The 107,817-nt window shown below is 46.5% G+C and overlaps 2 protein-coding genes across 17 annotated transcripts; one reads left to right on the plus strand and one right to left on the minus strand.

Annotated features, from left to right (window-relative positions):
- The first annotated feature begins 12,868 nt into the window (after positions 1 to 12,868).
- Positions 12,869 to 15,589, plus strand: LOC135905865 (putative nuclease HARBI1). Its single transcript, XM_065436979.2, has 3 exons — positions 12,869 to 13,486; positions 14,508 to 14,649; positions 15,160 to 15,589. Exons 1-3 carry the CDS (start codon positions 12,935 to 12,937, stop codon positions 15,549 to 15,551), a joined length of 1,086 nt encoding a protein of 361 aa, XP_065293051.1. The 5' UTR covers positions 12,869 to 12,934; the 3' UTR covers positions 15,552 to 15,589.
- Positions 15,590 to 36,135: 20,546 nt separating this feature from the next.
- Positions 36,136 to 106,149, minus strand: LOC135905850 (serine-rich adhesin for platelets-like). Of its 16 annotated transcripts, none has more exons than XM_065436950.2 (13): positions 105,881 to 106,149; positions 104,085 to 104,161; positions 102,497 to 102,623; positions 99,020 to 99,093; positions 96,689 to 96,824; positions 92,592 to 92,668; positions 76,374 to 76,447; positions 75,163 to 75,289; positions 56,760 to 56,841; positions 55,053 to 55,123; positions 53,139 to 53,273; positions 47,228 to 47,304; positions 36,136 to 36,366 (listed from the first exon to the last, which is right to left on the minus strand). In XM_065436950.2, exons 1-12 carry the CDS (start codon positions 106,000 to 106,002, stop codon positions 47,252 to 47,254), a joined length of 1,155 nt encoding a protein of 384 aa, XP_065293022.1. In that variant the 5' UTR covers positions 106,003 to 106,149; the 3' UTR covers positions 36,136 to 36,366; positions 47,228 to 47,251. The 16 variants fall into 16 exon arrangements, with proteins under 16 accessions (XP_065293022.1, XP_065293026.1, XP_065293021.1 ...); XM_065436949.2 differs by lacking the exon at positions 36,136 to 36,366 and adding an exon at positions 44,529 to 44,655; XM_065436954.2 differs by lacking the exon at positions 53,139 to 53,273 and having other exon boundaries at positions 105,881 to 106,147.
- Positions 106,150 to 107,817: the final 1,668 nt, after the last annotated feature.

Here is a 107,817-nt window from a genome sequence, read left to right on the forward strand (position 1 = left end):
ATTCTAAGCAAAAAAGAGGAACAGGAAGCAATTAGGCAAGAACAGGATGAATTTAGGCAAGAAGAGAAATAAGCTAGGCAGGAACAAAAAAGTATTTCGCAGGAAGAAGGCCTAAGAGAAGTAGCGAGGCACTACATTGATGCACGCAACAAAGAGATTGAAGGTTTTGAGCAGTTAATCGAGTAAAGTCAACAGCGGCTTGAGAAATCTGTAGGCTGGACGCAGCGAAAGTGGGAGGAAGTAGACAGTCGATTTCAGTCGAAAGCCGAGAGAAGGAGTAGTACCTGTGAGAGTAGCAGTACGTTCATAGGTGAACTCGATGTGCTAGTAGCTAACGATGCCTTAGTGGCAACAGAGTCCGTTAAAGGCCAGAGTGAGAGCGACTAGGTGCTGTGCCAACACAGGACTGTAGAGCCAGCTAGGCCAGCTGCGAACAAATTGGCACAGTTACCGTGCGTGTGCGTCGCATCTCATGGTATGGAGGTCGTTAGCGAGGTATAGGGTACTGTTGACCCAACAGACACGAGCACCCATGTCGAGTCAGATCTGCGTGCCGAAGAGAAGTGCCAGCTGGACGATGCAGTTGAGGGCAGCTCTCAGGATTGCGAGCTGCGTAGCTCACGAGAGAACAACTGCATTGTTAAGGGATCGGTGCGGCTCACCGCCAGCCTAGGTAGCCAAGAGAGGAATGATTTAGTTAAGGATCATTCGGACTGTGCGGGTAAGAGACCGATCCGGGCCGAAGAGATGTGTACCGGCAAGCACGAGGCGCCAGAGGACGGCATGAAAGTGAGTGCGAGGAAAAAGCACCTTAAAAAGAAGCGCCGTAAAGATCAGAATGCGGTGAGTAATGTAACGCCGCCAAAGGCGGCGACAAACGCAAAAAGGCAGAGCACGAAGAAAAGAAGGGTGCGGTCATCGTTGACGACGTCTGCGCATCAAGCACGTTTTAGCCACCGGTCAAAAGGAGACCGAAAAACAGCTCCTGCACGGACGCGGACAAAGGGCACGGGGCAGTTATATTCCTCGTCGTTCCGTCGTTCTTTTCGAAGCTCAGCGTGTAGTACAAAGAAGCGCAAAGTGGCAAAACGAAACGAGGTGATAGGGAGTAGCGACGTGGTCAATCGAGTTCGTGATGAAAGGCGAGCGCCAGGACGCAAATTGGCATTAGACTGCAACGTCTTGGGGGAGCTGATAGTGAGTCAGCCCTTTTGTTGTTCCTCGGTAGCCTGAGTCGCTTTCAAACCACGACCACCTCGAGTACGGCTCAAATAGTATGAGTCAGTTGTAAACGTTTGAAAAAGGAGGCCAAGAGAGCTTCCGTAGAAGGAAAACGCGTTGTTTTGTTTTATTTTTGAACATTTGCAAATTTTCGCGATTTGAGACTAGAGTTTCTTTCAGTATGAAAGTTATGAGCTTTTCCTTATGCTTTGTTTGAGAAGCTCGAGATTTGAAAGGCGTGTTTTTTTTTGTAAGCATGTAGTTTCGCGAGGTGTTAATTAATAAGTAGATAGGCTTTCATTTCGTGTGTGTTTGAGTAACCTGAAAGTCAAGGTTATCGTTGAGAGGCCTATGGTAGCGCGCGTGTGTATTAGTTAACCTTTTTTTATGTGTTTCTTTTATTTCCTAAGGTTAAATGCGTAGGTTTTCAGTAAGTGCACCAGTTGCAAAAAGAATAACTCTTAGATCCATTAGCGCGTGTCCTGTGTGGACGGAAGGAAGCAGGTTTATGACTGGGTTGCTCGTGTGTGTTGAGGGTAGCCGTATTCTGACTTTTCTTATGAGCGTGCGTGGAACGAGTTATTAGCACACATTTTTTAAGGGTTCTGCGCTGTGCGTGAGTTACGGAAGGTAGTTGTTCGTTTAAGGAACGTGTCCAGTATGGACTAGAGAAAGACATGTGAGTAAGCGTAATGAAACGTTTGCGTAAGACGCAAGTATGCTTTTGGAGTACGGACCACAAAGCTAGCGCATTAGTAATTACGTACCTATGAAGTTGGCCAGACTGTTCAGTGGCGACAGTACGTGAGATAAGTACGCCATTGTGATAAGGTAAGAACAGACTGTCCGTGAAGCAAGGCTACTTAAGTTATGTTTGGGTATTGGTATTTGAGAGCCTTCGGTTTAGTTGTGCGTAAACCATTGCTCTTGTGCAGCACGACGGTCAGATCTGAATAAACTCAGGGGGAACGTGAACGCTCGCTTTGGCGGCACGAAATTTTGGGGCAAAATTTGGGATTCCCAATTGAGTGACTTGTATTGAAATTGCGATAGGAAGCCTGGTGGGTTAACAGCTAATTCCGGGCGTTTGAGCGCTGAGCGGTATTGTGTTGCTGGGATCGACTCTTCTGTGCCAGTTGTTGTGAGATAGTTGAAGGCTTTCCAAGTGCGCAGGGGTTGCAGAGAGCAAAGCCATCGTCTTGCTCACCAGCCATTCTCTTCCTGCCCAGCGGTTACCAGCACTGGCCAGGCGAGATTTGCCGGGCCATGGAGGAGCTGTTAGGATCGGCCTGCAGCTATTTCAGCCCGCTGAACGTGTTCCGATCTAACCGGGACGGTGGCGCACTTCAGAGAACTGCGGATAACCGGCAGCCACGTGGCAAGGGGTCAGCTCAGGGGAGTTCTCGAGGGGAGGTAACTGGCGGAACCTCCCCATGCGCTTTTCGAGACACCGGACAATGTGCTACCCGGTCGCGCCACCGGGGACGGCTCCGAGTTAGACGAAGCGGGCTTTGTGCGCAACACGACAACGCCTCCCTATTCTGCTATGAGTGGGGGAGTTGCCGTGGGAACGCCGACGAGGGCTCCTTCCCACGCACCGACCTAGGCGCAAGACAATGTGCTACCCAGAGTTCAGAGTTCTACGAAAGCCCCTCTGACGTCGGCTCCGCACAATTGCACCTATGTGTGCGTGTGTGTGCGTGTGTGTGAGCCCTCCTCCTCCTCGAAGTCGAGAGCGCGCCTCCTCCAAGAGGGCGGGTCATCTACAATGCCGTCGAACTATGACGTCGAGCGGAGTGCTTATAAGCAGCGACTGTCGGCTGCTAGAGTGTGTTCGTTGTCGTGCTCAAAATGTACTCGTGAGCTGTGGGCTCGTAAGCTGTTTGCTGTATGCTGGTCTTACGGGCTCCATTTGGGAGTCACGCTAGACTGTGTAAATGTATTTCATGTTCAACTGTAAATAACATGTAGATAAATCCTGCTCTCTTAAGTCCCGACGAAGAGTCAAGCTCCTTCCTACAGCTACGACTGCCAAATCTTACATCTGAATGGCAGCGGTGAGATCGGCCTACAGCTCGTAGATCGTCCGACAACTCTAACAAATGGTGGCAGCGGCGAGATCGTCCGAGGAATCTTACACTCTGAAGGTACATCGGACAGACGTTCTCGCGCCTGCGGCGCTGGTACTGGGTCAGTCAATATTGTCACCGGCGGCCTTTCAACCACTTGCGTTCGTCGCGGTTGTTAAGGCGCTCTGTCTTCTAGATTTTCAATATATGGGGCCCAGGCTCTACAACGGTCGTTACTGCTCGCACAGAAACATCTTTGCTGTTATTTACAAGTTACATCACTGTAACGCGCGAGAAAGCTACGATCCGCCACGACTTAGCCCGCTGCTTCACCTTCCTTGCCGCAGCGGCAGCGAGCGTCCGACAGCAAACAAACCCGACTCCACATCGCACGTCTAGTGACACACGCTTACAACACGCGCAAAGAAATCTCCTCCGTAGTGCCTAGGCAGGGTCATATTTTCAAGCAGCAAAAGCCCCCAGAACATCTCTCTCGCGCCCGCTCTGTGTGTGTGTGCGCCTGCGCACACACGACTTGCGATCTGTCAAATGAACGTCTCATAAAGACTTGTGGGCGTTGATAAGAGCACAGTCAACCCTGTCTCAGCGCCAAATGACAATCACATTATATTGCAATGTATCTACTTTCTGAACGTCGCTATTGGAATTAGCAAATTAAACTTCAGTAGACAAAAAGCACAGCTTGATTGATATTGTGAACAATTAGGAAGAAATCTGAAGCAATGTTATTTTTTATAACTTGTTTAGACCGTGACTAGTATATACTAGTCACTGTTTTTACTCACTGTTTAATATACTAGCACGTTAGCTTCAACTGTTTGTGCCAAGAGGGTAGTCCTTTGTAACAACATATGCATTAATGGCACTTAGTTGGAAAAACGACGACGAAGTTACTGTGCTCGGTTGCTGGTTTTCTTCTGGTGCTGCAGTTTTTCTCTGTTTACATTTTTTTGTGCATCAGTAACAGGCAACGACGTTTGTGCTGCACCCTGAAGTCTTCTACTCTGCTGGGAGATCCTCCCCGCGGAGCTTGCCATGGAAGATATGGTCTTGGACGCGTCTGGCGGTCAGCATAGACCACCCGCGGCTCGGAAGCGGCTCAGTTCGGCAGTAGGGTCCGACGCTACTGATTCCGAGCTTTCTGACTCAAGATCGGAAGATTCGGAAGCTTTCATACCTGTCAAGCACCGCCACCCACGACGGACGTCTCCGGCGTCGTCCTCAAGTGAAGGGACTATCATATACAGCACCATCAAGACTACGACAGTGGCTTTCATTCCCATCGACGCGATGGTAAGCGTGAATGCTATCTCTCGACAAAAACTTAATGATTTCTTCTTCAAACTGGCCCCTGGACTAATCCAAGAGGTTCGCGTGAACCCCTGGAAAAATGTCATTGCCGTTGACACGACTGATGATAAGATGGTGCAAACTCTACTTGGTTTGTCTGAAATATGTGGGGTCCACACACGTCCCTACATACCACAGGGTACAAATATAGCGGCTGGTGTCGTATCTGATGTGGACTTGGATCTCAAAGACGACGTTTTTAAGACCATGATCGTTTGCACGCCACCATGCAAAATAATTAGCTTTCGAAGGCTGGGCACGTCAAAGTGCATGAAGATACTTTTCGCCTCTGGAAAGCTGCCTAGTCATATAAAGGCTGGACTTGTGCGCTATCCTGTTCGACCTTTCGTACCACGGCCTTTGCAATGCCATAGATGTTTCAAGATTGGTCATGTTCAGGGTTTTTGCACCAGAGATCTGGTCTGTGCCAAATGCGGTGGAAATCACTATGTTGATTCCTGTGAAAGTCAGGCATATCGGTGCCCTAACTGTAATGGTGAACATTTGGCAACGGACAAAGGATGTCCCTCATTGAAGAATGAAGTAAAGGCACTAAAAAAGAAAGCCATAAAGAAGGCAGCAGGAGATGAGAGCTCCCGTCGCCGTAGTGCTGCCCCAGGGACTGGAAAAGCAGCGCGTTCAAAGAGTGACAAAGAAACAACGCATCAGAAAGCAGGGGGGCGGACCTTCTGCCTCTCAGACACATCGTGGCCAGCGCTTCCATCGAAACCGCCGGAACAAGTATCTACAAAGACTTCGACCACAGTGGAAAGCACTGCAAACACAGTACCTAAACCGGTATCAACCAACGACGATGTTCAACTTGTCAATCTTCTAAAGATGCTTGTCAACGTCATAAGATCTCTGATCGCCGGTCGCCAGACTCCAGCAGCGTCAGCAGCAGAGCAACTTTTGGGGGCACTCGTTCCTGTCCTAGATGGCCTTCGCTAGACGTTTTACCGGAAACACTTCTAACAGTTGTCAGCAGCCTCGCCCCTTTGTGCTGCAATGGAATGTCAGGTCGATGCGACCGCGGCACGCTGATTTAGTCCTTCGACTAGTCGCTATGAAGACTCCACCAGAAATTGTAGCGCTTCAGGAAACTAACGTCAGGAAAGACGAATATCGATTGCCAGGCTTCGTGGGTGTCCACAGTAACACTCGATGCGCGGAACCAGCTTGTTGCTCTTTCCAGTGTATGGAGGCGGCGCATACGCGCAATGCTTCAAAAGCATCAGTGTACGTTCGTGCTGACTTGGACTTCGCGGTTATTGACACAGACGGCATTTGTGACGATGAGTTTGAGTGTGCCGCTGTTACTGTGAGCCTCAGAGGTGTGTGTACGACGGTGGCAAGCATATACCACAGGCCTACACGTTCTTCCGATACGTCGCTACTTGAGTGCTTAGTGTCTCGGTGTGGTGCCTCGTTTGTGTTATGCGGGGACTTTAATGCCCACCATCCACGATGGTGTAGCCGTCCCCAAGACAATCGTGGGGCAGAGATTAACGAGTTCATTATCAAGAACGATCTCCAAATACTGAATGATGGTTCACCGACATTTATTGGTAGAGGAAAAGAGCATTCCACAATAGACCTTGCGATAACAACGAGAGATGTGTGCTTAGCCTGGTCATGTGAACCCGACCCGTGGGGCTCCGATCACCTACCCATTTGGTTAACACCAACACATACTGCGGGTCGCCAGGATGTCGTTTATACAGTTACTAACTGGGACAAGTTCCGACAGCTGATCTCAGAGGCACCATCTCAAGAGAGCCTATTTAAACATATGAGTGAGTGCTTCCAAAAAGCTACAGTACGACGAAGACGGAATATCGGCAAACCAAATCCCGATCTCAAGCTTTTGCGGCTCCGCGCATGTCGACGGCGCGCTTATAGACGGGCGCAGCGCTCTAAACGACGCACCGACTGGACTATATACAATCGCCTTGATGCAGCCATACGGCGGCATACAAAACAACTTCGTCGCAAGAGCTGGGAAGCTTTGTGTAGTTCGTTGCATACTGGAAGTGGTTTTGGAAATGTATGGCGCATACTGAAGGCTCTCCGCACTCCTGAAATCTGCAAGAATCCTACGGCTACATTGAGCATAGCGACTGGCCAGTCACCAAAAGTAATAGCAGAGGCATTTGCAGACCTTTTCGTCTCTCATGCATCCAGTGCCGCCACAATTAGCGACCTTCCTTGTTTGACAAGTCACAGCACCGTAATCGCTTCCTACGGTCCAGCTTGCCAGATGGACGAGGCAGATTTTACTCTTGAGGAGCTGCGACACGCGCTGAGCCTCTCCAAACGCCGCACTGCTCCAGGCGCAGATGGTGTGACGTATCAAGCATTGCGGAACGTTGATAAGAGTTTCCATGACCGTCTATTGGACGAGTACAACGAAGTATGGAGAACCGGTGTAATCCCTGCTGAGTGGAAATCGTCCGTGGTAATACCAATTTTAAAGCCCGGGCGTCCGGCAAGGCACCTGAAGTCCTACCGACCAGTATCCCTAACTTCAAACATCATCAAGTTAATGGAGCGAATGGTCTTGTTTCGCTTAGATGTCAGGCTAGAGGAGCTGAATTTTTTCACTGATGTCATGAGTGGCTTTCGTCGCCGCCGTTCGGCTCTGGACAGCATATCAGACCTCGTCTCAGCACTCGAATTTGCTAAAGAAAACAAGCATTCCGCCTACATGCTCTTCCTGGACATACAGCAAGCTTTCGATTCAGTTCCGCACAAGGCGATTATTTTTGCTCTTGCAACCGCGGGAATTTCGGGTCGTCTGCTCCAGTTTGTGCGTAATTTTCTGTCGGAGCGCCGGATGAAAGTGCGTGTCGGAGGAGTAACTAGTGAATACCGAAATGTGACGTGTGGTGTTCCACAGGGCAGCGTATTATCACCGCTTTTGTTTAACGCGGCACTCGCCGCGCTTCCAAGTCGTTTGCCTCGAGTCACTGACTTCCCTGTGAGCATAGCTGTCTACGCAGATGACATTGCTCTGTGGATAAGCGGCCCTTCGCACCTTGGTCCGCGACTTCGTGCAAGCTTGCAAAGAGCTCTCAACGCTACTTCGGAGTACTTGGGTGAAGTTGGCCTGCTCATATCACCTGCTAAGTCGGCTGCAATAGCATATCACCCTAAACAACGCGCTCGTCGAACAATGAGCCGACTGTATCTTGACGAAACGCCTATCAACTGGGTGCGACAACACCGTTATTTGGGCTTAATTGTGGATGATCGCATCTCTTGGCGTCCTGCCGTTAAATCTGTACGACGCAAATCGCACTGCCTTCTTAAGTATGTGGCCGCCTTAACTGCTCGAGGTGCTGGTTGCGACCAAACAACGGCTCTTCAGGTGTACCAGTCATCTGTACTTTCAGGCATGCTGTACGCATTACCAATTTTGAACATACCACCTAGTTTGATGGCCCAACTGGAGCGAGATCATCGCGTTGCCCTTCGACTAATGCTTGGATTACCTCGTGAGGCGCAATCTATTGCATTACTTACTGAAGCGCATCAGTTACCCCTGAGGCTGCAAGCAGATCAGAGAGCTTTGTATCACATTGAGCGTCTGCACCGCGCATCGAATGGTCAATCGCTCCTTGATCGTCTGATTCACCGCCCATTATCTCGCATGGGAAAAATGGCGGCATTATTTATGGATATCACTACCATTTCTGAACATGCTGCTTCAGATACGTCTCCGCCTCCAAAAGGTATCACGAAACACGTATTCCCCATTTTCCTCACAATCCCTGACATGCACAAAAAGTCTGATATGGCTGTTTCGGCAATATTTCAATTGGCTCAGTCTCACTTGTTCGAAAAGTTTCCAGATTATCTTCAAGTTTTCACGGATGCATCTGTACACAACGACGGTCAAGGCGCCTCTGCAGCTTTTTACTGCCCTTCAACAGAAGTACGACGTATCTTTCAAATACCTCATCCAACTTCGTCAACAACTGCGGAACTAGCAGCGATTAATGTTGCACTGAAATACGTGCAAGAGGAGTTAATTACATCGAAGGTTGTCATCTTTACGGACTCGCGTGCTGCCCTTAGCAGGTTACAACGCAGTGAGCTTGATTGTCCACTTGTGCGCATCATTAATGACTCTGCGAGCAAAATTACATCACGTGGAGTATGTCTCGTTGCTCAATGGATACCTTCACACGTAGGAATCGCCGGCAATAAAGAGGCTGATCGGCTCGCTTCAAGTTGCGTTCATAACAACTGTGACTGCCCAGAAATTACGTGCAAGCTTGATGACGCTTGTCTGTTGATTCGTCGCCACCTACTCAAGCAGCATCCGGATCAGCGTGTCGCAAATGGAACGTTCCCGCCCCGTGTTCGTGGTCGAGGCTTGCCTCGTCGCGCTAGAGCACAACTGCTCAAGCTGAGGGTTGGTTGCGTGAACGTGCACGAACGTTTATACAGACAAGGGCGTGCGGAAAGTCCATTGTGTACGTCTTGTGGCTGTTACGAGACACTTCAGCACCTTATACTTGAGTGTCCCGGTTTCAGTGCGCAGCGCATGTCACTAGTGAGAAACTATCATCTCCTTGGCCTGCGGTGTGCGACACTCGAGGAATGTTTATACCCCAGTGGCTGTGCATCTATACGTGATCAGGCCCATCGCGCCCTACTAACCTTTATAGACCTAACTAACTTAGGTTCACGTTTGTAGCATGAACATTCGACATTCAGTTGTAGCGTGACCTTTAGTGACCGGCCCTACTGTGTGTGATCAGTACTGTACCCTAACGCTTCTTCCTTCGAAGATGGGAGGCGGCGGGTTCAAACACCTTGTAGTGTATATTGTGAACCGGTGATTACGTGCAGGTGATTACGTGAAACGGTGATTACGTGCAGTTTCACTTGGCGCCTCATCGTGGAGAACACAATCAGCCGCATAGCGAACTAGCCATGGACGTGGTTGATAATTGTGGAGGCTGTTCGACGCGGCGTCACTTTAATTCCGGCTGCAGAGTTCTACTTTAGTCTTTAGATTTGTCCTGTTGCAGTGTTCTACTTTGGTCTTTAGATTTGTCCTGTTGCTCTCCTTTCATTTTTCCTCTTTCCTCCCCTCCTTCCTATCTTCCATTTCTGTGTTTGCTGTCGCCTCCCTTCAGAAGAGTAGGCAGGCGTTGTGCCCCTTCCGGTGGCAGTTGCCAGCCTGCTCCTCGCTATTCCTTTCCTGTTACCTGTGTATATGTGTATATGTGTGCAAAACAAATAATAATAATAACATTCGTATTGCGTTAAAGCAGTGTTTCGGTCGGCGATGGGCGGTTATCTCACAAGGCTGGAGCAAATGTTCTTGCACCCTCTCAGCAGAGGGCGCAATGACTTGAAGAAATGGCAAATTTAAACCATACAGCGATTTATTACAGCTGGAGTTTTGAACAGCAATTGCAGAGTGAGTGTAATTCAGTTCGTCTGCACGCGCATGTTTTTGTGAGGCAACAAGGGAAATAGAGGGAGTGTATATGGGTGTGCACACTTTGAGCGTGCGCGTATGCTTGTACCTCAGAATTTGAATAAGCGTGCGCACGAGTGCGGGTATGTGTGTGCGAGCATGCGCGTGTTTGTGCGTTGCGTGCGTGCAGTACCGTGTGCGTGCGTTGGTGCATTTTTTGCTTGTGTGCATACGTGGGCGCGTGTGAATGTGAATGCGGGATAGCTTGTGTCGTATCTCTCTGTGTGTGTGTGTTTTGTGTGTGTGTGTGCATGCGTGCGTGTGTGCGTGCGTGCGTGCGTGTGCGTGCGTGCGTGCGTGTGCGTGCGTGTGTGTTTTAAAGCGAGCAAGTTAGCGAGCATTTCTCCGCTTACACCTTCCTAGTCTTGGAGATGAATGGGATATAGAGTTTATTTAAACCCATATTTAAACCTACAAGACAAGAACGAATGGCTTTGGATTCATAGCACTATTTCTTTCTAAAAGTGAAATCAATGCAAAAAAAAAGAAGAGAACGCAGTTCCCTTCCACTCTGTGTAGAAGTATGACCAGCGAAGCTGTGCATGTGGACCCCTTAATGGCGAACTGCATCTCTGCCGCGGTTCGGCCCGGTATTCCACCATCTTCGGGATCGGCCCACTTATGGGGAGTGCTTAAGCCTGCTTCGTCTCCGCCGCGGGTCGGCCCAGCATCGCACTATCTTCGGGATTTTCTTCTACACGGGGACACGATAGTGGGGAAAGTAGCCCTTAAGAGGAAGCTTTAGCTCGGGCCCAACTCCAACACGGCCTAGTGAAATACATGTAAAATGCGAAAATGCTTTTCTGAGATAACGCCTGGACCGATTTTAACAAATGTGTAACATTTAAGACAGAAAGTAAAATTCTAGTGACTGTTAGTAGCGGAATTTCAATTTACGACTTGGATTTTATTGAAAGAATTTTCCAAATGTCGAAAGTTTGAAAAAAAATGGAAGCACGAAGTATACAAATTAATAGCGCTCCGTCAAGAACAGATATCGCCGTTCTGTATATTCTTTTCGCCAGATGCGACTGCCCATCGTCGATTTTTTATTGCAGATTCGAATTCTTCTTAGGGACTTATTTCGAAAAAAAATTGACCGTAATTTATCTAGGGTGACCGTAAAGTGAGAAAAAGATATTGTGCGTTGGTATATATGTACTCTGCATTCATGAATACAAACAATAAAAAAGGAAACAAACCTCTAAGTATTGAAAATTGTATCCATTACAATTCAATTCTTCAAGGCTTTGAAAATGCGCATACTAGAATATTTCGCAAGACCCAAACGTTCCTGCTCTTACGCTAATATGTAAATCCATGGCGTAATCGAACTGTGTAGGTGCGTGCACTCAAGAAAACTGTTTGATTGTGTGCCCGTCAAGAAAGCAAAACATGTGACAAACTTCCGCTAATCTTCATCTTATCGCCACCCAAAGGCAATTAGGTTTCGCGAGTCTCAAAAGAAAAAAAAAAGCAACGGAAATGTCATACTCTAAGAAAAGTTTACACCCTTTGGAGTGCCCCATCAGCCACACAACAATAATCGTCGTATGTCTTGATGCGTTTCCTCCTTTCTTTAACGTTGCGAGCCCGCCACTTTTCAGTAACGAACGGCAAGCGCGTTATCGGCATGATAGCATTCCCGACAGGAAAGTAGCGGGCGCGGCGTTTTCAAGAAAGGAAATGCATCAAGACAGATGACGATTGTAGTTGTGTGGCAGAAGGGGCACTCCAAAGGCTGTAAACTTTTCTGATAGAGTGATTTCCGGTGGCATCCTTCCTATGCGCACCCCTGTGAGCACTAAACGAACGAGAAACAAGCGGTCGCCCTTTGAGCGATTCGTAACGACATATCCATCAGTTTCGCAAGCGCAAGAAGCCGAAACCGCCCGCGGAACAAAACCCAAGCCGCCGCCATCCCGCGCGTGCGCCAATGCGCGAGCGGTACTATACAGACGGGCGGGAGCAAACTAGCGCTAAAACAAACCAGGGGCTCTATTCTGGACACGCATGGCGGCTGTACGGCCGCCATTATCCGCCATGTTTACTCTCTGATTGGCTGTCGAGAGGTCACGTGTTTTAAAATTTGTGCCGGGAAGCGGAAGTATTGCAAAATGCAATTTTGCGTTTTCATCAAGATGACGAAACGTGACGTGGAGCTGCAAATTTTATGGACTAATACATTTTTGTCGTCCTTGGCAGATATATTGTGATGTTAGCGCTTCAAAAAGAATGTGAGCGGTAGCATGCAGAAGCCAGTGCAATGCATCTACAATTGCGCGAATATGTGGTGGCGATCCAAGATATGCGCCATGCCAGCTTGCTGATTGGCTGAAGGAATATCTCGTGAGGAGCGTCACAGGAAGGGCTGTTTCGTAAACGTCATTTTGACGATGCGTGACGTTGCGCTGGACCGCCATTGCTGAGATTTTCCGCCATAATTTTTGCTGCGACGAGCCGCGCGAATTATGGTAATGAGCAGCCATATGCAATGGCGGTGGCAACGCTGAGTAGGCGGCTGCTGCGTCGCCGCATTGGAGCATGCATATATTTGTGCAAACAATACGAAGGGCAAATTAACTTATTTTTTGTTTATTAAGAGCACACAAACAAAACTTTTTATGTGAGTGCATTTACAAGACGATTTTTGTTATGCCTCTAACGCGAACTCGCGCTGGTGTAACGAGGGGGCTCTACGTACCTTCCAGAAGGCACCCCGTAGTAACAGCCGTAGACCGCGGCCGCCTCTCGCAGATTTTAGGGCGCAGAAACAATGGTGGTGCCTTTTATTGTTCAGTGGCTGGAGTTGCAGGAAGAGCGGCAGTTTCGTGAGCATCGCGATGCGTTCCAGATGCCCGAGGAAATGTTCCGGTCTCGGTATCGACTGAGTAAGGACTTGGCACGGTGGTTGTGCGAAGAGCTTCGTCCGGTGCTTGTGCGGGAGCGAGTGAACACTCGCACAGCGTTGACTGTAGAAGTTCAAATTCTGTGCGCGCTTCGCTTCCTTGCCACAGGCGGATTTCAAGGTGCGATTGCCAGTGACGAGGACTTGACTACAAGTCAATCTAGTGTTCGCCGTTCGGTTCACGCAGTCATCGAGGCTATCGTGGATTGCATCGGCGACGCATGGATCTCGTTTCCAGACGACACAGCGGCATTGAGTTCTGCATCCGAAGGGTTCGTGCGCAGAGACTGCAGGTTCCAGGGTTGCGTCGGGGCTGTGGACGGCACATTTGTGTGCATTCGCGCACCATCGGATAGGGACGATGCCAACAAGGCGGCTTACTTCTGCCGGAAAGGCTATTACGCCTTGAACGTCATGGTGGTGAGTTTTTATTAACGCTGCGTCAAAAGGGGCAAGGTTCTGACCGGTACACTTCTGATCGCTATCGGTACCGATCCGGATCGAAATCCTCGGCTGCGATTTGCTTTCTCGCACATTTTGTGCTAAGGAGCCAATCACGACCGAGCAATTCGATCCGGATCGGGCTTGATCGCGATCAAAAGTGCGCCGTATATAAGTCGCGGGCCGCTTTTTCCGTCGCGTCGATAGATTGAATTTTTTACCAGCACTGCTCCAGGAGGGCACATGTAACTAGCAAACGGAGGCCTCAGGAGAACACCTGAGATTATAATAAATCTATCGCGGACAGCTGATCTTATAGATCCCTGGCACGGGCAGGCCTCTGCGAGCCCCAACCTGCGGACCAGTCCAGGTTCAAGCTTGGGCGTCTTGGAGGCGCCGCCAATAATGCGAAATACCGATACGTTGTTACAATTAGTAAAAAAAAACGATTAAATCGATATAATTACGTCCAGCCGCCAACTTGTTACGCGCTCAGCACTACTGCGCCCCGCGACTTCTGCAACCCCTGCCAAAACTTTGCCTCGAAAGGCACGTTCGACGCACCTTTAGCTTCTGAGATTTTGCGTACGTCTGACGTACCGTTAGTCACTTTGTTCAACGAAACTGGGTCGAACGATATCGAGATGGAAAGTGTCCCTGTGACATCAACGTGACGCCCCAGTGACATAGAAAAACACACTTGAAGAACACAGTTCAGAGACAGGTGTTTTATTTTGCATGCGCATGATCCGTCTAAAAAATGTTTCGCTAAATGAAACGATGCACACGATCGTTGTAAGAAATGTTTTGTTAAATAAAAAGCAAATTGAAAGGGCGGGCATTCTAAAAAAAAAGCAGCAGAAAAATGTCACTGTGCTGATGGCATAAATAAATTTCACCAGGTGAATGTTGCACTGTGTCATTGTCTAGTCCTGCATGACCATAATATTTACTGTGCAAAGCACTCGGTGATCTGTAACTAACACACAATTTTTTGCAGGTGTGTGATGCGAGCCTCAGAATAACAGCCCTCGAAACCTCATACCCAGGATCTGTGCACGACTCTTTTGTGTGGAAAGCATCAAGCCTCTACGCAGAATGCCGATCTGGGAGCCTGCTTCATGGTGGTGAATACCTGCTTGGTATGTGACTTGTAATGAACGAAATACAATTGTGAGCAGTGGTGGTAATACTAGTGTGGAAAGAGTTTTCATGAAAGTGGCACAATTAAAGTTACTTAAAGGCTGCTCTCCAGATTTTTCTGTTGGCCTAAGATCCCTGCAAATGTCACACACATTTGGCAAATTTATGAACATTGTGAATTATCACTCACATCTTGCGAATGAAATCTACAGCAATGTTGTGCAATTGTAACGTGAAAGCGTAGTTACTGTAACTTGTAAAACTGAAACAATATGAAATTAGTTGTGCACATATGTTGAGATGCAGTCAAATAAACAACAGTGACTGAAAATAAATCTAATTGTCAAGGCAATACTCCATACCTTAATTGAATTTTTTTACATGCTCAGCTCATTGAAATAACATGTGCTATCAGTGTATTCTCTGAGCTACGAAAAGGTTACTTGTTGCCTCATGTATTCGAATTAGGTATTTATTTAGTGTGCAATGCATTTTTAAATAATGTGCAGGTGACAGCGCCTATCCGCTCCAGCCATGGCTTGTCACACCTGTTCCTGGGAACCACATTTCTCGTAGCCCTGCAGCCATGTTTAACGCTGCTCACTCATCACTGCGCTCAGTTGTGGAACGCTGTATTGGGGTCCTCAAGATGCGCTTCAGGTGTCTGCAACGGCACCGGGCACTCTACTATGGGCCAGTGTTCACATCAAAAATCATTGCAGCCTGCGCAGTGCTGCACAACTTGTGCGTGCGCGCTGAGCTTCCAGAGCCCGATTGCACCTCTGGGATCGACGACTTCGACGGAGACGTGAACGCATACGATGACAGCGAAGATGTGACGGCGGCAACACTCTACAGGGCAGGCAGGCAGAAACGCGAAAGGATGCTGCAAATGTTCTGAGCAGGCCAGCAGTTCAGCACATCCAAGTAGCCACCCTGCAAATGAGAGCCATTGAAATAGTAATTGTAGTCCCTGCAAACTCAGTGCTTTTTTTTCTTGTTTAAATTTTTATTTTTATCTATGGTATTTTTTCTTGTTTTTGTTGCAGAAAGCAATACACAGCTGGAAGACGCACCGTATTTTAGTAGCTAGTCCATAAGCGTGTCATTGGCAGGTAGTCAAAGACACTTATTATTTTCTTGGTGCAAGTATAGTGTGAAATGTCATGTACCCTTCAGTTCTCATAGAGGACGACAGGGATTACTTTCTTTTTATGTGCCACAAGATTTCATGTGCCATTGCACATTATAATAGCGGCAAACAATGAGAAGCCTCCAGTAAGCTCCATTTATGTTCAGTATGAATGCAAGAGGACAGACCTTTGTTGGTTTAATTTTCCACATGCCGCAATAGTGTGCTCTAGTAGCATACTTATTTAACATTTCTGGCCCTACGTGCTGAGCCTATGCCCTAGCCCTATGTGCTGAGAAGGGGAGAACTCTCATCAGAAGAGTGAGCACACCTTGGGCTACCGTCACGGCGTCTTGTTTTACCATCCCGGTGAAGAGTAATCGACCACATAACTGGAGCATGGGAGAATCCAAATGTAATACCAAGAAGGCAGTCTGCCTGGTCAATGGAAAATCTGTGACCCTGACCAGCAGCTAGCAATGTTACCTTCCCTGAAGCATTGACTTCTATATCACAAGACCTGCAGCACAGTCACTCTGCCAGCAGTTGGCGTGCAGGATGCATATCATCCAGTGTGATGCCTGGGTGTATTGTCTAAGTGTGCTGTGCGTATGCTGGCTTAGGTAGTTTTTTTTTTTCACGTGCCACACGAACATGTTCACCATCTGAGATGTGCTACGTGTGCCTGGTGATGAGCCTACAGTGTGATGCTCTGGTGTGCCTAAGCAGTGTTCTCCCAAGACAATGTGATTTTCATGTGCAAGAAGAACAAGTGCTTCATTTATTGGTGCACTGGGCATGCAGGATGAGTCTGCAGTGTGTGCCTTGTGTAGCTTGGTATACTGCCTGAGGGCGCTCTTTTATGTCTTGGCAATTCATGCTTGCTTTTAACCTTGTTCCTTTATGTAGACTTCAGTAGTGAGATGTAAGTAAGCCAGTGTCTGTGGAGAATCTCTTGCTATGTGCTCTTCCCCGTATAATGGAGGATAAGGCGTGACTGTTGATGTGCACAGCAAAGAATATGTTTGCCTGCGTGGGAATCAATCAGGATAGTCCCAGATATTCTTGTGGGAGCCACAGTGATGAAATAGGTACAGTGGCACTACAAGGTCGACACGTTTCTATTGGACGGCATGTTTAATAATTTCGTCCTTTCTCTGTCCACATTCATTGGCCTTGTTTTAATGCGAAAGCATTGAGTGGCTTATGAGGCAGGAAACGCAGTGTTGGCGGCATGACCACACGATAATGCAGGAAGGCTACGAACCCTCAGCCTTTGGTGGAAGTCGAACCCACGACCTTGTGTTGTGCACACCTTGTAACGAACACTGCTGGTCACATGATGTCGCCGCACTTCTGCTGACATGGCTGCACCGCTTTCACATTCATCGACGTAGCGAGAACTAAGTGCCATTCTTGAATGCTGGCATCGTAGTGGTGATGTGGATGATTTGTAAGTGTCTAATTTCATCATCATCATCAGCCTGGTTACGCCCACTGCAGGGCAAAGGCCTCTCCCATACTTCTCCAACAACCCCGGTCATGTACTAATTGTGGCCATGCCGTCCCTGCAAACTTCTTAATCTCATCCGCCCACCTAACTTTCTGCCGCCCCCTGCTACGCTTCCCTTCCCTTGGGATCCAGTCCGTCACCCTTAATGACCATCGGTTATCCTCCCTCCTCATTACATGCCCTGCCCATGCCCATTTCTTCCTTTTGATTTCAACTAAGATGTCATTAACTCGCGTTTGTTCCTGCACCCAATCTGCTCTTTTCTTATCCCTTAATGTTACACCTATCATTCTTCTTTTCATAGCTCGTTGCGTCGTCCTCAATTTGAGTAGAACCCTTTTCGTAAGCCTCCAGGTTTCTGCCCCATAGGTGAGTACTGGTAAGACGCAGCTATTATACACTTTCCTCTTGAGGGATAATGGCAACCTGCTGTTCATGATCTGAGAATGCCTGCCAAACGCACCCCAGCCCATTCTTATTCTTGTGATTATTTCAGTCTCATGATCCGGATCTGCCGTCACTACCTGCCCTAAGTAGATGTATTCCCTTACTACTTCCAGTGTCTCGCTGCCTATTGTAAATTGCTGTTCTCTTCCGAGACTGTTAAGCATTACTTTAGTTTTCTGCAGATTAATTTTTAAACCCACTCTTCTGCTTTGCCTCTCCAGGTCAGTGAGCATGCATTGCAGTTGGTCCCCTGAGTTACTAAGCAAGGCAATATCATCAGCGAATCGCAAGTTACTAGGTATTCTCCATTAACTTTTATCCCCAATTCTTCCGAATCCAGGTCTCTGAATACCTCCTGTAAACACGCTGTGAATAGCATCGGAGAGATCGTATCTCCCTGTCAGACGCCTTTCTTTATTGGGATTTTGTTGCTTTCTTTATGGAGGACTACGGTGGCTGTGGAGCCGCTATAGATATCTTTCAGTATTTTGACATACGGCTCGTCTACACCCTGATTCCGTAATGCCTCCATGACTGCTGAGGTTTCGACAGAATCAAACGCTTTCTCGTAATCAATGAAAGCTATATATAAGGGTTGGTTATATTCCGCACATTTCTCTATCACCTGATTGATGGTGTGAATATGATCTATTGTTGAGTAGCCTTTACGGAATCCTGCCTGGTCCTTTGGTTGACAGAAGTCTAAGGTGTTCCTGATTCTATTTGCGATTACCTTAGTAAATAGATTGCAGGCAACGGACAGTAAGCTGCTGATCGGTCTATAATTTTTCAAGTCTTTGGCGTCTCCTTTCTTATGGATTAGGATTATGTTAGCGTTCTTCCAAGATTCCGGTACGCTCGAGGTCATGAGGCATTGCGTATACAGGGTGGCCAGTTTCTCCAGAACAATCTGCCCACCATCCTTCAACGAATCTGTTGTTACCTGATCCTCCCCAGCTGCCTTCCCCCTTTGCATATCTCCTAAGGCTTTCTTTATTTCTTCCGGCGTTACCTTTGGGATTTCGAATTCCTCTAGACTATTTTCTCTTCCATTATCGTCGTGGGTGCCACTGGTACTGTATAAATCTCTATAGAACTCCTCAGCCACTTGAACTATCTCATCCATATTAGTTATGATATTGCCGGCTTTGTCTCTTAACGCATACATCTGATTCTTGCCAATTCCTAGTTTCTTCTTCACTGTTTTTAGGCTTGCTCCGTTCCTGAGAGCATGTTCAATTCTATCCATATTATACTTCCTGATGTCAGCTGTCTTACGCTTGTTGATTAACTTGGAAAGTTCTGCCAGTTCTATTCTAGCTGTAGGGTTAGAGGCTTTCATACATTGGCGTTTCTTGATCAGATCTTTCGTCTCCTGTGATAGTTTACTGGTATCCTGCCTAATGGAGTTGCCACCGACTTCCATTGCACACTCCTTAATGATGCCCACAAGATTGCCGTTCATTGCTTCAACAATAAGGTCCTCTTCCTGAGTTAAAGCCGAGTACCTGTTCTGTAGCTTGATCTGGAATTCCTCTATTTTCCCTCTTACCGCTAACTCATTGATCGGCTTCTTATGTATTGATCGGCTTCTTATTTACCAGTTTCTTCCGTTCCCTTCTCAGGTCTAGGCTAATTCGAGTTCTTACCATCCTGTGGTCACCGCAGCACACCTTGCCGAGCACGTCCACATCTTGTATGATGCCAGGGTTAGCGCAGAGTATGAAGTCTATTTCATTTCTAGTCTCGCCATTCGGGCTCCTCCACATCCACTTTCGTCTATCCCACTTGCAGAAGAAGGTATTCATTATCGGCATATTATTCTGTTCTGCAAACTTTACTAATAACTCCCCCCTGCTATTCCTAGAGCCTATGCCATATTCCCCCACTGACTTGTCTCCAGCCTGCTTCTTGCCTACCTTGGCATTAAAGTCGCCCATTAGTATAGTGTATTGGGTTTTCACTCTGCCCATCGCCGATTCCACGTCTTCATAGAAGCTTTCGACTTCCTGGTCATCATGACTGTATGTAGGGGCGTAGACCTGTACAACCTTCATTTCGTACCTCTTATTAAGTTTCACAACAAGACCTGCCACCTTCTCGTTAATGCTATAGAATTCCTGTATGTTACCAGCTATATTCTTATTAATCAGGAATCCGACTCCTAGTTCTCTTCTCTCCGCTACGCCCCGGTAGCACAGGACGTGCCCGCTTTTTAGCACTGTATATGCTTCTTTTGGCCTCCTAACTTCACTGAGCCCTATTATGTCCCATTTGCTGCCCTCTAATTCCTCCAATAGCCGTCTAATTGTGTCTAATTTGCTACGCATTAAATAAAATGTCATCGCACATGCTTTCACAGCCAGCACTGCTCGAGTTATGCATTAATTAAAGTTAAAAAAAAAAAAGGTTTTCCCATGCTGAAGCACTGCAAAGTTTATCTAATTTCCAAGTGATGCCAAATCACATCACAAGCGCTCACCAGTTTACTTTTGGCAACAGTCGCCTTGGACTGCTCATAAAAAGACAACCATGTCTCATTGTTCAGCGCAGTGGTCAGCATGCACTGTCTATCCAGGGAAGTATGGTTACAAAGCAGCTTATTCGGAGAAAACCGTGCATTCATTTCTTATGCACTGCCTTTCATAGCTTTGATGTGCTCACAGGAAAACCAATGCCCGACTCACCTGACAGTTAGTTTTGCCTTTGCAAAGTTGCAAGCATTTGCTGCAGGGTGGTCACTAATTGTTGAAGTGCTTGTGTCTGCTGCACCTGTTGTGCTGCGATCTGTTGAAAGTAATGGCATTGAAACTGTACTCTTTAGGATGCATGTGAAACCAAATTATTTAGTATAGTACCGTTGCCATGCTCTCGTCAATTCGTTGCATGAATCCCGTCTGTAGCTGCAGGTGTTGTTCCTGCACCTCTAGCAGGCGACGCTGGTCTGCTGCCAGAGTGGCGGCGCTGCTGTGCATCCTTTGCACAGCAGTCATCCGGCCGCGTGGTTGTAGAGGTGGAAGGGCTTGCTCTACTTGGGGATCATGCTGGCGTTGTCCTGCTGTGATGACTGCATACATTTTAGTGGGATTTTAAGGATGTGTTTTCATCAGCAAATCATCATTTCATTTGCAAAAGAGATGACCATAGCCAAAAAAGCATGTACTAGTTATTTCAAGCTCTGTTGTTTTGCTTCACTTGTTCTATATTTCTTTTGCAGTGTGTTTTTCATGAGCATGCGTATTACCAATGCAGTTTACGCATTTGCTATACATTCATATTTAACTAGAGGATAACAACCTGCTGCAGCAGATGCATTCCAGTGGCTTGCAGGTTGGCTTGGAGACATGCATTGACTTTGTATCTTCAGTGAACACTAAAGATTGCTGAGAGTCCTGACAATTTAGGTCTAGCCCTCCCCTGTGGCACCTCTGACAGTGCAATTGTTTTTGGATGAGAACAATGAACTCTTTCGTTACCGTGCAGAAATTGATTGATATGACTGACAGTTTTGCCTTGTTAAACATTTCTATGTGAATTCTGCTAACATCATCATGCACCATGAGATATGACGACTGAATTTTAACTATTGGGCAGATTGTGCAGATGAAAAGTCTGATAAAATAAAACTTCGACTGGAGGTATCGTCGAAAGTAGCCTCCAATGCTTCAACTGCTTCTTCAATAAAAAGGCCCAAAACTTGCAATGTTGTCCACCCGGCAACACAACTTTTCAATGACAGCAGCTGCGAAGATGGGCTGTCAGTTTTCTGTTCTGATGTCTAGGCTATCTTAACAATGTCTCATACAACGGTGAATGCTCATGAGTGTGTGTTAGTTCGATAATTGGGTTTGACTAACAAAGTACAGTTTTATGTTCCCCCATGGGTTGCCATTATCCATGAGCACTTCAACTCATGTACAGATTAATGTGTACGATCCTTCCCATTGTGTAGCACATTTACAGTGGTAATAAAATAATTAATATCTTGAGGTAGTGTATATGCATTTGTGCACACAGAGCTAATGCATCAAAGGCCCAACTGATGAAAATCATTATTTTTGTACTGTGTCGCAGACAACTTAAAACACTTCAAATTGTACCTGCGGTGCAAGTTTGAATAATCTGCGTAAGATGTTTCAGCTAAATGTGTTCAAAGGCTGGTTGTTTGCTCTCACCATCAGCATGTCATGTGCAATGGCATTTCCTCTTTCACTGTTTCTTGCATAAGGTTTTCATTCACCATATCTGTTTAGTTGCTAAATGGGTGTTTCACAAGTGAGCTAGACATTAAATAGTTTATGTATTCATATGTGACAGTCCTGCAGAGAGCTGTAGTTTGGTGCACGCATTCTGCAAACTTAAAAAAGCTCAATGAAGAACAGCACATTTTTATATTCAGTATGCTTTTTAGCAGAATGCTCTTCACCAAGTACAAACAAGGGTTGCAATGCTACATTTTTGCAGGTCAGAAAAAATGTATTTATCTTTTTTTCTCCACATTTATGACAATTTATTTCATGGTCACCATGTTCCAACTAGGACAACAGCCTTACAAAAGGAGGCAGTGCCTTCTCTGTTTGTATAAGAAGTTGAACAAGAAGTAAGAAATATGCATTTAACCTCATATTTAATTACGCAACACTTCCTAGCATACTCTCCAATGCAATGTTTGTGCCATGCATTTAACATAATGCTGTATTCACACTACAGGAACAGAGACTAGTGTCTGCACTTATTGTTCCTCTGTATGAAGGTTTGTGCAACTGTTTGTCTAACTCACAATGTATTTGCCACGAGCCCGTGCTTACATCTTCAATGTGATCAAGGGACCCATATGGGGCCAAAAACGTCACATTCTTTATTTTTCTTTTATTCTTGCAAGTGCACATTTCTTTGGCACTGGCATCGCAATGTATTTTATAAAGTACAAGGGTCTCATTCTTTTAACAGCACCGCTTGAGCGTCGGCTGGCCCGTCGATGAGTGCCTTTTAATGGCGCAAAGTGGTGACATCGGCAAGGTATTGCTGATCTCTCTTGCTCATCTTGTCACTTTGCGCTCTTAGAAACCACTGACTGGCTGGCCAGTCTACGCTTGTGCAGTACCATTGAACAATCGTTTGACTGTAGAGGCAGTTTGACTGTAAGTGCAACACTCGGTTGCTGCATTCTCTTTTTTTTTTCTCGTATAGGTGCTTATGCTTACGAGTTATGCTTGTGCATAACAAATGTCTATGGAAAATTGGGGCCAGACAGACAGACAATGAACTTTTATTAAATTAAAATTGGGGCCACGTTTCAGTTTTTCCAGGTATCATGAAGCATGTAAAGGTATTATTAAGCATGAAAAGAGGACCACTCCGCTCACAGCTGCTTATTGTCACGAGATAAATACATGCATGCCTATTTTGGATGCCCGCATAGAAAAATAAGCATTCATTGGTGTTGCATTACTTATTCAGCATTAGTGTATGCACTGGTAAGGAATACCAACTCCCCATCACTAGTTTGTCACATGATACCTTCATGTACCAAGTTCTTTATCGGGACCATCACTAACCTGGCACTGTCGCAGAAGCATAATCATGCTCTTGCAGTGCCGCGATACGTATGCTTCCCGCAACGTCTCCACGCTCCTGCGGCACTGGCTCAAGCTGGGGGCTTGCACGGGCAGACTGTGGTGCGAGGCTTGCATGTGCAATCTGTGATATGATGGGATTTGGCCAAGAAAGGAAGGCAAGCACACTTAGTGCAAAATGCAAGAATTTGTTTCATCAACCTCTGTGGAGTTGGCCTGTATGTTGTGTTGTGTTGCAATGACAATATTTAATTTCATTTGATGTTCCAGCACTGCACTATGGCAGAAGGTGGGTCCTCGCCTATGACAGAAGACATAGGCGAGGGCCCAGCTTTATTTCAGGGACCTTAATATGTTGACTGCACACCTATACTTAGGTGTGCATAGATATTTGTATACCTTCATATGATTTTCTAGGAATTTCCACATATCAACCCCATTTCTATGATAAAGCATTCTGCACTATTCTGTATGGAATGTAAAGTGTTTTCACTTCTGATGACTCTACTCTGAAAGTTCAGTGATATAAAAGTGCAACTGTGATTATTTTTGATGCAATCTACACACTGATATCTACACTTGTGGTGCTGTGTTAACTGTTTTTTATTTTCATATTGTGCAGTGTTGTGATGCTGCTTTTACTGTTGTTTGGTAATAAACAGCGTTAAAAATTTTGCGCATCATTCATTTGTTGTTTTTATATAGCGCATCTTGCAGCTTGTCGTTCCACTCATTTCTTTAACAGGCATGTCTGTACCGTCCTTTGTGTAGATGCAAAAAGCGGTCGCTTTTGAAATGGAGATGCATATATGCAAATATATGTACTTTATCTCCATTCTGTTTGACGTCTTCCTCGTACTACTTTATAATATTCTTGTAATTGCGTGTCTGCTAGGCAGCGATATGGTACTCCGCAAAGTCATTGACACGGATAAGGGGCATGAGCATGGTTTCTCACTTGGCTTCTAACAGGGGACCTTAATCGGCGCCTGGGGAAAGAGGGGCCGCCACAGCCTAAGGCGGAGTCGACGCCAACGATACTGAGTACTCTTGCGTCGTCGTCTCCCAGTGAAGCAGCCAAATTTATTGGCCCTCCGCCGGTACCTCTGTAATGTTAAAGCGCACCTTCGTAAAGGCACGAACACTTCGCATTGAACCGATCGCTAACCTGAATTCAGCCGCCTGTGCTGCAGCTTTCACCCGCGCAGCTGCCACACGTGCCTGCCATAGGCGTTGCCACCCTTGTGGCGAATGGCTCGCAGGTCCTACCTCATTTAGCTCATTTGTGAGCTCTTGCCACATTTGTTGGCGCAAGTCGGTGCGAAGATTGGAGGCTACTCGGCCCATTGCCGAGTTAGACGTGATATAATTTAGCATGAGTTGCCACTGTTCGGCGCTCATGCGCGGCGAGTATGGGCGACGGTTCAACGACATGCTGCTATTCGCGGCGGCCATGGTTTCACTTGTAGCAGACGACGTCATCACGTGGATCGTATCTTAACACCTTCAAGGTTAACATTCTCACTTCAATTGTAATTTTTTTACGCTGCCTATTTTGTGTTGTGTGTTAATAATACACTAACATATTTGCTCTATAAAACGATAGCTTTCACGTAGCAGACGACGGAAGTAAGAGACGTTTTGATACGGAATAATGGTACGTCTTCAGCTAGCTGATTTATTTTTACTGTAGAGGAAAACCGTTTTGATTTACCTAGAACCTTACGTTCAGTGCCTTCATTTCAGTTTCTTAGGCGAAACGTCAAGTTGGCGTCACGTTACGTAAGCAAAACTGGGCCACCAGCGCCATTTTGTTTGCGTAGCGCCTACGTCACGCACCAAAGAAAATGGCGGAATGTCCAGAATAGCGCCCCATGCAACAAAAAGTGCGAGAGGGAGGCGCACGAAAAAAATTCCCTGTATTCCCACATAGTGGCAGCACATGACAGAAAAATAAAAAGTTAGGAAATTGGTGCGTGTTTTAAGTGTACAGATGGCGCCGTAAATATACGGCGTCGAACGCTTTGGAGTTCATTCGCGGCGTCGTATATTTACGTCATTGACCCTCAAAGGGTTAAAAGCGGACAAATGCGATATGTCAACTTATATATCACATGAAATTGTTGCGTTGTGTACAAGGGTTTCGGAAAAGCTGTATTTACGAAGTTCTACATTGTTTTAGATTCATGTATAAGAGATTATTTTTGTCACCTTTGAATGTACTGTGAGTTACAATTCACAGAATTGCGATATCGTACGTTATCGTTGAGTTATGGAGTTGTAAACTTGATAGTTTCGTTATCAAAACATTTCAAAGTTTTTCTTTTAAATGCAACAAATCTTGTCCAGTTTCGTGCTGTGGTTGCCGAGAAAAATGAATTCTGCTTTTACATGTATTTAGATATTAGCACACGTGCTAAACCTTCCTCTTAACGGATTCGCTGTGAAAAAAATTAGGACAACAACGCCTCAGCCGTCAATATTGCCGCTGCAGATTTCGTGACGATGGCACCGTCACCATCGGCATGGCTCCGTGAGCGGCTGCCAAGCTGTTCACTTTAGTCATATTCCTTCCCTCGGCGGCAGCGCATTGTCTTGATGCCAGCGACGCGATAAATCTCCACCATCATTGCGTGATGCATCGTTTCTGCGACCAAGCAAGCTTTCGGCGGCACATGTTCGCTGCTATATTTACACTAAAACTTTACACTGCTTGCCTTCGAAAAACAGCGTACATAAACGGAAGAGGCCTGGCTTCAAGGGACATGCTCACGGGGTCATCTATTGATGGCATCACAAAAGGCTTGGTGGGGTCAGGTTGACTTTACAGGTTTGTAAGGATGGGTAGATTGCGTGGTTGGTTCATAATCACTGAAAGAACAGCGCTTCAAGTTGTTAGCGCAGTGTGTGCGGGGTTCCTCCTTTGTGTCCCGCCTTGAAGCGCTGTTCTTTCTGTGAATTTACAGACGTTCTCTTTCTGCGTCAGTTACGCTTTCCATGAGTGTTCACTTCGAGAATCACATACAGAAGCATGTTTAATCAAAATTTATGTGCTCGGCTAGATAATCTCGAGGACCGGCTCCAAAGTGCTAATTTTCTTTACCCACCTAAGATTAATTACCGAAAAGTTAATTAACGTAGCTTGGTTAATTACGCACACAAATTATCCACTTACTTCCCATTCAGAAGCTACAAATTTGAACACTCGTATGATAGAATTACGTCGCCAATATTTGCATTGGTTTAATGGTTCTGTTTGGTGCAAATAATGGCAGTCAGCCTATCGATGGTGTTGTAGGGTTCTTAGGAAGCAATATAAAAGCTTGGGCAGGTTTTCTTGGCGCAAATCAAGTCCATGAGCTTGAGCACATGTGCCCAACCGTGCACTTCTGTCTTAACAATGGACTAGTCTACACTATACAAGAAGCACCTCAGCGCTACGATACATCACAAAAGGTGTGCGTGAACATTGTGCTTGCTCCCGATTCGATTTCTGAGCGTTGATGGCATCAAGCTTGGTTTCCTGGCATCATCAGGAATAAAAACAGCTGCTTGGGGGAAAGCATTGGATAAATTTTCAGTACTTTCTAACATATGGATCAGCACGGACATGTACGTTTGAACAAAAAGTGCTGAAATATTATAATGAGGGTTTTGCTACATATGTTTTGGCTTTCTAATGTTAAGATATAAAGAGAAAACACTGATTTTGCGACAAATAATGCTGACATATGTACAGTCACGTGAAATATGAGCTACGAAACAGTACCCGTGGTGGAACTGGCCCTTGGACTACAGTGCTTCATTGAACTACGATATGCTGGTTTGATTAATACCAGTAAGTGGAAAGTGTTTAGCTTTTGAATTTTCGGCAATAATTAACTTAAATTACGGAGTTTTACATGCCAAAACCACTTCCTGATTATGAGGCACGCCGTAGTAGAGGACTCCGGAAATTTCGACCACCTGGGGTTCTTTAACGTTTAAAGCTAAGCACCACGGGCGTTTTCGCATTTCGCCCCCATCGAAATGTTGCCGCCGGAGCCGGGATTCGATCCCGCGACCTCGTGCTCAGCAGCCCAACACCATAGCCACTGAGCAATCACGGCCGGTAATTTTTGAATTTTGGCGCCGCTGTGCAGTCTTGCGGGCCCCTTTTAACATGAGCACTGTGTTTCAGCTAATATTCAAAGCAACTGTACACTTTTTTTTTGTGGGGGGGGGAGCGAGTTTTCTTTAGCGTCTAACCGCTGTTCCAAAGTGATCGGTTAGCTCAAGATGCGCCCGCATGTGTTTCTAATGTCCAGTATGTTGTCACGAATTCAGTTGCGAAAGAGGTTTATCTTATCAGATTGCGCGCGTGGAGTGAATACTGGCGTACATTCTCCATCAAACTTGAGGACCAGAGATTGCGCTGAAATGTACCAGCATTCCGATCTGATGAAAAGATGCCTTGATCCACAGATCAGATGCAGAGGAAGCACTACTTTGCGAGCAGCCATCGTTGGGCTTTGTTTTCTTTTCCAGCGCAAGCACGCATTATAATGAGTTATATTCGTGACTCGTTTGGAACAGTTTTGTTTTTCACATCACTACAACTTGGCTGCGCAGGCGTTCTATACATTCATTGAGTGAATACTGGGAAATGTACTGGGACATTTCTTGCGTGTGCGTTTGCACATCTACTCTCTCTCATCTACATCTACGTCTATGAAAAATATCCATAAATATAAACAGAGGCCGATAAAAATGCGGGCATTTGCGGAAAGGTGAAACCGCTTGAAACCTCAAGGCAATATTAAGTATAAAAGATGACCTGAATATAAAAAAAAACTATCACGTTGACAAGGTGGCCAAATTTTGGCAAAAATAAGTTGGTCGTGGAAGCAGTTCATCTGAAACCCGGTGGTGCAAAATAAGTCGAGAATGTCGGCAAGTGTTGAAGAGAGGTCAAATAGGTCCTGTGGACGACGTCAGCGACCGGCAGCTGTCAGGCGACTGCACGTATAAGTGACGTGCCTGGTCGTCAGTCGTTACAGGGTGATTGGGGTCTGAAATTTCGGACGCGGACGCGATCACATTAAGTGCAGTGCACTCTACGGTGTCATTCTTCGACGACTTGTACCGATTCTCGCAGAATGAGGATGGGAACAAATTTTCTTACGTGCCGACTGTCACCTTCCTCGAACTGCCAACATTCCTTGCTCGCCGTATTTGCTTAGTTGCTATGGGGTTCGGCTGCTAAGCGCTATGTCGCGGGATGGAATACGAGCCACGGGAGCCGTACTTAGACCGGTGTGAAATGCGAAAACACCCGTGTACTTAGGTTTACGCGGAGGTTAAAGAACCCGAAGTTGTACAAATTATTCCGGAGTTCCCCACCACAGCGTGCCACCTGCGATCGTGGTTTTGGCAATTAAACCCCCATAATTTATTACGTAACATTCGTTAAGGATGTCCTTGGCAGCCGCACAACTCTTGAATAGAAGTAAGTGTCAGGAGTTTTGTGCGAGGTCTTTGAGTACGTGGGTAGCTTTTATGGCGTTCGATATTTGCTAGTCTACATTGCGGCTATATTATAGAGGAGGAATGGCAACATGGTAGACAATATGGGGAACAGACAAATCCCACATACGTTTAGATAGCTGTCTTCCTTCACGCACGTGGATAACTGTGACAGGAGACTACTTTGGAAACTAACTGCAAGTACTATGTATGCATACCCAAAGCTGTACCCGGCCCGGTGGTCAGTGAATGTGACGTAATACTGCGAGCAGCTTCGGCCATGGCATGCTAATGGACCCCCACCACTTTTACGTCTACTTGTACTCTAGCAAAGCTTACCGTTATCATTGAAAATGAAGGTATAAAATTAGTGCACTTTATCGCTGCCAACATATGGGGCAGAGGCTTGGAGACTAACAAACAAACTTGAGAGCAAGTTAAGGACTGCGCAAAGAGCTGTGGAACGAAGAATACCAGGCATAACTTCAAGAGGCAGAAAGAGAGCGGTTTGGATCAGAGCAAACGAGTATAGACTACATTCCTATTGACATAAAGAGAAAAAATGGTGCTGCGCAGTTCATGTAATGCATAGAGTAGATAACCGTTGTACCATTAAGGTGGCACAATTTGTACCAAGAGGAGAGAAGCGCAGTAGAGGACGACAGAAGACTAGGTGGTGCGACGAAATTAGGAAATTTGTGGGTGCTGGTTGGAGTCAGTTGGCTCAGGACAGGGATAATTGGAGATCGCGGGGAGAGGCCTTCGTCCTGCAGTGGACATAAAATAGGCTGCTGCTGCTGATGATGATGGAGTGCGAACAAAAACAAGCGTCACGACTGCTGTTAGCACAGTGGCGCTTGTTTGCTTTTGCATGCCAGTGTAACGTTCTCGCATATGAAATTACCATCCGAGACACTCAGTTAGTCGTGTGGGCTCTCGCATCAAAGTGGGATCGAATGTCGAACGGGACACCGGGGCTCGTAGCCTCCGCTGGGGGCTCCCGCTGGGTGTCGGCAGGAGCGGCAGCTTCGCGCTGGTGCAGCGAGTGGTTTTATGTGATCCGATATCATTGCACGTTAAAAAGGAAAACGAAGAAATAGGCAAAGGAATCTATAAAGACTAAAAAGAACAGGCGTTAAGAAACTCGCGCGTGAAGCCGCCTCCCAACTATAAAAAGAGACGGCTTTACCCTCGCTTCGCGCGACTCAACAACCGACTGTGACGTCCCAGAGGTGTTTAAACCCACGGTTAATTTGTACCCCTGTGACTCGGGCATCTTGCTGCGACGCTGAGACTAATCTGCATTGGGTTCTTTTACATGGGCACTTATCTACTGTCTACTGAATCCGGGATCCAGCACACAGCGATCGTAGGCTGGTTGCCAGCACCGTAATGCTGAGTGAGCTCAAACAACTCGATACAAATTGTTGGACCATGCAGCAGCTACTATTCTTGATCGCGACCTCAAAAAATGGATCCGCATCAGGCTTGATTGCGATTTGAAGGGTCCGTGTTGCACGGCTAACAAAAGCGCCTGAGAGTCAAGGCGATTCAAACCACCGCTGGCCTACTCTCGTAATACAACACGCGGAGTCCTGATGCCACACAGTACGGTCCACATTCTTTCTAGAAATGGGTTACCTAAGCATACGCCTGTGCTAAAGCACTCGACTGCTTGCATCTCGCTACTGCAGAAATGGCACTGGTCAAAGACGATATAGAGAGAAAGAGAGGCAAGACTCGGATTACGCTGAGTTAAAATCAAAGGTGTAACTTTTTCGGTTTGATCAGGCCGGCGAGGACGAACAACTATTTAAAGTCAAGCGTCGAAAAATCACTTACGAAACAGATAACACAATACTGTTGATGAGCATGTGTTTTTCAGGTTACTCATACTAAATTTATTGTCACACAAAACATCTTATACCACTGTCACACCGGCATTTTCAAACACATTTGAGTCAAAGACGCTCTACTTCAGGGGTTTATTCGCGCTGTCACACGAGTGCATCAAAGGAGGCATAGTCGGAAGGAGCTTTGAGTCAGGGGTGTACGCGTTTGTTCTCTGAATTCTTAAGGACATGTCGTACGCCCTTTGAGTCCAAAGGGCGCATAAGTGAAAAATTATTTATAGCATAATTATACAAGTTCAACTCTTACCTGTTGAAATTAAGTTTCCCAGTACGATACAAGCTTCTATCCACTAAAAACTGTCGTGACAGCTGGAATCTCAATCTTGCACACGTCGGCGCATGCAGCAGCACCGGCATCAGCCTCTTGCCCGCATCATCATCGACGTCAAATGGGTGTCGTGTGCGGTTTGGCGAGCGGCTGCTACGCATCACAGTGTCGTAGGTTTCTGCGAGTAAGCTTTTCAATGCGAAGCGTCCTTTGCGAACCTCGGGCGTTCTGCATCTGTCTATTCACGTCTATTTGTCCTCAACTGTATTAATGGTATGAAAAAAATGATGCTGTCGTGGTTGTTAAACGCAATATATATCAGGGTATGAATGAAATGCATGCATGACCTGACATGGATGACATGACATATATATCACGATATGAACGATAGATTTCGTGACATGTAATGTGCGTCATTACATGCATGGCAATACATACTAGCGCATGTTATGAAAGCGACGACATGACGTGGCTTGTGATGGCATCTATGCCACTACAAATGGTATGATAACATATTGCTGTCGTTACTCGATATATATGGAATAATTTGGTATATATCTGAATATGACAAGAACCATTATCCATATATCCATGACAAGAACTTATTATGACCAGTGGACCAAGTTGTGTACTAACTTGGACCGATGATTGTATAGATATGATCGTGTTCGGCATACCGCTATTGTCGTTGCATCGTTATTCCAGTTTCGTAATCTGATTCTTGCGTCTGATTCCCTCATGCCATGTGCGCTCGAGCTTGGTGGCACACGTAAAAAAAATTACTTAGCACATATGGACGTGTCCTAGAAAAATAAACCAAATAGGCACAGACAATCCTGGGAGACATTAATGACCAGCTCGAAGGAAGATGATCAAAAAGAAGTAATCCGCATGGCCATAGACGCCGCTGAGCTCCAAGAAGCATCAGCCAGATGAAAAGTGAGAAGCAAGCTGGAAAAACAGGAAGACTCTTGACGCCTCGGTACTCTATTTGCGGGTGCAAATAAACGTTATTTCCGTCTCTCTGTCTCTCTTTTTAGTACATACTGCAGACCTCACTGTGGTCCTTTCATGACGGGCAGACATGACTAGCTACAAGACTAGAGATACATAAATAGAAAGATGCATATAGATACATTCATACACATTCATATTCTAAGGATAGTATTTAGATGAACAAACTATATTTTCTTTGATACATTGCCTACAAAACGCTTTGTGAAAAGATCAAAACACAAAGTTTAATCAATCATTGTTACCGGTCGATTGTAGAAAGCGGAAGAGGGTGCGAACAGAGTGACGTAACCTAGATGAAACCACAAGATGAGTGAGAATAGGCAACTAATCGTTGCACACCAAAGGCAAGGGTGTTTTAGAGTCGAGCTTGCCGTGATCATTCAACAGCAAAGAACACATATATGTAGAGACACTCCCCTGCGCAACGAAAAAACAAACGTACATATTCAAAAAAACAGTCCCATGTTGCACATGACACCTCAGCAGCACACGTGCCAGGAGATGGTTGCATCTGTTAAAACAGCGTCTGAAAATCACGTTTCCCGTGAGCGTTGATTTCTGAGCGCCGCACAACAACGCGCCTCCTCCTCTTTGCTACCAAAGCCCGTACCAGACTTTGACGGCGCTTCTCGTCGTTAGCAAGCCTCTTAATCAAACACAGAGGCGCGGTCTTTCCTGGTGCACACAGTGTCCGAGTACGACAACGCTACAGGAACTTCCACCTTGGCAGCGTGATCACGGCTCGGCCAAGGCTGCACGGGGCAGCCTTACACCATGCCACTCATTCGGATGGCTAAAAAGGACAGAGACTTCAGATTGAACTGCAATATGGCCGTCAAGGCACCCATTTGTGTCCTCCAAGTGATACCACGGGCAGCCGTTAGCAAACATTTGGTTTCGGCATTTTCTTACCCATCTCGCTTTCCATGCCCCTCTTTCACAATAATTGGATCGTTCGTAGAAACCGTGCAATCGTTGTTACCGTCGTCCTCGACTTGCTGCCGTCGTGAAACGCGCGCATTTGGGGGAATTCTATTTCACTGTACGCGCGTCAGACACACACATAACACACCGGTTTTACAAATAACACACTAGTCAACCTGGTAACGCTCTGCTGAGCCCCAAACAATGCTACGTAGCTAGCTGCCTGTATCGACCGTGTGCTTCGCATAAGGTTGTTTCCTACGGTGAGTGTGATCTGCAGAATTTCTTTCCTCCGTCACTGTTGCGTCTTACTTCGTTTTTACCACATTTAGACTTGGCTACTGCTACCTACCGACGCTGTTCAAGCGCTCAGTTTTTGTCATAACTAAAAAAACAATTACAACACATTTTGCAAAATAAAATAAGGTGTAAATTCATTCTAAGGCGCATTTAGGTTCATTTTTAGATAGAAGCTGTATATTGCTAGGCGATTCACCCGTCCGTCTGCTTCCTGCACGCCGAAAACTCCTCCGGCGCAACTCCATGCATATGTATGAAATCAGGCGCGAGATTGGCTGCGCCAGTAGCGATGTCATTGCTGTCCGTAGCAGCCGATTACTCTCGCAGCAGTCTCTCTCCGGATCCGAAACGCGTAGGCCACGCGTCATATGCAATCCTGAGGAGGAGGCAGCTTTAGATCAGTAACGCCGCGAGCAGAACCGGGAACGAGCTCTTTTTCGATAAAATCTTTCATCACCCAGAATTAGAGAAAGAACTGCTGTCACTGCACTGCACATTCCGATGATTACACCATGCTAATAAGTTCGGCATACCTTCTATCAGAAGGAATTCCTTTTCGCTTTCCTGGCTCTTACGCACACCTTAAGAGTGGAATCACCTTCCCGAAATTCTCGCTACAATTCTGAATCATGAAATTTAAAAACCACATATCCAATATTTTATAGAGGCTGTTTTTGTACCTGCTATGGTTATGTTAATGTTCAATCTTGTTTTATTTAGTTTTTGTTTATTTGGTAATAGCGAACTCGTATGTTACATACAATTTTCGTACCTACGTTTATAATAGCCTTGTGAATCATGGATTGATTTATGTTTAACATGCTGATTTAATTCAGCAATCTTATTTTTTTGTATTTATTGTTTCACCCCCCTCCCCTCTCTACTGCTTTGGCCCTGAGGGTATATCAAGCAAACATGGCTAGCCGATTCGTCCGTCCGTGTGTCACCTGTACGCCGAAAACTCCTCCAGCGCTTAAGCGAAAAGGGGCGCGCGACTGGCTGCGCCATAGTGACGTCGTTGCTCTCCGTCGCAGCCCATTGCGCTCGCAGCAGTTTCCCTTCGGCTCCGAAATGGGTAGGCCACGCGTCATACCCACTCCTGAGGAACAGGCAGCTTTCGATCAGGAACGCCGCCAGCTGAACCGGGAACGAGCTCGTCTACGCCGTGATGATGCAGCAGCCCGGGCACAAGAACCGGCTCGTGCAGCCGAGTGGAATCGGCAACTGGGCACCGAGAATGCGGTAGCCTACCAAGCCATCGCTAAATGATCCGTTGGGATTAATGCAGTGATAAACACCGGGGCCACACGGTTCAGTTTCGCTGGTTAACCGTCTGTACGGAGTGCTCGGACGGCGACGTTTAAAGCTTTCTTTCGATGCAACGTAAGCGCCTTGTATATGTGGCGCTTTCTGCTTAGAGCTGAAGCGGAGACCATGTGGCATTGACCCATCTCCCTTGAAATAATTCCTCTGTGAAGGTTCAATGGTCTATATGCGGAACATTGGTATGCCCGTGTTATACCGGTATTAATCGACGCTGAGCCAGCTTATATCCTTGACTCTTAAAACTAACCTAAAGATATTACACATTGCGATGATAACGAAAACCAGTGCTTAGGTTTCACGCGTCGAAAGCACCATCTTATTATCAGGTAGACCGTAGTGTGGAACTCTGGTAGAATTTTGACCACGTGGGGTTTTCGTGCATCTAAACCGAAATACACGAGCGGTCTTGCATTTCGCCTGCATCGAAAGGCCGTTGCCGCGTCAAAGAGAAAAGCAGCGACCTCCGCAAAGCAACACCCAAGCCATTAGGCTACCGCGGCGAGTGATAATGAACAACTTATTCGCTTAGCACATCAGTAGCAACATTTTCGATACTTTTTGGCAAGGGTAAATAATGAATAAATGAGAACTTCCAACTGATCAAGTGGAAGTTACGCTACACCACTTGGTGAAGCTTAAATCCGTTTTTTGTGACCCATTGTCTTTGGGAAGAGACTTTTCACAAAGAAAAGAAAAAGAACAAATAGACAAGTTCCCAATAACTTGCGTTTATTCCAAAGCACCCAAAGAAATTAAATAGGCGTTGTCAACATCATGTGCAAAATCAGGTATAGGGATCGGGCAGGTAAAATAAGTAGGTAAAATCAAGTAGCTCAAATGAAGTAGCTCAAATGAAGTAGCTCAAATGAAGTAGCTCAAATGAAGTAGCTCAAATGAAGTAGCTCAAATGAAGTAGCTAAAATGAAGTAGCTAAAATGAAGTAGCTAAATTGAAGTAGCTAATATGAAGTAGCTAATATGAACTAGCTAAAACGAATTAGCTAAAACGAAGTAGCTAAAACGAAGTAGCTAAAACGAAGTAGCTAAAATGAAGTAGCTAAAATGAAGTAGCTAAAGTAAAACAGCTAATATAATAATAATATTTGGGGTTTTACGTGCCAAAACCACTTTCTGATTATGAGGCACGCCGTAGTGGAGGACTCCGGAAATTTTGACCACCTGGGGTTCTTTAACGTGCACCTAAATCTAAGCACACGGGTGTTTTCGCATTTCGCCCCCATCGAAATGCGGCCGCCGTGGCCGGGATTCGATCCCGCGACCTCGTGCTCCGCAGCCCAACACCATAGCCACTGAGCAACCACGGCGGGTTTAAAACAGCTAAAGTAAAGCAGCTAAAGTGAAGCAGCTAAAGTGAAGCAGCTAAAGTGAAGCAGCTAAAGTGAAGCAGCTAAAGTGAAGCAGCTAAAATGAAGCAGCTAAAATGAAGCAGCTAAAATGAGGCAGCTAAAATCAGGTAGCTAAAATCAGGTAGCTAAAATCAGGTAGCTCAAATCAGGTAGGTAAAATCAGGTAGGCAAAATCAGGTAGGCAAAATCGGGTAGGTATCGGGTATAAAATCACAGATCTCTTAAAATGACTTAAAACACGTACGCATACGGATGTCAATTGAAAGGGTTGCGCCATGAGGTGGCGGCTACAACATGCGACTTTTTTAGGATAACACTGAAAATGGCTGGGGTCCGAACAGTCAGGAGAGAAGCATCCTTTCTTGAAGAGGAAAGAGAAGTCCGGAAGCTAGAGGGGGGCCAACCCGCCGGGCGTACTCGATTTGGTCGCTATTGGAGAAAGGAACAGAAGAGCATGTATTGTAGCAGTGCTTGTACATGCAACTTAATGTAGGACCGAGTTATTCGATCAGGGTGACAGCACATTCATTCCGTCCGCAAAACTGCTAGGTTAGCGTTCCCACAAAGAGCTGGCGACCCAACACACAGTACACGACTGCGAACTACAGCCGATTTATTAAACGGAGACTAAAGACAAATACCAAGTCAAGCTAAAGTGATAGATCAGTGCTCGAGAATATCTAAGGTGCGAATATTATCGCGACGAGAGCCTTAATAATCAAGACGTTGAGGTAAATGATATAAGACTTCCACGGGACATTCGAGTACTTGCCCGATGACGAAAGCACTCATTTAAATTTTGTGACTAGCACTCAACCACTCACTGCAGAAATATTCCTTGTATGGTGTATGACTAAATTGCGAGCTGCCTAGTTGTATTTCATTTTTAGAGCAAGAACTCATCGAAATGCCCCTTGAAAACGACGCGGGTGGGCGAAAGGTTTCGTATTTGCTCGATTCCGCAACGTCGACACTTTCGTGTTTCAGTAGTTTCGTTATGGCGTAGTGCTGCACTGGTTTTTCCTGCTCGCGAAACTCGCACAAACTGCAAGTGGCAGAGAATTCAATTTTCATGTGATGTAGCGGGATGCCCGAACGGTCTACGCCACATGACCGACATGCAGCTGGCGCGGGGAATCCAGCGCACTGCCGTGGCTCGGTGCCGCCGTCTGTCGGGCGCCGATTTGCTCACCGAAGGCAGCAAAGGGTGGTGATGGCGCATGCAACGTCACGACTGCCCTGTTGGGTGGCCGGAGATTTGAATTTCTAAAAAGGTATTCGCACCCTTCAGACGTAATTTCTTCGTAAACTCTTCTTGGCACGAAAAAAGCGTTGCGATGTTTCTGGGACTGTATTTGAACAATCCACGCCGACTTAGCATTTGCCTTTAGTGTCCCTTTAAGCTTTGGCTTAGAGATAAAATCGCAGAAATTGTCTGGTTACACGATCGCTTAATTGATTTGAATGAAGTTTGTGGTATTTGAGAGAGAGTTAAATTCCACCAACTGCCTTTCACAGCCTTGTGTTCAGCAGGCTGTTTCTTAGATGTCATGCTATAGCCATTACAAAGAAATCGCAAGCGATTTCTCCCTAATCAAGTTTATTTGGAGCGTAGAATTGATAAGTATACAAGTAGACGTATGGGCATACAAAGGCAACAAGGACGCGACTTGGACAGGTCCCCAATCACTAGCGGGATTCGGCAGTTATTTCGAAAAGAATTTCAACAAGGAGTACTTAATTTTTCATATGCGCATAATGTTTTAATATTTAAGAAGCGCAATCGCACAGAAATATTTATGGTTGGGGAGATTTCATCTGTTTTAGACAACATCGCCGAGACATGCACTTTACACACGAACTCCCGCGGTCCGGCTCTATTCAATTTATTAAGTATGTTATGTTTACTAAATTTATTAAGTTTATTAGGCATATTGAGTTTTATTAAGTTTTATTCAGTTTTATTAAGTACATTAAGCTGCAGTTTTTTCGGAAACAAATCACTTGGGTCTATTACCTGCCGACAGAGAAGGACCTGTTCTATTGATTTGCATGTTGGAAGACTGTCAAAAGGCGATTGTTGCTAACTGCATTTATCCTGCCATCAAGAACTCCTGGCCACATTTGATTTCGTTTAGTTTTCGAATTCTTGTTTCGCTCAATTTCCATGAGTAGGACTTACTAAAACGCTCCTACAAAAGCTTGTAAAACGCAGAACTAGCTGCACTAGGACCGAGACCCAACAAGAAAAATGTGAGGTCTGAAGCGATGCCCTCTCCGTACAAGATCACGCACAACATCAAGAAAGTCGTTCGGAGACGCGGTGTGCCTGTTGTGTTCTCCGTCCCTACCAAGTTCAAAAATATATTTTCCAATTTGCAATGATGATGTAAAAAGGAGGAAACGGCAAGACATATTCTACGACATTCACGTAATGTTCTACAGCAGTGGTGCCTGAGGTTCTATTCTCCAGTGGCAAGTCCCATGTTGGGCAGACTGGGAACTGCGCGAGTCATATGAGGGAGCATGCGTAAAATTTGAATAAGATTGACTGCGCCCAATTAGTGATGCATGTTAACACGCGTGGAAGCGAGCTGTAATTCGGTAGTGTACGAATTCTGGACAGGAGCAAGAACTCCCCCGCAAGAGAAACACTTGAGCGTTTGATATTAAGAAACATGGTGATAAGTGTGTCAGCGGTACGTCTTTGTTTTTATGCCACTGAGTTTGCTCTTTCGGAGCCAAATCTGAGATTCGACAACGCGTCAGGTGTCTTTTGTACGATGAGATACGCAAGCGTGCACTCGTAAGTGTCTAGTTTTTTTTTGCGTAAAATAAACTGCTGGTGATAATGACGCTCGTTGGTGTACTTTTCTAAGTTCTTCGTGCCAACCATACGTCTAGGTATCAAGCAACAGAGGATACAGAGTTTTGATTTAGAACCTCGCATGCTTTCCGCAAATGTTGCCTAAAATTGATGTCTCAGATTATGCAGAATGTTTACAAATTTACAACTCCGCGCTAAACCAGATAACTCAGTTTTGTAAACTGTACCTGTCAAAGAAACTAAAGCGCATGAAGTTAATAAAATTTCACAACTTACTCAATACTGTAGGAATGCTTACAAGTGTTTAGCAAAATCCGAACTCCCAAGGTAGCAGTTCCGTCGGGATCAGTCTATAATACATTATCTTGCCCGCTTTAGGGTCTCTGTAGATGCTCTTCAGAGAATTGAGAGCAATATTTACAACCAAAGTGAATAGTTGAAAACAGTGCTTAGTTTTGCAATGCATCAACTTTTGTTATGTCATTAACGGCTTAGAATATCTGCTTGCGATAGTCAGTAGGCTTGACCTTCTCGTTTTAAATGAAAAAAAAACTGGCTGTGGCTTAGCTAAGGTTAAACCCAGGATGCGAAGCATACTAGGCTTTATTTTAACGCGACTGCGTTAAGGAGCTATTGTCGCAAAAAAGCCGGTGTCGTCGGCGTCGGCTCCGGCGTGCGGCGCTTGCTCAGGTGCAAATTTCATTGTCGCGCCGAACGCTGCGTTGCTCGACGCTCACCGCGTCCGATGCGGGGTGCGTAGCCGCTGCGCCGTAGCAAAGCCACCTAGAAACAGTCCCTGTAGCATGCCGCAACCTTCGCTTCTCATTCCAACGAGCAGCTCTGTCTCCAGGAGGTATCTCACCTCGTGAGTGTCTAGCAGAGGCAAGCGCAGCTGCTTATATACCGCCGCGACGCCGCGAGCGACGGCGTGAGTTGGAGCCCCGTTTCTCCTCTGTCGTGACGTCACGGTGTCACGTGGACAGCCTTGAAGGCGATGCCGCGAGCGACGGCGCGAGTTGGAGCCCCGTTTCTCCTCTGTCGTGACGTCACGGTGTCACGTGGTATTGTAGGCGACACCGCGGCGCCTGAGGAGCTGGGTTGAGCTCTACTAATATGCTTCGCATAAAAAAGTTCGTTGACTGAATGTCTGGTCTTTAGTGGCGGAAGCGCCGGGTATGGCCAAAGAGCACCATGCCATGGAGTGTTAATGACGTCGATGTGGTGTGGTGTGATGAGTTCTCTGAAGTTGATGTGACGTGACGTGGATGTAAAGGGGCCTAAACATGGTCGCTAAATTGCGCAAAATCTACGTGTAATAAGATTATGGCAATGACTGATGACGTGTACTATGAGGATTAAAATGCGTTGCGAAAGAATGATGCGATATACAAAATACGTAAGCTGCTAACATTGGCTTGAGCACTACTACTACCCCACCAGTGCCCTTGAAACATGAGAGCCCGGAGGCTCTGTGGCTTTTGCAGGCCTGCTATTTGATTTTCTTTGCGCAATAAGGATTGTACTGTATTGTATGCGCTATAAAAAACGACTATCAAAGCGGCATCTTCTGGAAAGAGGAAGCGCTACGAAACTGCTGGGCTTATAACATGTAGGACAAAATCAAGATAGCGAGGACTATTTGCTCTTGAAAAGCTGTTCTTGACCAAGAAACACAGCCGGATGAAGAGGGACACAATAGCGGTAAGCAAAAGGAAAATGCTTCCTCTTACGGCTTCCCCTCACTCCAGGAAAACGAGGAGGACGGTCACTCTGTCATATCTACCACAGGTTGGGGGCTCGTTACCACTCAAGAGAAAGTTATGAGTGCCAAATATGTGTCCTATTCTGATTCGAGTGAATAGGACATGTGTTCGTGTTTTCGTAGTTGGGCGCCAGAAACCCAACTTCGGCTTAATCACGTGAAGCGTATTGCTCGTTTCAGCATCCCACAAGCGTTGCCAGTGGCGTCGCAGTTTGTTTCATATTAAAGGCTTCAGATCTGTGGCAGGGGGAGCAGCAGAACAGTTAATACCTTGCGATTTCGTCGGCAAGCACATTACCTTCGACTCCTCAATGTCCAGGAACCCAGCATATTACTTGACTAAGAGAGGAATAACGTTGAACAAGAGTGAGTAGAGTTCAATAAAAACAGGATTTGTAAAGACATTAACGCTTTTACAAGGCTTTACGAGTGAGAATATTATTGCACCCTAAAATTAATTTCTTTATGTGTTTTACCACAGAGAGTACCGCATATGTGCATGGTGGTCAGGTTTGGAAAAATGAGTGGCCAACAGCAGCGTAAGAAACACCAGCCCGTGATATTAACGCGTCCGTGTAGAATTCCGAGCAAGAGTACTTCGATTGCAGTTCATGAAAATGCATTGCGATTTCGGGCTCCGGAGCGTGCTTTGTGAACTGTACATGGATGAATCGCGTTCTATCACTTGCCACTTCTGGGGCGGTAACAGCTTCCCGAGAGGCATTCGGCGATGTTCGAAAAGTGCGACTCACTCCTTCGCAAAGTTCTTTCACACGCAGAGAGAAAGGTAGTCTCAGAGAAGGTATATTACGAAAACGTGTTGCACGCGGGAAATCGTTAACGGTTGTAGAACACGGACGTTCTGATTACAGTGCACATTGAGAAAGAAGGTGAAGCTCATATATGGTCTCTGCAAGTGGAGTGACGACTCGTTTGATTATACGCATAAGATTTCGGCAGGGCTTGTTTCGAATGCGCTAGTGGTCAGGCGGGTACCTAAAAGGTTGACGGGATCTTGCATCTTCAGCGCGCTTGGGGCGGCACTGATACACGATGGCACCATAGTCCAATTGTGACCGAATTAGGCTCTTGTCAAGATTCATTAAACATTTCCTGTCGCTGACAGAGAATGTGACGTAAAATTTTCAGTGAATTCATTTTTATGCATTTCACTTTGAGATATCTTATGTGTGGAATAAAATGAAGTTTAGAATCAAGTATGATGTAGGGGATACATGTAGGGGATAGGGATAGGGATAGAGGTAGGGGATACACGTCCTTTTTCGTAACTCTGAAAAGCTGCCGATAATCCACGCAAAAGCGCCATGAGCCATCCTTCTTTTTTACCAGTACTACAGGTGACGCCCATGGACTACATGACGGTTGAATGATGTTCTTGGCAAGCATTTCGTCAACTTCGGCGTGAATAAGTGACGCTCAGCCGGTGACGCTCGATACGGGCGGCAATGAATAAGAGGAACGTCACCGGTATTAATGCGATGTTTAAGAGCTGTAGGTAAAGGATCGTTAAAACGATCGTTAAAGTCAAAAATATCGGTGTAGGAAAACAGAATGCGGTAGAGCTCACAAGCGTGGTCGGACGGCCCGTCGGGTGCAATCATTTTCTGGAAGTCGGCGATTGTTAAAGTTGCCGACTGCGATGGCAGAGGAGGGTCGGCTGAATTGTCCTCTACTACAATAAATGCTACTGAGTGATCCTCGAATGAGCAAATCTAGTCCAGAGACATCGCGCGTGGCCGTACTTGTGTCGTCGAGCGAAAATTGAGCACTGACAGGTAGACGCAATCCGCCGTAATAGATAAAACTGTATGAGGTACTGTGATCCCGTGCGTAAGGAGGACGTCTTTCATAGGAGCCGCGATGTAGTGACCGTCGGGGACTGGTGGGGATGACACGAAGACAACGTAAGTCAGTGAATAAGGCGGCAAGCGAACGAAGTCGACGGAACTGAGGCAACTGGGGTGTGGTACAGAGGGATCCAGAACAGGGAGGTCAAGGCGAAGAATACTGGCGGAACATTCGATGAGAGCAGAATGTGCGGAGAGGAAGTCTGAGCCGACGATGATGTCGTGGGGACAGTGGGCTATGACTGAATAGCACGATAATGGAGCGACAGGCGAAGGAGACGCGGGCGGCACATATCCCAATTACGGGGATGGTGACACGGACAACAGGCGTCGTGGCGGGCGTAATTATTTTCTTCAGGCGGTCACGAAGTTGAGCGCGCATTACCGACAACTGCCCCCCAATGTCTATAAGAGCAGACACAGAAACACCGTCGACGTGCACGTCAAGAAGGTTCAGGTGTGTAGGCAACGTCAGAAGAGGATTCGGCGCCGTAGGAAGCAATGCAACGTCACCTCGAGGCAATGCATCGTCTCGTTTTCCGGCAGGGAGCGGCGTCTGAAGGGAACCGGCGAATAGGAGAGAAGGGCTGGGGAGAGCGAGATTGTCGTCGTTGGGGCGAAGGCGAACGAGAATAGGGGCGGTTGGGCGCAGGAGAATCAGTGGCGGCATTATCGGAGCGTGCGGCATATGGACGAGAAGGGCCACGTGGGGGGCGAGAGTAGGCAGTATAAGTATACCGGGTCGGGGAACTCCAGCGACTGCGACAGTGCCGAGAAATGTTCTCGATTCGACGGCAGCTGAAACAAATGCGTTTGTCGTCAGCAGTGCGCCATTCAGATGGGTTGCGGATATGTGGTGGGTAATATGACGCGGGACGGTGCGGAATCGAAGAAGCCGGGTGGGTATCCGGGTGATGGGCCGAGCAGATGGTGTGAAGGCCCATGTTTGCGAACTCCTCGCGGACAACCGCCTGGATCAGGGAAACCGTGACTGCAGGAGCGTTGGAGGGGCAGGAGTCGAAGGCAGCCGGATAAGCGGCCTCGATCTCACGCCGGACGATCCTGGTAATATCGCCAGTGTTGTTGGGACGAGGAGCGTCGGCAGAGGAAGATGTCGCTAATGTGTTGGGCAGACCGGCAAACTGCTGGTCGATACGTCGGCTCTCAGTGAGTTACAGGCGGCCGCACTCTTTTATAACTGCATCCACCATCGCCACGTTGTTTAAAACGAGCAAGTTGAAGGCGTCATCGGCAATGCCTTTGAGGATATTGGAAACCTTGTCTCACTCGAGTCATGTGCGCGTCAACTTTGCGGCACCGAGCCAAGACGTCCTGAATATACGTGACGTAGGGCTCTGTTGACGTCTGCAGTCGACCGGAATGCGCTTTCTGCGCGGCAAGCTGGTGACCGTAGGGGTTGCCGAACAAGTCTCGGAGCTTTTGCTTCAGCGAATCCCAACTGGTGAGCTCATCTTCATGCGTCCGAAACCAAACTCGAGGTGTGCCACCGAGGTAAAAGAGTACGTTAGCGATTATGATAGTAGGGTCGCACATATTATTGCGGCTGACGGGTTCGTACAGGCTGATCCAGTCCTCGACGTCTTCCCCATCTTTGCCCGAGAATACGCCAGGATCACGGGGAGCGGGGAGCGCGATGTAGGTCGTCGAGGTGGCAGCAGGTGTCGGGGCCGGTGGAGTCGAGTTGTCGCCGGCAGCCATGAAGGAAGGCTCGACGTACCGCCCACTGCGAAGCTCCATGACGATGTACAGGGAACGTTCACCTCCACCAGATATGTTATGTAGGAAGACGCAGACTAAAAGCTATATACAAGTATATTTACAAAGACACACGCCGCACTTACCCAAGAGCGAACAGCCCGCGCTAGCCTCTCATCGTCGTCGTCGTCTTATCACTGCTCTCCTCTTCGTCATCGCAAATACTGTTCCGTAGAGATATCATGGCTTTGCTCCACCTGGTGAACGCTCAGAACTGCTGCTGCAGCGCCTGGTTCAGGCATCAGAGCTAGCCCTTCATGGGACAAATGAGTGAGTACTGGCATGACTTTTCTCCGGTTAGCCATCGCTGTTGTCTCTGAGTTTCTTTGAAATTAATCTTTTCTAAACGTGATCTCACCTGTCGTCGCGTTCTACAATGGTTGATACTTGCTCCAAGCCTGTGCGGCTTGTGCTGGGCCATGCGTGATCAAAGCTGTTGCTAGACCCCAGGTGCAGGTAACTTGTGCTCCCATTGTCAGTGACACCTGTATGGTACAAAAGTACAGCAAATGTCTTCATTTCCCGTTTTGCAAGGGCAGTTCATAGGAAATGAACACTTCATTATTATAGATGGTGCCAGGCAACAAGTTTTAGTCGTGGGGGAGCCCTACTGCACCGCTACCGGAGTCGATGCTTTTCCTAACTGCAACTATGTCTTGAATCGACGCAAGAACTTCATGCCAGGCGATAGGGGTGCCGAGCACGATCTTACGTCTTCTGACAGATTATTACGCTCTATCTCATATCGCGGACAAAATATCTATCTCATATCGCGGACCCACTATATTTGTTAGATAAACTAGTTATTGGCGCATTAGAAACGTCTTGGAGTTCTTTCTTTTAGCTAAACTATTACGAGCGCTACACCTAGCAAGTTACAGAGGAGGACAGAGAAAAATTGAAAGGGCACATTTCTACCGAGGGATCATAATTTCGTGTTTGAAGCTTGATCAGAGATTCGTAACTTCCTACTGCACATATATGTGTTAGCCAAAGACGTACTCGCCTTTCAGAAGCTGGGTATTCGAACCCCATTTGGCCACTCCTGTGGCTGAAGTTCCCAAGCACAGGTGGTAAGCAATGCACATTTAGCAGCTCATTAAGAAATCGAAAACGGTTGTCCTCGCCAATGACCCTGTGTATGCCATCAACAGACTATAGGACAACTTTCTAAACGATTGGCCAATGCGATTATCTAAGATTCGTGTTGCAGACAGCAGATTAGCTTGGAAAGAAATGTGTAAGTCCCAATTCACGGGACAATGCCATTAAATGGTGCAACGGAAAGCGTCAAATTGCTTTAAAAGTGTGGGATGTGCGGATAGCACTGCAAGGATTGTAGCTAGTAGCGCATGTTCCCTAATTGCGCAGAAATTGCATTACATTGAAAAAAAGGAAAACGGGAGAGAATAAAAGGCGAGAATACGGCAGAACCCTTGTCAGGATGCAAGGAGGTTCCCTACAAAACAATGAAGGGCACACCGCATTGCCGAATACACCTTTATATACAATCTGATTTAGAGAAAGCCGGCTAAGAATGATAATCGCATTATTACACCCAATGCCATAGTGTCTACGCCTTCGTACGTCACAAAAGCATTAAAAGCCTGGGAGGCCTTGCTCCAGAGCGAGGCTGAAGACGACCAGCGTCGAGCAATCCACCCGGCCATTGAGGCCGTGAAGACTCAACGTCCTAAACGCGCGGGGACTGCTTCGTACCCCCCACCCCCCTACCTGCATGTAGATTAAGAGGTGGGCACCCCAGCTCGGTGGAATAATAAAGTTTTCTATCAGTCAATCAAACGCCAATTCCGAAGCAGATCACTAAGTATTTCAGTTGCATTATCTTTGACTTCCAACGAACTACACTGCGATTGATCAGACGTAATTTAAGGAGTTCATTTTTAAAGTCCAGCATACTCACTTTTGATAGTCACGCCGTGAAAATCTCAAGGTGCAGCAGTCGGTGTTATGAAAGCGGTTGCACAGATACTGGCAGGACGAAAAATGCTTGATATATTCATAGAATGCTGATCAGCTTACATAATAGAGCATTCTGATTGGAAGGCCATGTATCAGCAACGTGTAGGCTTTCTTGTTAACACAGCGGTATAATTTTCAGGTGCCGCCACACTTCTTAATATATCAATGAGATTAAAGCTCATTAAAGCTTCAGAAGCATATGGTGGGGATACATGGTAAAGATTTATGGTAGCAGAGTGAAAGAACTAGAAAATAATTTTGTGTTATTGAGTTAGATTTTCACTAAATTTGTCATGTTTACGTTGCAGTAGTTGCTATCGTTCTGGGTATAAAATAAGAGTTTCAGTAGAACTAATTTGGGCTGCCGCAAATTGTAAGCTCTAACTTGTATAAAGTGGGATATGTCGGCTGCTGATAACATGCTACACGGGAACAATTCTCACGTTGTGCCGAAAAGCTTACAGCTCCGTTACAACCCTCTGGCATAGACATCTTGAACGCTGCCCTAACTGCAAATCACACGCTGCGATGGAATCAAAACACTTTCTGCTCTTAGTTTGATCGGTTCAAAGAAAAAAGTATCAGAGTGGTAGCGCGACGGACCCACTGAGATTATGCTTGCTAGACAAAACTGTAGACGAAATGTTATGCACTGATTACAGTGGCGAGTGAATTGATCGTGGCGCATGGAACGTAGTCGGCTTCTGACGCGACGGCCTATAGGTGCGTGCATTCGCAATTTTCTGATATGAGAAGAAATTCGTTGAAAAATTTGAACTGCATAGATTTCATATGAATTTGCATGTATTCATATCAGTGCACGCAGGGAGAGGGTGCAAGGACAGGAAAGGCAGGGAAGTCAACCAGAGGAGCACCCGGTTTGCTAACCCAAAGTGGGGGTGAGGGAAAGGGGACACACATTTCTTTCAAAGGACATTGATGAAGGGGCTCATGCGGAAACAGTGTTGGCGCCGCTGGTAACGTGCCTCTTTCTAAGCAATAAGTGCTGCCAGGGAACACGTTGGAGCTATCTTCTATGTTTGTTGTAAAGGCATGTGACCATGGCCTACGTACCGTCGACGTTGTAAGTCCCGTCGGTTATTGGCCTCTGCTGAGTGTTCCATTGGTAAAGCCAGGCGTCGTCAGAAAGGCTGCAATTATTAAAGGTGTTGGTGTTAGATAATTACAGCTGTGGCGAAAAAGTTGAAATTGCACTTTTATAAAACAAAGCTCAAAAAAGGCAAAGTACTGTTTGGTAAACGGACTACTTGAAATGTTTCGCACTCACTTAAGGCACTCTGCGCTGGCTGGCATAGGACAAACGGCACATGGGGCAGCATCTGGTGCAGGGCACTCATCCACCATAGTCAAAAGGGCCCCTACCTTGACTTGCACGAGCATTGTCAGCTTAATGGTCAAATTACAAAGGGTATCATGCCTCCGGGTGCAGTTCCCTACATAACATGCGTGCTCCACTTACCACAGTGGCAGAATCCTAACAATTCCGATAGAATATATTTTGCTCTATGGAAATTTTTTTATGCAATAATAATAAAACAGGTTGTAGGGTAAAGAAGACACTATGCGGATGGTTTCTGCAATGCTGATGAAAAGCAGCGCTCATGTTAGAAAAATTTCCCTTTGTACCCGCATGTTGTCGTTCGGCACCGCCGTGGAGAATGCAGTGTTTTCGCGCAGATTTCGTCTCATAGCCAACTGTCAATTTGAACAGTTCAGAATGAGAGGATGAAGTCGAATGAACTGCCCCTCAACGAAAATGGAGTTCATAAATATTTCTTTGCAAACTATGCTAAGTTTGTTACTGATCTGCCAGTCGCAGCTGCTTATCTGATAATTCATGGAAGGATCAAGTTTATTGTCAGAACGGCTTGAAAAAAAAAATGTCAGTCACTTTAGCATACGCCATAGATAATGGAGGTGAATGTATGCACGCTCACGACAGAGCCATCGAATTGCTCGATGGTTTCGTCCGAATGCCCGTTCTTGGTTTTTATTACCTCTTCTTCAAAATAAAGTTTGTGGGTGCGAGCGCCCTAATGAGTGTACCTTATTCAAATGTGCCTTAGTCATATTCGCCCTAATTAACATGAAATGGTGGGGGTTCGACTCCTTTCCAAGGTCCTGAGTTCAAGTGCCTTAATTGACTCTAGAATAATTGACTGTCTTTTTTGGCATGGTTAGTCGCGTCGAATCAGCATAGTTAGTTGCTTAGTAACTCAGGGGACCAACTGCTATGCATGCTCACTGACCTGGAGAGGCAATGCAGAAGGGTGGGTCTAAAAATTATTCAGCAGAAAACTAAAGTAATGTTTAATATTCTGGGAAGAGAACAGCAGTTTACGATAGGTAGCGAGGCACTGGAAGTGGTAAGGGAATATACCTACTTAGGGCAGGTAGTGACCGCGGATCCGGATCACGAGACTGAAATAATCAGAAGAATAAAAATGGGCTGGGGTGCGTTTGGCAGGCATTCTCAGATCATGAACAGAAGGTTGCCATTATCCCTCAAGAGAAAAATGTATAACAGCCGTGTCTTACAAGTACTCGCGTACGGGGTAGAAACCTGGAGGCTTACGAAAGGGTTCTACCTAAATTGAGGATGACGCAACGCGCTACGGAAAAAAAAGAATGATGGGTGTAACGTTAAGGGATAAGAATAGAGCAGATTGGGTGAGGGAACAAACGCGAGTTAATGACATCTTAGTTGAAATCAAGAAAAAGAAATGGGCATGGGCAGGACATGTAACGAGGACGGAAAATAACCGATGGTCATTAAGGGTTACGGACTGAGTTCCAAGGGAAGGGGAGCTTAGCAGGGGGCGGCAGAAAGTTAGTTGGGTGGATGAGATCAAGTTTGCAGGCACAACATGGCCACAATTTGTATATTATTATTATTTACATTACCCCTAAGGGCCCTCACATGAGGGTATTACATAGGGGGGGGGGGGGGAGTACAAACATGAAATATACACAAGAAATAAACTACATAAAATAAACATACACACAAGGAACATAAAATAAATAGATATGAACAAGTGGTAAATGCACTTAGTCATGAAAACACAAGAACATTTTACATAATATGTTAATATGTGCATATAGGCATAAGTAATATCTAATCTGCTACCACTAACCGCTTTCTTGCAACAAAGTTTGGAAAGATGGTAGGTTAACTGCAGTAGCTATGCGTGATGGTAGGTTATTCCATTCTATTATTGTGCGAGGAATAAATGATTTTGCGTAGAGCGACGAGCGGCACATTATGCGTTTTTATTTGTTAGCGTGGTCACGGCGCGGGAAAACTGCAGGGGGGGCGTGAAAAGAAGTCTTCGTGAAGCGTGGAATGGTGATAAAGTTTATGAAATAAGGTTAGGCGAGCAAACTGGCGCGACGTGATAGTGATTCCAACTCGGCACGTTGTTTTAACGATGTGACGCTGGTGAAGCGTAAATTATCGGAAAAGATGAAGCGAACAGCACGGTTTTGCAGAGATTCAATGTTGTTAATTATGTTTGCTTGATCGGGATCCCATATGGCAGAAGCATATTCAATTTTTGGGCGGATCAGCGTGATATAAGCCAGTTTTTTTAAAAGAGAAGGTGCGTGCTTGAGGTTACGTTTAAGAAGACCGAGTGCTCGGTTAGCTGATGCTAAGACGGTGTTAATATGGTAATGCCAAGTTAAGTCAGACTAAAGATGAAGGCCAAGATACTTGTAAGTTGGCGCAAGTTCTACTCTAGCATTATTGAGAAAGTAGGTGGTAGGAAGTCGAGTGGAATGGTTGGTAAATGATGTTAGCTTGGTTTTAGATGTATTTAAAGACATTACCCACGAAGAGCACCAAGCGGTCACAGCATCAAGATCAGTTTGTAAGGAAAGTCGGTCAGCGTCATTACTAATATTACGATATATAACACAATCATCTGCGAATAATCAAATTCGAGATGAGACGCATTTGGGTAGATCATTAATGAAAATTAAGAAAAGTAGGGGACCGAGGACGCTGCCCTGGGGGACTCCAGATGTTAAAGGAACAGAAGAGTTACAGCCATTAGCACAGGTAAATTGTTGTCTGTTGGAGAGAAAATCTTTAATCCATGCAAGAACGTTTGGGTGAATATTTAAGTGTGTTAATTTGATTAGAAGCCTGTGATGAGGAACGCGATCAAAAGCTTTAGAGAAGTCAAGAAACACTGCGTTAACGTAGAATCCTTCGTTAAATGCGGAAAATATATCGTTAGTAAATCCGGCGAGCTGAGTGTCGCATGAATAACCCCTGCGAAAACCGTCCGGGGTAGTTGGAGACGTATGGGAAGTATGATGATGATGATGATGTTGTTGAGTGGCGTCGATGTGGCAGCAATGTGAAATATGACGACGACGAACTAGCCAGTAGTGAGGATACTGGCTCAGATGTGAGGATAAACAGATGTGAGGATATCCGCCTTCAGAATGTCGGATGACTGATACATTGTATAGCATGAGCGTAGCTGAGACGCGACGCACTACTACAATTGTTCACAAAAATGTAAAAAAAATTCTGGGTTTTTACGTGCCAAAACCACTTTCTGAATATGAGGCACGCCGTAGTGGGGGACTCCGGAAATTTCGATCACCTGGGGTTCTTTAACGTGCACTTAAATCTAAGTACACGGGTGTTTTCGCCCCCATCGAAATGCGGCCGCCGTGGCCGGGTTTCGATCCCGCGACCTCGTGCTCAGCAACCTAACACCATAGCCACTGAGCAACCACGGCGGGTATAAAAAAGTGAAGAGTACCACAGCATATTGTGACTTTCCACTTTTTTATCGCTGTATTATAAAGTCGCCATAGTTTGCCCTTTTTAAAACGATTCGGAGCCCTGATATCTAAATTGAAGTGGTAAGAGAACCCTTAAAAGCAATACCAGAAGTGGCATCATTGGCCAAACTAATCCGAGCGGGAAAAGGGTCAGCTTGCCCGACAGTTTGTTTTCTCTTTAAATACATTGGTCACCCTTGGGCAACAGGCAATACGAGAAGCAATTGTCTTAAGCCAAGCTGTTGCTTTTCCTGCTCCGGCCTTATGATTAATTTACCTGACTTTAATGGCTCTTATCTTTGCAGCAAGTTGGTTGACGCTGACAGACATGCGCACAATTTAACTCCCCCGCACAGCACAAGAAACTACCGACATCTGCATAACCTATTGCATCATACAGCGAGTGCGCGAATAGGTTAAATACAAGTACTGTCACGTTTAAACGCACAATGGATGAAATATGCAGACAATAAATTTTCTCCTTCTCCAATCTCAGTCTTCAAATCTACATTTAACCACTGATTGCAATCTGTTTTACTGTAACGTAGGTAACATGTATTTTTCTCTATTTTGCTTTGGTGGCACATCCTTGTTTTTCTTAATTAAAGTTGTGAACATTTCCAGCTATAACTTGCACCTTCAATATTTTATAAATTTGTATATGAATAGTAGGAACAGTAGGGAGAGTTTATGTGCTAACATAATTGCATATCTGGCCTTGAGAGGCAGCGCGCCCTCCAGTTGCTTCTTTTCTCTGTGTGCGCCCCTGGCGCTGTTTTGGAATTAGGATTGCACAGTCGCATTTATTCCGTTACTTTTGTTGACGCGACGCAGCCAAATATGTGCGACGATTCAACCCACGTGAGGTTACTTGGAAAGTCTTCCTTATATCCACTGCCGTATGTGGTATCGATATCGCAATATGTACTTAAGTAAAAGGGGGTAAATAAACCACTTAATGCATATCGATAAAATTAAGCAAATATTTATTATTTTCTAAGAAAAATGGAAATGTTTACTCAAGAAATATATAAATTAACATTTAGGAAGAATTCTTCGCACGGGCAATGTCGACCTTAATTCGACCAAAAGCATTGGTTACTTGTCTGGGGTAGAACAACATATACAAACCTAAACTCTTTCTCTTACAAAAAATTGCACCGACTATTATGACACTTCCTATTGCCTTATTTTTGCGCAGATCTATACGTGTTTTCATTTCCCGATATATTGGCAGGTGTGGATAGTGTCTCGTTCAGCATGTGGCAAACGGAGCCAAGTGAGGCGCGACTGCCTCGCGAAATGGGAAATTGCGAGAGGCAGCGCGTGGGTGACGCGTGGGCGCTATTCAGAGCAGCCGCCGTATTCATCACTTGCGTGCCGTAATCCCATTGCCGTCATGCCGTGACACCATCCTCGTTGATGCGTCGACGTCATCGTTTGTTCGTTATTCTGCGGCAGTTATGCTGTCACAATTGTGTCGGGATTATGGCATCGCTGTCATTGCGTCGTGGTCACACACATGCTATCATGCATTCGTTGCCATACGGTATAGTCGTCATGCCACCATGGCGGTGCGGTCGTCGTCATTATCGCTTTTTCATGCGGTCGTCCTACCGTCGTCGACACGTCGTCCTTGTTATACCATCATTATGACTTAGAATGCGCTTGTCATTGTCGTCATGCCGTCCCCGTTGTACGACTCGACCATTACACCAATATCATTCCTTAAAATTAAAGTTAAATTATGAGGTTTTACGTGCCAGAACGACGACCTGATTATGATGAACGCCGTATTGGGGGACTCCGGAAATTTTGACCACCTGGGGTTCCTTAACGTGCGCCTAAATGTAAATATACGGGTGTTTTCGCATTTCGCCCCCATCGAAATGGGGCCGCCGTGTCCGTATCTTTACACACGAATGTGGTGTAGTACGGATGCAGTTGACAAACTTGCAAGAGTTCTGAGCATGACAAGCGTGTTAACACCACCTACACCATAACACGTGTTTATAATAACTGTTGATATTGGGCGCGTTTCACGCCCAATATCAACAGTTAATAGAAAAAGTTGGACAGTGGAGGCATAGTTGCACCACGGGCAGCATTACGCACCATCTGTGATTTGCTTTATGCAAGGAAATTTCTCCAAGCGTGGGCTCACCTAGCAATGTTTTTCGGAATGGCCGACGCTTCCTCCATGGCAGCGCGGCTTGTACCGGCAGTGCATGACTGATGCTGTTGCTGAACACCATAGTAGGGGAACTGGTGATACCGCTTTCAGTGACATGTGTATGACCTGAGAGAATAACAGAGGTGTTAGCTCATCATGGTGCAAGGGTCATTCAATGAGCGTATTTCGTGCTGAAAAAAGAACATGCAGATTTAGTTGAGGTTTAGTGACATGGTAACCTGACTTCCGTGCTTCCGTATGCGGTGAGCTTTCTCTAAATATGCCTTGAATACACATGACGAAAGAGACTGAAACTATACAACTTGGGGTTTCCACTAAAATATGTGCTGTATTTAGCACACCAGAATAGAACACAACAGTGTTCCATGCTGAATACGAGATTACGCATTTTTAACGCAATAGCACGACGCGCCTCGTGTCACAGCTAATTCGGTGGCTGCGTCTGGCGCTGGCGTTGACCGTCTTGTGAGCAAAAAATCATTCCGAATCAGGCATACCGAAACATGCGGGCTTTCCATGTAGCGCAAATGTGTTACTGACCTAAATGAATGTAAGTAAAATGCGTCAGAACCATAGTAAAATACGATTTACACACAACCTCCAAAGGTGAGAGTATCGGATTGTAATTTGAATATACAAGAAAATCTTCTTTTGCGCGGGAACTCAAGCACAAACCAATTTTCCAGCGCTTCTACCTCTCTTGCACCACGGGCAGTGGCGTACCCATTTCCCTGCAAAACCATCCAGATGGCGCTCGCCTCCGAGCTTAAGCGGCCCAGACAAGAAGCCGCGTTTCAAACAGAAAGCTCGCTTTCGTGCATAGCGTTTGCGGCCAGCGTTTCCCGGCAAACATTACGGTTACACAAGATGCAGTTACCGGGAAGCGCGAGAAGGTGCCAGGGATCGTTGAATGGTATCGCGTTCCACTCTTAAAGGCGAAGCTAAAGCGTCTTGCAAATTTCGTTGTGTCTGTAATCGGATTCGAATCTATGCTCTACATTTCCAGCAATAAGCATATTTCAGGCTTTACTAAGCTGCGGATGGAAAATATTCAATAGTTCTTAAGTTACCTTTTGCACAAACCTAACTTGTCTTAGCCATAAAGGCTCCTTATAGTAAAGCTCCCTAGTAGAAGAGAAAACTAAAGTTTTGTTCTGGGAATTCGGTCTAAATACATAAGAAATACGCGGTAGCGATCGCACTAAATTTGCTGAGGTCTGTTGTACTTGAAAGAAAACATTAAAATGTAGGGCCTTGCGCAAACGAAGTTTTCTTTTGGCTGCGAATGCTTTTATAAAAATGTTTCAATATGGAAGAATTTGTAAATTATGAACAATATCAAGCTTTCAAATTTAATGGAGCAATAAAAATGATAACAGTGTTTTGGATACATCTAATAATATATCTAAAGTGGTCAAAATGATAAAATATCCGGTGCTCTGAAATACGATACTATGTTGTGGGTAGGACTTTTGAGAAACGCTCGTAAACATTCAACAATTCTGTAAGTTTGTGATTCATGAACCAATATTGGCCGCCTTAGGTGCCCTAGCTCATGAAGTTTTACAGAGCTGTGATATGTTTTCTTTGGGGGGGGGGGGGGGGGGAGAGCTACAAATTTGTAAAATATGTCCTTGTCACTTTGTGTCGTCCATGTATGGCTATCACGCATTATGGCTCTCACGCACGAACTTTCCTATCAGCTATCCTGTTAATTCGCATTGGGGCAGCTCGTACGGAAACCGACACGGTGACGCTCGTAAAGTGTGTCCTCTTCTGCAGTAAATGCACCACTGTCGCGTCCTATGTAAATGTTATGTCCCTTGCGGGTTGTTAAGCATCGTCGCAAGTAGTATCGATGGTCGAAGGCCATGCCGTACATACCAGTGAAGTCCGTCGCATCATTGTGGCTGTTCAGTGCGTTCCACAGGTCGTCGAAGGAGTCGTCACAAATCCTAGAATTAGACATATGTATTGGTATCGGATTCTTTGCTTCCAGGTAAGGCGGGAAATATCTGATGAAGCCTTTGTAAAAGTACAATTTGGAAGAAGCAAACTGCAATTCGTTAATGAACCTGATACATGTAATGTTTCATTTTACACACATGCTCACGTGCTGGCTGGCATGAGGGGAATAAAACAATGAAAGTTTATTCACTCACGTATGACACGTGCAGCTGCCTTTCCGAATAATTAAGTTGAGTTACAGGGGCACGAACAAAGCGCAATTGCAGACATAAGCATCAGAAAAAAAAACGTAAATGAAGGGACGTGATTCTGCCGTTGAATACCGAAAATCATTCTAACTTGCGACTTCACTACCGTGGCAGCAAAAAACGTTGTCGAAGGTTTACTAGTTAAAACCTGCTTTAGCACCTAAGTATACTTATAAGTTTCACGCCAGCTATAAAAGGAAGAGACATCATAAAGGTGACAGCCGCACGATGAGCAGCACACGTGAATGGTGCGGGAGTGTTTTATGTTATGCCTTAGACTAACTCCCGCACAGGGGGCGAATCAGTCGGCCAAGATAGTCACCCAGCACGAGATGGCATTTCAGGAATCGCCCGACACTTGTGTGCTGGCGCGAGTATTAGCTGGTGCGAGAGAGAAAATCTGGGGCCTTCTTCTTGAATATCTGAATTTGCCTAGGTATTACGGAGTAGTACATTCTTTGCTCGTTTTGTATGTGTTTCTTCCTATATTTTCGGCATTGGGGAATGAGGCCGCGCGCTGGCCATGGCCATGCACTAGTTCGTGTACGCTACCACGCTGACTGCCGGCGCGGTGACTCAGGTGAAGCAGCGGACACTGACGGGCCATTTGGTGACCGCTGTGTCAAACCGTACGTCGGACGTACGCGAATCCCAGAATATAAAGATACGTGGGATGGACTTTCCCGAGCCAAGCGGTGCTCGTGCTGAGTCAGTCAAGCCGGATCATCCCATTCTCGCGCTTTACGGTGCTCTGCCTTCGTAATTAAGATCGCTCAATTACGCGGCGGAGCTGTAGGAGCAGTGGTACAGACCGGGCCTGCTCTCCTGGAGCAGTATCTCCTCTCGTGCCAGGCTTAAGATACGTCGGGCGCGCCAGCAGTGGTTTGCTTCGGTTTCGCTAAAGCTTCGCGGCTTCCGCCTACCGATGTTTTGCACATGTTTTTGGTAAGGACATTTATTTAGCTTTAAGGGGACCATTAAAAATGCCTTTGAAAGGTGACGGAGAGCAGCATTCGAAAGGCGTTACCCGACCGAAATCATACTTCACCGCCTGGGCTTCTGTAATGGGCATGTAGACTAGTGTGCATTCTTGAATTTCAGCATCAGGGATGATGGGCCTTTGCTCCGAAAGCATTAGGGGTGACCTCGAACTCGGCAGCGCAATTCCGTAGCCACTGCGCCACCGGAACAGGTTTGCGATGCGGTGACCTAACACGAGCGACAGTAATGTTCTTCGATAAAAGCATTTGCTTCCCGCAGTGACATTCCTTTGGGCCTTAACGATAAACAGCCGCAGCTGTGCTTACTGTGAGGATATTTTGGCATCACCCATGCATCGACGCGCGAAAAAAAGCTAAGAATGTCGCCCACTTACGCAGTCTGAAGTTGTCTGCCAAAGGCTTGCTTTGAAGTAAGAACAACTGCATAGCTTTCAGCGCCGGTGTTCCCGGTCATACCTACGGGGGACAATATTCAGTGAGAATTTTTACAAGTGGCAAGACTCACGTAGTGCAACAGTCAGAAGTGCACGAAGTGCCTTGCGAGAATTCCTGGCTTGTGCTCGGAGTTGCTTCATCGCCGAAGGTAAACGCAGGAGGCGTGTTTCCACTGTTACTTTCTTCAGCCATGGTTGTTTCGGCACCTCCGGAGCACCAGCGTCTGTTTCCTAAGGGCCGTTTAGACAGGGGGTGGACACTCCGTATACATCCCATTGGCCGTTTTCGAGCAGACGCTCTTTCGACGCTAGCGCCAAGGTCTCCTTCAGTTACGGCCCTAACCAATGGGCGACGCATTAAGCAAAATGGCGGCGCACAAGATTGTTTACGTTGTCATGGCAACAGCAACAGCAGCCGTGCGGCATCTCCTCTCCCAAACGTTTTTCTTTCGTTTTTGTTTTTATTATGCCGACCCGCTTCATTCCCTTTCCCCCATGCCGCGCGCGCCGCTCACTTCTTTTTGTTTTTACCCGTAAGCGGCGCGTTTTTTCTTTTTTATAGCGCGCTTGTTACCGCGCGCCACGCGCCAGCTCGCAAGCAATGCGCGCGCTACGCCGGGCATTGGCATTACTTGCGAGGTGGCGCGTGGTGCGCCGTGGGCTATGCGTTGGCACACACGCAGTCTTGCCCATACTTATATTATACCAGCATGTGCCGGGACATAACAAAAATTCCACTTCCAACACAACAGATGTTTAGTCTCGCTTTATTGACTTCGTTTCCGAAAAGAGATTTTTCTTGCAACGTGGTGTGATACACGCTCAAAAAATGAGCAAAAGTAAGAGGTGCATGACATATACAAGAGTACTAAAGGCAAAAGTTCACAGATGGTGAAATTACAAAATAAAGGGCTAGAAAACGCGAAGGCCATTTCATGTACACACATATAAAAACAAGATTTTTATATAACGTCCTCAAGACCTAAATGTAGACGAGCTCCTGATATGATATGATATGCGCAAAATTGGACGACGTGTATGACATAGTCATGACAACTATAAAAAGTGAAAACTCACTGGTAATGGCAAAAACAATGACGCGTAAAATACCTGAAAGATAGAATAAATTGCTAACATTGTTTGATTGAGAGCCATACGAAAAGAACGCTTATTTATAAATCTGCACGAAAGTATATGAAATGCGTGACATGTTCATTACTGCTGAACAAATTGAAAAAAACATGGCAGAAAAAAATAACATTGTACTAAAAACTGAAACACACATTATCACATTATTTTGCACTTGGCCACAACTTGAGTAACGGTGGCAAGGGGAACAGAAGGTAGTCGGCTTTTGCAGCAGCACATAAAAAACATTCGCAGAAAGGCTTATTCCTCAATCAAAGACCAGGTAAAGCAAGCCAACACGACTTTTCTTTCTACCCTAATGCAATGCTTAGCAATAAAATTACGTCACTTAAGGCACTAAGTCGTACCTACTGGGCTCTCCCTTGTATAATAAACAGGAACTGTAAAACTCTGCATGTAGCACACTTGCAATGCTCATGCTTTCCAGAAGAAAAAAAAGCGTATCATGCCTACACATGAAGGTTGTTCGCGCGGTTTTGCTATCGGGGGTTACGGAGATAGTACACAAACACTAACAGTAATTTTTCAGCTGTTAGTTGGTTTGCAGAACGTGATACACAGAAGAAGCACTGAGGGCGGTATGGAAAGCAGGGCAAGTTAGTGAACTTGCAGAATGAGACTTGGCACAGAAAAACACAAGTCACAGACCAGGTGACAATGAGGAGGAACCACTATTTGTCAGCTTTCTCTACCGGGAAGAGGCAAGTGTAGCATAATCAAGGCGCAATGACGTCCGGAGCCTCATGGAGTACACAAATGGACAGGGCTGTGATCATGTACATACATGCGCCTTCTGATGTCCTTGGGTCTGAGCGCTCACCTGTTGTCTTTAGGCACCCGGAACAACCTGGCAGGACTTGTTTTTGAGGTATTAGTGCACCATTGCACGATTCACGAGCGGTACGAGTCGTGAAACGGATGAAACATCGCGGAGCACAAGCACACAGCTACCGAGCACCACAGAAGTGACGAAACTAGCCACGTCGGTCAACGCACAGCAGCGCACGCATCTCGATGACAGTAGATAACAAAAATAAAGCGTTACGTAGCGGACTAAGCAGCAGCCGGGCCGGCGGGGATGGCACGGCGGCGCGAGCGCGTAGACAGTCGAAGGTGAGGGAGTTGGGAGGGTGTTACGAGAGAGGGCGTAGGGAGAGGAGTTGAGCGGGGGGAAGGGCTTGGCCACCTGGATCGGCGCGCGTGCGCACGATGATCTACGAGGCCATGCAAGGGAAACGGATTTTTGCGTCGCCCATTACAGAGATGGCGCCAATTTCCTGTGCCACCGAAACCGGGGAGTGTCCACCCCCTGGTTTAGAGTCCAACGTAACGTCGGCGAAAACGACCCCTCTATAGTCGGGCGCACTGGCGCAGCCAACGTAACCGGCGGCTTCCGACGCGCCCCCACGGACCCGGCCCCGATATGGCTCCTGAGCCATTCGCGCGTCGAAGTCGGCGGAACTCTGGCACCACACCACGACCATACTGCATTGCGCGCGAAGAGAAAGGCGCCAGCAAAACTCCACAGACGGCTTTTGCGGACGGTGCGCGACTTGGCGAACCTTCTGCGCATGCTCCTAAGATAGCAGCCTACGGCGCGCGCGTTGAAGTATAGAGGGGATGGCAACTCGGCTGGCGCAGCGCAACCGACGTAGCGTGACTGACCGCGAACGACGCTCGCCCGCGCGCCGATAACGTCGGACTATAAACGGGCCTTAACAAAACCACGCTGAATCGCCGCGCATGCGCAGTTAATGCTGATGAGGAAAGGGAACAAATGAAATGTTTGGGTCTTTGCAAACTAGAAGGAAGCCGTACAGATCATCTGAAAAAAAGACACGATAGAGTGAGCCACTACGTCGACGATAAAGTGCTCATTTTTTAACGATATAACAGGCGACGTGATAACGCGCGCTGTCTTCCCAACAATTAATCAAAACAGTGTAGCCTTTTCTTCCAGTCAAAAACTATTGACATGAAATCTGTTTATTAAGGCGAAAACCTTTCATGGGTCATGGGTCGAAAACTTGGCCGTCCGGCGTGATGATATCAAAATTCAAGCGCATGCGCCAGTATTTTTTTATCAAGAAAAAAAAAGAGTTCGATTGCCTTTCTTAGCGTTTAGTGTACACTTTTGTAAATAAGAACTGTAACCAAAAAATGTGTGTTTGTGGTTTCTTCGCTTTTGTTCGTGTTTGCCGAGTAATGCACACGGGTCTTATGACGTTTTGAGGAGTATCAGTATGTATGGTTGAACTGGAAATACATGTGTCGTTGAAAGTTAGCGCTGTCTGTTTGTCTAAGTTGCCTTTCCGTGTCCGTGCCTTTCTGTAGTAAAAGAATATATATACAAGCCCACGTAGCTACTTTCGTCGATTAAAGCGCTAAAAGCTCATTCAGGGAACCAGCATGTGTCTCCTAATGGTCTTCATAGACATGTCATGGCCAATCTAGCGTGCCTTTAGCCACGTAGAATCAGTGAAGATACCTTGGCGACCACAAAAGAGCACAAGGGCAAAACGAGTTAAGAGAAAGCAAGTAATAATAGAAAGTAACAACGCTTTCGAATGACAATGTCAAGTAACTTATTAAATGTCTTCAGAGTGCGCAGGCGTTCGCGTTTATGCTGTTTTGCTTTAACTGTAATCTTTTGCTTTCTTCTTCCTTAATAGAAGTGCTACGGCTTCCATGGGAAAATTGATGCACGTTAAGGAATTTCGGAATATATGTATATAACGTAAACATTTTCATTTCGAAAACTCTATCTCTTAAAGCGGACACGATTTGTTCCCAGTCTGTAAGGGGGCGCTGCGGTCAGGGTAGGGCGCTCGTGCGTTCTCGATGTTGGTGTTAACGAGCTCTTCTTTTACCCTCCTTGTCTGGCCACCGGGCGCGTTTGACATTGCATTTTTCTTTCTTGTCTGTTTACTCCGTGAACACGTGGCAACCATAGACAGCTTGAGTGCATTCAGTCTATAGAATTGACAACGATGGGCTCTGGACCAAGTACCTTTGTTTCTTACTTTGTGTGGATATATAGGAACTTCTTTCATGCCCGGCTGTATCAGCGAACCCTACGTGGCTTGTGATTGGGGTTCTATCGCTGCTACTGGACGCCTGACCCATGGATGCACCGATTGTGTGTTCAGGCATGTCATAAGACGCGAATGAAGAGCAGATGCGAAGTCCGGGACCCTGCGGCCTTTTTGGAGTTACTGTCGCTGTCACTGTCATAAACTTTTATTTTTCACACTCGCTACATGGAGTCCTGAAGTCGTGAAAAAAAGAATGCCGTGCAAGCTGCACCACCACCCCGAAACAATTCTGTTGCCACGCACTTTTACGAAACCGGGAATTAAAAGACTGCTGGATAAATTCCGAGAATTGTTCACTAATGCGTAACCCTTGTTTCACTCCAATCTTAGTTCGCTTTTCATTACTTCGTTTCCATAGCTTATGCCGGTCTACCTACCCATCGCTTTTCCGATGTCTAAAAATGCTTGCGCATTAGTAGGCAATTCTCAGAATTTCGGTAGCATTTTGTTTTTCTTATCATGTCTGTCCTGCATAGACCACATCATGCTGCATATTGAAACTCTACGATCGGAACGAGTTCATCAAGCCACGTTTAGGAAGTAGCCAAAACATCTACTTTGTTGAAAACTGTGTCTTGTTCAATGTCTGTATAGTGAGCACTAAGTCATTTAATGTTGGAGGAAACCAACGAAAAGCCACCTGTTGCTTCGGCCTCAACTACGCACTGGTTGACCTCGCTGTACACGGTCTAAAGTCGCACTTTGTTCAAGCGTTGCATTTCGGAAATGAGAATTCCGTCATACCGCTTCCCTTTGTGTGACGAAATGTGAAGACGTCATGGGCACTTGTGAGGTATAGGTCTTATGAGTTGGTTGCTCTTGAAGGAGCGACGTAGACAAATGTTAGGGGGAGAAAATTTTTTAGGCTTTGAATCATCTGCAATTACGTTATTATACCAGCTCTCAACCAGCTATTCTATCGTCTGTCTATCACGCTGAAGAAAATACATTGTCACATGTACAAATTATACCAACAACACTTGAAATCATTCTGTAGCTAGATAGACGTCCGCAAAGCACTGTCTCGCGTATGGGGAACTCTCCGTGACCTTCGCGCTTCTGATCAGCAACGCCAACTCTTTAAGGCACTTGCTCTCCACCAAGGCTGACGAGAAGTAAATGTTGGAGAATACTTTTTTGTGGTTATTGCAGGTGACATAGTGCTACGAAAGAAAATTGTATGAAGTTCCCTTGATGCGAGTTTCACCAACGGACGAACCTTTCTCGATGGAAGAACTGGAGGCTGTTCTAGCCATTTGCAGGCTTTCCTCTTCGCCCCTAAGTAGACACTATATCGTACGTCGCTATCTACCACCGTGACCATGAAGCGTGTGAGATCGCGCTGTTTCATCCCGATGTTTCATGAAGTCACGATGAAGTTGCCTTTGGGTCGAAGCGTAGCCGTCTTTTCCCAATCCTAAAGCAAGCCTTCCCTTAAACACACATCACATCGGCCTGTTGCTCTCGCCAGATGTGTTCGTAAATTGATAGACAGGGTGATCTCCTCCCGCCTCAAGGGGTTTCTTGAACATTACAATGTTTGAGGAGAGGCGATGACAGGCTTTTGACGTGGCCGTTTATCGCTCGACTGCGTCATTAATTTTTAATCTTCAATTCAACAAGAGAAATGATCCAAACGCCGTGACTGGTGCTGAGGGTAATGATTCTTGCGAAGCCCTCGTTCACACGCTCCTGTCCGCTGAAAACCGTGGCCACCCTTTTCGGTGAATTTGATGGTACCTGGCCTGAATGACTTCTTTTCATCGCCAATGATAGTGAAACTACCAACCACTGCACCAGCTGCTCAGTTCCACAAGTTGACGTTTTGAGCCCAGGTTTTTCAACCTAGCTAAGATAAGGCTACTGGAATCCCTGGCACAGTCGGTCAGCCTATAAATCTACGCAGATGAGATTGGCATCTGGACTTTAGTAATTGCCCGCAGGTTCACGCGAGATTACAACGAACTGCAACGCTCACGTCTGCTCATCCTAAGGGACAGTACGTCTCGGCGTCATAAGAGCAGGACACGCTTTAGACGTCTCCATGAGAAAATCGATGACAGGATCTCCGGTGTATGCTATTGGCCAGCCTATCTTGTACAAGAGAACTCATCGATATTTAAAAATCAATGTTAACGGCGTACTTTTCCGGAGCCCCCATGCATCTTTCCCAAGCCAGTCATGTCGATCAGTCACCTTTCCAAAGTAATCGCCAAAAAAACATGCGGATCCTTGGATTCCTAGTTTTAAGGCACTCCGGTGCTGTCAAGCACTCGGAAGAAACATTTGAGATTATTTGAGAACATTCAAGCTCATGCGTTTCGAACCTGTCTTGGTCTTCCGCGATGTCCTTCAAGGGCTGCAAGAATTGCCATCGCCAGGCAACATCCCAGCAGTAGTTATGTCACCACGCACACCCTTAGAAATAATTTCCGGCCCCTTTGCCGACACTAGTCTCAACGCATTGCTTCTCACTGGAAAAGTAGACCAGCGGTAACTTTCTCCGGCATTCTAGCCGCCTACCGATCATCTCTTTCGTTTCATTTCTCCCTTGCAGCAAGATCGCCTTGTGTCCTTTGCAATGTCTCCGTCACCCGCAAGTGCGGCTGTGCATTCTGCGAGATGTAAAGAAGCCTGACTGGCCAACTTGCGTCCTGAATCAAGCCGCTCTACAAATACTGCATGATTCTTACACCATTCGAGTTTCCATTTTACCGTTGGCTCTTCGACTGTAACCAGCTCTGCTAGTGAGGCAGACATTTCATCGACGTAAATCTGCACGAAATTCAGGATCAGCCACGTCAGAACACTGACTGGGTCCATAGTTTGCGCCCTCTGCAGCGCTATGTCATATGTGCATCAACAGTCAGCAAATCGCTGGGCTGTATTCTGTGACTCAAAGGCAGTCGTGCAATCGCTGTTATGAGCTCTTCTTCCCAGGCCAAATGAACTATTCGAAGTGGAGATACGATTAAGCTGCCACCCAGCGGTGGAGAGAGGATATGCAATTGTATTTCAGTGGCTACGTGGGCACTGCCAGATTGCTGTAAATAAAAATGCCGACAAATCTGCCCGTGAGACACATGATGTATGTGCATGCTCCCCAATACTATTGTCGAGAACGGGTGCACCACGTTAACCCAGCGGCCTGGCACATATTACTATTGCAATCAAAGTGAACACACCGGGGTTCTCTAAGCGGCTCGTAAATGCCATGTACCCACATATGAGATTACAAATCTTATCCGCTTTTAATTTTTACCCGGTTGATTTTAATTTTACCTGGTGGACCTCCATAACAGCACAGCAAAAGCTTTCTTTTTCATGGCCGCTGTGCATGCTGGCCTCGATGTTGGAGGCTTTTTGTGCTTATTCCCAGGGAAGACCTTCATCAGCCGTCATAGTTGCATTGCCTGAAGACAGCGGTTCGTACCGTAATTTATCAAGGCAGGAATTAACGAAGGTGATTTGACGTCCAAGTGCGATCACCCTTTATTGACTAGTGTTGCCTACAGACAAAATAGGAGAATGTTTTTTTTACTTGCGGAGTTTTGGTATTAATTACGAAGTTTCTGGCGAAATGCCTCAACACTTAATGAGCGGCAGCAAGCGTAATTAATTTGCTGGTATAAAGGAGGAACATAGGACCAGGACGAAAGAAGGTTGGCATGCCACTTACTCTTCTGTGAGAGGAGAACAAGCACTGTGAGAGGAGAAAAATAGATGGGAGGTTCCCGATGGAAGATAACCGACAATGAACGTGATGTAAAGGAAGGGATGTGCACGCTTTTGTTCGCATATGACGAGAGCTGTCGGGACAAGTTCCAAACAATAGCTCAAGTGACTTCTGGTGAAACATACTTTTAGTTTTCTGAAAGGGGGATTTCCCATTATTTGTGAAAATGTCCCCACCTAATAGTTTTTCTTTGATGAATGTACTTAATATCGATGTGACTTGCACATTCGGAATGAAAAAAAAATATATTTTTTTGTTGGGTATTTATATGTAGTGACAATAATGTGTTTAGCGAGGTATGCTCCACAGCCGTGTCGAACACCTTTCAATACGGTGTTCGCAGGTACCCTATATTAGAGCACGGAGCTTCTACAGGCACACGCCGGGTAATTTTGTAGCTGGAAATTGTGAATTTTGAAGTTGAAGAGGTGTGCAAATATTTGAAAGTCTATAATAATGAATAATGTGTGTTTTCTATGGAATAGATATTAATAAAGGGCAAAAGAGTTGTCGTCCACCAAGATATAGCACGACTATACAAAGGAAACCCGTGGTTTCCTTCGTGCTATAGCTTCGTGCTTAATCAGAATAAATGACAACGTTTCTCTTTCATGATGATTCGTCGACCATGCGGTTCGCATAATTGATTTACCTGAAGAGTTGTTACTTGGGATTGCAATTTTTCATTAGTTTACGAGCAGTTTAACCGCCAACTGTGCGCACCCCAACTTTATATTGGGGCAAAAGTAGCGGCTACTCAGGTACTCAAATGATTGCTGGGTCTCCTCAGACGATATCAGCGATTGAGGTGACTTGAGGCTGCGTCAAAAAGAACATCTTGCGGAGTTCTACGTGAGCAGTTGTTCTGATGGTCTTTCAGTGCTTGTCGGAACCTAGTCGCAGGATTTCCACTTCGGCGAGGGTGCTAGGCGGCTATGTTTCCGAGTGCGCATTTGGAGAATCTTATCCTGACCCATGGTTTCCGGAAGAAATTTCGCGATGGTCTTGGCCGGCTTACGAATTAAATCCGGCGTAAATCTCTTGCTTCAAACCACGCATGATCAAACATGCTTTCTTCTCAAGAAATGAGGGTTGGTATTTTGCCTAAAGATGGCGACATTCTCATTCGGTAGCAGCGCAAGGGTTTCAATTAGAACTTCGACCCGCTCGTCGCGGACAACCCTCCTGAATATTTGTAGGAAGACGCTGCGAGACCGCTCCGAAGTTGTTAGGCTGGACTCTCGGATCTCGGTCCACGTACTGAAGGTGTCTTCCAGTGAGATATAGACATGCCGTAGCTTATCGTCACAGTTTCAACTGTCGATTGTAGCGGTTCTTGCGTAGGATACCAGCTAACTTCTGGGATCCTCATACAGTGATCCGCGGAAGATCGGTGGCTGCCTTCGCTTTTGGAGCACAATTGTTGTAGGCATCACGGGGAATGTCATTGACGTTGTTAGCTTAGCCATGATCTTCACAGTCTTTAAGGGCAGACGTCGGTACTCTGGTGGTAGTAGCCTGTGGCTAGGTCTCTGGCCTATGGCGACGTTTACACCACTTTCAGGGCTTTCTGACTGTATCCAGAAAAAAGTAAGCTCCTCTACAAGATGTCGCGATGTAGTGACGGTGAGAGAGAGAGAGAGAGATAGATAACCTTTATTATAAGAATATTTAGAATAATCGCAAGCGATCGGGGCCCATAATCCAGCTCGTCGCTGGCTCTTGCCTACTTCTCAGCTATCTGGATCAGCTTGAGATGGTCGTTGAGAGCCAAGCTGAACGGCAGTGCCTCCCATTGCTCCATTATGGTATCCGTGTCGGGGTGTTCTATGTTGTGTAGCGCACACTCCCACGTCTTGTGTCATAGAGTTGGTGTGGCCCACCACCACGGGCACTGGAGGCTGTGGGATGTTTGCGATGTAATATGTGTAGGTTCATGTAAGTGCGCGTCTTGAGCCTACGCCAGGCAGTGGCATCCTCTGTCTTTAGATTTCAATGGGGATGTGGATATCGCAAGCGACTCCCTCTTTGGTAGTTCACGATGGCTGACTACTAGAGGTCGACGGGGTCCGGGTCTTCTACAGCCGGCGTGTGTAGTGCTCGGTTATGCAAGAATCTTCGAGCTGCTCTGTCGGCCTGCAGCTTACTCGTGATGCCAGTGTGGCCCAATATCCAGAAGGTGGTTTGGGTGGTGATGTCCTCAGGGTCCTCTTTGGGTATTTGGGCTAAGACTTGTGCAGCAGGTCTTCCGATTCTTCCCGGTAGGAAGTTCCGGCAGGCCTGCTGGGAATCCCCGAGGATCTTCAGTAGCTTGTTTGTGTGTTGGACTTCGCGGATGGATAACGCGATGGCTACCTCCTCGGCTTCCGTGACCGTACAGGGGCGGGTCGATGCAGTGGAGGTAACGTGGTCTCCGCGATCGCATACCACAGCCACTGTGCCCTTGTTCTTCGTCCCATACGTGGCGGCGTCCATAAAACGGGACTTGGCGTGGAACCTGAATGTTTTCTCCATCTACTGGGCCTTCGCTCTGCTGTCGGAGTGTTCGTTAGGGTATATGTTGCGTGGTATTGGTTCAACGTGATAACTGTCCTGGGCGTGACGACGTATCGAGCAGGTTTCTTGGGTTCGTGTTGGCATTGCTTGGAAGCCCAAGGTTTGTGGCACCTGCTGGGCCGTGTGAGTCCGCGCAAGTCTCTGTTGTTGTGAAACGTAAAGGGCTTCTGTCAGTTCGCTGAGGGCGTTGTGTAACCCTAGCGCCAATAATTTTTCAGTCGATGTACTCATCAGCAGGCGGAGAGTGGTCTTGAAAGCCGACCTCAAGATTGTGTTGGTCTGCTTACTCTCTGAGTGTGCCAGATAGTCGAAGGGAAGGCTGTATGTGATTCTGCTCACCACCCGGCTTCTGACCAGTCGGGGCGTTGACCCTTTGCTTCACGCCTCTGCCGTTGTATGTTACGCAGGAGCTCATGCGTGATGTCGCCTGGACACAGGTTTTGAGGAGTGTAAGGGCATGTGTGGTATGCTTGTTGAAGTGCAGCCGTATGCCCAGCACCCTGAGCAGTGGCTTCACTTGTATGAGGCCCCCGCTGAGGTATACCTCGAGTTGTCTTGTTGAGCCTGTGGGGACTGTGTAGTTACCCCGGCCACGTCAGTATCGTAGGGGCTCAGATTTCTCGGGGGAACACTTTAGCCCCCGTTGCCTTAAGTATTCTTGGATGAGGTGAGCTGCACTATGTAGCCATTCTTTTCCGATGAGAGACCCTGTTGTGCTCTACAGTGTTACATCGTCTGCGTAGATTGCGCATCGAAGACCTAAGTGCTGCAGTTTCCTTGCGAGGCCAATCATGGCGACGTTCAAGAACGTGGGTGAGATGACCGCACCTCCTGGTGTGCTCAGGAAGCTCTGAACATATTTGTACCTTCGCTCTCTGCAGTTGGTGTTGGCGAGCCCTTCTAGGATTCTTTGGTGGCTGACTTTGTCGAAAGCCCCTTTGATATAGATTGCTAGGAAGACGTGTTCGCCGCTGTCGAGAACGTTGCTGAGGATTTATTCCTTCATTTGGAGTAGTAAGTCTTGTGCGGAGAGGCCTGCGCGGGAACTGAACATGGTGTGCGGCAGCTGCTTGTCTTCGAAATGTCTCTGTAGTGTCGTGTTCATAATTTTCACGTGCACCTTGCCGATGCAGGACATGAGCGACACGTGTCTGAGGTTTTCAAATGACAATTTCTTGCTGGACGTGGGGATCATGATTATTCGGTCGTGTTTCCACATCGCCGGCACCATACCTTGTTCCAAGTGTTGGTTGAGAAAGGCCGTGAACGTGGAGGTAGGCTAGTCGCTCAGGTTTTCGATCATAGAATTCATGATGCGTTCCGTGCCCGCCACTGTGTTACTGGTGGTGGCTGCGATTACTGGTCTCATTTCGTTTACTGCGATAGGTTCGTCCATTAGTGGGTTGGTTTGTTCTGTGTAGGGTGTTGTACATGGTTGTGTGGGAGCGGGATCTCCATAACACTTGGCCTTAATAGTATGACCGAGGTCATGTTGGCTACCTCGGTAGGTATGTAGTAACCGCTCCAGTGCCTTGTGGCCTCTGGGTTTGGTGGGACCCAGGATGGTTTGAGGATGTGCCATGTTTTGGCTGTATCTATGGTGCCACCGAAGGAGTCCCAGAATCTATAACAGTTCACCGAGGTGAGTTTCATCGTATAGTCTTCCGCTTCCGCTGTGATTTGTGCTATACGTGTCTTCTGTTTGATGTTCTTTTGTGCTTTCCGGCAGCGGGTGAGGCCCCGTTTGGCATCGCACAGTTGTAACTGGGATTCACCTCTGGGGTTGGCTCCGTGCTGGTGACTTCCTTTGTGTGGTGTTGTGTATGTCCACAGAGGTTGTCGCACCCGTCTTCCAGGTTCATGATCGTGTCTGCGTCCTGTTCTTGGGCTTCCCTGATGCGAGTTTTGCTGTGCCGATCTGTCTGCAGAGGCATCCAGTCTGTAGTGTTTATTTAATGTGTAGTGCTCGCTGCCCAAGTTTTTGATTGTGCTGAGCCATTCGGCTCGCGTGGTGTGCTGAAGGAGGTCGGGAGTGGAGTCGCTGGTTAGGCTGTTCCCTTCACCAGTTGGTATGTTTGGCTCTGTGAGGAGTGTTAGATGACATAGTACACTTTTCCTAGCTGGAAATATTTCTAGCCCGGTATCTACTACTCCCCCCCCCCCCCCCCGCATGCTCTGTGCTTTGAAATCGTCTAGATTACCAGAGGGTTGTCTATCGACGCGGAGGGTGTCCGCAAATAGTTTGTCTACGTTTACCCGCCTTGGGGTGGAGGGGGGACGCAGTATATGTTGAGGACGAAGGCGCTATGTTTCTGGTTAGCTTTGTAGACGAGTTCGAAGAGTACGTGTAGTACGTACCCGTCGTGTCTGAGCTTGTGTTATATGGGTGTGATGTTTCTGTCTACTAGTGCGGCTACCTTCCACTTGTCTTTTCTGTGGTATTGTTCGTAGCCATGCAGTGTTGGTCGGGTACGGGACTCTAGGGCTATGAGCCCCGGTGGTTTTGAGGAATGAGCGATGACTTTTGTCATCGCCCTTTTTTTTTCCTTCGGTACTCACCCCAATTACATCACCGTGGGTAAATTTCTAAGTTTTCGTCGACTTGGCTGTATGGTCTAGGCATTGTTAGATGTTGCGTTCGGTGATGTTATGATCTGGCCTAATTGGTTCGGTCCTGCACCAGCTGTGGCATTGTATAGGTTGTGTCGTAGTGTGTTTTTAAGTTTTGTGGAGTGAAGCTGGTCCTTAAGCTTGCTGTCTAGAGTGGTTTCCATGCGTTTTATTGCTCTGTGCGTGCGTAGTATTGCAGTCTTATTTGTTCAAACTGGGCGCAGGTAGCATGCATGTAGGCGTGCATGTGGAAGCGGATGGCATTGGCATGGGTTTGTAGGTCAGTGATGGCCTTGTGTGGTGCCAGCTCTTGTGGTATTTCTGTTAGCTATGTAACTTGTTTGGGTTGTCGGTTTTCTTGAATGAGCGTTGAATGAACGTGCGTGCTTCCGCACGTGTTCCTGTTCAAATTTTACAGATGCGGCGTCTGTGCTTTTTTTATACCAGGCGGAAGCTACTGCTGTCCAGGTTACCTCGTTTTCTTTGGCGGTAGCTTTTTTCAGTGAGGCTTCCTTGGTCTTCCGTTGGTGCTGCCTGCTGAGATTTCTTGGGCGTCGACGGAGATCACCATCTGGGCGACCGAAAGTGAGGCCGGGCGCGAGAGCAGGAGCGGGATGTGGACCTTGGGTTGGAACCGGACTGGGATCCGTAGACGCTCGAAGACTCCGCGTAGTCAAAGTCGGAGTCTTCCCGCTGAGCTGAACCACGAAGGGAAAGGTCAGCCGCCATGGTCGACTGAGTGACTGGGTGGAGCTGCTGTTGGGTTTTGAGTGTAATGGTGGAGGCAGGTTCCCCTCTGCCAGGAATGCGCTTGGCTTGTTGCACAGGGTTGCGGCCGGTAAATGGGCCCCTTCGCAAAGAGCGTTATTCGGAACACAAGGGTGTCCGGCGTCTGGGTTAAGGTGGGTGCAGACGTTGCACGCACAACCATTCGGTTGGGGCAGACGTCTGGTTGGTGTCCAGTGGTTCTACAGATGTAGCAGAATTGCCTTGCCGACTAGTTGTCTCGGCAAGGCAACTCCCCTTCGAAGAAGGAAACAACACAGTAAGAAGAACCGTGAGACAGGAAACTATCGCTTTATTGGGCGAACGTGAACCCACAAAACAAGTGCACTAGGACAGAAAGATAGTCCGATAGATCCGAGCACGTGCATTGATCATCCAAGAATTGATTTACAGCTAACGAGCGTCGCATGTTCGTACGTGATTTATCAAAGATTCCAGCGTAATTGTTGGTGCTTGCATGCCTTCCAAAATGCGGAACTGTATTCGCGTTGCGCGTGCAATTTGATTACAGAAGGTTCGACTACAACGTAGAAAACGTATATCATCGACGAAAAACATCGACAATCTTGTGATAATGCAGTCGCGTCATGCGCTGAGTGGCAACAAGCTTTGTAACCTGCGAAACGCATTCACAAGAAAAATATATACAAATATGCGTGTCAATATGCCTAAAAACTGAATCTCACGTTTCCTGTCATTGCTCGCACAGCTGCCTTTGTCACATCAGGGTAAAAAGATTGTACAGCAGTAACTAGAGAACATTGCGAGTCTTCACAGACGGCTTCCAAATGGATAAAAAACTGGCTTTTGAAGCTTTAAGCCACCACAATAAAACAGCTAAAATTTTCGTAGTTGGTGTACACGTGTTATAGTGAAGCTCCCAATTATTTTGATCTAATGCAGTCTCACTACTCTCATCAGCTTAGTTTATGGTATACAACAAAGATTTTCGGTATGAATACAGGAGCCAAAGAGAACGAAAACAGTGAATGCATTCAACAAATTTTAAATGAAATGTTTCTTATGCGTAGAATGTGTCTACATACAGTCATAAAACCTGTCTCTGGAACGCAATAGGGCGCAAGGACCTTAAGTAGTGACAGAGATTACTTGTTAGTGTAGAAGAAAACAGTACCTCATTTTTAAATGCTTTCCAATCGGAGATGTTCCCTTCTATGGACATTCGGATTTCATAAAGCACAGGGTTCATTAGAGCCTGTTCACTACTAAGCTGTCAAAACACCTACAAAGAAACACTGACAGAAGGAGTCAAGGATATTGTGAAAGCATTTCAACCTTCTACTTACATAAAACACAAACTTGCAGCCCATAAGGATTTGTCTTGAAATAAATTTGCTAATGCTGTGTTCGTGAACAACAAATGCAGTTACGCAAACAGTAAGCGCTGGCTAGGATCTGCCGTATACCTCGACATTGAAGCACTCCAAATACTTTTGGCGACGACATCTTATAACTTGGAGAAACCAGATGGCATCGTTCACATCGCTTATTTGACTAGGCCGCTTTAAACGTCAAAAGAAGCCGGCCTATACACACGATGCGTTTAGTTAGCTCCTGGATCCTCTGAAAGAATATCAGCGTTGCTTCCCCGCACTGCTTCACTTTCACGTTGGTATGCAAAAGCCACGGGCGATTTGGTTAACTTGCGCACTAGTCAGACTTATCTCTGGACACCCCTATGCGTCACGATGTGTGTAATAAGTTGATCGTCTTCTCCGAATGCATCTCCACACAATCGGCAGGTAATGTTCTGGTACAGCTGTCCATCGACGGCTTTCTCTGTAAGAGCAAATGCGCCCTGCGTACACTAATACGGGGTTTCATCCATGCATGTAGCTTCGACGGTGACGATCGAGAGCCGAGTTGTTCTTGAAGGATGCATTACATATTTCGCAAACGAAAGCTCTGTCCCCACAACACAAGTTGTGATGTTTGAGGTTTTTTCTGGTTTTGACTTCTGACAGACATGCGGTTTCTCATCTGTGTGAGTGTAGTTGTGTGTACGGAGATTCCACGACTTCGCGAATGATTTACCACATGTTTTGCAAGTGCATGGTCTCTCGCCTGTATGTGTACGTTTGTGCATATCGCGGTGATGAGATTGCCGAAATGATTTTTCACATATTTCGCATTTGTAGGGTCTCTCGTTTGTGTGCGTGCGGTAATGTGTGGCAAGGAGACTAGCCCGGTGGAACATTTTGCCGCAGGTTACGCATTTGTGGTTTGTGCCTGTTGTATTCCGGCAGTGATTCACTGAATTATTCACAGGCTCACTTGCTTTGCAAGTGTAGGCTGTATCGCCCGTGCGTTCCTTGGTGTGCCCATGTAAGGCATCCTGTCTGCTGGAAACATTGGAACATGCACCGCAAAACTCTTGCTGTTCCCTCCCTCCTGTTCCAGTAGCATTCCTGCGAGTAAACGTGCAATGGGGCTCAAAATGGGTGACTGTTGTTACGGGATGATAAAAACACATTTGCCAATTGAGAGTTTCAACCCCTTAATCGCGCCTCCATAGTAAGGCGATCAGCACAATCTGAGCTGGAACCTGCTACATTTATATTTAGCGCTCGATTTGGCGTCTAGATTGGCAGCAATTGAACACTGGAGCTTTTGTTGTGTCTATTTCGTTAAACTTGAAAACATGAACTGTGGTCCGTGGAGTGGATATTGATAAAAAGTGTTGTTATATTTATTACATTATAAAAAGCCTAAATGTAACCGGTGCAGACGAGTAGAACTATCTGAAAGCGAAGCTTATGTATGAAACTTACATGCTCTAAAGATTAAAGATAGTCGTACTTCTTGGACACGCTAAGGAGAAGCATTCAGGCAAATGTCCAGAAATGTGCCCTCGGAAGTGAGATGTTTGACCCAAACAGACCGTATTGCCTGAGCTAAAACACGTTTGCTTTTTATACAAGCCCTTGTAGGTAAGGAGGAGTAACATAATTGCAAATGCTTAAAAGGCGCACTGTAGTACTCGCGTTATCTCAGTCAAATACGGGGGGGGGGGAGGGGAGGGAGCTGCTCTTCGTCGGCCATATGTCAATACACAAATATCAAATACATATCGAATAGTATGAAGGGTGCCAGAGTTTTCAAGCGCAGTGAATAAAATCCGCTGCGGAAGGGTTCCTTTTTTTGAAGATCCTATTCTGCAAATATACTGTACAACGCTCATTGCAATGTTCGTCAATGTAACATAAAAAACCTCTATTTCTTTCTATTCATTTCTTGGCCATGATATTTCTTGTGCGTTAATTTCATAAAGTTTGCATGTGTGGAGTTGGCATTGTTGGCGCGTCATCATTCCTAGCGTTTAAGGCAGAAATGCTAGAAAAAAATACGAACAGAATACGAAACACGCACAAGTGCCTCTTGTATGCGTTCTTTCCTGCCTGCTGTTTTTTGAAGTTACTACCCTGCTTGTACTGGATGAAAATTGTTTGCTGTGTTGCTGTTAATATGTTATTTGTTCGTTTACCTGTATTTATTCTAACAAAATTAAGTTATAAGCGTTTTACGTGCCAAAACCACTTTCTAGTTATGAGGCACGCCGTAGTAGCGGACTCCCGAAATTTCGACCCCCTGGGGTTCTTTAACGTGCACCTAAATCTAAGCACGCGGGTGTTCTCGCATTTCGCCCCCATCGAAATGCGGCCGCCGTGGCCGGGATTCGATCCCGCGATCTCGTGCGCAGCAGCCCAACACCACAGCGGGATTTGCGTTTTCAGAGGAACTGGTCTAGGCTGAAGAAAACATTTCTTCAGTGACTTACGTTCGATTTGAAAACTAGTTGGTGGTATTTCATTTAAACAGTTAAATTCCAGCAACCGCATCAATCACAACTTTGATCCATCCGTCCATCCTTCCGTCCGTCCGTCCGTCCGTCCGTCCATCCATCTTTGCGTGAATTTTGGGTTTGCGAGGATTTCCACAGGATCTGCTCCTAAAATAGTATATGTCAGGGTGTTGCGTAATACATCTATTTTGTGCACTTTAGATGTGGTATTAGGTGCAGTTTAGAGAATCGCGGCGTTCGCTTTATTGCCGAGTTGTTTCTGAAGTTTTGATACGTGCGAGGCAAATCAAAAATGCAATTCCTTGCAAAATTATTAATTTTTTCAAATGGAGTAACTGGAATACTTGTGCAGTGGGTTTTTCAGCAGACTGATCTCATTTTCAATGTACCTAGGTCCTGAGCTGAAGATTCCTGTTAAACCAGCGCCATATTGTGTTAACTGCAGACTACATTTCGCATTTCAGGCAACAACGCTTTCATCCGTCGCAGAAGTTCGTCAGTGGAAGTATAATTGAAGCACAGGCAGTGTTCCGTGTCGCCTCACTGAGTTCCTCCATCGAAAGGAATTCATACGAAAGTTTGGCTCACCAAGCGTAGTTCCCAAAGATGTCCGATGGTTCCTGCAGGCGCGCGTAGCTTGTTCTGGCCACTGGGCTGCTGCTGCAGACCGGAAGTGTGAAATCCGTGCTTCCGATTTCTGTGTGGCCTGTATGCCCTGAAATCAAAGTGCCGATTTGCCATCGTGCGACAACAATGCCGGAGAATTCCGTGGTAAGAACGCGCAGGAAGAAAGAAGAAACCCTGACAGCGCTGCGGCCGTCTGAAGTGATTCTCTAAATTCAAACAACAAAAGTGGGAAGCCACAGCGTACCGTTACGAAAAAGACGCCCGTGTGTTTCGGGAGTTGTTCGTTGCTACATTCCTTCGTCTCTTCTGCATAGAGCGGAGCTCGGTTGACCTTGCAAGGGCTGATTTTTGTTCTCTCGCTTCTTGGCGCGCTTCCATAATGGTTCTGCGCTGTGATAAGCAACTCGGCGGCAGACGACGGTGCTGTCGGTCATACAAGAACACCGTACATGCAAATGCATGTACGGAACAATCGCTGCATAGTAGGTTGCCGCTGTTATTGAAGAATAAAGTGAAGTAAACCTTCGATATATTACCTTTAAAATCTCTGGAACGAGATCGGGCTTATAAAAATCTCAGTTAACCACAAAAAGCGATGAATAGTTCACGAAAGAAATTTGTCATTGGTTACCATGAAAGCTGCACATCTTCGGGTGACCCTCATATTAGCGCTGAGACAAAGGACATTTGCGTTAGCAGAGCAAGGTCATTAAGGTTCGAGCGGATTCCAGCTGGCTTGGCTTTCAGCGTGTAAGTGCGGTTGGACTTGGGACTTGTGGGCAGACCTTGCACCCCACTCTTAGGCTGTCACAGTATATTAAATGAGGCAAAGAATGCTTCTCAAAAAAATAACTTAACCGAAGCAAGAAAAGTTTGGATCAACCAAATAACGAAAAGGTGCATGAATGACATTTACTCAATCATACCTCAGATTAACGGCGATGCTCTTTAACATTGGTGGCACGAGAAAAGTCCTGTGGTGGTCATAATCAATCCGGAGTCCCTCGCTATGGTGTGCCTCATAATACCATCGTGGTTATGACGTATAAAACCCAGAATTAATTCTTTCATGCTGTTGAAATTTATTGTGTACGATAGCAAACGTTAGCTTCCTCAATCATCTTGACAGCAAGGCATGGTATGCTAGTGACCGAAAACCTTCCCGCACCTACCACAGTCGGTGGATGTGCTATCAGCCAGGTGGTACTGCGTGTTCCATAGGTCAACACGAGTTGTCTCAGGAATTCTGCAACACAAGACAGCTATTCACATGAGCACTGAGGCAATAGTGGTTGGACAAAGATTGTAGCGGAAGCCAACGTTTCCACTAGGGGACACAACAGACGAGGACTAGTTCCTGTGTGAAAACGTTTGCCTCTAAAATCCTTAAGGCACACAGGCATATTGCACTGAAACAATTTAGTGCGATCTATGATACCGGAATGAAGGTGGTCCCGTACCAATATTGTCACAAAACTAGCTTTTATTGGGCGAACCTGTGCCCACAAAAAGAGGCTACACTTATAGCACAACGATAGCGGCGAACACGGTCGGCGATCGTCGGAAATCTGATCAGCGGGTCAAGCGCGTCGGCTTTTATAGATCAGTCGTCGAACGTTCCAGATTAACTGATGGGACCCGCGTGTCTTCCACAAAGTTCTACACCATTCGTGTCACGCGATAAAATCTGATAACACAAGGTTCGGCGACAACAGACACGCGGATAGAAGCGTCGATAACTTTCCAGAAACGTCGGATACATGCAGGCGCGTCCCTCGCTCTGCGATTACAGTTGTTAAGCGGCGAAACGTGGTTTCCCGATAAAGATAAGTACACGTGTCATTACCCCCCTCTTAAAAATCATCGACCCGATGCTGCAAACAAACGAAAGTAACAAAGAAAAGCACTCGTATCAAAGAAAACAACATACTAAGGAAGTTCATCAGCGTCCGTAAAATGGTTTAAGGCGCACCACGTGGACCACTTCAGATCGTGCGCGGCGCCGCTGTGAGTGCGAAATGCCGTCTGGCACGCCCTCATAGTCCAGTGCGCCAATACGTCGGATGACCTTGTAGGGTCCGAAATAGCGTCGCAGCAGCTTCTCACTGAGTCCTCGCCGGCGTATCGGGGTCCATACCCAAACACGGTCGCCGGGCTGGTACTCGGCGAAGCGTCGTCGGAGGTTGTAGTGTCGGCTGTCGGTACGCTGCTGGGTCTTGATCCGTAGGCGGGCGAGCTGTCGGGCTTCTTCGGCGCGCTGGAGATAGCTAGCGACGTCAACATTCTCTTCGTCAGTTACGTGCGGCAGCATGGAGTCAAGCGTCGTCGTCGGGTTCCTGCCGTAGACCAGCTTGAACGGCGTGATCTGTGTTGTTTCTTGCACCGCCGTGTTGTACGCAAAGGTTACGTACGGCAGGACCGCGTCCCACGTCTTGTGTTCGACGTCGACGTACATTGCTAGCATGTCGGCGAGGGTCTTGTTCAGGCGCTCCGTGAGACCATTCGTCTGCGGATGGTAGGCAGTTGTCCTCCTGTGGCTTGTCTCCCTGTACTGCAGAATGGCTTGGGTGAGCTCTGCTGTAAAAGCCGTTCCTCTGTCGGTGATGAGGACTTCTGGGGCACCATGTCGCAGCAGGATGTTCTCGACGAAAAATTTCGCCACTTCGGCTGCGCTGCCTTTTGGTAGAGCTTTAGTTTCAGCAAAGCGGGTGAGATAGTCCGTCGCCACGACGATCCACTTATTCCCGGATGTTGATATCGGAAACGGCCCCAACAAATCCATCCCAATCTGCTAGAATGGTCGGCGAGGAGGTTCGATCGGCTGTAGTAATCCTGGGGTGCGATCTTGTACGCGTTCCAAAATAGAACGGAGGCGGTCCGTTCCACCGAGCCGCACACGCTTGGTCAGTTTGAACGGTGTCGAACGCCATGACGTCAATTGTGAAGTGATATCTGCTGTCAATCATTCCGTGCTGTCTGCTATCGGACGAGCGCAACGGAACGGACCGCCAATTTCGCGACGGAAAGAACGGACCGCCTCCGTTCGAGTTTGGAACGCGTACAAGATCGCACCCCTGCTAGCCTTGTCGGTGGTGTCTTGCGTCGTTGACAGTCTCGGCATGTCTTGACGTAACGGGCGACGTCGGCGGTCAGACGCGGCCAGTAATACCTTTCCTGTATTCTCGACAGCGTCCGGGAGAATCCGAGGTGCCCAGCGGTTGGATCGTCGTGTAGGGCGTGCAGTATTTCTGGACGCAGCGCTGACGGTACAACAAGAAGGTAGCTGGCGCGGACTGGTGAGAAGTTCTTCACGAGCAGGTTGTTTTGTAGCGTGAATGACGACAACCCGCGCTTAAATGCCCTAGGGACAACGTCGGTGTTCCCTTCCAAATACTCGACGAGACCTTTTAGCTCCGGGTCTGCTCGTTGCTGCTTAGTGAAGTCTTCCGCGCTTATTATCCCAAGGAAGGCGTCGTCGTCCTCGTCGTCTTGCGGCGGGGGATCGATGTGGGCGTGCGATAAACAGTCGGCGTCGGAGTGTTTTCTTCCGGACTTGTATATTACCGTGACGTCATATTCTTGTAGTCTGAGGCTCCACCGCGCCAGCCGTCCTGAAGGGTCCTTTAAGTTAGCTAGCCAACACAATGCATGATGGTCACTGACGACTTTGAATGGCCTGCCATAGAGGTAAGGGCGGAATTTAGCTATAGCCCAAATGATGGCGAGGCATTCCTTTTCAGTCGTAGAATAGTTGCTTTCCGCTTTTGACAGCGACGGGCTAGCATACGATATCACCCTTTCAAGTCCTTCTTAGTGATCTTGTTCAGTCTACGATAGTCGACGCAGAAGCATAGGGTTCCGTCCTTTTTCTTTACCAGGACTACAGGAGAGGCCCACGGGCTTTTCGACGGCTGGATGATGTCGTCGCGCAGCATTTCGTCGACTTGTTGCCTAATAGCTTCACGTTCTCGCGTCGAAACTCGGTAAGGGCTCTGGCGGAGTGGTCGAGCGCTCTCTTCGGTTATTATGCGAGGCTTTGCAACTGGTTTTTGTCGAATCCTCGATGACGTCGAAAAGCAGTCTTTATATCGTCGGAGAAGACTTCTGATCTGTTGCTGCTTACTCATAGGAAGACTTGGATTCACGTCGAAGTCTGTTCGGGGACAATGCTCATCGGGGTAGATGCGGCTGAATCCGAGAGGACAAAGGCATTGCTGGTTTCCACAATTTCCTCGATGTATGCGATTGTCGTGCCCTTGTTGATGTGCTTGAACTCTTGGCTGAAGTTGCTGAGCATAACTTGCACCTGCCCTCCGTGGAGTCGAGCAATCCCTCTTGCGACGCAAATTTCACGGTCGAGCAGTAGATGTTGGTCGCCCTCGATGACGCCTTCTATGTCAGTGGGTGTTTCAGTGCCGACAGAAATAATAATGCTGGCGCGCGGCGGGATGCTCACTTGATCTTCGAGCACACTCAAGGCGTGGTGACGCCGACAGCTCTCCGGTGGTATCGCTTGATCTTGTGACAGCGTTATCGACTTCGACTTCAGGTCGATGACTGCGTCATGTTGACTCAGGAAGTCCATGCCGAGAATGACGTCTCGTGAACACTGTTGGAGGACAACGAAGGTGGCAGGGTAAGTCCGGTCATGAACGGTAATTCTTGCCGTGCAGATCCCAGTCGGCGTAATCAGGTGTCCTCCAGCGGCGCGTATTTGAGGGCCTTCCCATGCAGTCTTAACTTTCCTCAACTGGGCGGAGATGGATCCACTCATGACGGAGTAATCGGCTCCTGTGTCTACTAAGGCGGTGACTGCGTGGCCGTCGAGAAGCACGTCGAGGTCGGTGGTTCTTTGTCTGGCGTTACAGTTAGGTCTCGGCGTCGGATGGTGGCTGCGTCGTGTTGAACTGAAGCTGGAACGTCGCGTCGTCAAGCCGTCTTTCGTCGGTGTAGTCTTGGCTTCCTGACTTCGTCGGAACGGCGGCGTGTCGTCATTAGGTCGTCGAGATGGTTTCTTCGTCGTCTTCGTCGGCGGCGGAGGATCTTCGTCAGTTCGAGGAACAGCAACCGCACCTCCATCGGTTGCCGCTTTTAGTTTTCCGGATATGGGCTCGCAGAGCGGCCCCGGGCTGGGCCGGTGTATGGTCGGCGCTGCGGCGACAGGTAGCGGCCTGGTGACGGCGAACGGGACGGCCGTCGAGGGCTCCACTGAGTAGCGGCGAGGTAATCGGCGATGTCAGGTGGGCGCTCGCCAAGCTGTGGACGCGGCGCATTCACGGCGAACCCTCGCAGTCCCATCTCCCGGTAGGGACATCGTCGGTAGACATGACCCGCTTCTCCGCAGTGGTAGCAGAGCGGGCGGTGGTCAGGAGCGCTCCAAATGTCCGTCTTCCTCGTGTAGCTCCGCTGGGCGACGGGTGGTCGTGCTGGCGGTGGCGGCGGCGGACGACGGAACTGCGGCGTGACAGGGCCCTGGCGCGGTCGCGGAGGGTGTCCTTGACGGCGTGCGACGGCGGCGTAGGTCATCGCTTCTGGCTGGGGTTGCGGTAATTGAGGTTGCACCTCCGGAACTCCAAGCGACCGCTGAACCTCATCTTTGACGATGTCAGCGATCGAGGCCACTTGAGGCTGCGACGACGGCAGGACCTTGCGCAGTTCTTCGCGCACAATGGCCCTGATGGTCTCTTGAAGGTCGTCCGAACCTAGTCCTTGGATGGCATACTGCGGCGTGTGCCCCTGGCGATTATATTGCCGGGTGCGCATCTCCAGAGTTTTCTCGATCGTCGATGCCTCTGCAGAAAACTCAGCCACAGTCTTCGGTGGGTTACGAATAAGTCCGGCTAAAAGGTCTTGCTTGACGCCGCGCATCAGGAAGCGAACTTTTTTCTCCTCCGACATGTCCGGGTCGGCGTGCCGGAAAAGACGGGCCATCTCCTCCGTGAAGATTGCGATCGTCTCGTTTGGCAGCTGCACTCTGGTTTCTAGTAGAGCTTGGGCTCGCTCTTTTCGCACGACGCTTGTGAACGTGTGCAAGAAGCCGCTTCGGAAAAGGTCCCACGTCGTTAAGGTGGCTTCCCGATTCTCGAACCACGTCCTGGCGGCGTCTTCCAATGCGAAATAGACATGCCGCAGCTTGTCGTCGCTGTCCCAACTGTTAAACTTAGCGACCCTCTAATACGTTTCGAGCCAGGTTTCGGGATCCTCGAATGTTGATCCGCGGAACGTCGGAGGTTCCCTGGGCTGCTGCAGCAGGATGGTGGACGCTGGGGCTGCCATTGGGGTTGCCTTGTCCACAATCTTCTTGGTCTTCTCAGGTAGAAGTCCGTGCTCCGGGGGCAACTGTTGAAGACGGCGGCTAGCTCGATGCTCCGGGACTACGTTGGTGCTCTCTTGTGCTCCGGGCTTGGATCACGGCTTGTCGGGGGCGTCCGGCACATGAACGAAAAGCACCTCCACCAGATGTCACAAAACTAGCTTTTATTGGGCGAACCTGTGCCCACAAAAACAGGCTACACTTATAGCACAACGATAGCGGCGAACACGGTCGGCGATCGTCGGAAATATGATCAGCGGGTCAAGCGCGTCGGCTTTTATAGATCAGTCGTCGAATGTTCCAGATTAACTGACGGGACCCGCGTGTCTTCCACAAAGTTCTACACCATTCGTGTCACGCGATGAAATCTGATAACACAAGGTTCGGCGACAACAGACACGCGGATAGAAGCGTCGATAACTTTCCAGAAACGTCGGATACATGCAGGCGCGTCCCTCGCTCTGCGATTACAGTTGTTAAGCGGCGAAACGTGGTTTCCCGATAACGATAAGTACACGTGTCAATATAGACGCTGCCTTCGCAGAAGGGGGAAGCTATTACATCTATAATATAATAATAAAACACTAACGAAAGTAACGTTAGTAGCAATTAGACAGTGTATATTCCAAGACATGATCACGTCATAACTAAATCAATGCTATACCACGTGCGCAATGACACGCATAACGCGTAATCTAATGACTTCTAACACGCCCGGTCAAAAAGACGGTGTGATGAGAAGGGCCGGCGAAGGATACTGTAGGTGCTTGTCCCAGTGTGAACGTTCCCTGATGCCTCTACTCTTTACAAGTGATTTCTACTTCACAGGTCAAGACAGCAGGAATATATTGCATACCAAGGCGTCAGACTTTTCTGCTTGCCGTTTTTAAGTCTTCGAAGCGTCCTGGCTCTCCGAAAACGATGGCGATCATAAGTCTCCACATCCCGCATTTCCATGCATGCAATACCAAGGGGCAGCGGAAGTTTTAGAGCGCAGCTCTTTGGCGTCCGTTCCTGGGTTTCGCGTCGTCGTCGGCGTTGTCGTCGGCCTCGTAACCAGCTCCGCCCCCCTTTCATCCCCCCAGCGCTAGCAGCGACCGACTGATACCGCTGGATGCCGCTGACGCCGCTAGAGAGTCAAGATAACGTGACTGCATAGGACACCGTCGCCGCCATGCAGAAAGAGGAGGAAAGGGTCCCCCCCCCCCCCTGTGCTTGTGTGGCGGATAGGGTGCTCTTCAGTTGCCGACGCGCCGGTTATTTCACGTAGGCCCCGGCACGTCGACGAATACGTGACCACCTTCCCACGGCTAGACCTGGTTCTTAGCGCTGCGGAAGCGAGGGTATCATATTGTTTGTGTCGGCATCGGCGGCGTTGTCCCTGAAACCAACTCCGCAGCTGGGGTTGACTCGTCCATCGATCCACACCGATGTTAGTAGTGGGGGACTTTAATGTTGACATAAAGACAAACAGCAATTTCCTAACACTTATGCGGGAGAACATCCCGTTCCTCTCGCTCGTAACGCGTCCCACGGCTGTGACAACCTCGCGAGGCACTTGTATAGATCTCGTCTTTGAGAATCAAGCATTGGTGTACCAAGTCGAACATAAATCAGTCTATTTCTCCGACCACAAAGCTTCCTTCATGACTGTCAAGAACTGTTAGTGGAGTCTTTCTTAAAGGAATACGTGTGAAAAATAAAAAAAAAATTCTGTGATAGCGCATACATGTGTTGCTCGATTTCTTTGCCTCAATCTATCGAAAAGGTGAAACAGCTTATTTCCTGCGCTCAAATTTCGCATTAGGAAGTAACGTAATCGTCGGTAATTTTTTCTTCTACGTAGTGTACTAAAAACCGATGCGGCACCTGTATTTGGAAGCAATAGAGAATGTCATGTCTTGAGCACCGACCGCGATTTGTATCTCGCTACAATAGTCGATTTAAACTTACGCCTACGGGAACACAGACGGACGCCTTCGCTTTTAAGGCTATACATATTCCGCGAATGTGTGCTGAAAGTTATAGACTGTATGATTTATATCGGAGAGTCGTGTCAAGGCAGCCGCTTTAGTTCAAAGTGCACGGGAACCCTTTTTACCTAAGGTAAGGGAACTGCCGCAGTGTGTACCGAGTGACGTTAGCAGCACGGAAGCCAAATTATATTCCGTGGCATGCAGCTAATAGCCGAGGATCTATCATTGGCCGTTCATCCCTCACCTGAAACTTAAGAGGCTATTCGGCCGAAGATCTCACACGCTTGTGAACCAACATAGTTACGCTGGCTATTGAACGATTGTTATTGACGAACTTGACACCGGCGAAGAGGGGAGGCTTCGTTCCGGCCGCGAAGCTCTCCACATCTCTTTAAGGTGCCTGGTGATGGTCTCGTGCTGACGATGCCCTCTTGTTGAGCGCATATTTCCCCCCTCATCTTTTAAGTGGTTCAATACATACAAGCATTTGTCTCGCAAACCAGATTTATTTGAAGGGAATTTTCCACGTCTCAATAATTTCTCTCGTCGTATTCGAGTGCTGATTGCCGTGTTATAGTTTGTTAACGAAGCTTTCCCTCAAGTCTAAATATTTTAAGGCAGTTTGTCGTGTGCGTAGCATGGCCACGCACGCTTATATCGCCTTCCGTTTCTCTGCCACGGTTGCGCTTTAAAACCACGGCGCTGCAAGTTTGCTTCAGAGACTTTCCTGTCCTTCCCTCTTCTCCGCCCTCAAACTGGCTCTCTTAACTGCTACACGCAGAGACAAAGCAACAGCGCGCGCATTAGATCCTATAGATGAGATGCATATTTAAAATTATTATTAGGGTTATAATTATATTTGAGTCCTGATTGCCGTGTTATAGTTTGTTAACGAAGCTTCCCCTCCAGTCTAAATATTTTAAGGCAGTCTTCCTAGTCTTTAAAGCCGCTCGAGTTAATGGTGCTCCTCTGGCGGCCATTTTTCCAAGAAATTCCGGACAACATCAGTCCCTTTCCACATAAGTATGAGGCTCGGAGCAGGAGCAACGGCGCTTGAAAGTAACCGGTGGCTTGACGAACCAACCGACTGAGCTACCTTTCCGGGCAAAATTGAAGGATCACGAGTTCAAATCACATGTTATGTTCCTTTTTTTATTGCATTTCCTTCGTTTTATCACTGTACGGAAACCCTCCTAAAAAAAACTATATATTCTCAAATATGTGTGGCCACACATGTGCAGGTCATAAATACCAGGTTCTCCAGCGGAGTGCCATCCATGCGGTATAACCGAGCTCAGATTGGTCCACCTTGACTGATCAAACAGGGCACCACTGTAGGTTAAATGAGGCGCACAACTCCTGCGCGACCCGCCGTGGGGTGCTCAGTGGTTATGGTGTTAGACTGCTGAGCACGAGGTCGCGGGATCGGACCCCGGCCACGGTGGCCGCATTTCGATGGGGGCGAAATGCGAAAACACCCGTGTACTTAGAATTAGGTGCACGTTAAAGAACCCCGGGTGGTCGAAATTTTCGGAGTCCTCGACTACGTACGGCGTGCATAATCAGAAAGTGCTTTTGTCACGTAAAAGCCCATAATTTAATTTTTAATTTAACTCCTGCGGGGACGGTAGAGTATCCGTCTCCAGTGCAAGAGGACCGTGATTCAAATCCCGGTGCCGCGCAATTCTCCACCGGAAAATACAGAAAAAAACCGTGTGTTGAGAAAATTGCACAAACAGGCCTGGAGTGCGGCCTGATCCCGGTGACCAGAACCGGTAACGCACTCGCTCACCAGAGCAGGATTGGCCACCCTGGTGCAGTACTTGGCCACAAACTCCTATATGAATACAACAATCAAACCCCGGCCCTCAGTCCACAGCAGCCCCGAAGCAACTGACCACGGCGGCGGTCAGATCTGTGATGCTGCAGAGGGTGCTAAGAATACCTGGCTCCGGAGAGGCCGCCATTGGAATCTGAACCTGGCAACGTTTAACGTTAGAACGCTATCCAGTGAGGTGAGTCTAGCAGTGTTATTGGAGGAATTAGAGGGTAGTAAATGGGATATAATAGGGCTCAGTGAGGTTAGGAGGACAAAAGAAGCATATACAGTGCTAAAAAGCAGGCATGTACTATGTTACCGAGGCTTAGCGGAGAGACGAGAACTAGGAGTCGGATTCCTGATTAATAAGGAAATAGCTGGTAACATACCGGAATTCTATAGCATTAACGAGAGGGTGGCAGGTCCTGTTGTGAAACTTAATAAGAGGTACAAATTGAAGGTGGTACAAGTCTACGCCCCTACATGCAGTCATGATGACCAGGAAGTCGAAAGATTTTATGAAGACGTAGAATCGGCGATGGGTAAAGTCAAAACAAAATACACTATACTGATGGGCGACTTCAATGCCAGGGTAGGCAAGAAGCAGGCTGGAGACAAGTCAGTGGGGGAATATGGCATAGGCTCTAGGAATAGCAGAGGAGAATTATGAGTAGAGTTTGCAGAACAGAATAATATGCGGATAATGAATACCTTTTTCCGCAAGCGGGTTAGTCGAAAGTGGACATGGAGGAGCCCGAATGGTGAGAATAGAAATGAAATCGACTTCATACTCTGCGCGAACCCTGGCATCATACAAGATGTAGACGTGCTCGGCAAGGTACGCTGCAGTGACCATCGGATGGTAGGAACTCGAATTAGCCTAGACTTGAGGAGGGAACGGAAGAAACTGGTACACAAGAAGCCAATCAATGAGTTAGCGGTAAGAGGGAAACTAGAGGAATTCCGGATCAAGCTACAAAACAGGTATTCGGCTTTAACTAAGGAAGAGGATCTTAGTGTTCTAGCAATGAACGACAATCACATGGGCATCATTAAGGAGTGCGCAATAGAAGTCGGTGGTAACGCCGTTAGACAGGAAACCAGTAAGCTATCGCAGGAGACGAAAGATCTGATCAAGAAACGCCAATGTATGAAAGCCTCTAACCTTAGAGCTAGAATAGAACAGGCAGAACTTTCTAAGTTAATCAACAAGCGTAAGACAGCGGACATCAGGAACTATAATATGGATAGAATTGAACAGGCTCTCAGGAACGGAGGAAGCCTAAAAACAGCGAAGAAGAAACTAGGAATAGGCAAGAATCAGATGAGTGAGTTAAGAGACAAAGCCGGCAATATCGTTACTAATATGGATGAGATAGTTCAAGTGGCTGAGGAGTTCTATAGAGATTTATACAGTACCAGTGGCACCCATGACGATATGGGAAGAGAGAATAGCCTAGAGGAATTCGAAGTCCCACAGGTAACGCCAGAATAAGTAAAGAAAGCCTTAGGAGCTATGCAAAGGGGGAAGGCAGCTGGGGAGGATCAGGTAACAGCAGATTTGTTCAAAGATGCTGGTTAGATTGTTCTAGAGAAACTGGCCACCCTGTATACGCAATGCCTCATAACTTCGAGCGTACCGGAATCTTGGAAGAACGCTAACATAATCCTAATCCATAAGAAAGGGGACGCAAGAGACGTGAAAAATTATAGACCGATCAGCTTACTGTCCGTTGCCTACAAAGTATTTACTAAGGTAATCGCAAATAGGATCAGGAACACCTTAGACTCCTGTCAACCAAAGGACCAGGCAGGATTCCGTAAAGGCTACTCAACAATAGACCATATTCACACTATCAATCAAGTGATTGATTGATAGTGTCCGATTGATAGTGACCAACCCTTATATATAGCTTTCATTGATTACGAGAAAGCGTTTGATTCAGTCGAAACCTCAGCAGTCATGGAGGCATTACGGAATCAGGGTGTAGATGAGCCATATGTAAAAATACTGGAAGATATCTATAGCGGCTCCACAGCCACCGTAGTCCTCCACAAAGAAAGCAACAAAATCCCTATAAAGAAAGGCGTCAGACAGGGAGTACGATCTCTCCAATGCTATTCACAGCATGTTTACAGGAGGTATTCAGAGGCCTTGAGTGAGAAGAATTGGGGATAAAAGTTGATGGAGAATACCTTAGCAACTTGCGATTCGCTGATGATATTGCCTTGCTTAGTAACTCAGGAGACCAATTGCAATGCATGCTCACTGACCTGGAGAGGCAAAGCAGAAGGGTGGGTCTGAAAATTAATCTGCAGAAAACTAAAGTATTGTTTAACAGTCTCGGAAGAGAAGAGCAGTTTACGATAGGTAGCGAAGCACTGGAAGTGGTAAGGGAATACATCTACTTAAGGCAGGTAGTGACTACGGATCCGTATCATGAGACTGAAATAACCAGAAGAATAAGTATGGGCTGGGGTGCATTTGGCAGGCATTCTCAAATCATGAACAGCAGGTTGCCACTATCTCTCAAAAGGAAAGTGTATAACAGCTGTGTCTTACCAGTACTCACATATGGGGCAGAAACCTGGAGGCTTACGAAAAGGGTTCTGCTGAAATTGAGGACGACGCAACGAGCTAAGGAAAGAAGAATGATGGGTGTAACGTTAAGGGATAAGAAAAGAGCAGATTGGGTGAGGCAACAAACGCAGGTAAACGGCATCTTAGTTGAAATCAAGAAAAAGAAATGGGCATGGGCCGGACATGTAATGAGGAGGGAAGATAACCGATGGTCACTAAGGGTTACGGACTGGATTCCAAGGGAAGGGAAGCGTAGCAGGGGGCGGCAGAAAGTTAGGTGGGCGGATGACATTAGGACGTTTGCAGGGACAACATGGCCACCATTAGTACATGACCGGGGTAGTTGGAGAAGTATGGGAGAGGCCTTTGCCCTGCAGTGGACGTAACTAGGCTGATGATGATGATGATGATGAATGTACACCCATCTTGCCATCTCGGAAACTGAAGCCTCGTTTGTCAACACGTCTAAACCCACCTGCCAAGGCTTGTTCTGCCGCTCTTCGGCGAGCTTATTCTTTATTGCAACAACAAGTATATGGACATCCCAGACGCAGTTATGCCGTCGGCGTCACCATCGCCGTGACGTTCTGTATAAATTCCAAGGGCGATACTATGGTATGCGCTCCCACAACGCTGTGTGTGCGATTGTAAGCGCGCGTTTATTTAAATGGTCACGCACATCTTTGACATCAGACCAATGGTTTAATGCGCGAATAATGGACGCGCAAGCCTTTGAGGAACTTATGAATGGGGCATACATGTGCAATTATATAATATTACGCGTATGTGAAGCGAAGCGCCAATTCAGCGCAGTATGACTAAGCGAATCTGAAACAATCGAGAACGCGCATGCGAAGGCGCAATGCAGAGCACAGAGCAAGTGTGCTCGGTCAGTATTTCCTTCTTTATGTTTTCATGTCTTCATTTTTGTGGGGATGTCTTACACTGATAATTGCATAACGCGATGTTTTGGTGGGACGTTCTTGAACACAGGCGAAGTCGAGAGGAGCATATTGACGTAGCTGTTACCATTTATTTCTTACCCTCTCTGTGGAAAAAATGAAGGAAAGGCGCATTCTGGGCAAACTGTGTGGACTGGACTGGTCAGGGTGCTTGCACTTGCCGTATTATCGGTACAAGACTCGCTTGTTCAGTTGTCCTAGTAGTTGACATATCATAGCTACGTATCAATCAGGGTGAGAACTTCCCCACAATGACGTGCAGAAGTAGGGCAGGCTAACTTAAAAGAACATCTACTTTGATATCATCAACGATAGGGAGTGCTTAAATACAAGAAAAAAGAAATGGTGAGATTACGCAGTACTTCCCATGACATTTTGAGATAATTCATGTTTTCTTACTGAGATATCTGCGGCTAAGCAACTCATTCAATAACCTTTACCTAATAACTTTCGTTTTATGGCCTTAGAAGCGTTTGATGAAGGGAGTGACATGAAATATAACAAAAAACTGAATTCTAGGGTTTTTATGCACCAAAACTGCGATCTCATTATGTTGCAGGCTGTATTGTGGGTGCACGGAATAATTTCGACCACTGCTTATTAGCAGCGCACTTATGCTACACTGCATCGGTACACTTAGACATCCTCTATGTCATTGTACGCGCTTTCTTTTAGATGAACATCTCGCTCCTCACTATGTTCATCTCACCTCATTATGAGGCAAGCCTTAGTGTGGAAGTTCGGATTAATTTCGGCCACTTTTCTTACTGCATCTGTACCTACCCTACAAGGCCTCGTTAAACATAGATATGCTCTGTTTCATTTTGACATCTATCTCTTAGATGAACATCCTCCTCCCCATTATGTCCATATATCTCACAGGGGGAGTGAGTCCCCAAGGTAACCATCCTGAACGCATGTCTTCAGGTCTAAAAGGAGTAACATGCTGCCTGTTTTTTTTTTACTCTGTCCGTGTCCAGTCGCGCTCCTACAACTATTACGTAAGTCATGTCATGCTCCGTATGCCGACCGCTCAAAGCTGCTGATGCAGTGCCTGTTTCAGGCATCAGAGCTGGCCCTTACCGGGAGAAATTAGCGCGTACAGCCATGATTTTCCCCCGGGTAGCCTTCCCTCATGTCACCGAGTTTCTTTGGAATTAAACTTTTTTGAATGTGGGCTCACCGGGCGCCACTTTCTGTAATGGCAGGTGCTTGCTCCATGCCTGTGCGGCTTATGATTGACATCGCGTGATCAATGCTGGTGCTGGACCCCAGGTGCAGGTAACTCGTGTTACCCTTGTCAGTGACACCTGTACGGTACAAAAGTACAGAAAAGGTCTTCATTCCTCGCTTTGCAAGGGCAATTTATAGGAAATGAATGCTTCATTATTATCGAGGGTGCGAGGCAAGAAGTTTTAGTTGTGGGGGTACCATACTGCAGGGCTACCGGAGTCTATGTTTTTCCCATCTATAGCTATGTCTTGAATCGACGCAAGAACTTCGTGCTCAGCGATGGGGATACCGAGGACGAGCTTAATTGTTCTGAAGATTATTACGCTCTATCTCATATCGCCGACACAAAAGGAGAGTGTTCGAAGGAGAATAGGACATGTCGATTTTATGTGCGTGCAACCCTTGACCCACCATATTTGCTGGATTCTCTAGATATAGGCGCATTGAATACATGGTGGAGTTCTTTCCTTTTGCTAAACCATTACGAGCACTACGCCTAACGCGTTACAGAGGAGGACAAAGCAAAATTGAGAGGGCACACTTCTACCTAGGGATTATAATTTTTTTAAGCCTTATGAGAGATTGTTGAAGTCCTAGGACACATACATGTGTCACGACGTACTCGCCTTTCAGAAACTGGTTATCAGAACCCCATTTGGCCACTCCCGCGGCTCAAGTTCCTAAGCTCAGGCGGTAAGCAATGCATATTTAGCAACTCATTAAGAAATCGAAAACGGTGGTCCTCGCCAATGGCCTTGTGTATGCCACCAACAGACTATCAACGGAACATCAACAACAATTGGTCAATGCGATTATCTGAGACACGTGTTGCAGACAGAAGATTAGTTGGAAAAAAATATGGAAGTCTTAATTCACGGGGCAATGTCATTAAATCGTGCAACGGAAAGCGTCAAATTGCTTTAAAGCGTGGGATGTGCGGATAGCACTGCAAGGATTGTGGCTAGTAGCGCATGTTCCCAACGTGCGCTGAAATTGCGTGACATAGAAAAAAAAGGAGAAGGGGAGAGATTAGAAGGCGTGAATACTGCATAACTTTCGTCAGGATGCGAGGAGGTTCCCTACAAAACAAGGAAGGGTACACCTTATTGCTGAATACACCTTTATATTCAATCTGATTTGGAGAAAGCCAGCTAGGAATGATAATCGCATTATTACACCCAATGCCATAGTGTCTATGCCTTCGCACCTCAGAAAAGCATTAAACGCCAATTCCGAACCGGATCACTAAAGATTTGAGTTGCATTATCTTCGATTTCCAACGAACTACAGTGCGATTGATAAAACGTAATTTAAAGAGTTCATTTTTAAAGTCCAACATACTCACTTTTGCTAGTAACGCCGTTAAACTCTCAACGTGCATCAGTCAGTGTTACGAAATAGTTTGCACAGATACTGGCAGAACGAAAATTGCATGATATATCCGTAGAACGCTAATCAGCTCACAGAATAGAGCATTCGGTTTGGAAGGCCGTTGTATCAGCAAGGTGTAAACTTTCTTGTTAACACAGCGGTATAATTTTCAGGTGGTGTCACACTCATTGGAAATCGTTATGTACTGGGATTCTTAGTCTATGAATGCGATTGAAGCTCGGTAAAGTTTCTGAAGCATATGGTGGGGATACTAGGTAAAGATTTATGCTAACAGAGAGAAAAAACTAGGTAATAATTTTGTCTTATTGAGTTACGGTTTCATTAATTTTGTAATGTTTACTTTGCAGTTGTTGCTTTCTTTCCGAGTATAAAATATCCCTTTCAGTAAAAATTGATTTGCGCTGCACCAAATAGTAAACTGACTTGTATACGGTGGGATATGTCTGCTGCTGATAACATGCTACGCGTGAACAATTCTGCCGCTTTGCCGAACATGTTACAGCGCCGTTACAACCCTCCGCTATAGCAGACACCTTAAACGCCACCTTAAATGCAAATCACACGCTGGGATGGTATCGCGACATTTTCTCTTCTAAGTTTGATCGGTTCAAAGAAAAAAAGTATCCAGTGGTAGCGCGATGGACCCACTGAGATTCTGCTTGCTAAAAAAAACGGAAAACTAATTGACATGCACTGGTTCCAGTTGCGAGGTAATTGATCATGACATGGAACCTAGTCTCGCATTCTGACGTGACCATCTTGGAGTGTCCATTCGCAATTCAGCCATATAAGTACAATTTCCTTCAAAATCTTGAACTGCATGATGTCGTAATAGTTTGCATGTATTCCGGTCAACAAAGACTGAGCGAGAGCAAGGACAGGAAAGGCAGGGAGGTCAACAACACGAGCATCCGGTTTCCTAACGCACAGTGGGGTGAGGGAAAGGGGACACACATTTCTTCCAATGGACATTGATGAAGTGGCTCATGCGGAAACAGTGTTGGCGCCCCTGGTAACGTGCCTCTTTATACGCAATAAGTACACTTCTGCCACGCAACATTTTGAAACTATCTTCCATGTTTGTTGTAAAGGCGAGTGACCTAGGCTTACGTACCGTCGACGTTGTAAGTCCAGTCGGTTATTCGCCTCTGCTGAGTGTTCCATTGGTAAAGCCAGGCGTCGTCAGAAATGCTGCAATTATTAAAGGTGTTGGTGTTAGACACTTACAGCTGTGGCGAAAAAGTTGAAATTACATTTTGTTAAAACAAAGTTCAAGAAAGTCAAAGTACGGTTAAGTAAACGGGCTACTTGAAATGTGTCGCACTCACTAAAGGCACACTGCGCTGGCTGGAAAAGCACAAACGGCACATGGGGCAACATCTCGCGCAGGGCCCTCATCCACCATAGTCGAAACGGCACCTACCTTGACTTGCACGAACATTGTCTGCTTAATGGTCAAATTACAACGACTATAATGCCTCCGGGTGTAGTTCCCTACATAACATGCGTGCTCCATTTGCCGCAGTGACAGAATCTTAAGAATTCCGGAAGAAAAGGTTTTGCTCTATAGAAAATTTTTATGCAATAATAATAAAACAGGTTGGGGAAAGGAAGACACTGTGCAGATGGTTTCTGCAATGCTGATGCGAAGCAGCGCTCATGTTCGAAAAATTTCCCTTTACCCTCATGTTGTGATTCGGCATCGCTGTGAAGAATGGAGTATTTTTGCGCAAATTACATTCATGAGTCATGCATTCTGGAGCTCTGAGAAATACAGCGCATTAGGGGCTTAAATACATTGCTCTTAATAGAAAATAGATTTTGTCTCATAGCCAAGTGTCAATTTTAACAGTTCAGAATGAGAGGATGAATTCGAATGATTTGGGGCTCAACGAAGATTGAGCTCATAAATATTTCTTTGCAATCTATGCTAAGTTTGCTACAGCGATGCCAGTCGCAGCTGCTTATCTGATAATTTTATGAAGGATCAAGTTGCCATAGATGGTGGAGGTTAATGTCTGCGCACTCCAGAGAGAGCCATCGAATTACTCGATAGTTTCGTCCGAATGCATTCTTGCTTCTTATTACTTCTTTTTTCCAATAAAGGTCGTGGGTTCGAGCGCCCTAATTAGGCTACCATAATTAAGTGTACCTTAGTCATATACACCCTAATTAACACCAAATGCTGTGGATTCGACTCCTATCAAAGGTCCTGACTTCAAGTGCCTGTATTGATTCTACAATAATTGACTGTCTTTTATGGCATGGTTAGTGGCGTTGATGTGGCAGCGATGTGAAATACGCCGATGACGACGAACGAGCCAGTAGTGATACAAGCACTCCAATTTTCTGTGCGATCACAATGCCACCTTAAAACAGAGATCTAAGGCTTTCCGCCTTAATAATATGTCCGTTGACGGATACACTGTACAGATGAGCGTAGGTGAAATGCGAGGTACTTTGCAATTATTCGCAAATGGTAAAGAGTACCGCAGCCCCCCTCCCCCCCCCCCCTTGTGGTGACTTTCCACTTCTTTATCACCACAATATAAAGTCGCATAGGTTTGCTTTTTTAAAACAATTCGGAATCCTTTACTATAGATTTCAGTGTTAAAAGAACCCTTAAGAGCAATACCAGACGTGGTTTCAATGACCCAACTACTCGGAGCGGGAAAAGGGTCAGCTTCCCAGCACTTTGTTTTCTCTTCAAAATACATCGGTCGCCCTTAGGCAACAGGCAATACCACAAGTAATCATCCTGAGCCAAACTATTGCTGTTGCTCCAGCGGCCTTATGTTTAGATTACCGGACTTTAATGTATCTGTTATATTTGTATCAAATTCGTTAACACTGACCCACATGCGTACAATTTATCTCTCCCACACAGCACACGAAACAACCGACATGCGCATAATCTATTGCATCATACAGCACGTGCGCGAGTAGGTTAAATTCAAGTACGTTCATGTTTAAAGGCGCAGTGGATAAAATATGCCGACAATAAAATTTCCTGGTTTTCAATCTCAGTCTTCCGATCTGCATTTCATCACTGATTGCAATCTGCTTTACTGTAACATAGATAACCTGTATTTTTCTTTATTTCTTTTGCTTTCGTGGCACATGCTTGTTTTTCTTAATTGAAATAATGAACATTTCCAGCTATAACTTCTAAGCTCTATATTTTATAAATTTGTATATGAGCAGTAGGAACAATTGGGCGAGTTTATGTGCTAACATAATTGTAAATCTGACCTTGAGAGGCAGCTCGCCGTCCCTTGTTTCTTTTCTCTGTGTGCGGCCTGGCGCTATTTCGGAATTAGGTTTGTGTAGTGGCAGTTATTCTGTTACTTTTGTTGACGTGACTCAGCCAAATATGTGCGACGAATAAACCCACGTGACGTTCCTTTGTAAGTCTTCCTTAACTCTACTGGCTTATGTGGTTTCTATATCGAAATATGTACCTAATTAGTAAAAGGAAGTATATAAACCACACAATGACAATTGATAAAATAAGTAAATATTTATCATTTTGTAAAGAAAATAGAAATTTTTACTCGGCAAATATATGAATCAACATTTAGCCGGAGTCCTTCGCACGATCAATGTCGGCCTTAATTCAATCAAAAGCACTGATTAGGTTTCTATATGTTCTACCCAAGACAAGTAAACTCTTTATTCATCTTACTAAATATTTCACCGACTATTATGATACTTCCGAATGCCTAATTTGAGCCCAGCTGCATACGTGTTTTCATTTCGCGATATATTGGCAGGTGCGGACAGTGTCTCGTGAAGCATGTTGCAAACGGAGCCAGGTGTGGCGCGACTGCCTCGCTAAATGGGAGATCGCGAGAGGCAGTGCGTGGGTGACGCGTGGGCGCGATTCACTACAGCCGCCGCTGTCGTCACTTCAATGTCGTAATCCCACTGTCGTCATGCAGTCACACCACCCTCGTTGATGTATCGACATCATTTTTTTTTCGTTAATCGGCCGCAGTTGTGCTGTCGCCATTGTGTCGGGATTATGCCGTCGTTTTCATGCCATCGTTGTCATTGCGTTGTCGTCACACAGACGCTATCATGCATTCGTTATTACGGTATAGCCATCATGCCGCCTTGGCAGTGCGCTCATCCTCATTATCGTTTTTTCGGCGGTTGCTTTACCGTCGTCGTCATGTCGCCCTTGTCATACCTCCATCATGACTTAAGAATCCACCTGGTTTGTGATGCCATCGCCATTGTACGACTTTACCATCACATCAATATCATTCTTTAACATTAAAATTAAGTTGTAAGGTTTTACGTGCAAAAAACAAAGACCTGATTATGAGGCACGCCGTAGTGGGGGACTCCGGAAATTTGGCCACCTCGGGCTCTTTAACGTGCACCAAAATCTGAGTACATGGGTGCTTTTGCATTTCGCCCCCATCGAAATGGGGCCGCCGTGGCCGGGATTTGATCCGGGGAGCTCGTAATATCATTCCTTCTTATTCCATCATAGCGTTAGCGTCATACAGTCATCATACCTCCAGGCTCATAGGTTACCTTGGTATGTGAAAATCATAACAAAGCGGTACAATATTTGAGCACAAGGCATAAAGTGGAATCCTCGAAAGTAAACATTATCGCTGCACTCTAAAATGAACGTCACTTAAGCAATATGGCTCGTCACTGCATTGTTCGATTGCTTTAGACACCCGCCGTGGTTACTCAGTGCCTATGGTGTTAGGCTGCTGACCACAAGGTCGCGGGATCGAATGCCGGCCACAGCGGCCGCATTTAGGTGGGGGCAAAAGCCGAAAACACCCGTGTACCTAGATTAAGTGCACGTTAAAAAAACCTGGTGATCGAAATTTCCGGGGTCCTCCACCACGGCGTGCCTCATAATCAGAAAGTGGTTTTGGCACGTAGAACCCCATTTTTTAACTTAATTTTCTATTTAGACGGATGCCTTTCTCTGCACTAACTTTGCAAATGCATAAGGCGTAGTACGTACGCATTTGACAAACTTGCAAGGATGCTGAGCATGAGAAGCATGTTAGCACCATGTCACGTGCTTAGAGGAATGGTTGATATTGTGCGCGTTACACGCATTAGAGCTCTCCTCTATAGAAAAAGTTTGACAGTGGAGGCATAGTTGAACCACAGGCAGCATTACGCACCATCTGTGATTTGCTTTATGCAAGGAAATTATTTCAAACGTGGGCGCACCTAGCAAGGTTTTCCGGAATGGCCGATGCTTTCTCCATGCAAGCGCGGCTTGTACTGGGCTGTGCGTGATTGATGCTGCTGCTGGACACCATAGGTAGGGAACTGGTGATTCCGCTTTCGGCGATATGTACATGGCCTGAGAGAATAACAGAGGTGTTAGCTCGTAAATGTGCAAGGGTCATTCAACGATCCTCAACATTTCGTGCTGAAAAAAAAAAACCACGAAGATTTAGTTGAGGTTTAGTGTTAGAGTAACCCGACTTCAGTACTTCCGTATGCGGTGCTCTTTCTGTGAATATGGTTTCAATACTGATGACGAAATAGACGTGCTTGACGTAACTCTTGCAATGTAGAATTTTCCTTAATATAAGTGCTCTATTTAGTACACCAGAACATAACACAACAGTGTTCCATGCTGAATACGAGATTACGCATTTTTAACGCAATAGCCCTATGGGCCTCGCGTCACAGCTAATTCGGTGTTTGCGTCCGGCGCCGGCGTTCACCATCTTGTGAGCAAAAAATCATTCCGAATCAGGCATACCGAATCACGCAGGCCTTCCGTGTTGCGCAAATGTGTTACTGAAAGATGTGAGTTTAAGTAAAATGCGTCAGAAATATAGTAAAGTTCGAGTTACACACAACCTACTGACATGATAGCATCAGATTGTAATTTGAATATACGAGAAAACTTTCTTTTACGCGGGAAGTCAAGCACAAACCAATTTTCCAGCGCTTCTACCTCTCTTGCACCACGGGCAGTGGCGTACCCATTTCCGTGCAAAACCATCCAGATGGCGCTCGCCTCCGAGCTTAAGCGGCCCACGCAAGAAGCCGCGTTTCAACCAGAAAGCTCGCTTTCGTGCACAGTGTATGCGGCCAGCGCTTCCCGGTAAATATTACGGTTACGTAAGATGCAGTTACCGGGAAGCGCGATAAGGGGCCAGGGATCATTGAATGGTATCACGTTCCACTCTTAAAGGCGAAGCTAAAGCGTCCTGCAAATGTCGTGTCTACAATCGGGGTCAAATCTTGGTCAAAATATGCAATCTTGGTCAAATATGTAATCGGGGTCAAATATGTAATCGGGGTCAAAATATGCAAAATTCCGTAAGTTAGCTTTTGCACAAACCTAACCTCCCTTAAGCATAAAGGCCAGGTTCTCCTTATAGTAAAGCTCCTTAGTAGCGCAAAAAACTAAAGTTTAGCTCAGGGGATTGTCTAAATACATGACAAATACGCGGTAACTACTGCAATAAATTTGCTGATGTCTTTGCACTTAAACGAAAACGTTAAATTGTAGGGACTGGAGCAAACTAAGTTTTGCTTTGCCTGTGAATGTTTTATAAAAATTTCAATATGGAAGAATTTGTAACATATGAGCAATATCAAGCTTTCATATATAATAGAGCAATAAGAAGGATAATACAGTTTTGGAAACATCTAAAGATACATCTAAAGTGGTCAGAATGATATATTACGCGGCCCTCTGAAATATGATACTGTGTTCTGGGCTGGACTTTGAGAAACGCTCGTAAACATTCAGAATTTTTGTAAATTGGTAATTCATGAACCAATATTGGCCGCCTTAGGTGCTCTGGAACATGCAGTTTTAAAGAACTGAGATATCTTTTTTTTTTGGCGGGGGGCAGACCTACGAATTTGTAAACTACGTCCTTGTCAGTTGTGTCTTCCAAGTATGGCTATCACGCTGTATGGCTTTCACGCACCAACTTTCATATCAGCTACTGTTTTAATTCGCATTGGGGCTGTTCATATGGGAACAAACACGGTGAAGCTTGTAAAGTGTGTCCCTTTCTGCAGTAAATGCATCGCTGCCATGGCCCATCTGAACGTTCTTTCAGTTGAGGGTGCTTAAGCGTCTTCGCAAGTGGCATCGATGGTCGAATGCCATGCCGTACATACCCGTGACATCCCTGGCATCGTTGTGGCTGTGGGTAAGGGTGGTTGAACTCAGGGCTTGTGAACGGAGCTTGCGCTACATTCTTATGTTGTCACAGTATACTGGATGAGGCAAAGAATGCTTAGCAATAAAATGACAACCGAATCAACAAAAGTTTGGATCAACCGAATATCGAAAAGCGGTGGGAATGATATTTACTCAACCACACATCATACAGCGCCGATGCTGTTTAACATTTGTGTCAAGTTGAAGGTCCTCTGGTCGTCAAAATAAATCCCGAGTCTCACTATGGTGTGCCTCATAAAATCGTCGTTTTCACACTTAAAACCCCAGTATTAATTCATTCATGCTGTTTAAGTGCAACGAAGGCATGGTATAGCAGTGACCGAAAACATTCCCGCACCTACCGCAGTCAGTAGATCTGACATCAGCCGTGAGGTACTGCGTGTTCCATTGGTCAACACGGGTTGACTGAAAAATTCTGCAACACAAGACAGATATTCACATAAACACTGAGGCAACAGTTGAACAAAGATTGTAGCGAAAGCCAATGTTTCGACTAGAGGACACAGCAGAACAGGTCAAGTTCTTTTGAGGAAACGTTTGCCTTCAAAATCCTTAACGCACACAGGCATATGGCACTGAATCAATATACTGCAATCTATGACATCGGAATCGAAGAGGTCTCGTGCCAATATAGACGCAATCTTCACGGAACGGCGAAGCTATTACATCTATAGCATGATATTATAACAATAAGGAAAGTAAGGCTAGTAGAATTTTGTGTGTATTCTAATAACGGCTCACGTATTACCCACATCAATGTTATAACACGTGCCCAATGACACGCATACACGTAACCTTACGACGTCTAAAATTCCCGGTCAAAAAGATGGCGTGATAAGGAGGGCCGGCGAAGGAGACTGCAGGGGCTTGTCCCAAAACGAACGTTCCCTGATGCCGCGACCCTTTACACGTGATTTACGCCGCACAAATCGAGAGAGCGGGAAGAATTTCGTATCAAGGCGTCATAATTCTCTGCTCGCCGTCTCTTTGTCACCTCGTCCCCCCCTCCCTCACGCGTAGAAGTTCACGTGACTTCCAAAAGAGCCTGTGCGGCACATGTGCAGTGAAACTGAGGATAAAACGGTGGTGGCGACGATGCGAGAGCGCCTCGAGGTTTCATATCATAATCTTTCTTATATTATCACCTAGAGGCCAATAGACATCACATTATCATCACATTATCACCTCAGACAGACATCACATTATCACCTAGCTTTCTAATAGACATCGTGCTGCCATGGTAATGCGGGGATATGGGTGTCCGAGGAGCCGTCTCTAAGGTGGCATGGCTTGAAACGTGGCCTTGACTTCATAGACACCACATTTATTAAACTGAAATATTCCCAATATGTTTTCATCCAGCGGCACAACATCTTTTGGTAACGTGTATTCGCCTACAGTGTACAAGCGTACGCTAGTAAAATGTTGCCATGCTTACGCAAATCTTTTCTGTTCCCCAACATCACGGGCCCGCAGGCAGTCTATAGATTTCATATAATTTTACATCCAAGCACAAGCGCTCATGACTGAAAATAACAAATTATTGGTTAACATTAAAGAAAGAACTGGTCATTACATACTATTTTAGCAAAAAAAAATCAAGCATCATTAAAGACGAAGCGGTGCTGGTCATGCGCGTCTCTTGAGGTGTCCTGGCTCTGCGAAAACGATGCCGATCCTGTGCCTCCACGTCCCACGTTCCCATGCATGCTACACAAAAGCGCCGCGGAAGTTTTTCTTCTACGTAATGCACTAAAAACCGATGCACCTTCTCTATTTGCCAGCAATAGAGAACTTGCTGTCTTAAGCGCCTACTGTGATTTGTATCTCGCTAATATGGTTATTTACACAACTTACACATACGGGGAGACTGGCAGATGCAGGCGCTCTTAATGCTATACATATTCCGTGCATGTGTGGCACAAGGTATACAATGTATGATCCATATCAGAGGGTTGTGTCAATGCAGAAACCATTGCTGAAGGTGTATGGAAACCCTCTTTGAATACGGTAAGAGAACCGCAACAATGTGTACCGAGTGACATTAGTAGCAGGGAAGCCAAATGATGTTGCGCGGCATGCTGCAATTAGCCAAGAATTTAACATTGGACATTGAACACTGACCTAAAACATGACAGGCTATTTGTAATGTTCGGCCGAAGATCTCGTAAGGTTGTGAAACAACACAGTTACGTTGGCTATTCAGCGAGTGTTAATGGCGGATACATGCGCAGCCGTGTATCTGTGAAACGGTTGCGTCATTTCTCAACGCGGCTCAACCCACCTGCCAATGTTTGTTCTGCCGCTCTGTGGTCAGCTTATTCTTTATTGTGATAGCAAGTATATGGACAATCCAGACAGTTGTGCCATCGGCGTCGCGATCGCCGTGTTGTTCCCTGTAAATTCCAAGGGCGATAGTGCGGTCTCCACTCCCACGACGCTGTGTGTGCGAGTGTAAGCGCGCGTTCAACTGGTTACGCACATCTTTGAACTAAGATCAATGGCTTTAATGCGAGAATAATGGACGCGTAAGTCTTGGAAGAGTCCTGGTATCGGGCACACATGCACTGTTATAATATTGCGCTAATTTCAACCGGACTGCCAACCAGTGCCGTATGACTATGTGAATCAGTCAAACAATCGAGAACTCGCACGGATGCATGAAGCATAGCCCGGAACAACTGTGCTTGGTGAGGCTTTCCTGCTCCACAGACTTTTTCCATATCGCATTGTACTGCTTTATGTTTTCCGGTCTTTTCATTTTTGTGGTGAAGTCATACACTGAAAATCGCTTAAAATCGTCTCGTTGTGAATTGCTTCACACATGCGAAGTGGAGACAAGCTTATTGACGTAGCTTTTACTACTTATTTCTTGTCCTCTCAGCGTAAAGAAAAAACGAAAGGCGAATTCGGACCAAAGTGGGCTGACTAGACTGGCCAGAGTGCCGGCACTTCTTTACACAAGCACTGAAACATGCCGTATTATTGGTACAAGACTCGCTTGTGCTGTTGGCCTAGTGGTTGACGTATCACAGCTAGGTATCGATCTAGGTGACAAGTCGCCCTGCGAGACATAACTACGGCCGGCTAAATTTAAAAGAACAGGTACTTTGACATCATCAACGATAGGGAGGGCTTAATTACCAAAGAGAACAAATGGTAGAATTATGCAGTACTTTCCTTGACATTGAGATATTTCGTGTTCTTCTACTGAGATATCTTCGGCTCACCAACTGCTTAAATTACGGTTACCTAATAACGTTCTTCTTATGGCCTGTCATACGTATGGTGGAGGTAAAAATATTACAAATTCAAAAACTTGATTCACGTGTTTTTATTTGCGAAAACCACGATCTCACTATGAGGCAAGTCTTAGGGTGGAAGTACGGATTAATTGCGGCTACTTTTCTTGCTGCCTGCCTACCCAACCTACACGGCCTCGGTGAACTCGGTAGATGAACACCTTCCTCGCTAGATGAAAACCTTCCTCCTCACTATGTTCATATATTTCACAGGGTGGAGCAAGTAACCAAAGTAGCAATCCTGAAAGCGTGCCTTCACGTTTACGGGAGTGCAACATGCTTCCTGATTTTTCTTTTTACTCTGTTCATGTTCAGTCGCGCTCATGCAACTATTACTTATGTCATGGCAAGTTCCGCCTGCCGAGCGCTCAAAACTCCTGAGGCAGGGCCTGTTTCAGGCATCAGAGATAGCCCTCCCCGAGAGAAATTAGTGAGTACAGGCATGATTGTTCCCCGGGTAGCCATCTCGTGTTGCTGAGTTTGTTTAGAATTAAACTTTTCTAAATGTGGGCTCACCTGGCGCCGCCTTCTACAATGGCTGATGCTTGCTCCATGTCTGTAAGGCTCGTGCTGGGCGTTGCGTAATCAATGCTGGTGCTGAACGGCTGGTGCACGTAACTAGTGCTGCCATATTCACTGACACCTGTACGGTGCAGAAATACAGCAACGGCGTTCATTCGACAGTGTGCAAGGGTGATTCATAGGAAATGGATATTTCATTATTATAGATGGTGCGACACAAGACCCTTTTAGTAGTGGGGGAACGATACTGCACTGCTACCGGAGTCGATTCTTTTCCTTTCTGCAACTATGTCTTGAATGGACGGAAGAACGTCGTGGCAATGGGGATACCGAGCACGATTTTAATCCTTCTGAAGATTACTACGTTGTATCTCATATCATTGGCGCAACAGAACAGTATTCGAAGGAAAACAGGACGCGTCCATTTCAGGTGCGTGCAACCCTTGACACAGCATATTTGCTGGATTATCTACTTATAGGCGTATTGGATACGTCGGGAAGTTCTTGCTTTCAGCAAAACTATTACGAGCACTAGACATTGCATGTTACAGATGAGGAGAAAGAAAATTGAGAGGACCCATTTCTACTGAGGGATTATAATTTATTGTTTTAAGCGTGATCAGGAATTCTTAACATCCTATGACAGATACATGCGTTAGTCAACGACGTACTCGCCTTTCAGAAACTGGTTATTCGAAGCCCATTTCGCGACTTCTGTGGCTGAAGTTCCTAAGCGGGGCTGTTACCAAAGCGTTAACATTTGAGGTAGTGGCACGCTCAGAGGAAATCACTATGTACTATGACTGTTAATCTGTCAACGCGAATAAATTTGTGGAACTTGCAGACGCGTATGATTTGGTTAATAGGTAAATATTTATGCTAACAGAACGCGAAGAACTAAGCAACAATTCCGTCTCTTTTGCGTTACATATTCATTAAATTGGTAATCTTTATGCTGCTGTTGTTGCTTGGCGTTATATGTTGCAGCGTCAAATGGTCGGTTGCTCGTGACATGCTATGCGTGAGCAATCCTGACTCTGTGCCGAAAACGTGAGAGCACCGTTATGACCGTCCGGTATATGCATCTAAAACGCCACCCTAATCGCAGATTACTATGTGCATTGGCATGAAAACATTTCTTTGTCTACTAAATCTGATCGGTTCAAGGGAAAAATTACGGTGGTAGCACGACGAACCCAGCAAGATTTTCTTTGGCAAATAAAATTGTATGCCAATCGTCGCACGCTGATTGAAATTAATAGTGGTTAAATGATCAGGGCATGCAACGTAGTAGGGGTCTCTGCTTCACGGACACGCTCCAGCTAGGAGCGTGTCCTCGTAGTTCGCCTTTGAGAGAATTCGCTCAGAAACTTGAAATGCCTAGCTTTTGCATGACCCCACTTGTATTCACATTAGCACAAATTTCTTACTATGGTCAGTGATAAGGTGGTTCATGTCGGAAAGCGACTTAGTGCCGCTGGTAACGTGCCTCCGTATACGCAATAAATGCACAGCTGCCACAATGGACGTACGGGCTATCTCCCATGGTCGTGGTAAAGATGAGAGACCACCGCCCACGTACCGTCGACGCTGTAAGTCCTGTCGGTTATTGGCCTGGGCTGAGTGTTCCAGTGGTAGCGCCAGGCGTCGTCAGAAATGCTGCAATTAATGAAGCCGATGATGTTATGCTCTTACAGCTGTGACAAAAAGTTGAAATTATGGTTTATTAAAAGAACGTGTACAAAAAACGAAGTACTGCTTTGTAAGACGCTAATTGCAATGATTCGTTCTCAGTAAAGGCACACTGTACTGGCTCGCATAGGACTAGCTGCACGAGGCGCTTTGTCTGGTGCAGGGCACTAATCCAGTATATTCGAAACGGCACCTACATTGACTTGCACAAACACTATCAGTTTAACTGGTAGAGTACTTACAATGTCAACGATCCTTACAAATGTAGTGGGGTATATAAAATGCGTACTCCCATTTCCATGGTGACAGAATACGAACAATTTCAGAATAAGATATTTTGCTACATGGAAAATTTTTTTGAATAATAAAACCGGTTGAACGATAAAAATGACACTGCAGAGATTATTTCTGTAGTTCTGATGCAAGCCAACGTTGATACTAAAAAAAATATCACTAGTAGAAGCCTCCCCCCTACCCCGGTCAGTCAACGCACGCGTGTTAGCCGGCGTGTCAAAGGCTTCTGACAACTCCGGCAGAAAAAAAAAAGAGGAACGGAAAGGAAAAAAAGGGGGAGTGGGGATACGGCAAGAAATCAACCTCAGTGTTGTTGCCTATAGCTTGAAGTTTAGCAGAGCGAATACATTCCAATGCTCCCTTTGACGCGTTTATGCCTATTGGTTGCAATGTCTTGAACTTATGGTTAAGATATGATTCTCTGTATTTTCTTTCTCGTTCAGAACGGAAGTTTGACTAAGATGTAGAGTTTAAGTTCATCGAAGTTATGACCTGGTTGGTTGAAATGCTCGGCGACGGCGTCGAAACGTTGGCTTCTGCCTTGACCTTGTTCACGTTTTGCTCATCGTTCTGAATTTCCATCTCCCGCATTCCCCGTGTTTAAGCTGGAAGTCAGTGCGACACATAACCGTCTTAACGGAAGACGGCGCCCAGTGAAGTGCAGTCAGCTACCATTTTCGAAAAAAATGGAGGCGTATACTGGGAATGCGTATAGTTAGCGCGAGAGTATGCACCCTCTCCCCTCTTTTTTCGACAGCGCCATCCGCGTATTGCTGTAGCTTGGTTTCGAGGCTATTCGCCACCCTTTCGTGTGTTCCCACTTACATTGCTCGCGATAGTACTCACCAACTCGGCAAATGAAGTCAGGCAGTGCGCGTTAAACTAATAAACTCCGACGTTTTAGGTGCCAGAAACAGGACCTGATAAAACGCGTCCTACAGTAGAAACAGCATATAGACTTTCACCACCGGGGCTTTTTTAACGAGCACCTAAATGCAGGTAAGCGCGACTCTTTTTACAGTGTGCTATCATCGAAATAGCGTGGTAACATCTGGAAATGTAGCCGGGACTTGGACCTACAGCATGCAGTGCTGGGTGTGCAGTGGGAAAATCATACATATGCGAAAAATATTTTATTCGTTAAATAAATTAGTTTCTCTTTGTGACAAGTTTTATCCCGAACGCTAAGCAGCTTTGTTCTGAACATAACCATACGCACCGCCCGTGCATCGAAGCGCCTATATGCAAGTCTCCAATTCAAAAGCTCAAGTTGGCCGTCAACAAAGACTCGAAATGGGTGGGAACATCCGTACAGATGTGAAAGCCTATTACGTGGTTCATGTCTAAGGGTAACAATATTCAATGAAAAATTGATAAGCAGTAATAGCTTACGTTGGGTAGGTGCCCAAAGAAGACGAAGCACCCCGAGTGTTTTCACGGTTTGCGCTTAGGGTTTCTTCATCCGTGAAGCTGAACACAGGAGGCGTGTGTTCGTTGACTCTTTCTTCAGCCATGCCTGATGTTTGGATGGCAACGAACTGGCGTGTATTCACGAGTACGTGATGCTGAAGCTCCGCGCATGCGCAGCCGATGCCCAAAACGAACGGAAGCAAACATCGCTTTTGGCAGTTCGGGATTTAGAATAAGTTGACGTCGCATATATGAAAATTCGAGAGATAGGGCGCGCCACTAGGTTGATGCTAAAGTAGAAATTTTGCAATGATAGCAGAGGCACCCCGATTACCCGTGATATCTTTCCGTTGAATCATCTAAATAAACTAACCCTCACTTCCCCCTCCCCCCCCAAAAAAAAAAAATTAGTGTTCATGTGACGACATCACTGCTATTTTTATGCTCTTGTCAAAGTGCGCCGTGGAGACGTCACTCTTTTGTATCGACTGTGGTTGGGCGTTGCCTTTACCAAAGCCTATGCATTCCGCATTGAGATGACCGACACCGCAACCTATGGCCACTGCGGCCGTGAGGAATCGATTGACCATATTTTGCACACCTGCCCGCGGTACAGTCTACAGAGGGAATGCCTTCGTTATAAACTTGACCAGCTGGGCAACCAACCAATATCGGAAAAAAAATTTCACACCATCGAAAGGGCCTAACGTCACAGAAGAAGGCTGTGCAAGCACTATTGCGCTTTTTGTGATCTACTGGCCTTTGTGAACGTCTTTAACTGGAACACCTTTATGTGTGTGTGTGTGCGTGTTTTTTCAACGCTTTCTTCTCTGTCCTCTTTCCAACCCCTACCTCCCATCCTCACTGTAGTGTAGCAAGCAGGAGACTGATATCTGGTTAACCTCCCTGCCTCCCCTCTTCATCTCTCTCTCTTGTGCAAGCGAAGTACACAGTTTGCAGGGGATAAATTGTTGTTCGTGTAAGGACTTGTGAATGTGTAGAAGGTATACGAGTTAAATTAGCGATAAGCAGCGGGTTATTACCAGATGCGACAATTTTGCTGACTATCACGCTCACGCTCAAATGAAGCCGACAGTTCGTATCGCCGGACGAGGTACGCTCACTTTTCTCTGTTATCCATAAATTGCAGTTCTGCTTTCCCAACACCAAGCATAAGGAACTGCAGCTGCTTCGCAGTTCCCGCGCTTCTTCGGTGACGAACGCTCATGCGTTGCGCATAGCCGTAGCTCAGTCAGGCCTCGCGCACTGGGGTCAGTCTCGCGTCCCGGTCATCGAGTATGACTGGGCCACAGTCGTAAATTGCGTTTCATGCCGACCATGATGAGCGCTGTAGTTTTTAAATTTAATATGCTGCTGATCACTCCCAACGTTATACATATGTGCCGTACAACATTTGTTCAAATATGGGATACAACCAACCAAGGGTGACCGCTTTATAACGCTGCGAATATGATAGCAGATGATGGCGGAGCTGAGTCGGAACAAGCCGAGTCAGTAGTCGAGTCAGTTTTCGCTGTGCTCTTGGCGTGTACACATTCAAACTCATTTTTCTCGCCCTCGTTTGAACCACGAGTGGGAGAGGCTTCATTTAGTTGCGCTTTCAGTGCAATTTGAAGATGATGGCTCTATAAAAGAATTGCCGCCACATCAAATATGACATATTGCTTAGAACGAATGAAGGTAAGATGAGACGCTGATCGTTTGAAGCTTGTTTTATATCGCGCAGGCTGTAGCGTGCCATTTCTATTCCCAGCAGCTACATAATACTGCATTAGAAATACACTATAGGGAGCATCAATACGCGGTTTCAACTCGCTTATGGTTCAGGCAATGCTTATTTAATTCCATCCGGTGCATGCGCCGGAAAAGCTCACTAAATAAAGTTTTTCATTTATTGA

Source organism: Dermacentor albipictus, unplaced genomic scaffold (genome assembly GCF_038994185.2).
Source record: "Dermacentor albipictus isolate Rhodes 1998 colony unplaced genomic scaffold, USDA_Dalb.pri_finalv2 scaffold_14, whole genome shotgun sequence".
In the NCBI taxonomy this organism is placed as follows: domain Eukaryota; kingdom Metazoa; phylum Arthropoda; class Arachnida; order Ixodida; family Ixodidae; genus Dermacentor; species Dermacentor albipictus.

Bases quoted from the DNA above. Each gene is read 5' to 3' on its own strand.
- LOC135905865 (XM_065436979.2), top strand. From the start codon at position 12,935: ATGGTGGTGCCTTTTATTGTTCAGTGGCTGGAGTTGCAGGAAGAGCGG. The intron at 13,487-14,507 runs GTGAGTTTTTAT...AATTTTTTGCAG, and splicing joins ACGCCTTGAACGTCATGGTG to GTGTGTGATGCGAGCCTCAG. The intron at 14,650-15,159 runs GTATGTGACTTG...AATAATGTGCAG, and splicing joins TGGTGGTGAATACCTGCTTG to GTGACAGCGCCTATCCGCTC.
- LOC135905850 (XM_070528675.1), bottom strand. From the start codon at position 106,002: ATGGCTGAAGAAAGAGTCAACGAACACACGCCTCCTGTGTTCAGCTTC. The intron at 99,094-102,496 runs GTGAGCCCACAT...CTTGTGTTGCAG, and splicing joins ATTGTAGAAGGCGGCGCCAG to AATTTTTCAGTCAACCCGTG. The intron at 92,669-96,688 runs GTGCGCCCACGT...TAATAATTGCAG, and splicing joins ATTCCGGAAAACCTTGCTAG to CATTTCTGACGACGCCTGGC.